The following is a 123,824-nucleotide window of genomic DNA, read 5'->3' on the forward strand; positions in this document are numbered from 1 at the left end:
GCAGTGAACTTGTTTTTGGGGGTTGTCTGTGTTAACATCTCAGGACTTTGACCCTCTCACAGTGTCTTCACTTCATCAAAGTCAGTTGTAATTGTTATATGTAAATGTCAATTGTGTCATCAGTCACTTAGATTTTCACTAAATTTGATAAGAAACGGCTCCAAATGTTGTTTTTTTCCTACGACCAATACAATTTTGTCTGCTAGTGATTTTTTGGTCGCCTATTTGGGGGCAGCCCTAGATTCCAGGCAGAAACAGGATCTGGAGGCACATACTGTAGACATACTGTAGGACACAAATACCTGCCTCTACTGACAATGTAGAAAATATGTGAACCCATGCAAACAATGACAAAGATGTTGCAGAGAAAAGGAGCCTATAGAATTCAGGACTACTGTCATTATAAAGACAAAGACGTAATAATCTGTAATTGAATTCTTGTCAAAGAAGATAGAATCATTGTGCCATTCATTGAGACAGACAGTGCTTGATTGCATTCATCATCGTCAATTGAGGACTGAAAACTGTGGAAGAAAACTGTCTCTATGAGTTAATGGATCATCAAAAAGCCGCTGCAATGAACCAGAGAGACCATATGAGAAGACTGGAGGTATTTTACTGGACTTTTACCAGCTGAAATGAAGCATCACATACATTACATCTACATTAATTGCGCAACAATTGGTGTTTGTTGTATGATAATTGTATGATTAAAAAATAATCTTACTACTATACTATGCTGTGTTTTTCTTGACCCACCATGATCTACTGTACAAGCACCAGGTTGTTGTTTCAATGTCATCGATAGAGCTACAAAGCATAGTTTGAAATTCTAGACGTCAACACTGTTACACAGAACTTCAAAAATGTCAGCTCCGTTGTATTCAAAGTTCATGGATTTCTGAGAAATGACATACATAGGTCAACATTGATTTACACAGTAGGCCATCTGTTCACCCACGACTAGCCAGCTAGTTTAGAGGATATTAAAGATCCAAGACATGACTGACAGAAGAGCGCTCTGAGAAAAAGTCTCAATTACAAATCAATCTGCTATTTCAGCACCATGGACAGCACCATGGATTTATCAATACCCAGTAGTTAGGCCAATGATATTTCAGAGCCATGGTCGGGGCCATAGATTGCGAACTTGCACAAAACCTCAGTCAGATAAAGGATCAATGAGTCAGGCGGACAAGACTAACATATTCAACTAAACAACCCCCCCCCCCCCTTCATTCTTTGCTACCAGTGGATGGAGAGGGTGGATGGCAGGTTAAAGGGCCACTTGTGTTCTCTAAACTCGCGGCTTGCTAACTGCTATCGACTGTTGGTAATAGACTGACTGGATAAGTACCTCATACAACCCCACTTCAAAATAGCTGAACTATCCATTTAACATGGGGCATGCAATTTGGTCATTTTGATAACAAGGGTGCTATCATCCCCACTTAAATCGCCTACCCATCAGGGCTAGTGCCGGCCGAGGCTACCTGGCCATGTGTATCCTGGTCGTAAGAGTCAACAGCCATGCTTGCGGCCCTGTGAGGCTAATGCACAGCTATGCTTTAGGCAGATGTAGTGTTTACTATGTTCACCATCTTGGATGTCCACTAAACACAAAGTACAACTGAAGCTGATGGGAACGTCGGTAGTTTTGGTGGAATTTAGTCAAACTGAATAAGGACAAAATGTAAATTCTGACCTGATGAGGACGACAGTTCAGGGGCAAGTTACTACAGGCTAATTCATCATGACTGTCTAATCCAAGTGTCATTGCAACCCATCCAAAAGTTGTGAGATGTTTTTCTTATAGCCAAAAATGTCAACCTGCTGTAGGCGCATCAGAGGATCAACAAACTCAGTAATATTTCAGTCCAAAGTGACAGTTCACAGACCAACATTGCCATCCCCAGAGCCACGCTGCTACTGGCAAAAAAATCTCAGAATTGTGTGGATTTTGCCATACGTCCACACTTCTTGCACTCAAATTAGGTTTACGACGTCATTCGTGTTTACACGTGCAGACGATCCCTCTCAGTTTTTAACCTATGAAATACAGCTGAGCTCCTTTTTGTGAAGGTGTCCGAGAGCAGATTCCAGCAACACAAACGCAGTTGACACCACATGCTGTACCCAAATCAGTCAAATTAATATTATCTCTAGCCTATCCAAATTGTTATCTATCTATATCATTATTTTATTTTCTCTTCCCTCCTATGCCTCCTTACTTCCTCTGCTGTTGGTACCGGCGGCGGTGGTGGTGTGGGCCATGTCTGACGCCTGAGCTTCCTCTCATGGAGAGCGGCGCACGTGCAGAGGACTCACGTGCGCTGTGGTGGCAGACAGACGCTCACACTCTCTGTAGGAGTGTGATCATGGGCTAAAAATAGCAGGGCAGTGGAGGAGGGAGATGAGCTGGAGAAGACAAGAGCAGAGAGAAATAGAAACTTTGGGGTTATTTTTACCCCATGCTTCCCTCTGCCTCATCTCAAGCGTGACTTCCTCCCTGTAAAAACTCGTTTGCCTTTTTATTTATTGGTCTATTTTTGTCTGTGCACCCTCGCTGGCTTCTAAACTCTCTGTTAAGTCGACCATGACTCAGGGTTATAAAGTAAAAGCTTCCCTCATTAATACACCCACACACTGACACTTTCAGACTGCACAACTTTTTTTGGACAAATCACTGCACTTAAATGTCTGCAAGAACAGACAGACAGCACTGTTACCATAGCAACTATGACTTACCCTTTAGCGTATAACTGTGCACGTACACTGGGTTAGCTCATTCTCTCCTCCATTCATTCATCCATTCATTAATACATTCATTCATTCAGTCACTCATTGATGCATTCTGTTTTCGGTCTTTGCCTCTATCCCACACCCATTTTTGCTTTCTGTATACTTGTGAGGACACGGCATTGGTAGTACACTGTAATGAAACAGTCCTGTAATATATCCTGGCTTTGTGAATGAAATTTTAATTGCTGTTCTGTAGCTGTTGATGCATTAGAGCCGTGTTAATCCTATTGTAGGATGTTGCAGCAACACTTTGAGTTCCCCTGTTAGGCATTCACACCATAAGCAGTACAGTATATAATCATTTTAGAAATGGTTGTAATTATATAAAATGTGTAGCAAGAGGGTTCCTGGTTCGAATCCCGGCTGGGGCCCTTCTGTGTGGAGTTTGCATGTTCTCTCCGTGTCTGTGTGGGTTTTCTCCGGGTTCTCCGGTTTCCTCCCACAGTCCAACGACGTGCACGTGTTAGGTTCATTGATGACTCTAAATTGCCGTAGGTGTGAATGGTTGTCTGTCTCTGTTCGTCTCTATGTGCCCTGTGATAGACTGGTGTCCTGTCCAGGGTGTACCCCGCCTCACGCCCAATGTGAGCTGGGATCGTCTCCTGTCCTGTGCACATGTGTGATAGGTTCCTAAGGACTATTATTAGTGATGCATTATGCAGCATGTTAATGGAGTTAATTTAATTGAAAAGATAGAGCAGAATTTGAACAACTCAGCAGATATTTTATAGTTTAATCTAAACAACTAATAACAGTTTATTATATTTAATAAACTGATCGTTGTAATTAATTGTAAACTTCTTGAGTATTTAATTCCACTGAATAAATGCAGGGCTGTACAGTGGGACAGTTTTGACTCAGAATCAAAACTACTTTAATAATCCCAGGGGGAAATTACTATTATTAATATTTTTATTGATCGCTTAAAAATTATTATGTGCGGACATATGTTGTTTGGCCATATCGCCTGTTCCAAAGGGTCACGATTGAACTTCCATCCTCAAAAGGAAAGTTACGAAGATTTTATTTTATCCAAGGTAGTTTTATTTCAGGGCTCTTGCAGTGAATTACATTACATTCTCTATTTTTCTTGTGACGCAGTGTAAATTAAGATTCTGAAAACTCCCTCCATTGAATACTGTATGGGAATGTTCAGCATATGTGGAAAACTAATGTGTTGTGTATAGCAATGTGTACATGAATTATAAATAAGGATCCATGTTCACAAAAGATCTAAAGGCTAAAAGTAGCTTCAAATTTGCGGATTTAGGACTAACTCTTTAAAAAAAAACGGCTGGGTCACTCCTAATTTTTGGACTCCTACATTTTTGGTCAAGAGTATGTCACAAAGCGTTTTAGTCCTATAACCAGCGCCTAAATCTGTTAAAAAAGAAAATTGGAAGTACTTAAGAAGTCACTAAAGTCACTTTAGCAAATCACTAACTGTGAGTGGGTCATCCTCCCTTCGAGAGATTGGCGGTCCGATCCCCACCTTCCCCGGTCCACATGTCGAAGTGTCCTTGGGCAAGACACTGAACACTGAATTGCTCCCCGTGCTGCGCATGGGTGTGTGAATGGGGTGTGAATGGTTAAATTAGATTAGATGGTCTGTAGATCCACTGCATTCAGTGTGAATGTCTGTGGTGAATGTGACAAACAGTTTGAAAGCGCCTTGAGTAGTCAGAAGACTAGAAAGGCGCTATGTAAGTACAAGTCCATTTACCATCCATCCTTTAACTGCTGCTGCGGACAATCCACTGTGTAATCATGTCAACATTTAAGAAACCTTTATTGACAGTGGGAATGCCGCGTTTATTTCCAGGCACTCTTATATGCCTTTTGCAGTTATCCCGAATATTACTTTAATAAATACCTTACTTCCTTTCATGCAGAGGTCAGGCAGAAGGTAAACGCTGTTTCTGCGTCCAGTTTGGTTTGTGTTTGCACCTCTCACTATGAACCATGGTTACTTCCATCCACAACAGTGACACCCTGTGAGTCTCTCTGTGTGTGTGTGTGTGTCATCAGGGCAAAATCAGGTCCTTAAAACACCTACTGTGGGACTAACACCAAGGTGGTTGTGAGTATATTCCCAGGTGTTTATATTTGATGTTGCAGCTGGTGTGATCCTATCACAAGATGGTAGTCTGATCATTACGTGGCTTGTTACATGGATAACTGCTAATTATTAGTGAGCAGTCAGACATGTAAGAGGCTGGCAATTAGCAGACTAGTCAGTAGCCTCTATTACTCTTTATTGCATGTTAAATCAGTGACACTTAGCCAACATGTTATTTTAAAGTCTTTACTCTGATATGGCAACGTACAGCTAACTTTTAATGCTATTCAGGAGTTCTCCTAGTGTTACGATAAAACCTTTTGTGAATACGGGCGCAGCATTTTTCTCTTCTATGATCTGCCAAATGTCTTCACAACAACAACGTGTTGCTAATCATCACAGTCTGGTTAAACACACACACACACGCACACACACACACGCACAAACTCATCAACCTGCTGTTATTTTCTACAGACGGAACAAAAGTCAGAACTCCCTTTCAGGGGTTTTGGTGACATTTTCTTCAGCAGTCCATCTGTGATTCCAGAGCACAGAGTTTTCTATTTTTATTTTTGAAATCACCTCCCCAGCTGTGCTTACTGACAGCCACATAGATGGAGGAGATTTAATGCTTGCTACACAGTTGAATGGGGAGTTACGCCTGGGAGATATGGGAACAAGCGGCAATCACTGCAATTATTATTATCAGAATCATCGCTTCTGATTGCAGCCCTTGGCAGTACACTCAGCCACAGCCTCCTGTGTGTGTATGTGTGTATGTGTGTGTGCGTGCGTGCGTGTGCGTGTGTGTGCGCGTGCGTAATGGAAGTATTCCACTCTTCTATTAAAGGCCTCCAGTTGGACATTAACCCCTCATCCGTCACAGTAATGCTTGATGCCAAGTCCATCCACTCTCTCCAAGCATAATGGATCCCTTCCTTTGCCTATCTCTGTATCTTTTTTACCTTTTTTCCACCTTATTTACACTTTGCCACTTAAGTCATTCGTTCTCTCCTCCTCTCTGACTCTTTTTGACTCTTTTCTATGCATTTACAATCCTCCCTATTTGGCTCCATGTTCTGTTCCCTTTCAATCATCCTCTCCGTCTCTCTCCTCCATAAGTCTCATAGCGCCTCACTTCATCCCACCAGATCAGGCGGCTTAACTGTTCCCTGCCACTCATGTCGCAGCTCCAGCCAGAGGACACATTATTAATAAAAGCCTTTACAGGAACATTCATCGAAACGTTACCTGAAGAGGTAACATTTTATATTGCACTATAATGTCAAAGAGAAAGAGAAAAGTGGTCCGCAGAGATCCAAGCTGACTCGCCAGTTTGATCTTCAGTGCCAACAATTGTAGGTAATTGGCAGCTACAGTATGGTTAAAATTAGGCGACTAAAAGTGCATGGTTAAGATTAGGGAAATATTGATGTCATGGTCTTCCACCACTCTCTTTGAATTTAAGAATAAATTTAAGTTTAAGCCAATGCAAATCAAACAAATTAACGCCATCCTGTCACTCTTCATGGCAGGAATTCAATGCATCAGAGTAAATAAATTAAAGATGGCTGTTTGTTTGTTTTTTACAGCTTGTTGCATTCTGTCCGGTTATGTCCTATCTTTCTTTCCTTGCTACCTAATCAATACAACAACAATACAACAACAATACAAACAACATAATCGCTGCACTTAAACTGAATGTTGGCACTCGATGCAAATTGTGTCGAGCAGGATCATCCAACATGAGTGAAATTCCTAGAGATTCTCGGCTGATGTGACCACGTTTTTTTAGCTGGTGCTCCTTTTTCCTGGTTTTATCAAGGGGTGACCTAAATCTGTGTTTTGGGACTTCCAGACAGTTTAATAATCCATCACAATACTGACACAGCCAGCTCTTCTTTCGTCCTCATCACTTGGTTTAGCATTTCCTTTCCCCCGAGAGAGATTTAGCTCTCCTCCTTAGTGCCTCCATCTTCCATTCATCTTTGCTGACCAGCTGAATTGCCCTCATCCTGATCCCCCATGGCACAGTCATAATTGGATGAGCAGCAGGACATCATGCAGATTGTGCAGCTTGCATGCCACATATACTGTGGACAATTGAATGTGGATTTAGTTCGCTTAAAAGATGTTTGTTTACTTGAGGACATCAGCGCAGTCTCCCGTGAACCAGGTTTAAAAGGCTCAGTGTGACATGTTTTCATTAGATCCACCTGATCTCCATACAGATGGGCCACTCTCTCACCTATCTTCCCTTTCTACCTTTCGGTCATGACCCAGCTTTCATGACCACAGGTGAGGGTAGGAACGAAGATTGACCGGTAGATCGAGAGCTTTGCCTTCCGGCTCAGCTCTCTTTTCGTCACAACTGTGCGGTAGAGCGACTGCAACACCGCCCCCGCTGCTCCGATTCTCCGGCCAAACTCACGCTCCATCGTCCCCTCACTCGTGAACATGATCCCGAGGTACTTGAACTCCTTCACTGGTTACTGTTCTCTAATAATAATAATTATAATTTAGCTTATTGTTTTTTCACAAAATAAAGGTTTTTGTTGAAGGATATTTAAAAAAAAGCATGCTCACACACCAGTGGTATAGCCACACTATCAAATTATGGACAACAGAAACTAACAATATCTCAGAATAAATCAAGAATTTAAGTGAATTCAAGAATTTGTTCTCTAATTTTGATATCCAGTGTGTGTTCAGAGTGAGAAGGATTTCAATGTCTGCATCTATATGCGCGTCACTCAGTGGCAGCACTGTACTGTAAACATTGCTGTGTGTGCTTGAGGGTTTGTGTGTTTTCTTTATGTACACTATGAGCAGGTGGTAAAATCCTAATTAAATCTCATCCGTTTCAGTTAAGAACATCAAAAGTCGCTCTGCGTCTAAAAAGGATGTTCGGATGCGTCTGTGCCGTCCACTCCCATCTGCTCCATCGTTATGCGTCCTACCCACAGAGCTACGGCTGTGTTTTCTACCCCAGAATGCTTCACTTCAAGGGTCAGTCTGGAGAAGAGAAGCTTATCTGGCAACGTCTATTTTGCCCAAATCTGTATACCCTTTAAAAATGTTATGTTTCCTTTCTGAGTCGCTGAAAGTCTATTCTCACTGCTCACACACACACACACACACTCTCACACACACACACACACACACACACACACACACACACACACACACACACACACACACACACACACACACACACACACACACACACACACACTCACTCTTCGACCTCCTCTCAAAAACCTGCTAATATTTTTCTCTCCCTCATTCAGTCCCTCTCACGTAATCTCGTCTTTTTATAAACGCAGAGGAAGAGTCCAACTGGCTGTTTGTCACTTCTGACATGCCCTCGCTTGACGCGTCTGCCCGCGATGAAATCTCTTCAGCCGCTGTGCCATTTTAATCTCTTGTATGCCATTTTGATCTAATCTGTTTTTGCCTTTTATGTGAGGAGTACACGGTGTAGCCGGATGCTTTTTGGTAGGAACACTATCAAACTAAGACACATCGGCCGTCATGTTGTGATTAAGTGATGCTCTCTGATGTATTCGCTGCCATCCTCCAAGTCACTACCTCGAACCACTAATCATGAAAGACAAACACAGACAAACAAACAACAAACAAAAAAGATAATGCTGTGCAATCTTCTACACTCTACAGTGGAAATAAAAACCATCCCCGATGCTGCAATTTTCCTACAATCAGTAACATGCACACCGTACACGCTTTAACCAACCGAACCGTCCATTTCCTTTCTTACTGCAGATATTCTCCACTCTGCCCATTGGGTTGTGTTTATTAAGTTTTTCCCCGGCAGAGTTCAAAGTCAAAGGGTCCATCTCTTCTTGTTATGATCTATTCTGGGATTGCAGCGTTACTGTACATCACTCCCCTAGGACGTGAATGAATGTTTCCAATGGAGCAAATCAATCATTTACCAAAGCATCAACTTTAATTCGCTCTGCTGCAATAATTTATGTGTTCCTATGTATATTTGACAGCCTTATTTTGGCTTCAGTCACATTTTTAATATTTATTGGTACATACTAGTCATCTACAAACCTCAAACTAACATACTGACCTTGCCACAGCATTTCACTGCTGTCAAATCTCTGAGTCTTAATTATCATTTCAAGCAATATTTCTTTCTTTAAAAAGAAAATCCTATTTTCTCAAAACCGCGCTCCAAAATTACTTATATTTATATTCATGTGACCGACCTCTCCATTGTAATTATGACTGGAGCAAAGGAGGAAGTCAGCGTGGATGTATGGCTCAACACAACGTCAAACTTTAACATATGATGAGGCACCAAACCCCCCACTGAGGGCGCTTTCATTAGGAACTGTTGCCTCCGTTCCATTCCCGAGAACAATTCACTCCACCGGCAGCCTGCTTCTATATTACCTGCTGTTCCATTCAATTCATTTCAATTCAATTCAATTTTATTTATAGTGCCAAATCATAACAAAAGTTATCTCAGGACACTTCACAGAGTAGGTAAAGACCACACTCTATGACTTATGTATGATTTACATAGACCCAACAATTCCCCCGTAGAGTACGGTGGCAACAAAAACCTTCACTTTAACAGACAGGAACGTCAGACAGACCCAGCTCTGTGGAGGACGGACATCTGTCTGCACCGGAGAGAGGAAGAGAAGGAGAGAGAAAGAGAAAGACGGACAGATGGACAGAGAGAGACAAAGACAGACACAAAGACAGAGACAGACACACTTCCAGTAACTATAATAATATCTATAGTAATGTGAATATGACTTATTTGTTATGGCAGTTAATACAGCGGAATAGTAGGAACAAGCACAGCTAAGGTTATTCCATTCCCACACAATATCACGGTGTCCACTGCATCATACTGAGGAAATTTGTCATTTTCATCAGTTGAGCTGCTGGATTTGTGCACATCTCACACCTTTTGGTATTGGAGCTTCAGTTTCTTAAGCTTGGCACGGCATTGTTCAGTTGTTCTGTTGAATCCACGCACATGCAGATATTCTCGAATTAGATTGTAAATCTCAGCATTTTAGTGGGTATTGTCCAGCTGGGATTGAACGCTATCTTGTGCCCAAATTTCAAGCAGGCATTTCACTTCTTCGGTAGACCAGAGTGAGCCTATCATGGTCATTTTTGCAGATGTTTTGAACAGGATGATCGGGGTTACGTCGCATCGTCACGTCGCATCGTCAAGTCGCATCGTCAAGTCGCATCGTCAATTCGCATCGTCACGTTGCATCGTCACGTTGCATCGTCACGTCACATAATCACGCCACATAATCACGCCGCATAATCACGCCGCATAATCACGCCGCATAATCACGCCGCATCGTCACGTCACATAATCACGCCGCATCGTCACGTCGTATCGTCACATTGTCACGTCACATCCTGTCACATCTGTGTTTTAGTAAGTTGTGTTCACACTTGCGTCGTTCCTCACCCGGGGACGCCCTCACTTTTCCACAGACCCGTGATCTGTTCCTGTGGATGGAGCGCACACACTGACGAAATGATCCAGATTTGGGGTCAATTGTGCCCTGGAACAGATCCCGAGTGTGATAGCCCCCTCGGGTGTGTATTTCGGGAGTGTGTGTGTGTGTGTGTGTGTGTGTGTGTGTGTGTGTGTGTGTGTGTGTGTGTGTGTGTGTGTGTGTGTGTGTGTGTGTGTGTGTGTGTGTGTGTGTGTGTGTGTGTGTGTGTGTGTGTGTGTGTGTGTGTGTGTGTGTGTGTGTGTGTGTGTGTGTGTGTGTGTGTGTGTGTGTGTGTGTGTGTGTGTGTGTGAGTGATGTGGAAAATTACCAAAAAAATAGTAAAAAAAAGAATTTGGCCTCAGGGGACTAATAAAGGTATGCTTACGTTCTTCTTTCTTTCTTTTAAACATAACTACGGCCATCGCAAATCCTCAGCCACATGCTCATCAACATTGTAACCATGACAGCGAAGCACCACTTATCTTGATGAAAAAGTCATTAGCTGTCTTCTACTCCACAGTGTACATGTACTGTCCTCCCTGCAGGGAATGTCTGTTAAGGGAACCTCTCTTCCGGCGAAATGATGAACTGAGTGTTGTTTGCTCCCTGCAGTTTGGGATCTTACATAACATGGCAGAATATCCTGTGCAGTCCACAGCTGGAACTCACCCATTGACTACATTCACATTCACAAGCACACTCACATTTCACTACTACTTTAATCCAGGTCATGTAAACAGCATTAGGCCTTATTCTTGATGTGAGATTTTTCAGATTAAGAAATGAGATATACTGATGTTATTCGGGTTCAGGAGCATCGGTTGTACATGCATACAGCATATTTGGATATGTGTCTCAGCTCAGGTTTTCATAGCAGGTCTGTGCATTTCTACGGTTCTTGGATACAATCCAACTAGCTAACAGTTTGCAAGACTGGGGTAGAGATGCTGGCCCAAAAAAAAAGTCCACATTTGTGGAAGGAGAACCGCACGTACTTTTAAACATTACGAAAAACTTTTGAAGTTGTGCAGACATCCCAATAACACATAGAAGTATCACATGGGATTTTATTATCACCTTATCACTTGAAGAAGCAAAATGGATGCATGTATAGTAATATATAAACTACTATGTATAGTAGTTTAGTATGCATGGCTGCATGCAAACATTTTCATCAGCCATGTAAACAACATAGTAGAAATATAATCTTTTTCAGAATATGGGCAAAAAAAATTTTTTTTTTAATATATGCTTTATATAAATATATATAAATATATTGTGTGTGCATGTTAACATATTCATTGTAACCCAAACTAAGATCCCTGAACTGCGGCATCGATCAGATGGATCAGATCAAAAAAGTCTCTATGACTCGCTGTAGAGAGCATGGACAAAACAACGTATTCTGGTTTTAATTTGACTTCAGACTTTTCTAGAAGAAGAATTAGAAGAATTACTTTATTTTTATCCCACACGGGGAAATTCAATTTTCACTCTTATAATACATGTTGCACACACACAGACCCGAAATACACACATGCACAACCAGGACCCATACATGCAATTGAGGAGAGATGTTAGAACGAGGGGGCTGCCAGTGACCAGCGCCCCGAGCAGTTGGAGGTTCGGTGCCTTGCTCAACAGCACCTCGGCAGTGCCCAGGAGATGAACTGGCACCTCTCCAGCCACCAGTCTACACTCCATACATGGTCCACACAGGGACTTGAACCAGCGACCCTACGGTTCCCAGCCAAGTCACCTATGGACTGAGCTACTGCCGCCCATTTCTTTGCCTCTCTCACTGCTGAGTCAGCATTCAGCGCCCAGATCAGGCCCTCCTTGATGTGGACACCAAGCCATCTACCCTCTCCACTGCGGACCCATTGATATTAAGGGAGCCGTAGTTCATTCCCTGCTTCTCCCCACAGTCCACTATCATCTCCTTAGTCTTGCTGACTGATGAGTTGGTTGTTGTCCTGACACCAGCGAATCAGGTCCTCTGCCTCTTCCAGGTAGGACTTTTCATTGTTACCTGAGATAGTTTTGCCGCAGCTGTGTCATTAGCAAACTTGATGATGGTGTTACAGAACGGCAGAACAGCTTGTATTTTATCTTCTCACAGATGGCTCCAGGAAAAGGCAGATTGAGGAAATTAAATGTAGGTATATTTAGCTTTTTATCATATGTGAGGGTAAGAAGGTGAGAGCTGAGGAACACATGGAACCCTTTGTTATCATATTGGACCTTTTATACTGTCTGATTTTAATCCCAATGTTATAGTTTGTATTTTGTCCTATATGGACGATGGGAGTGGCCGTAGTTGCATTTCATTATTTTGTTTAATTATCTCGACATAATCAATTCATCAGGGAAGAGGGTCATTATTTTGTTCTCTTCTCTTCTCTCTATCTAAAGTTAAATGAATAAGAAATGAACCTGTTATCACAACAAAACCACTTTGTTATCCTGAGATGTTGAGATAATTAACATGCAACATGATTAAAGACCATTGTTGATGCTAGTCCCCTGTTGGACTGGATCTCTCCTTGAATGGCCTCTCTAAAGTTTCTTAATTTTACCCTGATGTCTTTTTTTCTTGTGTTCTTAAAAAGCTTGTCTCTGGGTCCTTGCCGTTGTGTTCTTCCAAACCCTTTTGACATATTATTAAAGGTGTCTGGGCTTTTTTGATAAACTTAACTTGACCTGTGGTCACAAGCTTTTGGTAGTGAGCATAAGGAGGAAGACTGACTCACCAGGAAGAGGAAACTTTTTTTTTTTATTATCTGACTGGACACAAAAGGGACTTTCTTCTTTTCCCTTTTGTTTGTTTTATCTTCTCTTCACCTGGACACACGCTCTGTCTCGTGGGAAAACACTGACAAATCAGGTTGTTTCATGTTGCATTCAGAACAGACGCAGATGCATGCTCACCTTATAATGTCATATAAGCAATATACATCATTCATACAATGGCTTCACGTCTCTGTATCCTTTCCTTTTCTCTCCTCCATCCCAGAACTGTAAAGGTGCATTCATTTTTAAATTCTCACCTCACCAGCCTGAATTTGATATGTGAAGTGTTTTTGCAGTCCATGGTTTTTGTTAGATGTAGCTGTAAGCTTGCGGAGGACGCAGAGTGTGCCAGATTGCAAATCTGTCTCCTAGAATTCAATTTGTCGACTGCTAATTTGCACCAGCCTCCAACACATGATTCATTTTTTAAGGCTTTCTTTATGCACCTACAGCACTTGGTTATGGTCAGGAATAGATTGGTTTAATATCGACTTCAAGCGCAACACGGGGGTGTGTTTACTTTATTAACGTTAAACCGAAACCACAATCTTTTCCTAACCTTAATCTTAACCTTTATAGTAAATGGAGTCCCGCAAAATCAACCAGGACTGAGACATCAAAGGGATTGGATTTTTTGAAGAGTGGTTGTATGAGGTTAGTCAGTGTGTTACCTACAGTAGGTGGCAGTCTCCAGGTTTGAGAAGCAGGAAGCAGCAGGGAACATTTGTTTTGTATTAGCACTAACTTAAAGCATTTTCTCTTAATTCTGTAAATATATAATTATTGCAATAGTTTCATCAATCACCATTGTGTTACATCATTCGGCGATGACTTTATAGACATTTACTTAAATGAAAATCTCCGTGATTTTTGCCCTTTTTATGTAGCCATTAAAGACGATGACTAATGCATATGTTTTTCATAACAGCTAATAAAAACAGCAAATGGATCTATATGACGTGAACATTATGTTACTTGCTGTGTTTTCATCTCGACTTTATACCATCATAAAGTGTAAACTTGAAATATTTTCAGCTTGCATAGATGCATCAAAGGATTGAATAGGGTCTAGAGGAGAGTAATTTAGTCTAACTCAGGTGTCGAAGGCCACAACAAATAAAGAAAAGCCTTTTCAGCCTGTTCACAGAGGCATTAACTTCAACGCGTAGGTGCTGTGCAGTATTTAATGCCTTTTATTACACTGAGGATTTAAAATGTGCTCTGGAATGTACTTTTCTCACACAGACGTGGTGTTCTGCAGACATATGGCTCAAAGAGGGACAAAAGCACACCTGACCCCAAGACCCGCTGAAGCATTTTGTAAAGTCAATTTATTATTTTGTTATTTCTGATACCAGCTGATCCTTTTCTTCCACTTTGAGCACTGGAGGTCAGTTGTCTTCATGATGAATAAATAATAAAAAAAATACCATGGCAGATGCTTAGGGAGGAATGCTTCAGACATAGTTCTCGCTTTTTCTAAACACTCTTTCAAAGCTTTTGTGTGTGCATAAGAGACGGAGGAATGTTTGAGAATGCATTTATAAGGTAAATCCAAAGATCATACATCACAAGTGGTATCAAACAGATTTCACTGCATGTTATCTGACCCTACACATCACTGCTGCCAGTGTGTGTGTGTGTATGTATATATATATATATATATATATATATATATATATCAATATCTGTCTGTGTGTGTGTACAGAGATGTAGAGGGTTTAGCTCTGGATTAACGTTCATTGTGATAAAACAGAGAGATCCCATCTTGCCATCCTGCTGGTAATCCCTGGTCCTCCTGATCCCCTGTGATGGTCCTGGTGACGAGCTCAGGGGCCTCAGCAGGATTAAAGAACACGTTCCCAACTCTTTGTCACTCTTCATCTGATGCTCCTCTCTGCATTTCCACTGTATCCGATCCTTCTGTCCACTTCATCTCATTCTTTTTCTCCATCTCCCATGTTTTTTTTTATAACCTTTACATGTTGTTCTTTCATATACACCACCATTGAGACGGATAATACACAATGCCCACTTTCTAGAATCTTTTGATCTTCAATTTACGAAAATTGTAATTCACCAAAGTGGTTGTACGGGATTGGATGGTATGAGCATGGAGGTTATTAATGCATGTAGTAGTCAGGAAGAAAGAAATCTGACACATGCAAGCATTTTCCTGTGCTGGTTTGAGGCATATAAGTGATGTTCTTGCACGTTTCGGTTGCTATCAGGTTAGCTTCGGTTTAAAAAAACTCGTGCATTAACCTATTTTCTCCTTTTTTCCTGGCGTACTATCGCACCACCACAACTATCTCCTGGAGACCTGGACAATGGCCTGGTTGCACCCGGTATAATTCTGCTATAGGGGGGAAAAACCATTGACTTTTTTCTTTAAACAAATCACAATCACCTTGGGCAGCGCTGAGCTCAGGATGCAGCTTTTGTGTGTGCGTGCCCTCGCAAAATAGTGTCGGGAGGGAACTTGTTTTGGTGGAACTTTTGCACTTGGGGAGGTGATCTTTGCCGTTAAAAAGATAAATATGTGTTCTTTGTATTTTCTAACTATTCCCCGTAAGAGGCAAGCAGGCCTGCCTTATTGCACGATCCAAATCTTTGTAAACATAATAATTATATGATGATAACATGATAATTAATCAGGAGCATTGAAGTGCTGCACGACCTGCTTTCATTGTCCAGAATTTGATTTACCCCCTTGGCTCCATGCAGGATGACAGACAGTCATTAAAAATGTCCAATTAAAGAGTAATCAGTTAGTTGATGTTACTTCTTGCTTACAGCTCTTTAAAAAAAAAAAACACCAATGGACGAGAACAGAAAGTCAACAACGTATGATTGTTGCCTTGATCTGGACCAAGTTCACAGTCAGAAGATGGCTTTTATATTAATAGTAGACTAACTACCAATGCATGCGTTTACACTGCACCTGAAAATGTGACCCTGCTTCTTTACTGCACCACTAACATTTCAAGGTTGGACATTTGCCTGGTAGCTTTAATAAAGATTGGAGAGAGTATCTTTCAGTGACAACACAGACTTCCCGCAGGTGTCTTTCCTGGGAAATGGGAGCGGATCCCACTTCCAAGTATTCAACCCACCCATCACATTATACACTGCCTCCGCCACCTCAACATGCAGCGTTACAGTACAGATTAACAAGATGATAAATGGCTAGATAGAAATTGCCAAAAGCATAGTCATCGCTGCCACTGTGAGTGTTGGTTTCATTTTGATACGGGAATGATGGGAATGAACAAACTCCCTTAAAAGCAAATCATGTCATGTTCTGTTATCATGAGCCTGTTGGTACAACTGTTCACTACTGGGAGAATGTAGATTTTCCTGAAAATTTCCTGTGTGTGCTTAATCTGCTTATCATCTATCCAATATCCACAGTGTTAGTGTGCAGCTGCAGCAGGGCGATCTAGACAGGATTTAGTCACATTCATTAAAGTCAAGCATGAACCAAATACCTAACAGCGTCACTGTAGCGGTGTGTTCACCTGTAAAGTGTTGCAGAAATGATTTGGCTGCTTTGCTTGCATCCTTCACTACTGCTCTCCGTCATACATTGAACTAAAACTCACTGCTATTCTTGTATATTTTGTGGTCCCTTGCTTCCAACTCTGTCTCGAAAATTACAACAAAGCACTAAGGTATTTTTTTGACGGCTGTCATCCAAGGAGCAATCAGCTGGATTCATAGCTGTCATCTATGAATCAAACTACCTGGATTTGCCTGGCTCAGGACATCCTTACTTAACTTTAATTTCAGGCTCATTGTTAATCATTACAGGCTCTGCTTTCGTTGTTTGGTCCTCATTTTAATTTCTAACAAAATACATGTGACTAGACTGAGATGTGGTTGAAACCCTGAACTTGTGTGAGAAAACAAATGTCCTAATCAGTCGCTAGGGACATCTAAACAGACTTCACCCTGCCAGCTCCTTAATACAAAGTCCATGTAACCTCCAGTTGAGCCCATGTGCGAAACGAGCCACTCATTGTCCGGAGAATTCATTTAGCAAGAGAGTGGGCGTGTAGGTGATGTTTCTGTCATGCGACTGGCGTGAAAACCATAAGAACACAAACATCCGGAGCGGCCGGTGGCTGAGTGGTTAGAGCAGTCACCCCATGTAAAGAGGCTGAAGGTCCTCGACTCCGACCTGCTGCCCTTTGCTGCATATCTCCCTCTCTCTCTCTCACCCCATTTCCTGTCTGGGCTTTCAAGGCTTGAAAAAATGGTTAGGAACACAAGCGTCCGAAGGTAGTGAAGAAGGATGATCTACACGAAGATGGCAACTGAAATGTCTGAGTGGAGACACGACGAGGTTCATGAACTTCTGTAGCTTAGGCGCCAAGATAGTAAGACAAAATCAAAGAACGGCAAGAGACTCTTCCCTTTGCATCAGCGTGCTCTCAGTCTCATAGCATCTGTTTTTGCCACCATGGCGTCAATCTTCTCAAACAGCTCTTTGACCTTTTCGTCGCCATCTGTGCCATCATTACAAAGAACGTGACATCTGTTACCAAAGGCGACTGAAGTGGCACCCCTTCTCTCGTCAATGTTTTTGTCGCCTAGCTGGCCTCGGTGGCTGAAGACCACGATCATGTGATCCAACGCCTTGTCACCAAAAAAGTGCTCCTTTGTTGCCTTCTTGTACTCAGTTTAAAAGGAAGCTCAGCATTTATCACCAGGATAAAATCATGCACTCCAGGCGGACACAGAGTGACTGAGAATCGCTTCTGTCTTGAAAAGTTTGGATGTACTACAGAGGGGAAATCCTCGCAGGCACCGCGGGGGGTTGACCAACGTGACTGTTGGCTCGCAAACTTCTCCCTCTCTAATCTCACAACGGGATGTTACATCTCTTGGATCAAACGCCTCGTCTTCCTAGGATGATGTTTCCAACCAGATATTTCCGGAAGCCTTTTGATCCCACGAGCACCACATTCAGCTCTGACAGAAAGAAAGTGAGACAGAGATAGTAACATGACAAAAAAAAGAATCGCTGAAGACAGAAAGACTGTTGAATCATCATCTTCCATTCACTGTGTTAAACTTTATGGATTCACCTTTGGCATATCTCTTAATGTTTTGTGAACATGCATAAAAAGCTTCTTATGGTTTTAATTTTCTTTATGTCTTGTTGATGACGGGGTGAGCACTGACTGAAGCTCATGCTGCTGTCGTTTGAAGTTTGAAATTGTTTGTATGATTCTTCCAATTGTGCTTTTTTCCTGTCAATTTCTAACATTGTATATTGTGTATCAACATCAGCAATATGCTGCTCATGTCAGGGGTGTCTTGTATCTTGGTGAACTTCTCAGATCTCACACATTTATCATAAAACAACATTTAATAGACCAAATTTCTAAACACTTTATGGGCAGCCTTTTATTTGGTGTATTCCTTCTGCCTGAATGAAATTAAAAACAAACAATAACGTACAATGTAGAAATGCTGAATAGAGATAAACAGACGAACTAAAAGGAAGAAAAAATAAATAAATGAGCAGTGGAGCATAACGGATAACTCGTGAAAACACTTTGTTGTTTATTTTCTTTCATTTCTTACCCATCTCATCAGCATCCCATCACCCCATTCCTCATTCTCACTATCACAGGAAAAAAAGTGTACACACATTTTGTCGAATTTGGCTGTAAATGTATGCTTGTAGCATCCACACCCAGTTATGCAGGACAAGAATCTTTGTGGATTTCATGCATCTGTCCATTTCCTTCCACTTACCGCAGGGCAACAGGCTAAGCAAGACAATTCAGCCGTCCCTCTCACCGACAACATTTTCCGGCCTTTTCTGGGGGACCATGAGTTGTTTCCAGGACAGATGAGATGTAGTCTCTCCAGCGTGTTACGGGTCTACCTTGGGGCTACAGACCAGTTGAACGTTCTCTGAAAACCTCTGAAATCTGGAGGCTCCTAGGACGATGCTGATCAGATCCAGGTGTCGGAGCTCTTTACCCTATCTCTACGGCTGAGCTCAACCACCCTACGGAGGAAAACTCAAAACAGCCTCTTGTATCTCATTCTTTCAGTCACTACCCAAAGCTTGTGACTGTAGGTGAGGGTCAGAACGTAGATGGACTGGTAAATTGAAAGAATGTCCAGTTCAACACCTACATCCCTGCTGATGCTGCACTATCCATCTGATGATCTCACGCTCCGTTGGTGCAGCAGAGAAACCAGTCCACTGCCAGAGAACAACGGCCTCAGACCTGGAGGTGCTGACTCTCATTCGTATAATCATTTGTGCATGAACTGTAAGTTAGATTTTCCATTTGATTTATTACTGTTAATGATTATTTTTGTATCTTTAGGTTAATCGGTACTCGTGTTATGTTTCTGTTTCCATTGTCACTTTGTTGTTAAGTAAATGAAGCATATTTTGAGACACATGTAGACAGCCAGAAGAGCCGATAATTCCATGGTAAGTCGATGTTAGCTGTCGCGTCCTAGAAACTCTGACAGCGCTGGCACAGCATGTTATTGAACTAGTTGCTCTGGAGCGAGTCCAGGTCCCAGGGCAGCTTACCAGTGTCAGCTTCTATCGGCGGCCTCTGTCAGCTGAGCACCGTTACATAACCAAATGAATAGGAACACACACATACAGATGCTGTTTAATGTCTTGCAAAATAGGAGTTGCTGCATTATGTTTGCCTATATCTTAAGGTCAATGGACAATGGCACATCTTCTACTAGAATGCTAGAAAGCTTGCTAGCATGACCAGTAAGGCCTATTAATACCATTTCATCTGTCCCAATAATTACTCATGTTAATCCAGCTCCCTGGAGTCAAACGTTGCCATGATTACTTTGGATTTTAGCAAACAACAATGACAATCCTCTCTAATGCTGGGTTGGAACATTAGCATTATAGATTGGCTATTTTGAAGTGCCGTTGATTAAAGTACTTATCGATAGTCAGTGTGTGACAGTAGATGGCGGTTAGCGCACTTTGGAGAAGCAGAAAGGAGTCCCAACACAGAAGCTTGGCAAATGTATTGCTGTGATAAATACTAATTTTTTCATTTAGGAGTAATCTATATTTTTAATATTTTCGACACTTTAACTTGCTGTCAGACAGCGCCTTCCTCCTCTCTTCCTCCTCCCTTTCAGTATTCCTCTGCAGAGGGTTCTTCATCATCATCGTCATCAAATCCTTTTGATTTTCTTGTATTTGTTTACTCTTTAAAGGAAGTCTGACTCAAACAGCGGGTCTGCTGCGTAACACGCTGCACGGCACAGTTGCACTTAGGCGTAGGAATACACTGAGAAAATGTTGTGGGCTGTCTGATGGCAAGGTAAATTACTGAAAATATTATAGATATAGCAAACACTTAAATTGATATTAGCCCATTTCTTGGTGCAGCTGCAACCCCCTGTCCAGCAGCCTCTATGTCGGTCCACCTGTCTCCTTCTCCAAACTGGCAGCGTGCTAACTGTCATCTAGTGTAGGTAATACAATTAGAGCACGTTTTATTTAATCAGGAGGTATTATATTAAATTTCCAGTGGTTCTTTCAAGCCATTAAATATACCATACTTGGAAATCAATAAAATTAACCTACAAACAACTGCTTATTTTTCAATTTAGCTTCTTTATGCGAAAGCTGTTTTAATTTTAGAGGAGCAATTTATCAGATGCAATTGATGGGACAACCATGTGTCGCTGATTGAGTAGAACCACACGGTATGACTTCAAACTGGGTACTAATGGTGTATTACAGTAAGCCTATATTTGCTAACGACTCACTGATACATGGAAATATGCTTTGTTGCCCTACATGGGGTAAGATTGTTTCCCCTCTGAAACTGACTTACTGTGTTCTCAGCCTGTCTGGCTGTTGGTGAAATGTTATGAATGTAGATAACATGTGCATATGTGTGTTTTTGTCACCTTTTGTTTATCCCAGTTCTGTCCTCCCCCAGGCCTCTCACAGGTGTATGTATACGACTCCAGGAGAGGTGACAGAAAAGAGCCTGATCCAAACAGTCAATGACATGACACCTATAGCTCCTGCTACACCTGTAGGCCTGCTTAGGTAAGTGTGTACACCAAAATAGTCACTGCATATGTGAAAGCCTGCAACTACTTTGCTTGAGTTTGTCACAATACGCCAGTATATGTGACTGCTTCTGTTCAGGGGTTTTTGTGATATAACACAGCAACTGATGACCACATTGTATATTTTTAGCACTGAAAGCCATTGCGTGTGCGCCTTTAATGTGATTATAACATATATTTTAAGTTATTCAAGGGGTGTTAAGTGTTTGTTTGCAGAAGAATTTGACAACCTGCTGAAAAATGTGTGTGAGAGTGTTTTTTTTGACAACTAAAGGGTTCCAACGTCCACATTTTTCAATTGTAGCTTTACGCGGCCTGTAAAGCTGACTTCAATTCAATACTTGGTTTACAGCAAAGCAAAACTACAAACTGAGAGACAGCACTGGTATTGTGATGCTGGATCACTTGGACACTACAGAACATGCTGACATGTTAAATAGGATAAACACTATACCTTCTAGACATCACCATGTTACCATGTTTGTCCCTATGTTAGTCTGATGATTTATAGCATTTCGTTCAAAACACTGCTTTGCTGAAATAGTCTGATATCTGCTAATGATGCTGTAGACCAGGGGTGTCAAACTGATCCAGTAAAGGGCTGTGTGGCTGCAAGTGATCATTCCAACCAAGCAAGAACACACCTGACTCGACTTACTCAATCATCTGAACTGCCTTCACACAGATGATTTGTTGGACCAGGTGTGTTTTTGATTGGTTGGACTGAAAACCTGCAGCCACACGGCCCTTTACTGGATCAGTTTGACTGCCCTGCTGTAGACTCATTTTCAATAATGTCACCTTGTCAACTGCATAATTTCTGAATCTCTTTTTTGCAAGTTACAAAACCATCCTTTTGTTTAAGGTAGCTTATTAAACAGAGGCTAACTGTAAAAATAAATGTACTTTATCAAACCTTATTTTCTTTTGCTGAGCTGCCCTGTCCGGTTTTATCTCACAATATACCTCTTTCTAGCTTTCTAGCCTGGTTATTTTCCATTATATGCTGCAGGTTATGACTGTACCGACCCCAGGAAATGTGTGATATCAGTCCAACAGTCTGACCTGCTCTCCTGCACCAGACAGATTTTCTAAATGTCAGTTATCTTAGGGCTATCTTGTCTGAAATTACACTAACTTCTGGTGTCACATCAGAAACTTTCAAAAATAGTTTACAGTCCATGTGTGTTGGTTGCCTTCTGCTGATCTTTAAAAAACAGGACCAGACAAGCTGTGTTTTGTTCACGATCCCTGATAGTGCAAACAGAGCATTCTGTCCTTTTCAGTCAGTGGCGGCTGCTGGTCTTTCCAGGAGGGGAGGCTCATTTTCCCGGCTTACATCATAAGAGTGTTTGTTTATTTATATGTAAATTCTACCCTTCGTTCCTTTTCAAGAAAATGATCTGTGACCTTGTCGTACCAACTAGGCATCTTTTCCAGGGACTTGACCAGTGTCCTCACAATGCCCAGCAGAGCTAGGCTGCTTAAACGGCCTTGGCCCAGCTGGAGCTGCTGCACCAGGCTACTGTGAAGTGTGACCGCCTGTGAGTGTGAGTGATCGTGACAGGGGGAGAAGCTCCGCAGCTGCCGATGCTTGCTGGGGAAAGAAACTGCAGAATGACAGAACAGACTCGCCAAACACAACACTAATTGTTTTTAACAAAGACAAAGTCGCTGGGGATCGGTAAAGTCTCCGGATCAGTTCAGAACAATAGAATGAAAAACTTGGAAAATGCTCCGCTGGATGTTTATTCTTCAAGATCGCTGATTCGCTCATTTAGCTGTCAATCAAAAAAGGATTCCGCCTCAGACAGCTCATCCAATCATCATGCAGGAGCCAAGCGTCCGGGCCAGCCCACCCTCCGATAGACCCCCAGAGATGCTGAGCGTCCGATGGGCTGGACAAAGCCCAGCATTTTATCCAATGAGCGTCTAGTTTGGCTGCAGTGGAACAACCCGCTCTACGCTTCCCCAGTAGCTTCCCTTGCAGTCTTAAAGCAATCACCACTGTTTTCAGTGGAAGAAGGAAATGTTGCTCATGGGAAGGATTTAGTTGCTCCTGGAGGACAGGGGAAAGGGGCCCTATTCTGGTTATTTCCTAGAAAATAAAGAGATAAAGGAGTCATGTCTTGGACCTATCCACTCATGCATCACCTGTGTGCCCCTTTGGATGCACACACTGAAAAAGCTACTGGAGCAGCAAGGATGTGTTGGTGAGGACAGACAGTTGGGCGGTGGAATTTTAATTCAACAGGCAAAAGTGGGAGTCTGGTCTACGTTGCTTTCAGAAGATGTAGAAAGCTTTTGAAAATAGGCCTCAGAGACATTGCACATTTTCCAAAGCCTTCCACATACCCCATTGAAATATTCCAGCATGTCTAGAAGCAGAACACCACTAGACATCATCAGTTATGTTAGAAAGAAGTAGCTCTGTGCCCCCTGTGGTCCTCCCTCCTAGCACATGTCATTGCCATAAAAGCTTTTCTTTTCCCTATCTTATGGCTCTTCTTTTTATCTACCAATCATTCTGGCAGCTCCCTGTTGCACAAAATCCCTATCATATGCAGAGATACAGCGTCTGGTGAAGCAGTTTTGTCTCTTACAGCATCCTGTCAACTTACGTCTCTGGCCGTCTGCATCCGTGTAATTAGAAAATGTCAGATGTGCATGGACAGGCGAAAACTCCCCTCACGGGTTCCCCGCTAAGAGGCGTGTCTGATGGTGTCACCTTGGCTGTGCGGTCCCTCATAAATGCGTCAAGCATAAATCAAGCTTTAAAGAGTAACTGAAAGGCTGTGTTTCACTGTGTTCAATGGTTAAAAGGTTCAAACAGTGATGTCACGGTGTGCTGACACACCCTGGAGAACACTTCTGCTTCAGGGCAGCAAGGTGAGAAGATACACCACTGGAGGTCAGCAAAAACATGATTTAAGTTAAAGGGGACTCACTTTTTCACTGCTTGTGCACATACATTCGGGTATCTGGAGTGAGTACCAAGGGAGCTCCCCTTCCTATGTCACATGTAGGCTCATTAGAAATTACCAGGCCCCATCTCAGCATCTCTTTCCGCAGCTTGAGAACTGCCTTTGTAAACCTGCGTCATATTTTCCTCGCAAGCCAATCAAAGCAGACTGGACTTTTCAGAATGGGAGATTAAACACAGAGGATGAATACAAGGGAAAATAATCTCTTTTTTTTTTACATTAAAGCATGTAAACATGTGCTAATAGAAACCCAAACTAAAAGTATGAACCTGAAAATGAGGATGAAGATTTTTCATCATTGTTTTTTTGCCTGAAGATGAATGGAGCCATTATCAATGAAACCAGTCACTCGTGCTCTTCCTCTAATAAAAAAATGCCTTTTGTTTTTACTAGTTCTTCCAAATTCCAATGCGCTCCACAGGAGTGGTTGGACAACCAGGAATCTGCTATGCTGCTAGAATCAGGGTTACAATTAAGAACAATACAATTAAATGACTCTTCTTTGCAAGACTTTGATTTATTGTGACTCCTGCATTAGTTTAAATAATTGTGCTCTATATATTTATGTAAGAATTTCCTAACAATTACATGTTTGTTTCTCTGAATACTCCTTAAAAGGTCTGAAATTGTGTCATTGGATTTGGAGCTTATGATCATCAATTAACCTTATTCGACCTGAACAAGATGGAGGAGGTATGAGGCAGTTCACGCCACACAGAGCGGTATTGTCTTGGCATTTGCATTAGTCGCTTTGTTTGTATAATGCTACTGTTGTGTTATGTCCAGACCCAGATTCTGATCCTCTTAATATCAGCCAGAACTCCCAGTCATGGGACCAGTTATTATGTGGGTCTTGCAGCTGCCAGAGGGCCGCGTTGCTTGCGAACACACACACGGTTGCACGCTGTACACATCAAATCAAAATACACAACACCCATGCAGGAAGGATGTGTTTGTTTGTTAGAGAGTTCGGGGAGACGGGAAGAGGATAGAAGTTAAACGTTTAAACATGGTGCAACCCTAAGCTCACATGAACTGTGTGTGTGTGGCGGAGAAATTGTTAAAAGCGAATGATTTAGTGCGGTTTAGAGAGGCAAACATGCAGAGAGCATTATGACCCTGAGTGCACAGGGTCCATGCTTGGAAAAGGCTTTAGATACTCTTTCCTGTCGCTCACCTTTCCTGTAACCAATCACATCTACCTACAGGTCCAAAACGAAATTCTCTCCGAGTTACATTTGGTCCGTTGTCTCCCAGAATTTCCTCATATCAACCTTTAGCATTCCAGAGGTGGGTTAACGTAATCGAGTTCAAGACAGTTATGCTGTTTTAAGGAGCATTAAATAGCATTACAGAGAATTAGCAACTTATTATTGTTGAATACAAGACTACAGCGTTATGTAAACAGTAAATCTGGTTATGAGGGGCAGAGGTTAGTGTGCCTCAATGTGCAAAAACCAAATGCAAGCCCTAGGCAAACAGAGTGATGGAGTTAGAAGAATGAAAAGAGGTTAGGGAAACAAGGATTTTCTTATATTTTAAAAGTAGGGCATCACAAGACCTTGGACCTTGGAATTACCGAAACTGGAAGATGGTCACGCTTACATTTTCTCAACATATTTCCAATCTATCGTATCATTCAGCCTCTGTCATTCTCTCTGTCCACAGTGTGGAGCGTTCTTGGCTAAATGTCATCGTGCCGTGAAAGGCATGTTTTATTGATCACCCAGGAGCAGTTAGTCACAAGCAAACATGTTCCTGGTACAAGTCTCTCTCTCTCTCTGTCTCTCTTTGTCTCTCTCTCTCTCTCTCTCTCTCTCTCTCTCTCTCTCTCTCTCTCTCTCTCTCTCCCTCTCCCTCTCCCTCTCCCTCTCTCTCCCTTTGTAGAAGCTCAGCTATACGTGTGTATACCCTCCCCAAAGATCATAAGACGGAGGGATTTGTGTAGTGCATTCCTGATCTCTAAAGCTGTGTCTGTTTGTTTTGATTCAAGTATCGTAATATCTTTATAGTTCTAGATTTATAGCTATAATATTTTTTATATAAACAATGGATCACACCACTGCTTGTATGTCAAAAGGAAATTCCTGACTCTGTAGTTCCCCTCAGCTCGATGGAGCTTATAGTGACTCTCGGCTCATTATTTAGCTGCATGTCCAGCCTGAAACTTCACTGTTTTGGTTCACTCTCACCACTCCTACAGGGTCAGTTTTGCACCACAGGATGCAGGTGTTTTCAATGAAGACGCACCAAAAACCCACCTGCTCAGCACCACACAGAAAACTAAACTAAATTAGCGACGAGAATTTAGAAACATCTGACTGTCGGATAGGTCACTCAGGAATGGGTGCAGAATAAAAACAGAGCTAAAAGAGAGTGACTATTGGACTTGAATCACTCATCATTGATCAGATTTACCACCATAATTATTATCATTGTCATATTCTATCACCTTAGCTGTTCTTGTTTCAACTACTCTATGTTAACTGCCATAACATATAAGTCATACTCACATTACCATAGCTATTATTATAAATACTGTTACTTTTGTGGTTGCATGCATCTCTGGGGCTGTCTTTGTGTCTGTCTTTGTCTCTTTCTGTCCATCTGTCTGTCTTTTCTCTCCTTCTATCTCCTTCTCTTTCCCCCGAAAACCGGTGCAGACAGATGTCCGTCCTCCACAGAGCTGGGTCTGTCTGACGTTCCTGCCTGTTAAAGGGAAGGTTTTCGTTGCCACTGTGTACTCTACAGGGGAATTGTTGTGTCTATGTAAACCATATATAAGTCATAGAGTGTGGTCTTTACCTACTCCATATGTAAAGTGTTATGAATTGGCACTGTAAATAAAATTGAATTGAACTGAATAGAAACACAACTTCAATAAATGTTATGTTGCTCCGTTGTATGCGTTACTCAAAACAAGTTTGCTCACATGTTCGCCATCTCCGGTCCTCACCTCCTGATTGGCCTGCTCACTTTTGCTCTGAAGCCCGAGGGCACGGTCACATAAACTTCAAAGTTCATCAAAGTTGAACTCTGTCTCTTTGTCCCACCGTCGCACAGAATGGAAGTAAACCAGGGGGCGAATGTTTATCTTGCACATATGAACTCTTGATTCGCACATGAAATCAATCATCAGAAACATCAGTTCAGAGTAGGAGAAGGAGTGTGGGATCATGGGAGTTGTATTCTTCACCACCAATGCTGTCACTGCAGTCTGCGTCTCCAGGTTATTTCTTCAGTGTTCATGGAGATTTTCACTGGGTGCCGACTTGGGTTTCCTTTCCTCTCCAAAACAAACAGACCCTGTGATGAAGCCGGTAAAAAACATTGAATAAAGCAGTTTCATGTTCAATATCGGTGTTTCCCTGAAGCTGTTTGGCAAACAAAGGATGTCCCAGAGGGGCTGCGAGGCGAGCTGCCGCTAACGTTTGTTCATCTTGAGCTAGTTGAAAAACAGAGGACTTGCCCTTTAAGTATTCATGTTTCCTTTAATACCTCCCTCCATTTTTGTCTGTATTCTTACTTCCTCACTCCGTCCTTACGTTAGGATTAAAACATTACATTCACAACACAGAATATCCGTCCAAATCAACGCAAAAAGGACATTCGTTTTAATCCCTCCATCATTTCTCCTATCCCTCTTTGGTCCTTGCAGCAGCATGTTCTGTTGCAACCTTGACCTTTCCCCACAGATGCATTAAAAATCCAAGTTTTCTCCCTGCCCTAATGACACAGTCCAATTGTCTGACTCATCCCAGCAATACAATAAATATAGATTTTGTCTGTTATTACGTAGATGCAAAAGATGTGAACACGACTTCTGCAGGCTGTGCATGAAAATGTTCTCAGCTGGTGCAGGAGGACAAAAAAAGGATGTAAACGGATAAAAAAGCCAAATGGGTTCATTGTTTTGATCCTACTTTGCATGATAGTGTCATTTATTCTTACCCCTCACTTTTCTGTAAGCAGAGGAGAGGGCAACACTGAAAATGGATTTTTCATGAAAAAAGGAAGTATTGATGTGATGAAATGATGCCCCATTGGTTCCTGGGAGTTAAATAAACAAACAGAGAATCTGAAACATTCAGAGGCATCCCCTAGACGGGGATTGGACGCGAGACAGAGAGTACTCCTTTCCCACCCATCCACAGCTGCTGTGCTACCAGTAGCCCTGTCAGAGTGGGATATGAGAGCAGGGCTCTGCGATTATGACTGACCACTTGGGCTCCTAGACCACCTCATACACTGTAGACTCTGCACCTCTCCGGTCCACTTCTCTCAAACAACCGCTTTCCATTCACCACCGTGGACCCGGGAATGGATTCTAGGCTCCTTATTGGACCGGGGGTCCCCACATCGGACCCAACCGCTCGGGCACCCTGGAACATAAGCTCCATCAGCCCGCACCGGCTCATGGAGCTGTCTCCTGTCGCTACAGCTGTGAGTAAACGGCTCCAATTATAAGTTTTTTTTGTGTGCTTTTGGCAGCTTGAAGGAAAACTCCTCAGCGGGACTGGAGAGCTGCTGTGCGCCGCAGCGATGCGTAACCGCGGAAAGATCCGACCCTGAACAGTTAAACACCAACTCATCACATCAGGCAAAACGGGAAATAAAGGAATAGCCTGGTTTATGTTTTTGTAGTTTTCATACCTCAGCCAGATCACCTGAGCACTACCGTAGGGGGAAGGAATGAATGAGCGAGATTTTAACTCTGTGAATGAATGAATCACACCATCCTCTCCTGCGCATCTGCGCTCCCTTCATTCACCACCGGAGCTGAATGAAGTAAAGCGCAACTCCCGTCATCGCTGCTGTTTCTCCGGCTTGTACTATTGAAGGAAATGGTTGTAGGTGAAACAATACATATTTTAAAAAGGCAGCTGTGGGTGTACTGTAGATATTTGTCACCTATGTGGTGAAAGTGCGCATCACTTTTGCCGTGCCAACATCTGTGCGCACGTCAAAAACCCGCCATTCATGGATTCTTGTTACAGTATTGCTGATAATTGCAATAAAAGAATCAATTAGTGGTGAGTTTGGACTTCATCTCCTGTCTGTGATCCTGTAACATTTCAGAGGACTTGTGCACAGGAGGGACTTTTGGGACAATTTACATTTATTGACCTATTTCATTACAATTTGTGTCCAAATCTTAATATACAGCATGCAGATCTTTATGGTCCCAAGAGAGGAAATACTATTTGCAACAAGGCAGCATAAAAACCTAAAACAGCTGGTTAGGATGCTGATTTATGTTGTTGGTTGTGAACTACTTTCTGTAATTTACAGGTGTGTAATCCTGCCAGCTCTGACTTCACTCACATCACTTCTTCAGTCTTATGTACACATGTTTATGCCTCAAAAGTCTAACACATGTGTTGAGAATGTTTTTATTACCAAGTCTCATGGATGACTGAGACTCCATCCCTCTCTGTCTCCCTCTCTGTCGGAGAGTGGGATTAGTTTACGCATAGCCTTCAGGGAAATCCTTTTATACTGACGTGTAAACCAATACAGTGGTGTATCCACCTCAGCACGTAAAATAAAGAGCATGAAAATCAAATTCAGTGCATTAGCTTTGCCCCAGGAGTCCACAAAGACTCTGATTTGAGAGAGAAACAGCTGTTAAGACATACTGAGAAGCACATGGGGGCAACGCTACAGTAAATCCAACAAGTGTGAATGGTTCAGTTTGGACTTTGAAGTTCAGACCTGCAGGCTTCAGTCTCAGTAGCTTTTGTGGCCTGGCCTTCATGGTGGGAGTGCTGGGAAAGCCGATACTGAAGCAGTGCCCGGGGGCAGCTTCTACTAAGACAGATTGGATCTGCAATAAGTGTGGTTTTCATTTAAGAGCTCCGTAGAAACGTTCATTGTTTCTCTCTGGAGCCCTCTTGTCCTTCTACAACTGTTTGTTGTCTTTTCTCTCTTAATTATCTATCGAATCTACAATCTCTGGATCATTTTTAAAATATGTGTCCTATCTTTGAATGCTTATGCGTGCGCGTGTCTGATCGCGTGTGTGTGTGTGTGTGTGTGTGTGTGTGTGTGTGTGTGTGTGTGTGTGTGTGTGTGTGTGTGTGTGTGTGTGTGTGTGTGTGTGTGTGTGTGTGTGTGTGTGTGTGTGTGTGTGTGTGTGTGTGTGTGTGTGTGTGTGTGTGTGTGTGTGTGTGTGTGTGTGTGTGTGTGTGTGTGTGTGTGTGTGTGTGTGTGTGTGTGGCCCTTTGTGATCACGTCATCTGACGGCTCTGCGGTTGATTGTTAAACTGCAGATAACCACTTATCTGCTAACTTCTTGGCTGATTAGCGATTTGATTCAGAGGGGCAAACATTCAGTTGTGCAACATTCGTCAATACGGTAAAGTTTTGATTGAAAGAAAGGTATAGTTTGTTCTTGGCTGTTTTTTCATCAGTATGATCCAAGTTAAATCAATCAAGTACGGAAACATTCATCTGCAAGACAACAAGGTTTTAATTGCACGAACAGATGAAGTAAAGCCAACGAAATGAAGACGTATTTTTTTGCGTAGATTGGTCTTCATCCACGTTCTCTAAGTAGTGATGCTATTACTTTGTCAGCTGCGAAACAATGATTATTCCATATTATAATAAGTAATTCGTTTTTTAAGAGGACATGCCCATTTTTAAGGTTCATTCTAGTATTTTATGTTTCCACTAAAACATATTTACGTGCTTTAATGTTCAAAAGACACCTTGTTTCTCATCGTAGCTGTCTGTATATACCTGTATTCACTCTCTGCCTGAAACGCTCCATTTTAGCGCCTGTCTCTTTCGGCCCCCCTCCTGAAAAAGACCAGTCTGTTCTGATTGGTCTACCTTTTCTCGGCTCGTTTGAAGACACAGTATCTGACAATGGGCTTTGTGCATTTCTCTCTGGATTGAGTGTTTTGATACTGTCATAGTGAAGTGTTGCACTTAAACCTGCTTTATAATCTAAAAAGCCTTGGAAGTATCACTTTTTACAATAAGGGCCCTTTAAAATGTATCCTCTTCCATCATCTTGTACATTTTACAAGTGTATATTTTGGGCAATATGGTTTCAAGATCTCTCCAATATAGATTTCATGTAAGTTTCAGTGCAATTATTTCAGTGGTATATATCATCAGACAAGCTCCTTTTTTTCATTAAAAGATGAAAAAGAGATTTAAGATTGGGCTCAGACAGGAAACTATAAGTAAGGGATAATCCCTGATTTACGTTAGACGATTTAATAGATGTCCCAATGGCAGGGAACCACCTGAAAAGATGCAAAACAGGAAACAAATACCTTCGTAAGAGGTGTCTGGTTATACTTAGTTGTTACTAGAAATGAATGGATCCCTGCCAGCCAGTCAGAATCTAGATGACCTTTAATGCAGGTGAAGCTCTTCATTTACCTTTAAGGCTCAATCACTGACTCACATTGTCCCATAATACGACTACAGACCTGTTGCTAATGGAAATACATTTCTCTCCTGTTAATGAGCCATTACAATGATTATGAGACTTACTAGAAGTACTTTTCTATTTAGTGGGAAGCCCCTCAGCCATGTTTATTCAGTTAGTCTTAGCTGTTAAAGAGGGACGTGTGCACATATGTTACATGTCTGTGGGGCGATCAAACACATGCACAGGTGTTTATGTGCATGTATGTGTCTTTCCTAATTCAGATTTAATACAATGGATGTTTACTTCTCTTCTCTCCTTCACTGTATCTTCACTTGCTCTTCCTCTCACCCCGATGTTCACCACAAGATCATTCATCATTTGTATCGCTCTCTGAAAAGACAGAAATGCTGGCACCGTGGCTTCAGCACATGCTCACAGTCGGAGAGTATAGAGAGACATTACCATCCAATCTTTACCATCTTTACATCCCACACAAACATGTTGTAGAGGAGACCTCACTGTCCTCCTCACCGTGTGATTGTTATTAATATGGCCCCGAGCTGCTGGAGGAAATGAGATAAAGCAAGAGGAAGGAAAGGAGCGATCGGAAGAGATTTAGGAAACAGAGGAATAGACGTGAAGGAGGGAATTAACTGGGATCAGGAATCAGCGGTGATAGCGGAGATGAGAAAGAGATCCAGCAGGGAGAGTGGCAGGAATGGTAAAAGAAAGGAACAGGGAAATAAATGAAGCAGAGAGAGAGGAGACCTTGAGTGTGATCCACCCCATCACAGACGACGGAGTCAGACTGGATCTTAGTGTGTTTACATTCCACACACACACCACATCTGCATATCACCTTCATCCCCTGCTGTCCCCTCATTCCGTAACACACAACCTTTTCACTCTTTTGCTTTCATAACCACTCCATCACTTTCCACTATACAGTACTATTCGAATGTCCTCCTTTTTTAGTTACGGGAGCTCGTGTTGAAACAGATGCTGGACACTCTGGCACGTGCTTATAAGCAGACAAACACACACATGCACGCTCTTGTACGGCAGCCAGGAGTAATCAAAGGAAATGTGTGTGTTCCAGTTAAACTAGAGGGGATTTAGTGGAAGTCTGCATGGTGTGGGTGTGCATCTGCTAGAAAGAAACACAGCAAGAGACAAAAGGAAAGAGTTAATGCAGGGGAGTGTGTCACAATGTCTGAAAGGAATTCTCAAGTGGAGCTGTGTGCTCTGAGGTGCAACAGCTTCTCTGAAGCCAAATGCTTATGAATCAACCTTATGTTGATATCAAGTCAACTTTTACAGACCAATTGTTTTTTTGCTTTATTACTATTTTTAAATGCACTTAATGGCACCATGTTGCAAAAGTGAGATTTCCATGTTTTTTTTTTTATTATAAAGCAGACAGAGCGAGGTGCTGTATAAATAATGTGAAAGTATAAAAACGCTCCAAAGAAACACACACAGCCTGTATTCAGAAACTCTGCCTTTTAAATGATCCAACCGGCCTCTATCTCAAAGAAAACGATAGATTCTATCTCATCAGAGTTCAAAGATCGGCAGACAACTAAAGAGGAAATCGCAGATGCAATCAAAAACCTCAAGAATAAGAAAATGCTCGGGTACGGATGGATACATGTATGAATTTTATAAAATCCTCACTGATCTCATCGGTCCAGTTTGGGAGAGAGCGTACTCTCGTGCTCTGGAGATGGGGGAGCTCCCATCGGCCTGGAAAATACAGGTATGAGCCTGAATATGAGCATGATATGGGACCTTGAACTAGTTTTACTTCTACTCCACTATATTTCAGAGGGACGTAATGTACTTTTTATTCCACTACAGTTATTTGATGCTGATATTTTGGACATGCGCTACACACTTAACGAAAAGCTCAGAGTGTTTCTTCAGCCCCTGATGTGAGTCTGTCAAATAGTGGGATATACAAGGTCTCTAGGTGCAAAGAACTGTGTAGGAGTTAACAAGCAGAAACAGACTCCCACGGCATCTTCAGGCTTTAAAATGTTCCCCTGTTGAGTTCAGAAAGTGACCAAAACTTTCTCACCGAAACGCAGTGTGTGAATCCTTGCGGGTTGAAGGCATTTCCTTCCTCACAAACCACTTTAGGAGATTTTTTGAGACATTTAAAATCCTGCATTTGTGTTTACGAGCTTGCAGCGTTCCTTTAAATACAAAGTTAAGATATTGCTACTTGCAGGCATTTCCATTTTGTGCTACTTTGTACTTCCGTGCCACATACATTTAAATTTACAACATTACTTAATAGCCTAAAAGTAAAGCGAAAAAGAGCATAATAGGCTAACCAGACAGTATTGCGTGAAAATAGTGGATAAAATAGGATATATTAGTTTGCAGTTTTCACTATAGATGTGTTTATATTGGACAACACAAGAAAGGGAGTAGTCTGTGATCTAATGTAGTGCGAGTTTAATCAGTACTTTCTTAGTGAATGTGGCTCTTTCATTCATAAAGGTATAGAATATTTTTCCATTGTGGTATTGCTTCTTTTACTTTTTACTAAACATTAAAGTACAGACAACACATATGTACGCTGTTTACATTTTATCATATGTGTCACTTTAACTGGTCACTGACCTCGTAACTGAATTAATTCATTATTTGTTGCTTGTATTTAACTCTTAACTTGTTTTTTCTTTTTACTTCATTAATCTGTACTTGTTTCTGTCTTTGTGCTTCTGTAATACTGGAATTTTCCCTCTTGGGATCAATAAAGTCGTATCTTTATCTTTAGTCCACCAGTGCTTTATGGCTCCTTTGGCTCATGAATGGCACTTTTACTCATTCTGTAAATCTGACACAAGTTTCCTTCACAGTGATCAGCTGAGACCTGCTGTGAAATCACCGTTGTTTTTGTAACGACACTGCTATCCTGTCATCACTTCATATCATGTTTCTATCACCACAGATTAACCCTTTCCTCCATGCTCCCCTGTTGCTAGGGCTCCGTGGTTCCAAACCACCCATTTCCGACGGTAGATGTCCCGGACCACGCTCACTACACCATTGGTGTTGTCATCCTGGTCGTGGGCATCACAGGCGTTCTGGGGAACTTCCTGGTCATATATGCTTTCTGCAGGTACTTTTTGTTTGCACCGTAGCATTGAATAGATCAATAGATAGATATACTTTGTTGATTATTGTTCCCAATCTGGGAAATTGCAGAGCTTCTTTCAACACCACATCTTATGTAGTGTGTGATAATAACACATGATAATGTGATTGTTCATTATGCAATATTGTTTGTGTGTGTGTGTGTGTGTGTGTTTGCTTGCGTGCAGGAGCCGGAACTTACGGACGCCATCCAACATTTTCATCATTAACTTGGCGATCACAGACTTGCTCATGTGTCTCACTCAGACACCCATCTTCTTCATCACCAGCATGCACAAGCGATGGATCTTTGGAAAGAAAGGTGACAAACACACATTTACTTAGGTCACTTTAGGGGACATTAGATTAATTTCCTTGAGAACTGCCCTAACCTATAACCTAACCTACCCACTGACCCAAAATTCATCTTTTTCCTAAGTGGGGACATATCCTTTGTCCCCAATAAACTAGTCTTTACTCTGGATTGTGTCTCAAAAGGCTGGAACACACACACACACACACACACACACACACACACACACACACACACACACACGCAACCATCATTACTATTATGGACACACACTCTAAGTTCCACAGGGACCTGTATTGGATCTTTTGATTGTGACCTACAGTTCTATTGAGATTCTGCACACACACAGTATCCAGTATCCAAAGATGCATGTTGGTATGTGTGTTTTACATGAGTGCATTTGGAGGGGGTGTACCATAGTGTGCGCTAATACATCAGCATGCAACCTATCGGGAACAGAGATAAAGAGGTGGTAAAAGAGGCACCACACTCCACTGATCAAACGCTGATAGTCGGAGTGCTGTGTTTTCCTTCAGGAGTTGTCCTGACCTTGGTGTAGACAGCCCATCGCTGTCAGATCTCAACTCTCGACGGTGCTAACTGCAAGACAAGTTTTTTTTTCTCCTTACCGCCTCCAACCTCCAAACCACCTTGAAAACCTTTTCCTTCTGCCTTTCCTTTTCAGAAGACTGAGAGATGTAGATAATACAAGAGGTCAAAAGTGAATGGTATGAATGGAAATCCCCAAACAAAAGCCATCTGTGCCTTTTATTTGTGTTTATCCATCCTGTATTACTAGAATTCCTAGAAACTCCCCGTGCACTCTTTAATGACGGGGCTTTTCAATAGCAGCGTGGCTCCAGGGATGGAAATATTGGTCAGTTGGACCGACACAACCTAAACAATTATTGGATACCGATTTTTCCATTGTTCCCAAAGGATGTGAATTCTGATGACTGATGACTTTTCTGAAGTGCCACCAGCTGCATTTTGCTGTTTAATTGGCAATGTTTCTAACATTTATAATCATAATGCAATAGCACTCAGATCATCCACAGCTTCTGTAATGTCCCAGAGTGAAATAGGATGTGAGTGCAGGGTATCATTTTGTGAGGGATTTGATTAAATCTTACAGAGATTTTATTTCATGTGATGAGGCTTTACTAAAGACTTGTTGTTTCTATTTCTTTCTCTCTTTATTTTCGTGCCATTTGATTAAAACCATTAGTAAAGTTTAAAAAACAAAACAAAACAGAAAAATCGGCAGAAAACTTAAGGTAACCCTTAGTAACACATTGCACTCTTCCATTCATTACCGTCATGCAAAACTAGGAGTTGGGTGCATTGAGATAAACAGTTGGTGGCGCTAATCCTAAAAAAAAAATACATACATATTTATGTAAGTTTCCTCATCACTCCACACAGATCTGATAATTTCCTCTCTTTAGTGAAGTCGAATTCGACATGATTATGCACTCTAACTTAACTCTAACTTAATTGAAACATAAAATTAGGTAAATGAAAATGCACTCACTGCTTATCACTACCTAAAAAGATTTGCTCCCAACCTCCCATTGCAGCACTTTATTAAAACAACCTTACATTTCTGAGATGTTTTACATATACGTATAATATTGACTGTTCGACAAAACGCCCCAGGACTTTAACCTATTGTTCCTCTCTAGAGAACATCTGCTGTTCCTTGGGAGCCAATCTGGACTTTGTTAACTACAGTAACTTAACAAGGGCTGTCAAACACACACACACATGCACACACACACACACAGCCAGGACGACGGGCGTACAGGCGGCGTGATATTCAAGTGGTATTTGTTTGAGTTTCTTTACAGAGGCGACACGCTTCAGATTCTGTCTTATGTTTGGATGTGATGACTTGCCGTTGTGATTATATGATGTGTGACAGGTTGGTGGTAATCACACACTCTGGGCCTGAAGGGACAGCAGCTGATAAAGTGGTGATTGTGTGTTGGTTGTGTGCTGTCAGTGTGTAGTGTGCTGCTTTATGTGTGTGTGTTTGAGAGAGAGAGAGAGAGATGTTTTCATACATTATGGATATATGCAGGATAATGATAGACTCTATAGAGAACAGTATATCACATCATGGAACAAAACGATGGTTGCTAACGCCGACACTGTATTTTATGTCACTACTTTCCATTACAATCTACTTAAAATCAGCTACGGTATTTTTCAAGAGCTACAGCATCTACTGCCAGAAAATGTATTCTGACAGCTACCGACCATATTTGTCCTTCCTCTCTACTACTTCTTTCACCTTTCCTCCTCCAGGTTGTGAGTTGTATGCCTTCTGCGGAGCGCTGTTTGGTATCTGCAGTATGATGACACTGATGGTGATTGCGGTGGACAGGTACGTGGTGATCACCAGGCCTCTGGCCTCCTTGGGGGTGATGTCTCGCAGGAAAGCTCTGAGCATCCTGGCTGCTGCTTGGATCTACTCGGCAGGCTGGAGCCTGCCCCCCTTCTTTGGCTGGAGTGAGTACAACTGAACTCAGAGGCCCATGTTGCTCAGTGTGATGCCTCTTAGGGAATTACTTCTCTCTTAGCTCTGTCTTAGTACTTCTCTCCCACGATTTTTATTTGTGTAAAGTTCCTGGTGAAAGTTGTACTACTATCTGAAATGGATCTGACTTTGCCTTCTGTTAACATGCCAAATACATTTAATATAAAAGCTGTTATCAGAAGGCAGATCAGCTCATGCTTACCTGTGGCTGACATTACAACAGCCCAGGAATAATTCATGCTGAGGTTGTGAACTGTCCTACTGGCGTTTCCTTTGTTCCCGAAGAAGACGTGGTGTTAACAAGTCAAGAATCGGATGTCAGAGAGGTGATGATTACATTTCCTAGACTAAACAACCCCCCATTTTAGCAGCAAAACCTGTGACATGACAATGCATTCTGAACTGTTCAAACAAAATAACAGGAAACGGCTCTACCAGGGTTTCCTGTATATAAAGGGATGTTTCCAAGGCCTTTACACTCCAGGGGCATGTTTTTTCATGACCTTAATTTGCCCATCAATGTCGTTTTTCGAACTGTTGTTTTCTTTACGACCACATTGATGTAACGCAAATATTACACAATCAGGGTTGATTTTTCGGGGCCTTGGCACCGCAAAAAAAAAGACATCAACCAATCACGTTGTGTTGTTTACTTATTAGGATTATAAGACACCAACAGAGAGGTCTGCCACTTTAGTACTCATACATCCTAGGATCGGACGGAAAACTATTTCTCAACTTCAACCTCGACAAAGGAAGTTTGTTTGTTTTTGTTGCCTGCCCTCACTGCTCAAAACATTTCTGGAGGAAACACTGTCTTCCTTCTCAAAACACTACACTGCTACCACAAGGTGTCTGTCCAAAAAGGACATGAATTGAAGTCATGAAGACTCTCAAGTTGCTGGAGATTGTAACAGTCAAGGGAGTGTCAGCTGCCTAAAAATGCACCAGTGTCGTATAAAGTAACTGAATGAATGGATGTGGACAGAGAACAGTAATGGACAGAGCCCTGGGGAACTCCACAGGTCAGAGTTGAATCCCCAATGGTATCAGAAAAAAGTCCTATTTTAAAGAATTATGAATCAAATCAATATGCTGTTTCCCATAAATTGGCTTTACTATCTCAGTAGACTCAAGTGCTTATTATAATATTGTATAATAGGGAAGGATACCTGAATTACTTATATATAATGACAGCAAGTAATTGTATTTAAATGTATTCCTTGCATGTGTTTTGTTGCCTTGTGGTCCTACAGAGGGTTTGCTCGCCCTTCCACTGAATAAAATAAACCAGAAGTTTAGTAGATGTATATATAAAAACAAAAACGTTCTGCTAACATGCGTCCACTGTGTTATAGCTTTCCACTGGAAAAATCATCTTGGGATTTGGTGCCCCAACCGCCACAATAACTTAACACAACATGTAATAAAAGTGACTTATGGCTTCCTTCCGTGTCTGGTGAAAAGGATTGAAAGTCTGCTCTTATATGATATTTAGAGACTGCTATGTGTGTATGTGTAGTGTTGTGCTGTGAAGACACAGTAGTGCCTCTTAGTATGTAGTATGTGTGTGTGTATTGTCTTGATGGGCTTTGTGTGTAATAAAGGATGCAGTCTCACGTAGAAGAAGACTGTGGTGTGAATACCAAACACTAGAAGTGTTAGTTTCCATAGCACAAACAACTGGAGAGAGCTCCATCCGCTTTCTCTGATGGATTTTGCATGTGGGGCACATCGGTCCAATAGTCATATATTACAGCCTGAGCTTGATGGGTGGAGTAACATACAAGAGAATACTGCATACACTTGTGCCATGCAGTTAAGTTATAGGTGCTTTTCAGCAACGCTAACAGCATGGCTCTAAGATCGGTCTGACCGTCCAACATTTTGGTTCAGAGTGTATATCTCAACAATCATTGGATACATTTCCATAACATTTGGTTGAGACATTGATGATCACATTGATGGGGAAACATCTTAATGACTTTCATGATTCCCTTAGTTTTTCTCGATGGCCACCAGCTGGACAGCATTTCAACAGACTTAAGTCTCAGCTGTTCTTTGACTGATGCTAAAAGCTTAGCAGTTATCTCCCCACATTTCATCTGCTTTTGCGGGCTAAGCTAACCAGCTGTCAAACGATTACCAAAAATCTGCAGTGCCAATAAAGCTCACCAACCAACATGTCACATCTTGTTTCTTTTGATAGGTGCCTTTTAACAGGGGCTTACTGTTTTGATTTTGCATGAGCAATGACTCCTGACAAGTAACGAAGACTCCAGGAAGAACCCCAACTTGGAGCTTTAACTCATTTTTAATTGAAATTAAACATACAGTATATAACGTGTTAATGAGCTTTAGAGGTGCTGGTGTTGGTCAGGTTTGTTTTTCCATTTGAACATAGTCAGGCTAGCTGTTTCCCCCTGTTTCCAGTCTTTATACTAAGCTAAGATAACCGTCTCCTGACACTTAATTTGTTGGGTCTCCATAAATCACAAATAAGTCGACCTACTCTACATGGAAAGTTTCCCGAGATAATGTTTGTTATGGTTTGTCATGACAAATACAGTTCAGTTGAACTGAATTAAATAAATGTGAGAGTGATATCATTTTTCTAAGTCTTAGCTAAAAAGTAAATAAGGATTTTTTCCCCCAAAATGTTGAACTATTCCCTTAAATGGTTTGGCATTTTTGTCAAATTCTGTGTCAGTTGCTGGAACCTCAGTAGAGCAGTATTGAGATCAAAATCAGATAAGTAGAACGGAGATAAGAACAACACAACCTATTAGTATATCGTGTGTAGAATTTGCAATCTGCGATCATGATAAAGTTTGACAAGTGGACTGTCAAATAAGGTACAATGAGAAGTGGCTCAAGGTCTTTCAGATAGGGAAAAAGAAGGAAGTTATTAAATACAGAACCTGATAGAAACATAGGAATTGTCAGACTTGGTGTGGGAAGGAATTACTAAAGTCTGTGTGCTCTCCCACAGGTGCTTATGTCCCAGAGGGTCTGATGACGTCTTGTTCCTGGGACTACATGACGTTTACCCCGTCCGTCCGCTCCTACACCATGCTGCTCTTTACCTTTGTCTTCTTCATCCCTCTCTTCATCATCATCTACAGCTACTGCTGCATCTTCAGAGCCATCCGACACACAACGCGGTTGGTACATGCACACACAATGATTAGTCATGCTCTAATTGTGTTGCATGCATCGATGAAGACACGGGTACTGCCTATGTGTCGATACCGACGTGTCACGGTTTTTCTATTGGTTTAGACGCTGAATATTAAAGCAAGCTGCCAGTGCGGCCGCTGCAAATTGCGTGCACACAAGTACAGTACATGTCTGAGGCCGTTAACTTGGCCGTCAAAATAAATGAACTGAAAAGGAAAATATAAAAATATTTTCCTGGAGGAAAAAAAGTTCTTGAAATGACAAAATTGATCTAAAATTACAAATAATATTGAAAGTCAAAGCAGAAACATAAGGTTTCATAACTACAGTGTGTCTGTGTTTGACAGAGCGATAACAAAGATCAGCTGTGAGAGAACCAGAGACTCTGCCAAGAGGTTCCACAAGATGAAGAGTGAATGGAAGATGGCCAAGATTGCACTCATCGTCATCCTGCTGTTCGTCATCTCGTGGGCCCCTTACTCCTGTGCGGCCCTCACTGCATTCGCTGGGTAGGTGTGTATGTGTGTGCATGTGCTTTGTCGGTGAACACGAAGGAGACACTTTCTACAGTCTAGTCAAAACATCTCAATAAGAACTGAAAATAAGCGAAGCACTATGTGTTGGGGGGGGGGGGGGGGTATGATTCACAACAATGAAGCAGAACTGATTAGGGTTACAATACGTTATTACAGCTGCTCCAGTCAAAGGTCATCCATCGATCACTCCATTTGTGTTTAATCTGAACGAACCTTTAACAATTACCTGCAGTTCCACGCTCTTCAAGAGAACTTGAAGGGGACATGTTCTCATTTTCAGGTTCATATTTGTATCTTTAGGTTTCTTCTAGAACACGTTAATGTCCTTTAATGTTCAAAAACATTATTTTTCTCGTACTCTTGGTCTAAATATTCCTGTGTTCACTCTCTATCTGAAACTATCTGTGTTAGCACCAAAAAAGGCCCAATCTCCTCTGATTGGTGAGTGTGTCCGGGCCTTACACATCTGCGCTGTTGTCATCATTGCAGTCGGGGTTTGACTGTAACGACACATTAGCAGCCCTTCCTACCTAAATGAATATAGTATAGTTGTGACATCACAAAGGTACAGAAGTCCTGACGGCTCGTTGAAAGACAAAGTTTCTGAATACGAGCGGTGTGCATTTCTCTGTGGATTTAGAGTTTTGATACTTTCACAGTATTAACATTGCATTCAACCTGCTTTTTAATTAAAACAATAAATGGAAATCTTACTTTTTACAATGCGGGAGCTTTAAACTACATGATGCCTGGCACGAGGGACATTAATCCTGATTCAGAGACATTTTGCACAAATGGTTTTACAGTGAGATTAGGCAAAACAAAATCAGGGGAGGGGAGCTCTCAAAGCATAACAGCAATGAGGATAATGGGAGAGCTAAACCCACCACAACAAACATACATGAACATCTTAGAACTGATTTTAATTAAAGCGGCTATAATCAATATTTTCATGTATCAAATGTAAAAAACAATAATTTACAAGTTGAAAAAAGGCAGTTTCATTTGTAAGAATGAACAGAAATGTGTGACATTTTATTTATTGTATATCTTTTAACTGGCTGTGTTTCCCACTCCTGTGTCTTTACGATAATCCTGTAGTGAGGAACACTCCCTCCACTGCCCTTATCGCATGAATGTGTCTCATATGTACAGTCTTCCTCTTGCCAACATCTCTTCTGTCTCTCTCAGGTACGCTGACTTGTTGACTCCCTACATGCACTCTGTTCCTGCTGTGATCGCCAAAGCATCTGCGATCCACAACCCCATCATATATGCCATAACACATCCCAAATACAGGTGGGTTGCACGCTCAAGTGTTGAGTTTCATTGACAGCAGGCTCAAATGAATGCTATTGAAATAACATAATGATGAATTTTGCATTTGCCCCGCTGTGCTCGCCCTCACTTCTCCAATTCAAGTTTACTTTAACAACAATATTATGAAGAAACATATTAAAAAAAAGAATTCGCAAACATTGAAAAATTAAAAAAAGCAAACAAAAGAAAAGAATCAACTGTGATGAAGAAAACCGATTTTTATAAAGTGCAAAACAGGAGGCAGATTTAAAAGTAGCTCAGTAAAGTTTCATGTGTTTTTCCTTCAGGCTGCGACATGCTTTGACATATTTTGCTGCTTCCTTGACAATGTTAGTGCCCTCTCCAAGTAAATATTGAATTCTATCTTTGGTCTAACAGTGTTGAATTCTTCGTATTGCTCTTTCTCAGCAGAACTGAGAACTCCTCTGTGTGCTATGTGCACCAGTCTCAGTCCTTTTTCATCTCAGGGTATTTTAGTTTCTTCTCACTCACTGTCGGCTGAGCACTAAATTCATTGGAAGATCCTTTGTTGGTGGATAGTTTTGCTCATATATTGACCTCAACAGAGAGTGCATCGTTCCAACGCATAAGTATTGATGATGTATTGTTCAGTAAGACAGGTGACACCAGTCATCGGGTCTCTCAGGGAATCATAGAAAATGTCAGCCCATTCTCATTTCCAGGTCGTCAAATACCAGCGCATCTGTATGAAACACACTCGGATTTCAACTGTAAACCCATCCAAAGCAATATCACATGCCCAGGCCAAGTGCTCAAGAAGTAAGAGCAACAGAGTCCACGTAGGGGGGGGGGGGGGGGGGGGGGTCGGGGTGGTGAGGATGTCAAACAAACACAGGAGACGGCGGTTTGGGTCCCCTGTCTCCTGGGCGTTACTTTAGTCACATTATAAAAGTGACTTTTTTAAAACCTGACCATTATCTTTTCCTTACCCTAATCAACTTGCCGTTTTGGAATTCACACTGTTAACCACCTGTTTAAAATAGTGACTGTGGTGGAAAGTCATAGTTTGACGCATGTGACGCCAACAGGTCTAAACACAGCTGCCTTTTGTGAGAACTTGGGAACGGGTAGAAAGTGTGCACGGCACCTTCAGAGAGGCTTCTCTGCCAAACTGAATGTCTCGGACACTGCAGAGCCAGCCCCACCAGCAAGCCAACACAACAGCTGATTTACCGCCACCAGGCCAGCCGAACAGTGGTCTTCCAGGAACGACAAATTGATAAAATGCTTTTGCCTCTCCTCTACAATGTCAATACAATGTGTATCTTAAAATAATAATTAATGGCAATGTCAAGCAAAAGTGGAATTTGTGGATATGCATTTTGTTTATCTAAGAGGGCTTCAGCTGATTCTCTTCGTCTCTTCATTTATAAATCCAAACTTGGCTGCTGCTCACTTACTTATCCACTTAATGTCACATAAACATTGCTGCCATAGCCTACGCTCCCAGAGCTTCATCCTCCATCCCCTCAGTCTGTACAGGATTTGGTGGAACAAACTACAGTAGGAACTCCAGCTGTCGAGTATCATTCCCCTTCTGCTGCGTGCATCCTCGTGTTCTTGTTGACAGTTTTAAAATACTGCTTTGACACTTTTGCACTGATCACTTTATAGCTTGTGTCCTATTTTGTCTTTGTATGAATGTCCTCTGTCTTATTGCTGTTGTGTTTTTACCAGCTCTCTCTTGAGAATCACACCCAGTGTCTCAGTGAGATTACCTGTTTAAAAAAACAACAAAGCCCCATCTGCCCCTAATGAAAAGACACAGCTGGTTGCTTTAGTTTTCTCTTTTGGGGGCTGTTATTTGGTCTGTGTTGAGGCATGTGTGCTGTCAAAATGCATTCATTCTTGACACTAAGGGTTAATGGCGGTCTAGGTTTTGATTTATGGTTCAGTGTCCGATTCACACCAACACAACACTAGACGGGTGTCTTATACGTGATCAGGCTGCGTCGTGTCCGATCACGTACAACAACTTTAATTAAATTTCCTAATAGAAACTATATTGACATTCTTTCATTCACTCTGCGATGGAGAGATTTTCATTGCTATTTTTAAAATCCTAATTAAAATATGAAATTCAGCTCGGCCTCCATGGATGTCAGGGGGCGCCACACTCCCATTATCATATAATAAAATCGGTTTAATTATGGATCCGTCTCTCCCTCAGGTCAGCGATCAGCAGGTATATTCCCTATCTCGGGGCGTTGCTGTGCGTTCCTGGCAGAGACCGTTTCAGCAGCAGCAGTTTTCAGTCCACCCGCCGATCAACCCTCACCAGCCAATCAGAGTGCAAAGGCCACGGCAAGGCCACCCGCAACTCATCCCTGTCTGAAAGCGAATCAGTGAGTGTACCTCATATCTAATCTGGTATGTCTCTGTCTTACACTTCCCATGACAAATGCTTTAAGTTAGGAGTTGCTGATTTTTGTCCGTTATGTGTGTGTGTGTGTGTGTGTGTGTGTGTGTGTGTGTGTGTGATTTTGTCTGTTTGCACTAAAAGGCCCACTTCTCAGACACGGACGACTGCTCGTCTCGGACGCCTGTCATTCGTCAGTTTTCTTGTGATGTCAAACAAGTGCGCCACACCAGCCAGAGATCAAAGGTGAGAGGTCACAACACGGGGGAGTTTGAGGGGACAGCCACCCACCACCCCACTGACCCGGCAATATGTCACCTCTCGCATATCACAGTGAGTATTGGGGTCTGGTTTATTATCATTTTATCTGGTTGGTCAAAGTACTGTTATTTACATACTTAAATGTGCACTAGTATGTATTAAACTGACCATTTATGCAATGTGGAAGTCCTACATTCCTAACTTTATTACTTTATAAGTGTCAGATTGGGGCTTTTTGCCATTAAATCCAAGGCTGATCCTAATCATATCCTCCTGAAAGTGAGGTCATGTTGTTTTGGAGTCCTGTTAAAGTCAACAGACGTCATGTTTATGTTCTGTATTTCATGGCAAGCAGCTCTACAGCGTGAGGTCATGCTGGTTGGAGCTGTTTTATAATCCTCAGCGTGTAATCTGATCGTGTTGCTTTGCTCCCCTGTTAACTGTATGGTTTAATTTTGTCTTCCCAGTGTCTCAATATCACGTGGAGTGTATCTTTGATGAGTCTTTGTTTACATTTTGATAAAGTCACAGAATTGAAGCTTCCAGAAAGAAAACAGTAGCTCCTGGACTAGTGTGACTTTCGGATGATTTTCTAAAGGCCACTACCATCCCCTAGACTGGAATAACATTATCACCTGACATCAGGCTTTAACTAAAAGTACCCATGTGTAGAGTGATCACAGCATCTATGCAGCATCTGTTAAAGCTCAAATATACTATTATGAAGTCAGTACATCTCTCACTCTCACTCACTCAACCCAGGGACACTCTCAGTGTCCCTGGGTTTTATTCATTGGAGCGTCTTTATTGCTCTCAGCCACTGTGTATTTTTTTGATACCACCACCAGTAGTTGCAAAATCCTTCTCCACATCAGTGCTTCAAAATATGGCAGTTGTGTTTTACATTATATTGCATGCATACACAACTCCAGAGTACTACTAGCAAATAGCTCTGTATTTAGAAGACGTTGAAGAATTGTTGCCTCTTATCCAAAGGGCTTCTTTAGCTCTGACTAAGAGTTGACAAAACCAACAATACAACGTTCACGCCGCTTTCATGCCGTCATTGGCCAGCTGTGTGGAGGTGAGGAAGTATCTTGGGGTTATACTACTCTCAAGCTGTCTTTTTTCATTCTTTCCTGACTATTTCTCTCACTCTTCATGGGAACAACAAAGTACAAAATTATGTATGTCTACCTCTTTGCGAGCATAATCCAACCCTAACACTGCTGTGCTAACATCCAGGCAGATTTAAGACCTGTTCACACTCATGTGACTCTAATGACCCTCACGTGAAATCCAGGTGGACTAAAGACGACATTAGTTGAGGTAAAGAGGTTGTGTGCGTAGGTTCCTGCGGACATCCACGTACTTACAATCAGTTGTGACAAAACCGGACTTGTATGCACGGCCACTGAGCTACAAGTGGTAGCGATGTACTGTTTATGTGCGGACCGAGTCCTATAAGAAGACTCCAGAAAGAAGTATGAACAGAACTGCTACGCGTCTGTGGTGACCTCAGCTGTCCGCAGCCACTTATGGTATTTTCAGATTCTTAATATAGGAATGTAGAATGAGGCAACAGGACAAAAATTTGGTAGCGGAAGTATTTTGGTTTGTAATCTGAGTACCGTAGTTTTAAGCAATTATGTTATAACATGCTTTGGTTGCATGCAGGTAAACAGTCCGGATGGAGAGCAAAAACACATTTACTGTCATGTAATCTCTATATTGTCTGATGACAAGCTTTGGATGAGCTTTTTCTTATTATTCATCTGCACTTATATGGAGATATCTGTTTAAACAGACATCGTCTCTCAACTCCAACTCCATTCTTGTGTCTAAAGTTGCTAATTGGACTGCAAACAGTGACTGCCACTCAGCAGAGGAAGTCTCAGCCTAAATATTTGCTGACTATACCAGAAAGCCCGTAATTATTAGCCAATGCCCCCAGAAGCTTAATTATAATCAGACAGCTGATGGGTTACGAGATTGTGTGCTGTAGTTGTCCTTTTTGGGAGTGTAACCGAACGAGCCACATGTGACCTCAACGCCTCTCACGGTGTGAACGACCCTTTGAGTCCCCTGTCGGTTGGTCATAACTAAGGAAACCTTTCGGATGAGAGGCAACTTTTTAATTTACTTTCTAGTATAATGTTGGTATAGGTCGAGCACTAAAGTCCCCATTTCCTTCAGCTGATTGGCGCCAGCAGTTTGATTCATGCCTCACAGTCACTGGCTCAATCACAAAGTGGGTGACTAGAACGATCACCCTTGTTTTATTTTCCATATTAGTGGTTTATTATATCAGAGTGTGAATATATTTAAAACATGATCGATCACTTGTGTGTGTGTGGGGGGGGGGGGGGGGCAGTTTGCTCCTCGCTGTAAAATGATATCGAATGTCAAGTATTTAATGTGGATAGACACCAGGAAAGATCCTAGGTTTAAAACTACAGAGGAACATTTCCTTTTACAGTACAGTATACTGTATAGTGTGCTGTATCAAAGTGATTTACATGATGTGAGGTTTATGCGAAATAACACATCAGTATTGCTTTGAATTGAATTGTTGGGATTTTTACATCACCTTTTTTTAAGGCTTGGTAAAAAAAAACAACACTCTTTATATGAACGATGCTTCTTGACAAATGTTTGTTCTTAACATCATGTTGTCAGGCCGATGGCCGATTTTATGTGGGGCATTCAATATATGGAGCATTTCCGTCTCACTGTAATCATCTTAGTTCACAGAAAACACACACAAGCAACCCACATCTACGTACTGACACACACACATATTGTGCAGCCGTGCTGCCATGCAGGACTCCATTACAGAGGGTCCAAAGACTAATCCAATAATCTAGGAGTTTTGAAGACTTAATCCATAGCTTGCATGACACGACCCCGAGTTTCACCGTGCTGCGCTTGTTGCAGACGAAGAAGAAGTCTGGCTGATTGTTAAGGACTCTTTGACCTCCATCTGCTTCCATCTCTGCACAGAGCAGAGGATACACACTTTTGTCTATAATCACTGTTCCCCAACTTGAAGACCTGCAAAAAATGTCATCAATGTGAAAAATTACATATTTCCATTTGTGATAATTAATAACTAGACAGAAAGCAAGAGGAAACCTCTAGCCTTGCTTGTCCAAAGGCAGCAAAATCTGTCTCCAAGCACCTTTTAAAAAGCTCACCTATTAACACTTTGTTTGTTGCCAGGCAACCTCACAGTGGTAACAACAGTCCTGCTTTACAGTTGCTGTTAGGAGGAATTTGTCAAAATGTCAAACTATTCCTTTAAGAATGGATTTTGATTACTTTGCAAGACCGTGGGTATCAAGAAAACCATGAGAACTTGGTGCCCCTTTTTTTTTAGTGCTAATGCTAATCCTGTTGCTATCGGAACATATAATTGTTAATGGTATAAACTGGGAACTATGGGAGTAACATCATCAAAAGAGATGCTCTTATCTCTCAAAGGTCTGTGTTCAGATACTGATATGCAGTCGCTTTGTTTTAGTAAGAATGTGACCTGTGACCATGTGTTTATGTGCATACTGTTCAGACTCTGACAGAGCCTGAAGACATCTCCATGTCAGACATCAGCCTGCAGCCAACCAGTCATCTGCCTGCTACTGTAAGTAGACCACCTCTTCCTCTGTGCAGTAGATATGGCATTTTGTTTATGTCATTAAATTCAACAAATCCCAGGAAAAAAGTAAATCATCAACAAATGTTTCCTATAAACGACAATTGTCCGTGTAGAAAAAGCCTAATATAGCTTATACACCTGAACCATAGAAATCCATTCTGTCAGAAAGATACATTTCAAGGGATTTGTTCATATTAAAAGTCATACTTTTATGTCCATCTCTGTTTTAGACACTTGTGTTTTAGGGCTATATAAGACCATGTCATCCAGTCTACAATACTGCTCAGTGATTCTACCACATTTAAAGGCACAGAGATTCCCCCAAAGATTCACATGATAAAAACAGACATACATCTTCAGTGTATAAAGAAAACTCGATACATATTTTAAAAGTACATTTTTGCACATCACAACCCCCACAAAATTATTTTCTTAACTATCAGAATTTGATCCAGTAGGTCCGATGACCTGCTGCAGGGTTTAATCATTTTTTCCCCATTTAGTCTAGTGCGCCTGCTCTATGGGAGCTACAGTAGTAGTGGAAGTAGTGCTGAAGATCTTGGTACTTTATACACGGCAGATGCCACTTGAGCAACTTTCAAAGAAATGTATGTTCTATCTATATCCAGTTTTCTCTATACATCCATAGTCTGTATCTGCAGAGTGTTTGGGATGTTTCTGGGTGTCAGCCTTTGGGTACTGGCACACCCAAAAGGATGCCACAGAAATGGCAGATACAGTGCCAAAAAATGCAGTAAAACTTGGCTTTCACACAGCAGGCATCAGAGGGCATGTGCTTCTTGTGTCTTTGAGCCGGGGGAGGAGCGAGAGTCAAGTTGTATGCTGTATTTACAAACCCAACAGGGAAATCCTACTCATTCTGCCTTTAAAGTGGCTAATTGAACATAACTGTGCAGCTGAGCAAGCTGTCTTCAAAGTACTGTACATGTAAAGTAATGTGAACTGGTTGGCATTTCTCTTTAATCCTTTCTTTATTTTCCTGCTCATCTTTTCTAATCAACCGTGCTTCCCATCCTATCAAGTTTTATACATTTCCTGCTGACATCAATATCAATCAAGCCTAGTGGAAAATAGAAGAAAAAAGAACTTAGGCACTTGAACCTTTTGTCATTTGCTGTTTCTGCAATCAAATGATTCTTTTAGCTGTTTTGGATCCCCTCCACTGATTTGACTCGAGAGTGTCTTCATTACAAAAGCTGTGAAGACAGATTGACTGACCCCACAATCAATACTGACTGACCGCCCTACAGAAATGGAAATGATATTGTACCATAACATTCTTTCAAGCTCGAATAAGCTGCTCTCATAAAAAAAGAGATCGACCTTTGCAGAGAAATCATTAAGATGTGTAGTACAAATGAAGTGGACGCTGCTTATTTTGAACACACAACACCAAAAACAATTTCTACAAGGTCATTTTCGCTTTATGTGAATGTGTAAGTCAGTATTAAGAAAATAGCAGGTTATACAACTTCTGTTTTATCTCTCATGTTCTAACAACATTGTGCTCTCCAAAGATTGCTGATTGAGACTAAGGAACATAAAGACATGGCTACAACAAAGTCCAACAGTTTCCTGGATTAATCCACTTTATCTGACAGTAAAACTTAAAAGGAGAACACCCAGAATGACGGGAGTTTTCTCCCAAATAAGTTACCAAAAATCATCATAATTACAAAATTAAGACCCAACTTACAATTAAACAGAATAATCCTTTTATGGAAAATCTAATCACACATGCTCAGTGAAAGTGCTTCGCTCCTCTAGTGCACAGCTATTGATTTCAGGTGTCAACCTGGTGATACAGTCCCACTCCATCAAGGTCACTGCAGGACCAAGCCATTCATCAATCCAGCCAATCAATTCCTTTGCCTTGCTGTGACTGTTTCATGTCTTGCGTTAGGCGAGCTGTATTGATCCGAGTCGGAGCAACAGTTGATAAAACTTCATTCTCTCCCTTTATCTCCACCTCGCTGCATTCTTCTTCTTTTTTCACACCACCTACACATTCGACGTATTGAGTCTCAGTCACAATACCTGAACATCTCTCTCTCTCTCTTTCTCTCTCTCTCTCTCTCTCTCTCTCTCTCTCTCTCTCTCTCTCTCTCTCTCTCTCTCTCTCTCTCTCTCTCCGCCCACACAGCTGGATAACGTGATGGAGGAGTCAGGGCCAAGGACTGTGTGTAAGACAATGCCAACTGTCATTGTAACCTCTATATCCAGCCCGTCCATACTGCATAGTCCCCCAGGTTTCCATGGCAACCTCAAATTGACCAAAACATACAGCCATGTTGCCAAAGAGCCTCTTGACATAATCAGGCTGGAGACGACAGCAATCCATTAAAACAGCAGGACAAAAGTGCGACAACAGTGTGTAACCGTGTGTGTTTCAATATTTCCCTCCATGGAACTTTTCTGTACCGGCATGCTGTTTGCTACTTATGCTAATTCAAATCCAGAGCATGCTCTTTATTCATTAGTGTTTTTGCATACAGAGTGCGAGTATGTGAGTGTTAGTGTCCAGTAATTTTAAATACATGCGTGTGTATTCGCAGGAATATATGTGCATTTGAGTATTTTTGACATATCATGGTGAGATGGTGGTGGAGATGTTTTACCTCAGAGCCGGAGGCAACAAATTAGCCTTAAAAACTCAATGTGAAAAGTTCAGTCTCAAGGGTTGGGTATTTCTATTGATTGTTGGTTCAGATTCTTATCCTAGTATTTGTGTAGAATATTGATTATTTTTGGTTTACATGTAAAATACTGTATATGTCTCCTATCTCTCGCCCTGAATACATTTAATGTGTTAAAACGTAACTATTAACAAACCGTTAGCTGATTCTGGGACAACTTGGTGGATGTTAGTCAAGTATGTTGTACGCAACTTAAAGATCCACTCTAGACGTGTCAGATATACACTTGGAACAGTGTAATATTACTCACGCATTAAAAACCAGAATCTGTGAATATGCAAATGTTCTCCTGCTAAACACAAGATGTCTCCTACCTCGCTGCAAGCTCTTTCTCAGTGCACGTGAGCTGGGAGCTTCAAGTTTCAAGTTACATCGCACTTGCATAATTTGGATTTTAGGCCAGGGTTTGATTTCCAAACTAGTTGTGATTTCACAAATCATGCTCGTAGGCCCGCCCCTTTAAATCAAATTTTCAGTGAGCTCGGAGACACTTTTCACTTTTAGCAGACGAGTTTAAAAGAGCCTTCTCGTGTCAAACTCTGCACACGCATCATTCTGCACAGTGAAGTTCAAACACCCAACAGAAGGTGCAAGAGCAGCGGTCTCCTGGGTGAAAGTCCTGTATTTTTTTGACCCAACCATCCACTCAGACTTTTTCGCTCCTTAACCTATACTATGTGTCTCACAGTGCCGCAAGTCGAGCAGTCGAGAACCCGGTGTGTCTCATACAGACGCTAAAGGGTGCCTTGATTTTTAACTCATTTATTGCTCTTAATATGAAATCAGTCCAAACTCAGATCAAGTTCTCGATGCCCAACCCTACGTCTTTCTGTTGTTTGTGTTTTTCTTTTTATTTGAGCATGTGAGTGTATGTTATAAATACTGGTATTAAAGATGCATTAAGCAGTATTCTCTATATTAACAGTAGATCAAATGACTCCTGGAACTGGAAGCACTAATTATCCCACTGATGCCGCGGTTGTTTTGGTTCTCAAACAAAACTATAACCGTGATATTTGTTATAAAACTGTGAGCTGTGTTAGCATAAGCTAACTGCAACGACAGGTAACTGGTATATAGTCACACATTTTGCCACATAATGATTTCTCAGGAGCTGGTGTGAAGCCAGAGCTAAAATGACAGTGGATACTGGATGTACATTTAACAACCTGTATATCAAATGTATTCAGGCAGCCCACACACCACGTGAAAATGTACATTTCTTTTGTGTATCTTTGTATTTATTATTTGGAAAATAGTCTGCGTGGAAATCCGATGAAAGTTCGAATCGACTGAAATGTTTGCGGTGTTAGTGCATTTATTTAAAAATGCAACAAACTTTCAAACTCACCTTGTTATGTTGCTGCTTCACGGCTGAATCTAAACGGATAGAGCGTCACACCAGCCCATGAAACCACAGCCACTTAATTTGGATTCAAATCAACCTGCGGAAAGTCTTTCTGCCCTCTTAATACTGCTTTAATACGGTGTGTTTTACTTCTAAACTGTGTAGTCAGACACACATGGGAGCACGGCAGCAGGACATGAGAAGTCCGATACAGTCCGATAGTTTCCCCTCTGGCTCTTTCTCATTGATTTTTCACGTCACAAATGTGCCACAGCACCAAAGTACATTACCCAATACTGTGTAAGCGTGTGAGTGTGTGCACTGAAGAACTGGACTCAGTACTGTACTTTCCTTTGATGCCATACTGTAATGCTGTAAAATCTACTTTTAGACCTACAGCACAGATGACCGTTTACTAAGGTACTTTACTGTTTAAGGGTGTTTATTATTGATCTCATTATAAACAGATATACAGGACACCAACTATGTTCTAAAATCCTTTTCGTTTCCAAAGCTCTTTCTTCTGTATATTGAAGTCCCTTTGACATTCCTGCGATTGCTGCATCGTTGACTATGATTGTAATAATCCTTCTTTTAAATGACAGACAGTAAAATTAAAGGTTATCATCTTTGAGGCAACAAAGACTTGTACATTCCCACCGTTGCTCATTTGTTTCGAAGCACTCATCAATGAATGTACAAAATGACATGTTTTATGACCAAACAAATATATAATATTATAAATATATTCAGAAATTCAAATTCTGCGTTAATGAAGTGATGTTTGATGTTGATTTTGCTTTCTTTGTACAAAATGTTTTGTGTTGTTATTATTTATTTTTCTAAATAAAGACCTCGCTAAATTCTGCACAGCTGCTCTCAATGTCTTCATACGCTACACTAACTTATGATTTTCACTATAAATTAATGTTGTTCAATTAAACATTGGCCATCCACTTTCACAGTACAGCGCTCTTCAGTAGTCTTTGCTTCTCGAAGGAGACGGAGGAGGAGCTGTCCTCTCTCACACGTACATTCACATACACACATTGATGTGCAGCACCATAATGATCGTAACTGCTCTGCTCCTAATGCATCATCATCTGTCCATCAGTGCAGACTGAATGAAAAATGCAAATCATTAGGTTAGTTTCCGCAATGGAAGAGATCCATCCAGCACAGCAGATAACAGCTGGAGCATCCTGATGTCAGATAACAGAGCGGCTTCAGCGTAGGTCAATATGTCAGAGAGCAGATGTGATGGACAGTTATCCTGCTGCGTTCCCTGAATAGCATCCCTGCAGAACGGTGGCGCCCTTCAGAGGTGAGAGTTGGTACTCGACTTGGGGAGTGTGTTGGGGAGAAAGATGGAGAGATTATTCTGTCATTTCCATAATGTCTGCATTTTCTCTTAACAACAAAAAACATTATATTAGCAAAGTATCAAAAGTAACTGAGTACTTTGCAGCCAAATGTCCACTTTAATGTATGATTGATATAAAAGTAATGCATTAATGTGTATGCAGAATTTTACTGTTGTAGTAAGGAGCAGATAACTTTTAACTACTTGCACACTTTTGGTGACTTTAAGTCTATAACAGCGTATCATATTCTATAAATCTGTAGTAACTACAGCTGTCGAATGTAGTGAAGTGGGAAAAAATCACACTTTCATAAAACCAACATGACCCAGGGCCCCAGACCGGCAAAACTATTTTTAATCTTTTAAATTTACTTCAGAGAAGGAGAAAATAAACCTTGACCCCTATCGTTCCGTAAGAAACATTAAAAAAAAAATGAAGCAGCTGATTCAGTAGCTGTAGCTGTCTCAAATGTCACACCATGTGGTCAGGATCATAAGGTAATTTTGTTATTCAAACAATAAAAAAAATGAGACTTTGTACCTGTTGTGAATGAAAAGTTGTTACCAGCTGGCAGATGCACAGTGAATGCCTTTTTCTTTTTTATAGTAAAGGTTGTTTCAATGTGTGCGTATGCCAGTGCACCTGAGTGTGTGCATGTGGGCCATGTAGCATTATATTCCTGGCACGCAAACATGGCTCACAATTACTTTTTTTCAAAACATGACGGGTGAGAGGGGGCCCCACACAAAGAGTAGCCTAGGGCCTCATGACCACCTTATTCTGCCCCTGCAAACTAGTGAAAGCAATCAAAAAATAAGTGTTAAGGTGAAATATGCTGTAATTGTGTTTCTTTTTTCTCCCTGCCTTTCTCTGAACCATCATTCTCACAGTGTGTCCAATCTCTTAGAAACCTGTGAGTGCGTGCGTGTCTGTGTCTGTGTGCGTGTCTACACATGCTGTTACACGATGTACGCAAGTGTGAAAGGAAAGAGCGATAAAAGAGCATCAGTGTGTGAGTATGCCTGCTTCAGCGGAATTGTCTTTCTGTGGTGATAGAAGCGGCTGTGTTTCCAATAAACATGTGTTTTTCCTGAGTACAAATACTGTGTGGCAGTCAAAAAGGCTCAGGGGCATTTCTTCTTTAAAGTTGGTTTTATTTAATCTATTTATTGTGTTTTGGTTTGGTTGCTTTGCTTACCCCCCCGACTTCCTCCAGTAGAGTCAGACTGTTGAGTCAGAAGATCCCCTCAAGAGCTCAAACCTGAGGCAGGGAAGACAGCACAACTACTCCTGCCTAGAAAGGAAACACCTCCTTCAGGTGAAATCACTTCACCTGAACAAACAGCTACAGTATGCTGCCTTCCTCCCTTTGTTCTCCTTTTGGCCCCAGTCATTTAAAACCAACGCTTTATTTAATGGAAAAGTGCACATCAGAGTAATGAGATGTTTTTCACTTCACATCTTAACTTACATTCATGTGATGTGCACGTTATAAGTAAACATGCTTAATAATTAGTGAATAAAAACACGGTCAAGGTTCAGGACTTTCAATGAAAGGGGTAACAATAATGGCTCAATTGATTCATGCATAACTACCTTTTTCCTACAGACTGTTGCTCCACGGTGTTCACAACAAAAAAGAACCAAGAGCTGTTTTTACTCCTTTAGCCATTGAAATGATGGGACCGCTCTCATGTCTGTACATTCGGTTTGGAGCTATAGAGCCTTTTTGCTTACTGTAGCACAAAGACTTGAAGTTGGGTATAACAGCAATTCTGGCTCTGTCCAAACTTCAAAACTCTATTGACTGGCAGCCAGAAGCTAACATTTTTTCTTATTTTAACAGTGTGAGCTGTTTTATTATAAACCAAAATGAGCTACCACCCTCCAGCACTTTGTAACATATAAAAGTCAGATTACTAGAGCTAACAGGTCATACTTCACTCTGGGCTAACACTTTTCTGGTTCATGCACAAAAACTACTTTTAATGTTGTTTTATCCATAAGATCTCAGTCATTTTGGTTCCTAACTCCCTTTAGTGCACATGTCTTCTAAGGAATTGTAATCGCGGCGCATCGGCTCCGCCATTTTTGGAGGGTAGCGGCCTTTGGAGGCTCAACTCCAATTTGTAAAACAGGTGGGTACAGGACCTTCAGATCTACCAGCCAAATGCCATCCAAACAGTCATTTTGAGATAAATAAGCTAGCTAATGTTATGCTAACTGATTGCTAAGAAATGACGGGTAATCGTGAATAATTCCTATACTTGTGTCAGCTATATTTTGTGTTTTGAATCTTATTCACTGTGTAGGTTCTTGTGTTAGTTAAGTCCTTTTTGACATTACAGTAAACAGCCAGCAGAAGGCACTCTTAACCTTTTCCCCGTAAAATGGCCGACTTGCTGTTGATGACACATTCCTATTCCCCATGGAAGCTTTGGAAAATGCTATTATTCGGTAATTGATTTGCTAACCGCCTGCTGACTAGAAGGCAATATTAAAGAGTACACAGACAGAAATTTAAAATGTTCAAAACGTAGAAGTGTTGGTAGGCAGATTTGTTTAAGCTTTGGCTGAGCCGAGCTAGCTGTTTCCACTTGATTCCATTGATTATGCTAAGCTAAGCTAACGGCCTTCTTCTGCCTGTAGCTTTGCATTTTATTATTATTTTAGAACTTTTTATTTTTTCATTTCTTTAAACAAAACAATACATTCCTTGACATTGGACTGAAAATTACGTTTGAAAAAATGATATGAAAAAATACAATAAAAGTTAGAGAGTTAAATACACTGTATGTACATACTTGGCTATACCCAACTACATTAAATGAATACAAATATAGTGTAGCCTCACATTTAACACATAGACATGAAAGTGGTAATAATCTACTGTAACCTTTTGATTGAGGTAACTCGATTTAAGATATGTTTTATACCATCTAACATTTAATGGATAGGCATATTATGAGAAAAGGCATGCTCTCCAACCGAGTTTGCCATCAATATGAATCTGATCCGAAACTGAAGTCCTAGATATTCACTGCTGAGGGATCAAACACCATCTCTTGTCTTTTAAAATAAGGTGTTTAGTAGGCATAAACTTTATGTGTGTGTGTGTGTGTGCGTGTGCGCGTGTGCGAGTGCGTGCATGAGTGTGTGTGTGTGTGCGTCTCTAAAGCGTGATGTGATTAAAATGTCACCACCTATTAAACAATGTCAGACTCTGTTTGTGTTCACTTAACCTTAACAGCTGCGGTTTTGCTGCTAATTGAATTGGTCCGTATCACACGCACCAACACAGGACTCGATCAGCTTGGTGGACGGTGTTTCTAGGGAAACAACGCCATGTAATTAGTTGTTTCCTCCTCTCGAGCAGAATGGAAGACTGCAAAAGCGAAAAGCGCACAGAGACTGATGACGGATAATAGGGTGCGAGCATGAACTGATAGCGTTAAGAGAGGGAGAAAGAGAGAGGGAGAATTTGTTGCAGTAAGAGGGGTCTATATTGGCGATGTGAATCGGCAGTGAAGCATTCTGGGGCCTCGTGTTACAAGCCTTATAAGGGCCAGGGCCTCTGTGTCTATGCTCACCTCGGCTATTCTTAGGCTGTCTCTTCCTCGCCCTCAGCAACTCTGCAGGCAAGAACTCTTCTCTCTTAATATTAAGCTTAAAGTTGACTTTTTAGAGTTTGCATTCTCTAAAACTCTGGGTTTGTTTAGAGAGTTTTGCGTTTACAGGGTAAGAGATTAAGGAGGTTTTTGTGGCAAAAACAGTTTAGTGTTCTGCAGCTTGCCTCTGCACTTTCTGTGTGTCTATCTATCTACACAAATGTGTATCTGTGTGCACGAACGCGTGTCTGTTTGTGTGTCACAGAGGCTCCACAGCATCTGACCCACCCACCCACCACCTTCACCACCACCCCAGGGTGTTTGTCCAGAGAGCTGGGAGCAGACAGGGACGAGACGGTCGTGAAGCCAGGGCTGACGGAGGAGAAGTGACCACCGAGGCCGACCGGGACACAAGGATAGCAGGGGAGGAACAGAGAAGGCCTACCGAGCAAAGAGGAGAAACCCCACAGCCAGCAGGAGTTGTTAGCGGGAGGAGTGTTGACGTTGAACCCAAGATGACTACGTACACAGTGACTCTGAATGGCCCCGCTCCATGGGGCTTCAGACTACAGGGAGGAAAGGACTTCAATATGCCACTCACCATCTCCAGGGTAAGGACAGCGTCCCACACAGGCTGCTGTGACAAAAGTACAAGTATCAAGAAATATGACATTGAAAAAGTATCTCACAAACAATAGAAAACTGATTATCCACTCTGACCAAACAATGAAATTGCTAGAATTTCAATTTCTTCAACATGGTACACTGCCACACATAATGAAAACCAATACACACAATAATTTGAACCGAAACCCTCAACGTAAACTCACTTTATTCACTTTTATTCCATTTTCCTGCTTGGATATCCAAATAAGCACCATTTGGATGATTTGCAGGTAGAAATATGTGTAGGTGTATTTTAGTAAAAAAAAAAACTAATGAGGTTGAAGGTTTTCTAGGTTACATTAAGCATCTATGACATGAATGTAACCTTTGTTTTAGTTTTTATGTCACAGTATTCACCTGGTACAGTATGTTGCATGTTCGAACTTCATCAAGCTTGTATCAGGTGCATACTGTATAAGCAGGTGTGTGTGTGTGTGTGTGTGTGTGTGTGTGTGTGTGTGTGTGTGTGTGTGTGTGTGTGTGTGTGTGTGTGTGTGTGTGTGTGTGTGTGTGTGTGTGTGTGTGTGTGTGTGTGTGTGTGTGTGTGTGTGTGTGTGTGTGTGTGTGTGTGTGTGTGTGTGTGTGTGTGTGTGTGTGTGTGCGTGTGCGTGTGCGTGTGTGTGTGTGTTTGGCGTGTGTGCGTGTGTGCGTGCGTGCGTGCGTGCGTGCGTGCGTGTGTGAGAGCAGTGGTTATGTAATGTTGCTGTATGTGATGATGACAGGGAGGCTCAGATGTAATGTCCTGAGAGATTTCAAGAATAGCGCAGCAGTGGAAAAGACTGGAATAGTTTAAGTGGAATCAAAGCAGCTAGGGTTAGGTAACTTTTACTGCTGTGAGAGTTTTTCTTGGAACATAGCTCTTGCAAAAAATGTGTATGATACAGTATTTACTTTGATTGCATTACATAATTTCCCCCCTGGGATTATTAAAGTGTTTCTGATTCTGATGCAAGCTCAAATGTCCGGTCCACCCTCAGATTTCAGGTCATAGGCTTGATTAAACATGACTTTTAGCTAAGCACAGTCAAGTCAGAGTATTTGATGATTTTGAGATGAATTGACTTGTTTTAATGGTCAAATCTTACAAACAGACATGTCGTCCCAAAACACCGCATTCAATTAATCACAACGTACTTTATGTATATTTTACGACATGAAAAGTGCTTCACAATCAATAACACAGGTATAAAACACAGAAAACACCAAAATAGGATAATAAAAACAAGATAATGATAATTTTAAAAGTATGAGAAATATACAGGTTTTATTTCTTGCAATATTTTTTTGGCAAAGTTAAAGAATTCTTGTTGTTGTTGCAAATGACAGAAGACAAAGGAGATGATTTATTAAAATAACTGAGTTGAACAAGAACGTACATACTTTTATCTGTACATTAAAATACTCTAAACCATCAATAAAGGTGAAGCTTATTTGCTTAAAACTATTAGAATTTAAGAAAAAGTGATGGAAATGAAGCGTCACTCTACAAATGAAAGATTTTTAACCTCAGCAGCAGAGAGAGAGAGCGACTGGGTGTCTCTCTCTCTCTCTCTGGCAGGACTGCTGGTGTATTTACAGTGTTTCCTTTAAATAGCCCTGGAGGAGAGGTGGATGGATGGAGACGGGTGGGAATGTGGCAGGAAAGAAGTGTGCAAGCTTACGGCAACCTGTTTTATCTTTAGTAAGCTTTATTCCGTGCTTATAGTTCAGCTTCACCTTTCTGGAGCTGCTCCTGTGAAGGAATAGACGGATGGCTGGATTTGAGAGAATCGGGAGGTGAGACGAAGGTAGAGGAGGTGACGATAACCGGGACAGTGTGGACGTTAACGCTCATACTTCAGTCCTGATTGATGCTCAGCTGGTGATCAGCCTGCGTTATATCGATTCACAGCTCCAGACGTGTTAGTTCGTTGTCTTCTGATCCCTCAGTCTCAGGCACCCAGGAGAAGCTTTGAGCTGTGTCCACCATGACATTGTATCATTGGATTTGGGTTCATACTGTGGTCGCGTCGGGCTCTGACAGGTTCACATAAAACACTGCAGCTTGACATGACAACTCAGGGTGGCGTTACAGTTTGACGTAACACCGCTGCCGTTTGGATTTCAGCCGACTTTTGCCGAGAACTAAGAAAGGAAAGACGAAGGTGGATTCCTGACATATTTTTAGCCAAGTTTAAGCACAGTCCATTAAATATGTGGCATACTTAACTGTTTTCCTGCTGTACAGTTAAATTATATGACTATAAGTCGGGTCGTCATAGTTCAAATGATGAGAAAAGGCTGAAATATGTGTCACCTTTAATAGGCATTTGACACTTAAGTCTATGTCTGTGTTGAGGCTAAATGAATGGACACTACCACACACACCACACATTTTCTAGATTTTTATAGTTTCATAAAGCTCCAGAGATCTTCATCTAGTTTTCACATATTCAGTCCTCATATCCCTTTCATGTTTTGCTATATTTGAACTGTCTGACGCACAGACAGAGTGGCCGGGCAGTGTGTCTACATGTGTGTCTGATTACACTGAGGCGGCCCGTTCAGAGAGAAAAAAATCTGCCTTGCTTTTCCTCCCACTACCACCTATTGTAACCGCATTACACACACACACACACACACACACACACACACACACACACACACACACACACACACACACACACACACACACACACACACAGGCATAATGGCTGTAATTCAAAGGAAGAAAAATATGTACACAAAGCAGACAAAAAAAAAGCAGACAAAAAAAAAGCAGACAGGTTGACAAGAAGCGAGAGTGACAGTCTCACAGAAAGCAGAACACAGAGGACATTATGTGATGTGTGAAGTGGTGAAATAATGTAGCAAAGTGTGAATTGTACAGAGGAGGACTCAATTGAAATGGAAAAAAATAGAATATAGGAAGTCTTGCATGAATGTCAGTAGCAGGTGTGTGGGAGGGGTGCAGTGTGTGTTTGTGTGTGTGTGTATGTGTGTGTGTGTGTTTGTGTGTGTTGGGGGGATGAAGGGGGGCTCAGTAGGGTCAATCCCAGTGAAGCCAGACAGCATTGCTTATTTTTAACTCTTTAACGAGTTGACTGTAAGCTTAAACCCAGTACTGTATGCCCGGCCGGGCCTCTGGGCTCACTTAAACCTCCTCTCTGTGTAGTTTAAGCTCTAAAGTCTGGCTTTGCATCAGAGCCAGGAGCATCAGGATTCAGCTGAAGGTCGTGCACTTTCCAACATGAAAATAAATATTTGCAAAACGAAAGCATTTGTTCAAAAGGTTTCTTAGATTGAACCATTGCACAGACTGCATAAATAGTTTAAGCTGCAGTTCCCACGCTGTGTGTGTCCCTGTCCTGCACACTTCATTGCTTTGTAACTAGAAAAACCTTCTGCTTTTCTACTTGTTTATTTCACTGTGAGACAGCCTTATTTGCAGCTGTGGAGACTGATGAGACTCTAAGATAAAAATGTGATTCCACTCTGTTGATAAACCCAATGCAGATATTTTAATCAGCCCTTTATCTGCAGAGCTAACGGATTTGTTTCTTTTCGCTTCATCAGCTTTTCTCCTCTCATTTTAAGGCTTATTTATTGAGCAGCTACACACGCAGCATAATGTGGAGTGCAGTGCCACACCACAGAGGAAAAAGTGAACAAATTATTTTGACGTAAAGTTTTAGTTTAGTATCTTATTTTACATTCACCCTGGCGTATTAGTCCAGCATTCATTAATATCCCTAAAATATGTAATATTGGTATGTGTTTGTGTTTTCGGAGGATTCTGTGTCAGTGGTCTCAGCGTGACCTGCTCTCTTGACCCCTCCATAGATAACTCCAGGCAGCAAGGCAGTGGGTGGCAGCCTGGCCCAGGGCGACATCATCTCAGCCATAGATGGGGTCAGCACCGACGGGATGACGCACCTGGAGGCCCAAAACAAGATCAAGGCTGCCTCCAGCAAACTGTCACTCACCATGCAGAAGTAAACAACCAGCACACTTACACCTAAACACCCATACAACTCAAAGTAGATGACGAAGAAGCAGGTTCTTACCTGCAGATAAGCCAGGAAAATGACAAATAGGGCTGCATATTAAAACGATTTAAATGTACCCAAAGCTGTACCACACTTGGTTCTCATTCTTTATTAACAATATCTGTTAATGCTCAAAAACAAAGTGGTAAAATATGACGTAACAGTATATTTTAAAGGTATATTTTGTTATTTAATCTTTAGATCAAAACGTGCTGCAGCATTTTCCACAATTCAAAGAATGGACTCACCCATGCCAGTCATCCCGCACCAGAAGGTACAAACACAGCCACAACAATAACGGACAAATCCACACACACACACACACACACACACACACACACACACACACACACACACACACACACACACACACACACACACAATACCGATTTTATATCTGCATACTTGTTGATACATGTTTGTATGTACGTCTGTCAAATATGTTTTGCATTCTTGTCCTGTTTGTGAGAAACGGTGCCATGAGGCAGTGTCCTGCTGCCCTCTAGTGTCAGATATTCACAGTGCAACTGCAGGGAGGCCTGTGCAGAGGTCAGCAACCCAAAGGAAAGGAGAAAGAAGACACAACAAGCTGATACCTTTACTCTTGTTTCACTTGAACTTTTTAAGGAGTTAAGGAGAAAGTGAAAGGGGAGGTCGGGCCAAAATATTTTGTAGAGGAAGTTCAAATGGAGTAGCCCTTGTCCTATGAATTTTTCCAGGATAGAAAGTCCTCCGAGGGGGATCTCTTCCAAGTTCCTAAAAAAGATCCAGAGCTCCTCTCGACCCCAGTCAAAGCTCCTGCCTCCTCCACGCCGACTGCCGTATCACCACCAGGCCAGTGGGGGCAGTACAATTCCCCAGTTGGCCTTTACTCTCCCGAAACTCTCAGAGAAATGATGCTGATGCAGAGCAAGTTAGGACAGGGGTCGGCAGCTTCATCACTGGGGTAGGTCACCACAGAGATCTTTAACACTAAGAGAAACGATTTAACTCCTTCAGTGATAACCCGAAAACCAGCCACCAGCTGACGTAACAAAACTTAACAAACGTGCTGCATTTCACTCTGGAGGAATGAAGCAAATGCACACCACACCCGTCCTCGTTTAACCTCACTTTAAAATGACCGTGCTGAGAAAATATACTCAGAACTTTCCATCTCTATCCCAGCAGCCATTCCTCGCACATGTGGCACTATTTCAGGAGCGTATACACAAACATACCTGGCCCAACTCCAGGTACCAGAGTCGCAGGAGATCAGACTACAGGAATGAAAGCGGGGAGATGATGTTGCAAAAAAATATTTTAAAGAACTCCTCGGCTGTTTCAGCTCCACGATTTGCATTTTTTGAGGCTTTTTATTTTCATGCGAATGCATCTTTTCTCTCTCTTTCACTGTGACTTTTCCTGTTTTGCCATTCTATGCTATTCTGTCTACTGACTTATATTGTGATGTGGTATAAAAAGTAAAAGTCAGCGTAGGGAGGAAGATTAGGTGGAAGGATGTGTCAAACAAACAGGACTTCCGCCCAGGAGACGGCTTTTTGGTTTCACACTGGACACAAGCAAAGTTGACTTAAGTAACCTAACAAAAATACATATTTTAACCGTAACCATGATCTTTTTATAAATCTAACTAAGTAGTTTTGTTCGATTTCACGATGTTTAGCGCGTAAACACCACAAAATAAAGGAGGAAAAAGGCAAAAAAAAAAACCTGACGAGTTAGGAATGAGAACAGGACGTTGAAAAAAGCCAATGCATTGATGTGGCACACAAAATACCCTTTAAGGCGGTGTGCCATTTATAAATGTTCCCATTAGATCACATTAGTAAAGTGGTAATGATCTTTCTTTTTGTGACCAAGGAAAAGACATACATCGTCGATGAGTATTTCTCAAACACTTTGACTTCCCTAAGTTGTCTGTACCCCATACCCATTTGATTCCACCTAAAATTTGAATCTTCCATTTTTTTTATAAAGCTTCAGTAATTTCCTCAAAAAGCTGGAATAATAGTTTTAGTGATTGTTAATCAAACGGGTCAATTTGTTAGGGACAGTTTTCAGTCACGGATTAATACGCATTTAGCGCTCTAGTGAGTATTTACAGCAGCAGCGGAGTGTATGAGGTCACCTCAAAATAAACTACAGAGCCTCTGTTCAACGTAATGAAGGAACATGTCATTCAATGGAGGAATACGATATGTTAGTTGGTTTATTGATAATAAGAAAATATATAAAGCAATGTCACAAGATTAAATATTTTTAATATCCAATGTTTTGCACTATGTGCCTATTTTATATTTGCACTTACCCTCAAAATGACCGTGTCAGAAACAGGTATTATTTAGGTTGTTTTTGGAGTACATGTTTGCACGGTTGGGTGACCCAAAAAGGCCTGAATCTGCTTTTGTTTATGCCATTTTGCATTATCAGCATCGCTTTTATCTTGACTGTACTTTGTGTTGAGTAGAGTTCAGTGGGAGTATAGTTGAGGTCAACGTTGAGGAAACTCTCCTCAGTGGGATGGTATGAGTTTGGGTCAAGCCTCAGTCATGAAATACTTGTAGATGTTAATTAAGGATGCGAGCAGCTTTGCCTCTGACATATCACACCCAGATATCAGTCTTCACTAATGCGTTTCCCCTCTGGAGCTGTGCTGCCTTCCAGTAAAGGCCAACGATAAGTCAGGTGTCAGGGAACGTGCCCCGGGCAGACTGCAGGGACGATGACGGCAGTATCATGCCAGCGACCCCACCTCACCGAGCAGAAAGAGTCTCCTGATTCCACGTGCACACACACGTGCGCGCGCAAACTCACACACACACACACACACACACACACACACACACACACACACACACACACAGGAGAGAGCAGCTGTTGGTCAGGGAATGTTCTTCTCCGGTTACACACCTTCATCCTGATTCCCCTGGATGCCCCCTGCCAATACTGAGATAGCTCCCCCTCTCTGAAGGGAGATGTCCCACGTGTGAGGTGTTGCTGAGCACGTTCCACTTCACCTACTGTACCCTGAACACATCCATGCACTGTACGGACCAATCTGTCAGCATTCGTCCCCTCTGACAGATGAAAGTAGTTTGTGTAAATATGGAAGATGTTTAGTCTTAAAGCTATTTGAAACGGGTTACGACGCAGTCTATGAGAACTTAATATCTTAGGATTTAAATCATCAAACTCTATTATTTCTTGCTTTGGGATCAGAGGAAATGCATCATTTGATAAAAATCTGAACCACATGATACTGTACCAAGCGTACCAAGCTAGCCAGAGGTCAGCGTGGTGGCAGCACATCACTTGTTCTTTAGCTGCTCCTGGTTGCTCCTCTGTTGGCTACTGAAACATGCTGATTACTAGATGGGACAGCAACGCTGGTACTGTTTTTACCTTGTCTGTGTGTGTCATCATGGCAAAACGGGATCTTGGAGACACCCACAGTAATGAGAACTGCCATAGAGGCCTTTGGAGTGTTTTGATGTTATATGTCTGTCTGTCTGTCCGTCTGTCTGTCCGTCTGTCTGTCCGTCTGTCTGCGGCCTGATTTTGATGGCGTCATAACCGGGGAAGATGCACCCATGGAGATTTACATGGATGTAGTTCAAACTCAACTTTCATTAGAATGAAGGTTGAGAGTGAAAATGGGCGTGATCCAAGCAAGAGGACCGGGAGGGGTCACCCCCCCCTACACACACTTAACGCTCCTGGCCCGATGTTTTGTTGCAAACATGACCATCAAATGGCAATAAAATAAGTAATAATCTATACAACTTTAAAAACATGTAACTGCTTCTACATGCTGTCCAAATAGAATAAAAAGTGAACTACATACAGCATAGTGTTGTACCCAGACTCACAACTGAGCTGCAAAGGCAGTAATGACGGCTTGTCTACTCGTCTATATGTAAGTCGATCAGGTGGTGTGTTTTTGTAGTTGTGTATATTCGTGGCTGTTCTGTGCTAAATGTGTCTCTGTGTCATGTGATTGAGAGGCTTCTGCTCTTGTCAGTCACTCCTGATGATGCAGGGGAAGCTGGGAAATATCCCATTGATGACAAACGGCTGCTATTCTGACCTGTACATGGGATTACAGCATAGTGTTGTAGTTGGATAGTTTCCTACAAACACACACGGTGCCATTGTTATCACCAAAATACCCTCTGGTGATTCATTACTTTCTCTCCTTCTCTGTCTCTTTGTGTGTCCGTGCCTCTCTGGTGTGTTTCAGGTTATCGCAAACACAGCTGCAAAGTCAGTACCGTCACCTTTCTCAGTATTCAATGCGCATGAAGTCAGTTTAGAGAGTATTCGTTTAGATATTTTTGGTGTGAAGTTGTGTCCAACATGCAGTCATGTGCGTGAAGTTGAACTTGAGCTTAAGGCTTTAATGTAACAGCATATTGAGTGTGCTGATCGTTTGTCTCCTCGGTCAAATGTTATTAACAGCATCCCGTCCGAAGAAGTGGAAGGTAAAAAAAGTACATCTACTCGTGTACTGAACTTCAATGCAGCTTTAAAGTACTGCTGCTTTACTTGAGTACATCTGGAGACTTTATACTTTTCCTTCTACTTCATATTTCACTAACAGCTGCATAAGTAGGTAGTTACTATATAAAGAATTAAGCAAAAACATCAACGAAGAGTTCATAAAAAAGCTTTTTATATTGTAGGAATATTTTGACTTGACCAAATAGAGAGTTACTGACACATGAACACAGAGTTTTTTTCTTAAGAAAACATGTAATACTGTACTCATACTTTACCATGATATCGACCAATGTTTCCACCTCTTAAGCTTTAACTTTAATTTTGTGAATATGAATGGATAAGCAGAAAATTGCTGTGCATTAATGCATGTGCGTTGGCATCCTGTGTCCATGTTTGGCAGCGGTGCGTATCGGTATAACATCATCAGAAATGTGTGCTTTTCATATTTCAGTGTGCCAGTTGAAATATGCAGCTGATAATCAGTTTGGTTTTTGTGATACATAAGCATGTTTGGTTTTCCTTGGACTGGTTGGTCATCTTTATTGCTGTTTCATTTGAAAGCTTATATATACGTGTTATTTTTTGACCCTCAAAAAAGGCTTAAAATGTGCATGTACTATGGATCTGGGACACGGCTACATTGAAGTGTGATGTGTTTTTGGTCCGTGGAGCTGAGTATAGTACATCTCCAAAAGTTAATATTTAGTGGTGCAACAGCCCCACCTGTCTGTCAGCTGCATTTCTACATGTTGACCCAGTTTGCTCCCTTCACTGTGGTGCTCTCTCTGTCTTTTCTTTGCTCTTGAATTCCCTCTCTCCTCCACCTGTCTGTTAAACTCATCTTCACCTCTGCAACTGGCATCTCACCACCTCCTCTTTACTGATCTCTGACCCCATCCACCCCGACCCCCCCTGACACTCACAGTGTGGAGTACACTCCCAGCTTCAACCCCATTGCTCTGAAAGACTCAGCCCTGTCCACCCACAAGCCCATTGAGGTGAGGGGTCCGGGCGGAAAGGCCACCATAGTTCACGCCCAGTACAACACACCAATCAGCATGTACTCACAGGACGCCATCATGGACGCCATCGCGGGGCAGTCGCAAGCCAAGGGACATGACAGGTGAGGTCACACAACCAAACTAATCCCCTCTCCAGTCTTTTATGCGCTCTCGCCACTCACGCACATCAAGCCGCACTGATCAAACCGGCCTGTGCACTGAGAAATGAGTTCATCCAAATAACCCAAAAAATATACATTCTCACTTACTGCTAGTGGTATCTCTTTTCTTCACTAAGGTTTTGATGCATCCACCTCCAAGATTTCTGCCTCCACAGACAAAACAATGGAGGTGGAAGGAATTTTGTTTTGTCGTGTTGAGTTTTTGTTAATACTCAAGGAATTGAGTGTTTTTCAGGAACAGTGTCCTGGATGTTCCTCAGAATCCATAAAACAGGCAGTTTTCTTTGAGACTACTTTCTACAAAGGATATAGTCCCAATACTTTTTTTCCAAGTGAGTTCAGGATTCAGCGACTGTGGTGTCTGGTTCCCAACAAAAAACAAGCATTGTGCTAAAGCTCTAATTCAGACTCCATTTGCTACTTTTCCATATTAACATCTGCTGAGGCTCATGGGAACTTTTAGCACCATTTAGCACGCAAAACTGACTCACTGAGATTATAGTACTTCTTTAGAATTTAAGTGATGTAAACCTGTAGTATTGATAAATTATCTGGGGGGAGGGGGGGGGGGGGTTGAGGAAATCATTAACAGTCCCATATTGTAAAAAGTGAGATGTATTTTTTTGGTATTATTATAAAACAGGTCAAAATATTGTGAAAGTATCAAAACGCTCAATCCACAGAGAACAAGCGGTCAGGACTTCTGTACAGTTGTGATGTCTCAACTATACTATATAACGATAGAAGGTGTCGCTACAGTGCTCGACTGCAATGATGATGCACAGATGCAGAAGGCTCGGAAGTGCTGACCAATCAGGGCAGGAGGGGGGTCTTAAAGAAACTGGTGCTGAAACCGAGCCTTTAAGACAAAGGGGGGAATTCAGATGTATTCAGACGGACAATATGAGAAGAAAATGTGTCTTTTGAACATTAAAGCATGTGAACATGTTCTAGTGGGAACCCAAAATACAAGCATAACCTGAAAATGAACATTATATGACCCCTTTAAGAGAAAAGCTGGATATTTGTAGCAGAAGGTGAGATTTTCTTTTCCCCATTTGAGTGATGATCAGCCCTTTAAAAGACTCTTTTAAGCCCACGCTGCTACTCGGATGTATGCTCGGGCTTTTCCATGTTGTCTGTGTCCGTGCCACATACTCCTCCGTGCTTTTCACCCACTTTCCTCTGCTCATTCCACAACCCCAAAAAACACCCCCAAAAACAACCCCACCTGTGCTGTCCTCCACCCATCCCTCCTCATCCTCCCTTCCCGGTTGTGACCTCAGTGAGGAGGCTGGCTCTCCCTTGGCGTAAGTACAGCAGTGCTCCTTTTGTGTCCCGCCTCTCCTCAGATGCGTCGCCTTTGTCTCATGATTTTATAACAGCTTGTGCGTTGCTCCCTGTGTCTCATCAACTAATATCCATGAACAATTAGAATATTAATATGATTAGAATTAATATTAGGATAAATAATAATACTGAAAATGTTTGTAAATCATCTATTTGTCCATTTTAATGTGTTTTTCATGTCCCTTTAAATGTGTCAGACCGTACGGTATCATGGTCAATCTCACTAACCCAAAGGTAAAAGTGTATCTGGAAGTACTTACACGTACTTAGATACTTTTCACTGTGTGACAGTGTGGGTTGTGTTCAATTTTTCTTTCTTTTTGTGAGTCCTCTTCTTAAAAAAACAGCCAATATCACCACATCTTCAGGAACCTGATGGGATTTCATGGCATGGGAATGTTCTGAGTATCCAATCATTGTGTTTTTTCCTACTATCTACTGCTGGATCAATATTGACTCACTTTTCTAACACTCATTAAAAACACTATCCAGTCATGTTGCTGTGTAAACTCACTCCGGTATCTACAGTATACATCATGAGTATTTCTACATTGTGATCTTCTATTGAGGGCTTTAAACACATACACACGCACACACACACACACACACACACACACACACACACACACACACACACACACACACACACACACACACACACACACACACACACACACACACACACACACACACTCAGAGCTCTAACAGTACTCTCTGCCCTGCAGTGGAGCTCTGCCTATCAAGGACCCTGTGGTAGACTGTGCGTCTCCCGTTTACCAGGCGGTGATCAGGCCAGGAGAAACAAACCAGAATATGTCTGAGTGGGCTCGTCGTGCTGCCAACCTGCAGTCCAAGAGCTTCAGGATGCTGGCTCACATCACTGGCACTGAATACAGTCAGTACACAGACTACACAGACACTTCTTTTGTCATAACTTCCAGTTCAGACTCAGACATGAGTCCTTACCTAATTTGTCTTGTGTCTTTCTCCCCGTGCAGTGCAAGACCCAGATGAAGAAGCCCTGCAGAAGTCGAGGTGAGGACTATACAGAAAAAGAAGAACCAACTATATTGCTAATGGATTGATGGTTGAAGTATTTTTTTAAATGGCAAAAAATGCAGATCAGCCTCTCAAATGTGGGGATTTCTCGCTTTTCACTGTTTTAACAAGCTTAATTGAATAACTTCGAGTTTGCGGCTGACAAAACAAGACGTTTTAAGAAATCACATTGCACTTTGATACACTGGGATCACTATTTTCTGGCATTTTATAGTCCAACCGATATAATCTAGAAAATAATCGGCAAATGAATCCATAATGAAAATAATTGTTAGCTGCAGCCCTAGAAAGAACAACACACCAGACCCCAGGAAGGTACTAGAGTCTGGTACATGGCCCCCCTTTTACACTTAACATGTTATTTAATTAGCTGTATGTGCTAGTGGGCATAGTTTAATACCTTTTGGACAGAGCTAGGCTAGCTGTTGACCAGTCAGGCAGTAGCTCCCTATTTGCAGTGAAGTGGCATCAGTCTTCAGGTCTAACTATTGTTGAACTGTGCTCAAAAGTGTAAATATTTCCTGCCTTCCACACCACCAGAGAGAGATTTGAGTCGGAGGTGAAAGGGCCCCGCTTTGCCAAGCTGAAGAACTGGCACCAAGGACTGTCTTCACAGATCCTCAACGTCCAGGAATGAAGAGGACAAAGAGGACACGCAAAGGAAGACATGGACAAAAGCACAGGAAGTTATCAGGAAGAGGGGATAAATGATGGAGGGATAAAAAAAGGAACAGGAGGAGGAATGTGAGATAGTGTTGTAGCCTCAATTAGTATGTGAGATATTAACTGTTAGTGTGAGAATGCTATGTGTTCATAAGCTCAATATTACCTGTCAAATGTATCTGTCCGCTGCTAAGACCTGATCTCACATTTGGGTTTTTCTTTCTTGCTTTCTTTGTTTCCAGTTTGTTTGGGTTCTGTCTCTCTTCAGTTAAAGGGAACTTGTACAAAAAATAAGTATTCAAATGAAAATGTAGAACTGATGATGTTTGTTTAGTACATGAACTGCATCCACAAACGTATGACTTTTAACACTACACATGCTTATGAGAAGGCACGCAAGGACAAAGACACACATAGAGATTACTACATGCACAAAATACAGTATGTAAAAAAAATGCACTCAAAAATGTACTTATATCAATGTGAATAAATGTTTTCTTAAAACCATACGGCTACGTGAACTGCTGTAAACTCAAAAATTGAATAAACGTTTCACTCAGCTATTTTGGGGCTCGAAAAACCTGCAGGCATGGAGTCATGTCACGCCTGATAAGGACACTCCTCAATCAGTGAGTCACATTTCCTGTCAGTTCTAGTGCTGTCGGTATGGCAGACGGGGTGTTTTGACTTTGCAGGGATTAACATCTTTTAGAAAGAGCATCTAATAGCTTTTGACAGAATATTATGAGTGTTTATAAGCTGGTGGAACAGTTACACAAATGTGGAAGCTGGATGGAAGAAGAATTCCTTTATTCGTCCCGCGAATGGAGAAATTAAATTTTCACTCTATTATTTTTTTCATGTTACACACACAGGCCCGAAATACACACACATGCTCAGACAGGACCTATATACATGCAACTAATGGAGAGATGTTAGAGCGAGGGGGCTGCCAGTGACCAGCGCCCCGAGCAGTTGGGGGTTCAGTGCCTTGCTCAACAGCACCTCGGCAGTGCCCAGGTGAGAAACTGGCACCTCTCCAGCCGCCAGTCCACGCTCCATTCATGGTTCACACAGGGACTCAAACCAGCAACCCTCCGGTTCCCAGTCCAGTCACCTATGAACTGAGCTACTGCCGCCCCGCAAGAAGCCTTGAATATTACTGACATCAAAACTAAGACCTTTGATGATTACCTATAAGGGAGAGTGTTGCTATTCATACATAAATAATGTTCTTAAGGTCTTGTATCATGATTACATTTTAATGAGTAAGATCAAAAACAAAAAAGAGATCAAATGAGAGCTGTAGACTTGATACTTGGACCTTTTTGTGGCACGAGAACATTATTTAAACACTGGCATACTATTTAGCCAGGGCTAGAAATTTGCTTATTACTTTAAAAATGTGTTTTTGTGTATTTGTATTTTTAAATATCATCAACTTACTTGTACTTGAGGATTTTTCATCTCAAGCAGAATCACATTTTTTGCCACATTGGTTTTCACATAAAACACATTTGCCTCGGTGCATAGCCATAGATATACTGTATATGTGTGTATGTATATATACATATATACAGTATATAACAATAAACATTGAGAGAGAAAAAAGAAAAATATGTACAATATATCTTTTTTGCAAGAAAGTGCAAAGTGCAATGATGATAATCCTAAAGATGTACATAGATGGAATGCATTGTGACAGACAGACAGTAATGTCTCTACAATCAAGTCACATGTGTTACAGACTAAATACAATGGTCACATGAAAAAGTCCTGTTAAACTGTGTGAAAATGGAAGAAAAGAAAGTAGATGAATCAGAAGCTGCAGAACTCAGAGAGCTGAGCCTGCACAAACATCACTCCCTCTGAATGCTGGTTAAATGTTCACTGGTCCTGGATCAAATAGCTACAACAGTGCAATACAATTCAGAATTATGTTGTTATAGTTGATGTCAGAATTATTGTAAAGGCAGATTGATTGAATGCACCAGCACCCCCCACTGAGCATGTACAGTGACCCAAATCAAACACACCCACATGTCACAGGTGCATGCTGGTTGTGGCTAACTGCTAAATGCTAAAGATGCTCATAGTGGATCTTCCAGTGGGGACTTCTGCATTCACTGAGGAACTTTTACCCAAAGGTTTGTGAAGACTTATATATTGAGCTGAACGTGTGACAATAATCATCACAGATTATTGTCACACATTCAGCTCAATATGTTTGAAAACTTTAAGGAGGTCAGTGACAGAGAGGCTCAGTGGACTGGATATACTGAATGAACAAGCAGATGGAGGACTTTGAGATGCACAAAACTCACAGAATGACTTCTGGACAGGTGAGTCAGGTGTAGCGTGTGCACTGCACCTGCAAAAAACTGTATTTGCTTAAACGTTATTCTGCTGGTGATTCTATAGGAAGTGTCAAGTTAATTTAATGAATGTGTCTTAATAGCTTGTTGCACTGGCAGTGCTCCTTTCCTCTGTGATTCTGGTGGACAGGTGTAAAATTGATCATCAATCATATGCATGGACGTATTATGAGACAATAGGCCCCTGGGCACAGACACGTAAGATGTTCCCCCTCTGGGACACCAGAGACACCCAAACTCAAAGTCTAATTTTAGTTATGTTGTACCTCTTTTGCTTTGCATCCATTTTTAGTTGTTTCATCCTCTTTCTGTGGTATTTGGATCTATTTTTAGTCGTTTTGCACTTCCTTTTGGTCATTTTATGATTGTTTCTATAGTTGCTTGGCATCTATTGTAGTCATTTTGTTTTGTCGTAATCGTTTTTTATTTTATTGTTGTTTGTGTGATCATGGTCATTTAGCATCTATTTGTAAATGTTTTGGGTTTTTTTTTCAGTAACATTTTGTGACTAAGGACCAGTGCCTGGTAGATGTTAAGCAATTCATACATGGATGTATGCACAACAAGCTGTCAAGTATCTGTCCAGTAATGGACCTACATTTGCCTAAATTTCCCCCAAGTCAATGAAAAACTGATTGTTTAATGTATTTTCAATAAGGTTTTGCAAAGTAACACAACTCCATCTGTCATATATAGTTTATATAATGAAACTAATGTTGCCACAGCAACTGTTACATTGTAACGCAGAGCAGTTAATGTGCTGTTGCCTTGGTTACGGGAGTCACTTTTCTCATGCGGTTTGTTTAGATGTTCATGTTCAAGCCGCCCCTCGATCATTTTACACCAACTCTGGAAAACCAGTACAATGTGCTGGAAAACCCCCGAAAACTCAGGTCACAGTCAGTTTATATTTCACTGTCGGTTCATCGCTACAAACGACATCTTTCACATTACACAAAATCTTGAATAGTGTAGCTTTAAGTTAAAATGATTTGATGAGGTTTGACTGCTGTGGTATTTCACTTCCTTGATACTTGACTTCCCACAAACCTGGCTTAAGACTTAAAAGCTTTTCCAATAAACACTTGAATAATCCTCTATACTGTATTTCTAAAGACAACCTGTCAACCATAATGCTGCGTCATAGTGTCATAAGTGTTAAGGCCACAAGAGGGCAGTGGGATTCTGTACATTTAGACTGGAAATATGAGACATTGTGTTCTCTACAAACGGCACTGTTCCAGGTATATCACTTTAATCCTCCCACCTTGGTTTTATCAGGTATCAGAAATAGAAATATAGAGTTTGTATTTCTTTTTATCATTTTGTTCTGTTTGCCTCCTTTTTTACATGGAAAATGTTTTACAAAAATGGAGCTGTTTTCATATCAAAGCTACCCACAGCATTGCTGCGCTGCTGAGTTAGCATATCTGGGAGAAATGGAATGAGAAGAAGAAGGAGGAGGAGGGATGTCGTGACTCATTCAGGTGGAGATGACAAAGCGTTTCCTCTCCTAACAAGAAAACAAAAGGCTGCAGACGCTCTCTTCAATTCACGTAAATACGTCCAAAATAGGGATATACACTACGTACACATCTGGTTACTTAAAAGTGAGGATTCAGTATCAGAATATGAATAATCTGGAACTTGCTGTGTGATGACAGATTACATGATGAAATCTCACAAGGCATATGATGTGAAAAAAAAACAACAACTCTATTTTTTGCTTCCAGCGCTGAAGCTCTCTAGTGGTTATGTAACAGTGCTCACAAGCTCAGCATCCAGAAAGGTGTGTCCAGAACAGTCTGCCAATCAAAATACACAAACGGCAAGCTGGAGGCTGCACTGACCATGAGTAAGAATTACCAGCAGAAAGATGGATGATGGGTGGAGGTGTGGCTGAGGCGCGGGGGTTGCAGCATGACTTGAAAATGCTGCAGCATCCGGCCATCTCTCCTCCTCCTCCTCCTCCTCCTCCTCCTCCTCTTCTCTCCATCTTGTGCATACCGGCTGTTTCCTCCCCCCTCTTTTTCTCAGTCTGCATGCTGTAGCCCTGCTGTGCGGTCCTCTCAGCTCTCTGTTATAGCACCAAAGGGAGGAGGAGCCAACGGCACAAACACACTCACACACACACACATACACCCACACAGACTCACACACTCTCACATCTCACATCATCTCTTCTGCACGCTCAGTGTAAGCACCAGCTAGCCAGCCAGCCAGCCAGCCAGCCAGGCCCGTTTGGAGCAGGGGAGCACAGCTGTCTCTTCGCCCAAGATGGATGTACTGATGAAAGGGTTCTCCATGGCCAAGGAGGGGGTGGTGGCCGCCGCAGAGAAGACCAAAGCTGGCATGGAGGAGGCAGCAGCCAAGACCAAGGAAGGGGTGATGTATGTAGGTATGTAACACCTTGTCTGTGGAGCTACATCAAGTTGAATTAAAAAAGGACAGTGGGTAAGTGCTTGGGGAGATGTATTCATTTTTTGGTGTGTGTGTGCGTGTGTGTGTGGGTGTGTAAGGTTGCGTCATGTGTTTTTGCGCCATTTGAGGTGGGGTCCCCTGGATGTCCATGTCTGGGACACTTGTGAGAAGCGACAGGAACATAGTGAGGAGGAGGATGGGATGGAGAGAGCACTGGCAGCATACTGCTGCAGGACTGGTGCAGGGCAGAGGGTGGGGGTCTGAAAGAGTAAAAGATGGATAGAGTGAGGAGGGGGAGTTAGATGGAGAAGGAGGTGGAAAAGTTGTAATTAGGTAGCAGGCCATTAGCTGGTAGGCTGTCTGATTTGGGGAATAAAAAAGGAGCCGAGAGGAAAGAGGGATTCTGCAGGACCTTGTGGCTGCGCTGCCTCAAGCTTTTATCACCTGTCTTTTTTTATCAACCCTGAATTGGTTGTGGAGCATCCTGCAGAGGGATGTCCGGTGATGGAATCAGTGCAGTGATGAAGTCCCCTGAGACTCCACTGCCTTTTTTTCAATTTACAGAATAGAGTTGACCTACATTTGACGAGCATTATTCGAGGTCTACTGACAGATATTTTAAGATAAATGTATAAATTCAAAATAAAGATGCACATTTATGAAGACTGACTGACAGATTTGACATTTTAAAAATGCTTCAGATGTTTTCTGGTCATGCTTGGGTTTCCTGCACTTTTATATTAGCTCAAGCAGTGAATGCGTCACATCTCAAGGTTACCTCGAGTACCGGGCTTTTAGGCCGCCTGAGAGGGGAGGGGCGTTGTAAAAGTAGGAGGGTGGGTGAGGAGTTAGCGGAGTGGAAGTCTTTGTCGTCGTCTGCAGTCCGTCCCCTCAGCACTGACTGACTGTCACACAGCAGCTTTAAAAATCGAATGATCTCGATGATGAAAATGGGAGAGATAAAAAAAATGTACTGGTCTGCGTGCCCGGGTCGATGTCCTGAGCTGAAAGAGTGAGGAGGGAGGTGAGGAAGACAGGGCAAGGATCACTTGAGCACTGCAGCAATTTGCTCTCCCACCACCCCCCTCCACCCCTCACCCCATTCTCGTGTTGATGCAAGAACGTGTGTGTGTGTGTGTGTGTGTGTGTGTGTGTGTGTGAGTGTGTGGCGTTGCAGCAGCAGGATTTGCCTGCCAGCGTGTGCCGCTTTGATGACTAACCACCTTCCTCCCCCCGCAGCTCTTCAAACAACCCGTCCCAGGGAAAAAGATGGAGGAATGCAAGGGGGCAGACAGAGAGAGACAAGAGGGAGAGAGAGAGAAGGGAGGGGTGTTATGTCAGAAAAAGCTTTGAGCTTCTAGTCTCGTGGCTCCTGTCTGAACAGATGGAGGGGCAAAAAGAGAGTTGACACACAGTGATGGAGTTGGAGGGATGACACTCATGGGAAAATGAAACCTGGATGTTCCAGAGAGTCGTGAGGTTCGTGACAAGCTCAGGTAAAAGGGAGGGTGGGGAGACTGGGAGATGAAGAGAGGAGTAAGAAGGGAAAAAGGGAGAGGGGATGTGATCACTGAAGTGAGGAGTGTCGATGGCGCTGATAAGCCACTGTAGCTGCCTGCAGCAGTTAGTGCATAAGTCAGCGGGTGAATGTGGGCACACAGTTTCAACGTCTGCACGCCCGATTTCACAAAAAGGCCAGACCTGGACAGACAGCTGGACGTGCTCTGTGATTAAATTAGAAATCCCACAAGTCAGTGAACACAAGCTGCCACGAAAAAGGCTCCCAAAAACGAGATTTTATTATGTCATTTGGTTTTATTTTATTTATAAGCAGTGTTGGTTCATTAGAATGAGCAGAACACTCTAATTTCCATGGTTTTATTGATGAATAACACTTTGACATATCCCCAAAATAAGATTTTTCTTTTCCAAACTCAGCAATGATATAAGAAAACGAATTCTAGATATTAAAGTTTGGCTTTGGTCAGTTTGCTACAGAGGGATTTGTGCTTTTACCGTCCTGCTATTTAATTAAAAGAAGCTCTATCAGCAGTGATGTAATTGCATTCACATCCCTCATTAATTCAAATCGATGTGTTCTTTTTAATCTCTATCCTCAGCTTGTTATCTCTCCTGCACACTTTCTTTTTTACTTATGTCCCCCGTGTCTGTACATATTTGATACACATATTATATCTTTTACATTTTGAACATATAAAAAAAATATACATATATATTGATAGGATTTTTCATCAAATCTAGGGCAAGTCTGAGCTTCCATCTCATCAGGACTGTTAAAGCACAAATCCTCTGGACGCCAGTATATTTTCACATTATTTCATAATAGGAAAAGACATTCACACACTCTTAATCCGTCCCATCTTCATTTATCGGGGCAAGCTTTCCATCAGGATTGTCACTTCCTATCAGGATTATTATTTTTTTTAAAATGTCTGTTTTGCTCCGGCTACATGCTCGTGTCCTGTGGATCACACACATCATCTTTGATAATTTAATTTACACGTTCGCAGTCTGTTCCGTATGATGGTGACCGACGGATCACCACAAGCTCACATACAGAATACAGATATTCACAGTGACACTCAGGTGGCCCCCTCTGTTGACTTGGAGAAAGAAGCTGTGTCATTGCAATGTGTGTGTGTGTGTGTGTGTTGGGCTGTACTGCAGTACTGCTCAGTACTCAGGCACGTGGCTCATGTAGCACAGAAAGCGTGCGGAGAAATGGAGGGAAGCAGGAGACGGAGGGGTTGGGTGGATGGGTGGATGCAGGGTGCTGTTAATGGCAGCATCTGTGTAAAAGAGGGAGCAGTCAGTGTGCATGAAATTGTGTTATTCTGCAGATTTATTCTTCATTTCCTTCCTTAGTTTCTACCTTTCTACCCCTTTCATCTCTTAGAGCGGATATGTCCCGTACTCTGCCAGATTATATAACCACTATTTAATCTGCTTGGGATCATACTATAATGAGCACAGTGCTGCTGAGCAGAGGGAGAAATGCAGAGTGCTGCTGTTCACAGGAAAATATTTCCATGAAGCACAAAGAGATGAAGTCAACAAAGCTTTAGATAGCTCTCTAACGCCAAACACTGACTTCTCAAGGTTGAAAGGGAAAATGAAACAATCCAAACTGTCAATAGTGTGAACCATGTTTACTTTGAAAAACCAGGGACACACAGCCGTCACGCTGATAGGACGACAAGGCTTTAAATGTATTTTTAGAACGAGCAATGGATTCTGCCGACCCGACACCCTCAGGAAGGATATGTCAGAGTGGTCGGCGTCGAAAGCAGCTAAGAAAAGTTATTTAAAGGAAGGATATGTGTGTTAGCAGATCTTTGATGTTTCAGCAACTCCGGGGCAATTGGAATGAACCAAAAATACACATTTAGAAATGTGTTTTTTCAAAGTAAATGGGTAAAACCAACCTTAAACATGTTCATGTTATGAGCAAAATCACATTATCATGAAACGTTCTTCTCATCACTACAAAGTGAATGAATCTATTTCTGAATCGGGTGTAAGCGTCGTGGTTTGATTTATTGGTGAATAAGAAGATTATCATGAAAATCATCATGTTCATAACCTAATCATTCATTCTGTTTTCACGGAAGAAATAAATACACACAAAATAAATCATTTAAAAAAAAGTTTATCAGCCAAAATAATATAAATATGCAACATGACTATTCAACAAGTCACAATGGGAATAAGCCTTCGGGCGTCATTGTGTTTTATCCTCAGTGATGCTGTGCAGTGTCGTGTTTCTTTAAAAGCATCAAATAAAATCAATAAACAAAGTTGTCTGTTCAAAGTAGGATTCAGAGTTATGTACATGAATTTGATTGTTATCTCTTTGGTCCTCAGGCAGTAAGACGAAGGAGGGAGTTGTGTCATCAGTAAACACAGGTGAGTAAAGCTGTGCACCTGTTTAGTGCCACTCCAGTCAGGTAAACAGCTTTAGATTCAACTTTTGAGGGAAAATACAAATGTGGTATTTTACCTGTAATCCAGCAGCAGTTTGCATCTTCAGATGTACAGTATTTCCCCGATCTGGCCCGGGGAGTGTGGATTTTCAAATCAATTCAATTCAATTTTATTTATAGTGCCAAATCATAACCAAAGTTATCTCAGGACACTTTACAGAGTAGGTAAAGACCACACTCTGTGACTTAGTTAAGATTTACATGGACACAACAATTCCCCCGTAGAGTACGGTGGCAACGAAAACCTTCACTATAACAGACAGGAACATCAGACAGACCCAGCTCTGTGGAGGACGCACATCTGTCTGCACCAGAGAGAGGAAGAGAAGGAGAGAGAAAGATAGAGAGACAAAGAAAGACAAAAGACAGAGAGACAGACACAATTCCAGAGATGCAAGCAACCAAACCAAGTAACAGTAACTATAACAATAACTATAGTAATGTGAATATGATTCATATGTTATGGCAGTTAATACAGCAGAATAGTAGGAACAAGCACAGCTAAGGTGATAGATTATGAAAATGATAATAATTATGACAAACATGATCAATGATGAGAAGCGGCAATAGCAGCTACGATACACTTAGACATACCACTGATGGTGGTTTTATGGCTACATCAGTATAATGCGTCTGCTTTCATTCATTGAAATGTACCTTAAACGTACATGGTCACAAAATGTAATTTTAGTGGTGTTTTCTGTCTAAATCAAGTATTCCTGTTGCCTCTGTGTGTCTTTTGTCATTGTACGGAATTTGTGTGCGTTTCATTTTCACAAACCATCCACTCCTCTGTGTCTCAGTGGCCAACAGAACCGTGGACCAGGCCAACATCGTTGGAGACACGGCGGTCGCTGGGGCGAACGAAGTGTCACAGGCAACCGTGGAGGGGGTCGAGAACGTCGCTGCGTCGACCGGGATGGTCAACCAGGTCAGTAAACGCCACCATGTCCACCACAAAAACATGTCCACATGTCAGCGCACAGCCAGGAAAACATCTGAGCTATGATTGTTTGTTTTTTTTATCGTTACTCTCATGATTCGTGCCATTTTTGGGTGGTACTTCACAGATGAATGCACCCATTGTCACTTTGGATAAGGGTCAGTAGTGTGATGCAGGCTTAATGATCGATTTCTTGCTTCCACAAGCGAGAGTCATTAGTGATTAAAGTCATTTCTCATGCAAAAATGACAGAAAATGCTGTTTCCAGCCTCTCAAATAAATACATTTCCGTCTTTTCTTTGTTTTTATATCATTTTAAACGGGCTATTTGGACTTTGGTCTGACAAATCAAGACACCTACAGACATCACCGTGGACTTTGAGACACTGGGATGGCTATTTTTCACAGTTTTCTGACATTCTGTAAAATGATAAATGGATTAGCTGAGAACATAATCTGCAGATAATGAAAAGAACGGTTAGTTGTTGAATGCTCTTTAATAGCCAGTTGGTTTGAGGTCAGCCACTAGATAGAGCTGTTTCACACACATTAGACACGTAAGGCTGCAGTTTGTCAAAGAAAAAACATGTCTCCAGTGTCTTCCTTTAACAAAATGATACATAAAATCAGTGCTGAAATTTAAATGAACACACACTCCCCCCACACTCACACTCATAATCATTAGGATGCACTTCATTTATTCCATTTATTTGCTTGTGATAGAGATAAATGGGGGGGGAAGAGCTACAACCAATATATTCTCCTATTTATTTTTTATGAATTGATTCTTTAATCCAGAAAATAGTGACAATTATTGATCTAATTTCCCAGGGTGGCATCTTCCAGTTGCTTGACCAACAGTCCAAAACCCAAAAATATTCAGTTTACAATGATATTGGTAGTATTTGACATTTTTAAGTGATAGATAATGTTGGAGTTTCTCAGATATATAACAACATAAAATGAATCTTGATACAGATCTCTTAGATTTCCCTTAGTTCAGCATTTTACTGTAATATCTCTTGTTGTCCATATCAGACTTGGCTGATTTTTCAGCTCTACTTAAATGTTTAATTGATTATCACTGTTTATATTGATTTTCCAGTTCATCGTTTCATTGATGTAAACCATTATGCATTTATATTATTCTATTGTGTACCGTTTTTTAACCATGTCTCAAAATGTACCCCATACATTAAAACTGCAATCCACAGCAATTGACCCATTTTTCCTGAAATAATTGTTCACTTGTTGACACCTGACACTGATGAGCCTCCCTTTGCTCTTGTTTTTTTTTTTTTTTCTGTCAAACCTATTTGTCCAATGTTAGATGACCTTACATCTAACTCAAGTGTCTTTCATGCATGTGTCCTTCTGACAGTTTTTCTGTGCCTTTTGTCTCGCTTCCTTTGTTATAATTCTGTGGCGATGCTCCTGTGTTGTTGTGTGTTCTCACCTTTTGTTGTCGTTTGTGTGTCTCATCTGTGTTTTCCTGATAGGAGGAGCCTGTATACGAGGTGCCCATTGGACAGAGTAGTGTGGGGTCATAGGTCATGCTGGGGTGAAGGAGAGACAGAGTTGGGGAACTCTGCATGCTAAATGCACCAAGTTATCAGTTTATTATGGACAATCCAATCCACTTGACCTGCAATAAATCTGACTTTTACTGAAGAATGTTTTACGGTGCACTGTAAAAATCTTTAAAAAACGGTTATTTTCTGGCAGCTAGGGCGCCAAACAATGCAGCATGGTTATTTCCCATAACCAAAATACACTTTGTTGTTGTGATTTTAACAATATTTGCCTTAGTCTATAATCACAAAAGTCTCTTTTTGTAAATTAAATGGGATTTTAAACATACATTAAAAATCTGTCAAAAAAACAGTAAAATTCTGTTACATTACATTGTATTTTATTTTTTACAGTGTAGGATTCACTGCAGGACTGTTATATTGGATTACAATAGATGGCACAATTATACCTTATAATACACTGGTAACTGTGTATATTAGCTAATAGCCCACAACAGACAAGTGAGTGTCAAGAGAGCTGCTGTGATGCTTTCCAAATTAAAATAGCCTCCATTAAAATCTTAAAAACGCATTATGTTTTTGTAATTCACAATTTCCTACTCCATTATTTTTCTCTCACCTCTCAGACACTCGCTTCTTTGAGTGGTTTAGGCAACAATGAGACTAAAACTCTCCATTTCTAACCATGTAGCCGCTGTGTAGGAATATACACGTTCTGAGCGACATCTCCAGCACGTCAGAAATATCCCAGCGAATATATTCATTGCATGTTGTGCGAAACTATAGCTTCATGCACCGCAATCTTACATGATCTAAAGCTCTAACCGACTAACCAAACCCTCCTGGGAAGTCTTGGGCATGGTGATAAGAGTTGAGTCAACCCTACAGCATGGTCTTTGTAGTCTTAACTGCTTTGTTGAATCAGAGCTGGAGGAAAACGAAAGCTACTGTAGATGGCCGTCGGTGCTTGAGGCCCTCCACCCTGCCATCACCTCATTCTTTCTCTACTTTTTTTTGGGTCTCGTTTGTTCTCACGCTTCTTGTTTCCTCTTACAGGGAGAATACGGGGGAATGGAGCAGGGTGGGGAAGGAGGAGAGGTAAGACAAATTTGACCGGTTCTGCAGCAGCAGCAGCTCAGTCCAATCAAATTATGTTTGACGCTTTTGGCCTAGTACCGGCAAACGTGTTCTCAGAGGTGGAAAGTTATTTAATACATTTGCTCACTTTGTACTTTGTGTGGAAATCAAAATTAGAGAACAAATCATTGATACTTGATTTTCTCTGAAATACTGTTATTTCGTATTGTTCACAATTTGATAGAATATCCGCTGTGGCTATACCACTGCTGTACTAGCGTGTTTTTTTTAAATAGCCAAGGCACTTAAAAGAAAACAGCGAGACAAATTAGCGAACAGTAACCATTGTGTCAGGAGAGAAGATTTAAACAAGAAGGAGGAACGGACCGAGATGAAACCAGAGCAGTGTGAGAAACTGATGTGCTGAGGTCATTCGAAGCAAGGGCCTCTACATTTCCTATTCGTTTTTAAGCCCGTAGCCCTAAAACAACATTGTTTAAATCTTCTCTTCTGACAAAGTGAAAGTTTGTCCGATCCGTTTTTTTTGCTCCACTTGGTCAGTATCAAGTCAGTTTGATCTATGACTGAATAGTTAGGATAGATAGTTTGTTCTAGATTGATACATGAAAAAATACAGAGACAAAAATAGAGATAAATAAAATCTTAATCTGAAAAGTAACAGCAGCTGTCTGTAGTGCATTACTCAAGTAAATGTACTTATTTACTTTGACTACTGCCCATGACTAGTGAACCGGTCTTGATGTATAATATCTGCGGAGTGCCCCTTAACCTGTAATGGCCTATGCTTTATTAAACTGTGGCACTGCTTCTTTGACTCTGCATATGACTTCCACCACTGACATCACCTTCCATTCTTCCTTTCTTCCAGGGCTATTAGTCGTCTTCAGGACCTCCCCTCCGTGCTCCCCGACGGCCCCTCGCTCCCCTCGCCTCGCTGTACCAGACTCCAGATGTTCAACATATTTTTTTGTGACTTTACAGAACCAAAATCAACGAAAACAGACTCTTCCGGATGCCGCACCTCAGCCCCTATCTCCCCCTCTGCCTCGTCACTCCGTTATGCCTCCCCCCAGGGGCCCCTCTGCCACCTGTCCTCACCCCGTCTCCGCCCCTCTGATTTTCTGCAGCCTGTAGCTTTTCCTTCACTGCCCGTCTTACCCTCGCCTCACCTGTGTGTTACTGTTGTCCTGATATGAACCCTGGTGTTGTTACAGCCTCCCACGCCTACCAACCGATAGTGAAACCTCACACGCAAAAACACACACACGTACACACAAAAGAGACACACCTTTATTCAGCACCTGCATGAAACACACACATACAGTACATACCGCAAATGCCAGCACAGACTCACACACTGGGCAAACGTTTAAGCTGTAGGACATTTTTGGGTGTGTAAATACCTCTCATCCATAACAATAACTTTCTGAGTGACTGAGGCAGGGCGTGAGAGGGTGTGTGATCTGCTGTTTGTGTGCCTGTGTGTCTATGTTAGCTTATATCTGTGTGTGTGCATGATGTGTAGCTGCTGGCGTGTCAAATAAATCTCCAGAGGCTTGTGCAGGGACGCGTGCATTGAGGACAGATATTATTCTGTTTTGTGTGCAGTAGTTAGTTAGGTAGCTACAGTAGACTGCATGAACAGACGTGTAGAATGATTTGTCCCGTGTTGTAACTATAGAATAGCAGCTGTTCTGTGTAGCTTTGTATGGCTTCGTGTGTGTTTGGCCTCGACATTTAGAATCAGGAAGAAAATACATAATGTTTGTTTTTCTCAGCTGTTACAGTGGAAACTTGAATTGTGTTATTGCGATGCACGGGAAGATCGGAGCGAGTCAAAGATGGAACATTAACGTTAAAAATGTGTAGCTAAATAAGCCAAACTGAAGTGGAAAGAGAACCAAATTTTGAAGATTAAATTCTTATTCGTTGACGGAAATCCCCGACAGCACCTTTGTCACCAGTGATGCTCTAACTTTGGCGGAAAAGACCGTGTTCCTGTAAGCAGGACGCCATTATTTGTAATTTGGTTGAATTTCTGGGGAAATGTGCTTAAAATACTGCACAAAACAATGAGAATATTTCCATTTGATGGCCATAAATAGGAAGGCTTCTATATACACTATACTATATGTTTTTTTATTTTATTTATAGCTACTGAAGTGGAAATATGAGCAGCTGATTCTGATCCCCTTTTGTTATCGTGTAGTTGCTCTTTAGTCTTTAGTCTGTAAAACTGGTTTGCATGCCATCAGGAGAAACAAGCAGTGTGAACATTAGTCTGTTCGTTATTCCGATATCTGTAATGAAAAATGTCGATTCAATGGTGAAACGAGTCTGCTGAGAGCGCAGAAGGAAGGTTTGGGTTTTAATCTCGGATCAGCTTTGTGTGTAGTTCTGTGTATAGCTTGAATTCTGGGATGTGCAGTTGTTTTTCGGGTCGTTTTGATTTCACACTAACTAGTCTGAACCCTGGCTGTTCTCAAGCTCCCGCCCATCAACTGTCTCAGCCAATCAGAGGATTCCTTTCGCTTCTCAGTCAGTGTGATGCCGCCTTTCACAGCTCGTCTGCCCGGCATCAGTGTGTGTGTCTGTATGCACTGTATGTGTGTGTGTATGTGTGTGTGTTAACATAGAACCGGTTCAGCCAGCAAAGTGTGTATAAATATATATGTGTGTGTGTGTGTGTGTGTGTGTGTGTGTGTGTGTGTGTGTGTGTGTGTGTGTGTGTGTGTGTGTGTGTGTGTGTGTGTGTGAGTGTGTGTGTGTGTGTGTGTGTTTGTGTGTGTGTGTGTTTGCGTGCGTGTGTTTGTGTCTGGAACAGGTTTGTGTTTTTACTTTGAGGCCAATGGAAACTGATGACTGCATGTTGCCTTATCAAGCAATCTGACATTCACACACACATAGACTACACACTACACAACACTTGCACCAATACACAAACAACAAACACACACAAACACACACACACACACACAAACAGCACACTTTGCACAACACAATCACAAATTCCACCTCAAACACACAAACACAAAATCACACACCATGTTTAAGTTGGCATCAAAGCAGACTCGCTGATTTTATAAACAGTACCAGTGAAATTAAAAAGGTTTTGTTGAAATCCAACAACTGTGTCAAGAATTTATTTAAAGATGCGGAAGACTGGGTGTTAAGTTTGTATTTTGATCTCAGTGGGGGCCAGATGGGCCACAGGGAATGCTTGCTTACTTTCTTTACAAGAGTAAAGCACTGTGCATCAAGAATGCAGATTATCTTAGTTGAGCATAAAAACTGGAAGCGGAAGATTGTACGAGCTGCTTGGCTCTGCACAAAACTCACACATACGCCTACCAGCACCTCTAAAACTCGCAGACTCACATGTTTTATCTAGTTAAATCTGTAATCTGTAGCTATTCAAAAGGATTCTCAAAGATAACTCTTGTGGGGCGGCAGTAGCTCAGTCCATAGGTGACTTGGCTGGGAACCGGAGGGTCGCTGGTTCAAGTTCCTGTGTGGACCATGAATGGAGCGTGGACTGGTGGCTGGAGAGTTGCCAGTTCATCTCCTGGGCACTGTTGAGCAAGGCGCTGAACCCCCAACTGCTCGGGTCGCCGGTCACTGGCAGCCCCCTCGCTCTGACATCTCTCCATTAATTGCATGTATATGGGTCGTGCATGTGTGTGTATTTCGGGCCTGTGTGTGTGTGTGTGTGTAACATGAAAAAAAATAGAGTGATAATTCAATTTTCCCATTGCGGGACGAATAAAGGAATTCTTCTTCTTCTTCTTAATACTAGGGTTCCTTCCTTAAAAAGGGATACGATAACTCTTTTATTTGATCAAGTCTCATGAAATATATTAAATTTAGGATTATGATTAATAATTAACTCACTACCAAATCACTGTCAATAGCGAGTCAGTTGAAGGATCTTAAAATTCTTAGAAGACGTTAGCATCATTCACTTTTGTGTAACATTAAAGAAACAGACATATTTGTACACACAAGCATTTCTTTATAAGACTTTTTTGTGACTTTTCGACGTACTGTAGTATGACTTTTTATGACCTTTTATAGGACTTTTCGACGTACTGTAGTATGACTTTTTATGACCTTTTTTGTGACTTTTCGACGTACTGTAGTATGACTTTTTATGACCTTTTATAGGACTTTTCGACGTACTGTAGTATGACTTTTTATGACCTTTTTTAGGACTTTGACGTACTGTAGTATGACTTTTTATGACCTTTTTTAGGACTTTTCGACGTACTGTAGTATGACTTTTTATGACCTTTTTTAGGACTTTTCGACGTACTGTAGTATGACTTTTTATGACCTTTTTTAAGACTTTTCGACGTACTGTAGTATGACTTTTTATGACCTTTTTTAGAACTTTTCGACGTACTGTAGTAAGACTTTTTATGACCTTTTTATGACTTTTTGACGTACTGTAGTATGACTTTTTATGACCTTTTTTATGACTTTTCGACGTACTGTAGAATGACTTTTTATGACCTTTTTTAGGACTTTTCGACGTACTGTAGTAAGACTTTTTATGACCTTTTTTAGGACTTTTCGACGTACTGTAGTATGACTTTTTATGACCTTTTTTAAGACTTTTCGACGTACTGTAGTATGACTTTTATGACCTTTTTTAGGACTTTTCGACGTACTGTAGTAAGACTTTTTATGACCTTTTATAGGACTTTTCGACGTACTGTAGTATGACTTTTTATGACCTTTTTTATGACTTTTTGACGTACTGTAGTATGACTTTTTATGACCTTTTTTAGGACTTTTCGACGTACTGTAGTATGACTTTTTAGGACCTTTTTTAGAACTTTTCGACGTACTGTAGTATGACTTTTTATGACCTTTTTTATGACTTTTCGACGTACTGTAGTATGACTTTTTATGACCTTTTTTATGACTTTGACGTACTGTAGTATGACTTTTTATGACCTTTTTTAGGACTTTGACGTACTGTAGTATGACTTTTTAGGACCTTTTTTAGGACTTTGACGTACTGTAGTATGACTTTTTATGAGATACATTTTCAACATACTATACTATGACTTGTTATAACTTTTTTAATGACTTTTCAACAGACTATATTGTGAAATTTTAGGATTTTTTCAATGTACTATTCTATGAATTTTTGTGTCCTTTTCGACATACTATACGATGACTTTATAACTTTTTTGGACATAATCTAATATGTTGTCTTCTATTTATAACTTTTTTGTATACTATGACTTTTTATGGCTCATTTTTTGGACACACTTTTTCTGACTTTTTTCAAGAAATTATACCATGACTGCTTCAGACAGACTGAACTAAGCATTTTTTGGACATGCTATACTCTGACTTTTTGTGGCTCACTTTTTGGACACACTTCCTGACTTTTCTTGACTTCAAGAAATTATAGCATGGCTGCCCTAGACGAGCTGTCCTATGGGGCGGCAGTAGCTCAGTCCACAGGTGACTTGGCTGGGAACCGTAGGGTCACTGGTTCAAGTCCCTGTGTGGACCATGTATGTAGGGTTGACTGGTGGCTAGAGAGGTGCCAGTTCATCTCCTGGGCGCTGCCTAGGAGCCATTGAGCAAGGCACCGAACCCCCAACTGCTTGGGGCACTGATCACTGGCAGCCCCCTCGCTCTAACATCTCTCCTTAATTGCATGTATAGGTCCTGTTTGTGCCTGTGTGTGTAACATGATTAATAAGAGTGAAAAAATTACATTTCCCTGTTGCAGGATAAATAAAGTAATACTTCTTCTATGACAGATTTTTTGGACATATTATATTTTGACTTTAATGTCAATGTCAATGTGTAAACATCAATGTCACCAATAAAGAAATTGGTAATGTAGAAGATGCCTCTGTCACAGTCACCTTTAATCTTTTTCACTATCCGCCCCGTTTGTGGCAAAATGGTATACAAATAAACTGATGACACACTTTTTCTCTGAACAGTTTATTGGTTTCCAAAATGAATAACATAAAAATAAAAAGAAGTTTCCTCTAAAATAATTTCAATGTCGAGGAACTGGACGATTAAAACTGAGGAAAATTCAACCAGGGGACGGGTGGTCAGAGTGACACCTCGCGCACTCCCTGCTCCCCTTTCTTGGCCAGTGGAGGAGTCGGTGAGAAGAAGCGACGGGAAAGCAGCTTAAAACGAGGGGAAGAGCATCTATAGAAACAGTAAAAACACTTAACTATGAAAAAAGAAACCTTGTTGGTAAGCTTTAACCTTGGCAACTTCCGAACTAACCTTTACACCTAAAGTGTGAGATGAAAAACCCAAGAGTAATACAATTACTATTCTCTTTTATTTACATAAGGTTAAATCTAAATCCCTTTTAGTTAAAGTTAAATTGAAGTGTCCCTCTCTCTTTTAGAGCAGACCTCTTTCTGAAATAAGGCATCTGTAGTGTAGTCAACTGTAATAATCGCAGCAGGAAGGTCACGCGTGCATTCAGCAACTACAACATGGGTGCTCTGAACACGGCTTCCATACAACATTATCATGGCTGTTTAAATGAGGGCTGTGGGAGTGACAGGATGCTACTGTCGCTCTGCTTTTTTTTCAATATAATCTCAGGCAAAAACAAGGAGAGGGCAACATTTCAACAGAGATGCAGATATAGTATAATGGCAGCACAAAGATCACAGGATAAATACCAGGCTAGCCAATGCCTCGCTCTGTGTGTGTGTGCCTATGCGTGTGTGTGCGTGTGTGTGTGTCTGTGTGCGTGGAAGAAGAGAACGGCGATAAACTGTGATATGTTCTGAAGGCTGTTTAGAGGGTGGAAGAAGGCAGGAGGAGAGGGTGATCAATAGCAGGACGGTGGGGGCAGGGAGACGAAGTGTCGGTCATGATTGGCCATTTATGTGAAGGTAAGCCCCGCCTCATTGTAGACTTTGAAGACCTTCTCGATGGCGTTGACGTAGGCGGCCGTCCGAAGGTCCAGACCCAAGTTGTACTTGCTCGCTGTGCGCATGATTTGCTAGAAGTGCAGAAGACATCATGTTATACAAAGTTCTAAAAACGTATACCCACAAATTTATTATTTTAATAAATAATGGTTCATAGACATTATTGAGATCATTTTATTTGCTTACTTTGTTGAATTTATGTTTTAAAATTTTCATTTTTCTCTGTTTTGTTTATTTTTAATGTGTCTCATTTTTGTCTTTTCTAGCTAGCAGTAAGAGTGTAAACATCCGTTCTAATGAAAGTACTCAACGGCCTCCTGCAGCAACACACTGTTTAATTAGTTTGTAGATATAATCTGTATGTATATATATATATATATATAAAAAATATATGATGGGCTGATTTCCCCTTACTATAACTACCTTGACGTCTACAACAGTTTATAATGCTAAGGTCGTTTGTTAGACTGCAGAAGATGCAGCAGTAAGGGTGTAGAGGAAATTGTCTTGTTTGAGAGTCTAATTTGAAGGTTTGAGTTTAAGTTTGTTTTCTATGAGTTTATTTGTTTTGATGCTGTTGCATGTCTGCACCCTCTGACATGTTGAAAAGAGTTGTACGCCTACACTGAACTGCCAATGACGTCCGAGAAGGGGTTACGCCTGAGGGTGTGTTCCTTTAATTTCAGAAATACATCCTCATACTTTCGGTCTCAGGAAAGGATTTAAAAGCCTCCTGCAGCAACCACCTGTCTAACCATTCTCACTTTTAGTTTAAAGATATAATCACTCTTCCGACAGCAGACAACCACGTACAAGAAGTCATAACTGAAGTTTCTGCTTGCAGCAGGTAAGAAACAATATTCAAAACTTAACGTTACTACGTAATTTATTACGTAAATTAAATTGAAGACTTTTTTTGTTCATTTTTTTTTTTTTTAGAACTAAGGCCTTTTCTTTAAGGTACTGAATTAAATGCTATTTAAAACTTTTCAGATAACGTATTGGACGTGTACACTGATCATTGTAGTTCTAGTTGATGTTTTGTTTATTGATATATATATATATATATATACACATACACATTCAAAAACCAGTGTTAAAGTGGGACTTAAAATCTAAGATTTCCGTTGCCAACAACTGCTTCTCTGTAATTGTTGTGCAGACGACAACTTGAAACTTAAACTATTGCGTCGATTTGGTGATAGGGCGATGTCCCCTTGCACCCTTGGTGTCTACAATAACTTTAATCTTTCATTTGCATAAGGAAAAAACCCATCACTTACCCGGGCAGATCTCTCCATGGTGTAGGCCAACCCAGAGTGAACAATATCCTTCTCAGAGGCACCCTGCAAAGGTAGATGAATGTTAACAACACAGTCGATCTCAAGAATGTTACCTTATATAAACAGTTTGTATGTAAAGTAGTCCTGACGTTATTAATCATTCATTCAAGTCAAAGGAAAATGTTTCATCATTAATAATAACAAACATGGGCTCGGTTGCAGTCAGCAGCCCATTACTCACAGCAACTCTGGCCTGGAAGTCAGCTGTGGGCACGACGGGGATGGGTCCTCCCTGCTTGCCAAACTTCCTCTCTAAACTTTCCTGCACAGACACTAGAACAGATGAAAGAGGAAAATTAGACATAAAAGACACAAAGACATATTTTGTTTCTGCATAAATAACAGACACCTGTGATGACACAACCAAGTTCATCCGGTATTAAAATTCTAAAAAGGGTCTAACCATGGCCTCTTTCAGGCTCTGGCACTCCATTTATAAAATAAAATAAATAGATGCTGCCTGAACCGCAACAAACTCAGTAAGAAAGCATCTACACACATCATTATATACATTACACATCATCAATATCTTCTTGGTGATTTAATTGATAGGTGTGAAAGAGGGGAGGTGGACTTGAAAATGATGGATAGGATAGATTAAATATGATACGGCCGTATCAGATGAAAACACTGATCTGAGGTCTGGCTTGTGGTTTCAGGAAGGAGCTGTAGAACCGGAGTATTCGCCACCCCCGCTGAGTAATACCGAGCATCACGACACCAAGAGAAATAAAAGGTACAACACCACAGCAAGTCTCAATGTGTTGGGCTTGTTACTATAAAATTGAATTACTTACTATTTTCAAATGCTCTTACTTTGCTTATTACTTCATGTCAACAGGAATCCATTACACTTCTCGTTTTATAACTTTTCCCTCTCACAAAATTGATAATTGCGTCATTTCTCCTTAAAACTCAAACGTTGCATGTGCGCCTCTGAATTTCAGGCTTGATACTAAACTTTTTCTGCAGCCTGTGAATCCACAAAAGTACAGACTCCTGGCTTACACTGAACAGAACACGCTATTATTTGAATGTTTATGTAAACAAAAAGTGCTGCCAATTGTATATGCGATGTCAATATAAAACTTTGCTAATCGGTACTTATTGAAGAATTATAGCACATCTTAGAAATGCTGAGAACCATGATAATTGTGTCCACTATAATCGTGATAGGAATTTTTTATACCATTTCATCTCTACTCTACTGCTTTTGGATGTGCAACGTGTGTAACGATTGTGAAAATGACTCTGGGGATGTGATTGGATGACAGTAAGATTGTAAGGAGTCATTTTCTGCCGTGGGGAGGGGCTGGTAATTGTCATACTATTATTAGTAATTTTTACATTACTCGTGACTAGGAAAGTAATATCTATGTAATGTCTAACTAGTAAATAGTTGCCTTTTATTTTACCAAAAATAATGGTTCTTTTCTGTTTGTATTCATCAATAGATGGCTGAAGGTGGTATTGCTCATCCTTTCGTATACCCTGAAGGAGCTAGCACAATCAAGAAAGAAAGGATCAGAGATAAAACACTACATAGAAATTTAGACACTCTGTTTTATGATACAAATGATACAGGTGAAAGATGTAAGCTCCTGTTGTATAGCAGACGTCAAGATTGGGTGGATCAAATAAGGAACCAATATCCTAATCTTGAGGAAACTCAAGAGGGCGATGTAATCGTCCTCACGTCCAATGAAGGTACCATACGGATGCGTGCTAATGTAAAGGTTATAGTTTACGGCACACAACTAATGGAGATGTTTGAGGCAGATTTTCCACAGTTGAAACATGAGACACAGCCAGGCACAGAATTGGACACAAACTACACTGGTGCTCAACCGTTTGTATACCCTGATGGATCTACAAAAAGTCAAAAGAAAAAAATCAGAGAAGACGAACTGGAGGAAAATAAAGACACTCTCTATTATGACGTTAAAGCTAATGGTGAAAGATGCAACCTCGTTTTCAAGAGCACACGTTTAAGTGAATGGCTGGATGCAATGACGGAAAAGTATCCTGAACTTCATGAAACTCAACAGGACAATCTAATCAAACTCCAAAAAGTTCCTGGTGAGAAAGGGGAAGGTACCATATATGTATATCCAAGTGTATACATTGACATAGAAGGAGAAAAACTAATGGAGAGGTTTGAGAGAGATTTCCCTCAAATGGTAGCATTAATCCTAATGCCAGAATTACTGGCCAATCTGAACCTGTAAAGAGGGGACGGACGTCCTGATGGGCCAGAGGGTTCGGGGCACCTTGCCACCCCAGCTCACCCAACTGATGAGAAATAGATTATCTGATGAATACAGAATTCTGATTATTCTGATTATTAAAGCTTTATCCTACAGTTTGTTGTGGAACTAATAATTTACATATTTTTTGATTTGTCATTTGTTTTCGCATTTACATTTGTACAAATTCTGGTTCTGGTGTTTCTATATTGTTTTAAAATTGTGTCACACAAGTTAAAAATGTAAGATCAAATGTAAAAAAGAAAAATTAGATAAGCAATGATATGATGATGTCTATATGATATGATGAAGTCTTATGACCCCTGGCAGACTTGTCTGTCTGCAGGTTATGGAGGATGCAGAGAGTGATATTGTACTTACTGAGCAGGTGGTAGTTTGAGTCTCTCTCATATTTGAAGGTCAGTCTTCCGTAGCTGACATGGTTGAGATTCTTCAGCCACTCGAAATAAGACACTGTCACACCGCCAGCGTTCAGGTACATGTCCTGCAGGAAAAGAACATCAAAAAATCATGAGACATCTGCCTGTTTGTCCTTCACTATTCTGTGTGTAAAACTATTTACAGAACATTTCCTGTGTGCCGTTTTTGAAGGTTTGATTTAGGATGATTTTTCTTTAAAACAAATATAGCATATAGTACATATAAAACATATAATAATAAATTTAATAACCTTTAAGGCTTTTGTGAAATAATCATTTTGACATGCTTGAGTAAACGTGTTTGATAAACATGTCAAATTCTGTCGTTTACACAATAAAGGCTGGATTATAGTTTACACGACTCTTGTTTCTTGTTTTCAGAATATGTTACTCTGCTTACTGTTTGAGTTTCCTATTCATGGTTTAAAAAAGGAGTTTCTAATGTCTCCAAATAACACAAATGTTTGTTTACATTTCTGCGAGTGCATTTGTGCTTACAGGAATAACCATGACATTGTTCTCCAGGAAGATCTTGTCAGCATCTGGAGTAGTGGGACCGTTGGCACCTTCAGCAATGATCTGAAATAGACAAAAATACAAACTTGACTTGACTGCAACCAAGTTAGCCTGTTCTTACTGATGTGAAGTCAAATGACAACATAAAACACAGCCCCTTGGGTAAATCAAAGTGGGTGCTTACCTTTGCTTTGATCCTGGGGGCGTTGACACGTGTGAGCTGCTTTTCTCCGGCAGCGGGGATCAGGATGTGGCAGTCCGCTTCCAAAATGTTCCCCTCATAGGGTTTGGCTCCGGGGAAGCCCACAATGGTGCCGTGTTGCTGCAGAAAGTGACAAATTAGTAAGATAAGTAAGAATGAATCAGTCAGTAAAAAAGAAGAACTTGTGTATTTTGGGATGAGAAAACAAAAGGGAAACATTTGGAGTAAAAAAGGATCAAATAAATGATAAAAGAAAGGAGACAGAAGTGAAGAGGAGGCAGTTGTGCTGGTACCAGTTTGTAGTCCTCCAGCTGTTTGGGGTCGATGCCCTCTGGGTTGTAGATGGCTCCATCAATCTCACCGATGCCCACACACTTGGCCCCAAACCTGTGCAGGTACCTCATGGAGTGAAGACCCACATTACCAAAGCCCTGTGCAAAAGTCAGAGCAGGTTAAAATGACCACGGTCCAGCATCACAAAAATAATCACATTTTAATCATTCAATTCTATCAGGAGTAAACTTTTTTTTTTTATTCAACCACAAACTATGATTCAGCTCCATGCACCAACGTACTCTGGTGCCACCATGTGGCCGGTTAAGGTTATAACATAATCACCCTCTGCTGTATCATGAACGGAAATAAGACCTCGGACAGGTGGCATAGGTTTGATTCAAATATTTTGTGTGAGAGGACAATTAAAAAACAAGCACGGATGGACAGAAGGAATAATGTCTGGGACAACTCATTCTGTTGCCTGGATACAATCTACAATGTACGTTATTGTATACAAAGGAAAATGCTTATATGGATCCAACGGCTTGGAACGGAATAATTCTTATACAAGAAATGCACTGAAACCACTGTCTAGCTATTGTGGTTTATGGCCTATTTACACTGTTGATGTTGCTGTTTTTGTAAACAGCACACTATTGTTTAGCTCAGATCATTTATTAGATCAGAATTTGAATGACTGTAAGCCATTTTATGTATCGAACAACTGTATGGTATAATACTGTATTTCAACCATACACAGTAGAGTATGATTTATTTATTTTTAATAGGACTTTAATTTGAACAGTATTGTATTTTGAAATACTCAAAAATCGAATTTCATTATCTTGTATTCATGGCACACATATGCCAATTAGATTGAAATCTGCACTAGAATTAATAAAAAAAAAAATGTTTATAATAATCATCCACTAATGGGGATCCATTTTATTCGGTCAGACATGATCAAGATAAGAACTGTCCAATGTGCTTCGTTGCTGAAGCCGAGCTCCTGTACACACAATATTTCCATAAAGCAGTAAGATTTGCAACCTTATTCACGACGATCGAAGAGAGAGTAAAGGATAGCAACTGTGTGGTTTCCTCAATTTCTTATGTTTTAAGGCATATACACGACGGTATCCACATATCACACAGCCCTAAATCGGATGCAACAGAACAGCAGGAATAGGAAGGGTTGACTTTTTAATTTTGTGTGATAGGAGTAAAAACGTGCCCCCGTTTTGATCTTGACACTGCTCTCTCCTCTCTGTGTCACATATAAATCTCTAAGAAAATCTAATCTACGTACAACATAATCCTCAGACACACACACACACAAACACACACAGAGGGATTAGCTTTTTGATCATCGTCATGATTCAGCTGCTGTCACGCCTTCTTCACCTCCTCAATGACGCCCCTTCTCGTCCCTTACACAAATAACCCCTTTCAACATCTGTAACTATTTTCTTTATTGTTGTTGAGAAAAAAATATTGGTCTTTTCAAATCTCTGGAAAAGCAACAAAAGGATATTAAATGTTTGATATGAATCCTGTAAGGAAACAAGTGAGAACAGGTCCTCTTTGATGTCTCTGAAGAGTGTGGTCTCCTAAAAATGACGTTCCCATAACTGACTGCATTCTCAATAACGTTTGTAAGAGAAACGTTTGTTTTTGACACATCACAGCAAGTGAGGAGGTGGATGGATTGGTAACAAAATCACTTTCAACCAGGACACCGTGGCTCGTTTCCAATTCCATTCGTGAATCCAAAAGTCAATGATGTGATTTAACAAGTGTAATAATTACAATTTTTGTTATGTAACAAACATTCTTATTTTAACCAAAAGCAAAGTTTCCCTTAAAATGTCATTGAGAATGCAGTTTAGTTGTATGGGAATGTTATTTGTAGGAGACAGGGCTGCTCTGAATGTTATTCTTTGTTTTATTGGATCATTTTATTTTAATATTTAGGTACATGACTCAGAGAATAACGCAAGAAAAAATCCAATGTAACTGTTCTACCTTGTACTGTGCAAATAGCAATAAAAGCTTCCTTCTTTCATCCATTCATCCATTCATTCAGGGTTAGGTAAAGATAATTATAGAAAGCTTACTAGGAAAGCAGTGCAGGCCCCCGCGTAGGGGTTCCCACCCCATGTGCATGTTTGTGTGACACGTGACAAATGGACGTGAAACTGCTCGGTTTCATAACCACAGACGCACTTCTGTTCTTGTAGAGTTTCAGTTTGAATCAGAGGTATATCTAAAAAAAAAATGGCCTTTTCCTGATTTTAATGTTTAATGTTGCCTGGCTGTGGCACATAAGGTAGAGCAACCATCCCCTCATCAGAAGGTCGGTGGTCCGTCTACATGTTGGAAAATGTGTTAAATTCCTGTGTGTATGAATGTGTTGGTCAACTGGTGAATGCTGGCTTGTGTTGTGAATTGATTTGAGTTGCTGCCAAGACTAGAAAAACACTATATAAATGCAGTCCATTGTATGTTACTCACTCCTATGCCCTTTTAGGACTTATGTGAAGTTAATTTCCACGATCTTTCCCAATAAAGATATTCCACTGATTACGTTTATTCCTTTACGCTCAAAACAAACATTGAGCTTAGTAACCTGACTGCCTCACAAAGCTCTACATGCAGGAATTAGAGGAGTGGGGCAGTTTCTACCAAAAGACTATTAATTGGAAGAAGATAAAAGAAGCAGGCCACCAACAGTTCACTGCTTGGTGAGGAGATCAGGGTCGGGCTCAAACAGATGGCATGGCTCTGATTGAGGCTCTAAAAGCTCTCACGATGGTTTCAAATGAAAACTTAAATCCTGTGAGTAAATATCTGCAGCACATAAGGGTCTCATCTCAAGTGTTTCTAATATGATCAAACCATGTGTGCATGGGCGTGTGTGCATGTGTGTGTACCTGGATGACGAAGGTCTTGTCCTGGAAGCCTGGTGTCAGACCCAGCATGCTCATGTAGGACGCCTCGTTGATGAAGTTCTCGATTCCGTGGAAAACTCCACGACCGGTGGCGGAGATACGTCCGTGGATGCCTCCCTGGCTGATGGGCTTTCCTGTCACACACGCGTGGGCGTTGATGTCCTGAACACACATACGGAAAAGATCAGACCACATGTGGAAGATTATGTTTATGTATACAGCATTGGTGGCGATGCCCACGGGAGATTTTTTCAATGCCTCAATTTGGGTTTACCACTCTAGCCAAGCAATGAGAGAGCATAAAGCAACCATCATGGCTGAGTGTGATTGGCTGAGACACAACACAAAATACACTATTCAAGCTAAATCCACACTACAATGTTTTCATTTCACAACAGCAATTTAGAACAAAATAAAAAAACAACAAAAACCCCTGTACCAGAACTCATCTCTGTCCATATTAACATGCCTGAAAATATTCATCATGTGGCCATTCACGTACACTGGTCACGTGCATGCTGTTGTAAACAGGAAGCAGATTGTCCAACCTTACTCTGCCGTTTAAAAATTCTAAGAAGGAAGAACAGCAACGGTGAAAAGAAAGAGATTTCTCTACTTGGACCGACAATGAGTGGTAAGAAAGACTGGGAGTCGTAGCAAAGCAAATACTGCGACAAATCAGAGCTGTACAGGGGGCACTATCCACGGGGAGGAATGGGGAAAGAAGCACCCACGAGAAGGATGAAATCACAAAAAGGTATGTCATGGAACTTGGATAGCTAATGGCTATATAAGACTGACAGATGTGACTGATAAGAAGACCCAGTCATGAAGTGAACGCGAGTGTCTGCATCATTTCCAAAAGTCTAGTAGCGTGGACTCCTGAAAATAAATATCCACTGAAGACACAAAACCAGCACGGAGACTTAAACTTAGGTATTTAGCGTTCGGTCGTGGTGTTGACTGCTTGACACACACAAACACGGTTAGAGGTTGTGTAGTGCCAAAGCACCAGGCAGTGCAGCAGCTGACTGAACGGCAGTACTCACTACCCATAATCCTCTGCCCTCAGATACACAGAGCAAGAATGTGTCACCCACTGCAAAGTCCTGCCAGGGGTATCTGGAACAGAGGGCACATGACTAGGTGACGTGAGAGGAGCGTGGAAAGGGAAAATGAGTATCATGGAGAAGGGTTTGTGTAATAATAACACATGAAATTCAAATGTATTACTTCTTTTTTGTGGTAGAAAAATTAAAATTTATCCACCACAGCTGATAGTCATTAACACTGGTGTACTTGGTGTACATTGATTCGATTCTACATGAATCACAGTACTCTATGTGACTCCATAACGAGTCGCTGAGAGACTAAAAAACAAGACATCTACAGACATTTTGCTTGTTGAGTTTTTGTCGGACCACAGTCCAAACCCAAAGATTTCCAGTTTACGAGGAGCAGCAAGTTCTCATAAATCACTCAGCTCTGGTCTAAACACTGCGGTTAGCTTTTCCCTAAATCCCTCTGAATTCACGTTTTACTTTTCCTTGACTTTAAGACGGCTAAAATCAAGGTCAAGTAAGAGTATTTGACTATAACTATTTACTATATAGATCAAACCTAAACAGCTGTGTTACACACAAGAGCACACATGTGTAAATATTTTCCATCTTTAATCATTCTCGTATCAAAACCTGTCAAACAGAGCTTATTTGACTAACTGTGCACACACACACACACAGTTTGTAAAGCTGCTTTCAAGAGAGGAGGAATCTCTCAGTGGTCGGCTGGGAAGGGAGAGGCAGGAAACCACTGCTCATGCTTTACATGTGACTCATTCTTTCCTTTCGGTTTGTGCCCATTTTAAAATTTGTGCTAAAGAAGACATCCAAGTCGTACAGTTCAGTCGGGTGTACTGAGAACTCACAGTGTGTGCAATGGTGTTGGCGTATGTGTCGGCGATCCAGGACATTTCCCTCTCTCCTGTGCTCATGTCTGGGGCAGGGACATCGATGCCAGGTCCTGGTGGAGAAAGACGAGTGGGAGAGGGAGAGTTAATCAAGCATGCTGGTCACAGTGCCCGAACGCACACGAGTAGGGAACATGTCACACACATTTGTGCACAGACAGTTAGCACGACGAATCTTTCTCTCAGACCACGTTTCAGTCTTGATAACTAGGTGCCTTTGCCGATGCGTCAAATTTGAATATGCATTGAGGGGAAAATGTGAGTACCAGGCTTTGTGTCAGATACAAGTACCTACCCTGGGACAAGGTCCGAAAACATTAGCATACAGGGAGTTGATGTGTACTGCTTTGCCTCCAGTGTATAAAAATTCACCAGGAAAAGGCGCTGGTATAAAACCTCACTAAATGGTTACTATTGCGATCTACAAGCACATAACAGACGGTGTCATATTTCTCCTTGCTGTGTATGAATTGAACACATTATAAACATTAAGGCAAACCAGCTGTATAGGGGCTGTTAACCTGCTGAACCAGTGTATATGTTGACGTGTGACCTTGCTCAACAGTTAACACTAATACAACAACTTCATTCAGTAACATATTTATGCTTTTTGTAGTATTATCATGCCCGCCAGACAGAGTTAAGGTCTCATATGAAACTAGACAAGCTAAGGCATCCATCCAAGGCCACCATAGACTGTATAAAAAATGGGCATAGCATTGGCGTCGAGGTCCGTTCTCTCAACCTGATCCAATCGTACTCGCCTACGGGAGTCGCCATTTTGTCAGACTTTGACTCCGCCTCATTTCCTCTTACTAAAAAGGCATTGATGTGATGTTGGGGGGGGGGGAAAAAAGTCCATCTGGCTGCCGTATACCTCCGAGAAGCAGTGAGGGCCAGCGACTAGCTGTCAATAAAGGGGCCACGCCCCAAATGATTCATAAACTTTAACCTCCAATAAAATAAACACCAGCCTGGTACAAAAAGAATTCACCCCCCTGAGTGTTGTCATGGCGATACGACCTAAACATACAGACTAGAATTTTTTTATACCAGGCCTTAAACAGGTTTAATTATGCTGTGAGAACAGCCTGTTAACATGGGGGTCAATGAGAAATTGCTCTATTATGCAAACTGCCCCTAGTGGCCACTCAGACAACTGCAGTGTTTGCTTCTGTATTGGATCAACCAGGAAGTCGCTGTGGAGGGGGCTTGGTACCAACCAATCTCTTTCATGCATTACATTACTTTGGTAGTAGTAATTACATTAATTCTATGGGAAGTTTTGTTCTGACGAGTTTGCATCCCTGCCAAGGTATGTATGCAAGTTAACTCTTTTTTGACTTTTAAGTCTGGGCAAGTTAATTTATATAGCCGCATAGCTGACAGTTATTATACGCGTACATGCACTAGGAGATTGCTTATTATTTCTGCTTTTTCCACCTGTAAATATAAGGTTCAAATTGAACTTTTATCTTAATTCTCTGCTTCATTATTAATAGTTGACACAGGCACACCCTGAGCTACCCCAACCTGAATAAACAGAGCTAGATGACAGGAAATGTTTACTTCTCTGGGTGGAAACAGTCACCTCTCACCACCACAGCCATTTCTTAACAAAATCAAACAATGACAAGAACACTGTCACGCACTAAATGCGAAGCAGTGTGACAAATGAAACCTCATAGTAATACTTATAAAATGACCTGTTAAATGGTAATAGAGGAATAAACTTTTTCTCCACACACAAAAACTCACCAATAAAACCCTTCTTGGCCAGCTCAATGGTGAATCTCCTGGTAATCTTCTCCAGCTCATTATCCTGCGACAAACAATACAGGAGGGAAAATGTGTTGGCTACAGTGTAACAATGTCACATTCAAGGAAAAAGAGAAGGACACCGTGCATTACTAACAGACTAAACTGACTGAAAAAAGTGTGAGTATTTTGTTTAGGAGTTTCCTTCCAGTGACCTTCAAGTCTGTTTACTTCACAGTATCCATCCACAGATGTACTATAGCCCCCATCCATAACCAGTTGAAGAAATCAGAACTTTAACCACAAAATACTCAATACAGTCCCTGTAGCCTTTAAACTAAATTAAAAGGTACAGGTTTGATTATCTGCTTCCACAGTGGAATGTAAACAAGCGTGTCCTGCTCTCTTTGCCATTCCTATCGCTCTCTCTATGTTGTCTTCTCATTGACCAAAAAGTACGAAATGAGAGAATAAGATACAGCAGCTTTGTCTTTTGTATTCCAGTGTCTTTGTCACACAGTTAAACAAAGTCCGTTTATCTCTACATGTGCATGTGAGTGTGTGAGGAGGACGATTGACATGAATAGAAGGCTTACAGAGTAATTCCTGGGGTTGATTTTGACTCCAGCTTTGGCTCCCCCAAATGGCACATCTGGAGGAGAATAAAAACAGCTTAAAACCCATGTGAACATTTACATGCATGTGCCAAACACACATAAAATGAAGATACACATGTAGACTCACATTAACTAATTTGCAAGTAGCATACAAAATAATTTTCTGGAACTGTTGCATGAAATCCAACGCCCTGATATATTTTCAATATTGAATATAATGGTCAACAAATAAAAAGGAAACAGTATTAATGTGTATGTTGATATTAGGGGATGGTCACCAGTAGGCTTTCCAGAAGGCTAAGACTAATACTTACCAACAACAGCACACTTGTAAGTCATCAGAGAGGCCAGGGCTTTGACTTCATCCACAGACACATCTGTACTGTAACGAATACCTGAAAGGAAAACAGACACACACACACACACACACACACACACACACACACAGACAGACACAGACAAGTTTATAACTCGGCCAACATATAAATCAAAACTGGAAACAAGCCAAATGTACAATAGCTATGTGTTTTTTATATAATAAAACACGCATTTATACAGTGTTTATCAACATGTGCACTGTATTTTTATCATATGCTAGTTTATGATTTGCACAAGTAAACTGATTAAGTGTTCAGACTGCAACATGGGGAAATCATTAGCTTACACTGAAACGGTCTCCACTACACTTGCAGCAGAACAGGGAAATGAATAGCACACTGTCAAAGACCGGACTGGACCAGTAAACACAGTATGTTTTCCACAACCACACAAGACCACACGAGCAGGTCAGAGATCAATGATCACGGTAACAGCAATGGGCGGGTGGAGATAGCTAGAGCGAATCATAGCCCACCATTCTGACCCCCACCTTCGAATCATTCTACAGTCATTCCTTCCTGTTGTCTGGGTGTTTGCTACTGTTGCCACAGTAACATATGTGGGCTAGCCCGTGTAGTGTTACATGAGACCATACAGCCAGGCTGCCCAAGTACTAGTAGGTCATCTTATTGGTAAAGTGTGTGTGTGTGTGTCTGTGTGTGAGATTGTCCGGCAGTACCAAATATAGCTCATCCAGAGTTAGCTTCCACAGAAAACACCCAAGGGCAAACAGCACAAGAAGGGGACAGAAGAATTCTTTAAGGGGACAAAAGCACCGTGTGCGTCATTTTTGATTTGCTTGTCTCGATGCAAAAACACAGGAAGCACAAGTAAAAGGTGATGTCATCTTTAAGTGTTCATTACTACTTCCATTTGTGTTACTGCAGCAGAGGAAAAGATCAAACCTCGAACAACACAGCTCCATCTTAAAGGGTGCTGCTGTGGTACTCCCATTTATCTTTATATCCATTCATCCAAAGATCAGCTGAGTTAACTCGAGGCACACACAGTCTGACTCACTGATCAAATCAAAAGGGAAAAAAAGGAGAAAGCCTCACTGCCTACCCATCCCCCATCCATTTATCCACCCAACCAATAGCTCACCACAGCAACCAGAACCAAAACATATCTGTAAACACATTCCTCTGAAATGGAGGGCAGATTTTTTGGAAATAAACCGAACCCAAGCTGAAAGTAACAGTTCCAGCAGCAGTCAGGACTGTTTCATTTCAGTAGTGTGGCTTGAAGGCCAGGCACAACCGAGCTTTCTGCTTCAGAGCCTCCCAGATCTAAAGTAAAGCTGCAACTAAAGATTATTTTCTTTTCCAAACTAATTCAATTTCTAGTTCTCTTTTAGTTTGATCTATTAAATGTCTAATGCCGAAGAAGACATCCTCAACTAATAGATATTTAGACAACACAACAGTGACATGACCTTCCCTACATATATATTCCACTTCTGCACAGAAAGGAGAAGGATGTTGACAATATAGCAGACTAAACAATATTCAAGTGACATTTTGTACCATTTAAAAACACAGCAACTATCCACAAACTATCTTCTAGGGGTGTGAAAACAACCATGCAAACACACATAAACACACAGCATGATATTCCAAGTCAAGACGCTCATTCAGAAGTCAGTAGAGAGCAGTGTGGTCAAAACCCAGCAGCTGGTGCTCTAAAAAAAAAAGATAGGGGGGGGGGGGAGGCTAGAGCAACACATGCTTGCAAAACACCTTCGCACTTTGCAGTTTGATCTGAACACTGTCAAGGGTCTTTGCACGATATCAATGATTAAACACACTGAAAAGTAACTGCTCTTATTTCCTATTCCACCCCAACTATAAAACTAAAGGACACTCAGACTTGTTTAATCAGCCATTACAATAAATAAAGTTGTAAATTGTCCCTTTTGTTTTGAGAGCAGGGGAAAGATAAAATACTAACTCTATAGATGATTGGTAACGCCAAGCTGGATTTCAATTAAGCCTCGGGTTGAGATATGTATGGCTTCTCTGAATGACAGCATGGAGATTCATAAATAGGTGAACCGCCCAATTGCTGTTAAGTGGTTTGGGGGAGAAATCTGCAATAGATATTGTATCTTGGTGCACTCTGACCTTGTCAGATAGTTTCAATTCATATGCCTGTGCATACAGCAAAGTGTCCACACACCATGTGAATGTCTTCAGCCGAAATATGACTCCCCAGAATGGGTCTACATGCGCCACTTCAGGCATGGCGGTAATAGAAGGCCGGTGTCTGCACCAAATCATTCAAACATGCCCTCTGACTGAATGGCATGCCATGCTTCTTTCTATTGAGAAAGCCTCCTCTCCACAGCACCCTCCCCCACCTGTCACCCTGCTGACAAATAGGAGTGCCTGGAAATACAACCACCCCCTCCCAAGCACTCACCCCTCCTGCCTTCCTATACATCTATTCAAAAGTTACCCAGAGTGCACTGCAGCAGCAGCCCATAATGCCTCTGCTTTGAACCTTGAACTCTGAACCAAAGATATGTCTCTCTGTCATAAATAACCTATATCCTACTCTGCCCAACGCTGACACATTGCACATAAAGCTTGTTTAAACAGTGAATTTCAGTATTTGTCCATAGAATGAGTGAGGACCACACTGTGTGTATTTGCCCCTCCTTTCACATGTGCCTGACTTTGCCCTGGTGTATGAATCACCTGGCAGAACCGTGCAAGCACGAGCGAAGTCTTCAATGATCGACCATGTGTTTTATGCAGCACATGTGGAGATAACCCAGGCATGATGATATAACACCCGATACCTGCAGGGTTGCCCTCTCCATCACATTATACATCTGACGCACATTGGACTAGTACCAGATCAGTGATACCAAGATATAAACTGGTGCATCCATCCAGTGAACCCGGTCAAACCACTGGATAGTGAGAAAACTGCAAAATAATTGTACAAGAATGTCAAGATTTGATTATGATGGCTACAGCTTAACATTGCCCATTGAGTGTAGAGGCTGCTGCAGTTTGACGGCTAGCTTGTTGCTAGCCTGCAAGCTAACAACCTACAGTAACATTATACCTTTAGGTGAGCAGGAAGGTCAATGTAAACTGCCCCAAAAAGTATCGTGCAAACACTCGTGAAATACAGGAAACAAAACTGAACACGCTGTAAAAACAAGGATGCGTTTAAATACAGCATTAGTAACGGATTAAAGAGTGATGCTGTGTATAACGGCAAACAGTCACGTTAGCAGATGTTGACAGTTATTTAGCTGCCTTGTGTTTTGTGTTTTTAACTAGCCTGCTAACTGATGCTAGCTGACAAAGGTGCTAGTGGGAGCGGGTTTGGCTCAATTCTTACCCCCTTTGCAGGGCGTCCTGTGCTGGCTGTGCTGGGCGCGGTACCCCTCCACCACCTCCCACTCTCCGTTATCCCTCTTGATGGGGAAAGACACGCTCAGGACGTGATTACAGGGCTTGATGATGCGGAGGATGCCACGCACACGGTTCCTCTTCTGCTCGGGGGTCTCCCTGGTCCTCAGATCCTCCACCAGCTTGTCCTCCACGATGCTGGCGCCGCGGTCGAAGAAGCCCTCGACCATCCGGAAGAAGTTAGGGTCGTCGGGCTTGTCCGCTGCGTCGGCATAGCTACGGACCCGCATCAGGGACGCGGACACCGGGAGAGCGGAGTCAACGCACCCCGAGGCCAGGGCACTACCCGCAGAGCGGCTCAGGAGCTCCCCGAAATACCGATACATGACTGAAACTAGCTGACCGTGAAAACGAACCAATAAATAAGGCGACTAAACAACAAGAACAATGGGGGTGACGACAGGAGAGGGGGAAGAATGAGCGACACAGCAGCTCCTCACCGTGTCCCGTCCTCTGGCCGAGTGGGAACGGCAAACCGTGTCCGTTTGCTTTAAAAGGGCAGCACGAGCCAGCCGAGGACGGTTAGGGGGGGCTTCCTCGGGACGCACGCGGAAGAGGAGGACCAAAGGCAGGCAGGAGCGCGCTCCCGTGCAAAGCAATTGACAGCGCGCGTTCCCGAGTATCGCACAATAGTGACGTAATATCTCCAAAACAATGGTTTAGTGTCTCAAAAACAATGAGTTAGAATGTGAAAAATAATGAGTTAGAATGTGAAAAATAATGAGTTAGAATGTGAAAAATAATGAGTTAGAATGTGAAAAATAATGAGTTAGAATGTGAAAAACAATGAGTTAGAATGTGAAAAACAATGAGTTAGAATGTGAAAAATAATGAGTTAGAATGTGAAAAATAATGAGTTAGAATGTGAAAAACAATGAGTTAGAATGTGAAAAATAATGAGTTAGAATGTGAAAAACAATGAGTTAGAATGTTAAAAATAATGAGTTAGAATGTTAAAAAGAATGAGTTATAATGTTAAAAATAATGAGTTAGAATGTGAAAAACAATGAGTTAGAATGTGAAAAACAATGAGTTAAAATGTGAAAAATAATGAGTTAGAATGTGAAAAATAAAGAGTTAGAATGTGAAAAATAATGAGTTAGAATGTGAAAAATAATGAGTTATAATGTTAAAAATAATGAGTTAGAATGTGAAAAACAATGAGTTAGAATGTGAAAAATAATGAGTTAGAATGTGAAAAATATTTGAGTTAGAATGTGAAAAACAATGAGTTAGAATGTTAAAAATAATGAGTTAGAATGTTAAAAATAAAGAGTTAGAATGTGAAAAATAATGAGTTAGAATGTTAAAAATAAAGAGTTAGAATGTGAAAAATAATGAGTTATAATGTTAAAAATAATGAGTTAGAATGTGAAAAATAATGAGTTAGAATGTGAAAAATAATGAGTTAGAATGTGAAAAATAATGAGTTAGAATGTGAAAAATAATGAGTTAGAATGTGAAAAATAATGAGTTAGAATGTGAAAAATAATGAGTTAGAATGTGAAAAATAATGAGTTAGAATGTGAAAAATAATGAGTTAGAATGTGAAAAACAATGAGTTAGAATGTGAAAAATAATGAGTTAGAATGTGGAAAATAATGAGTTAGAACAGGGATGTCAAAGTCAAATACATCAGAGGGCCAAAAAAACAAATTTGCTATAAGCCGAGGGTTCAATGTTTATTAAAACATATTCAAATGATTGCATATAACCTATTGAAGCAAGACCTAACACAGTGTACCGTATTTTATTACATAATTAAATGAATAATCCAATATTTTCTTATGGCTCTGTCGGTAATTTCAATTGAAAACATTTCTCAACAGGCAAACAGCAAAAAAGAAAATGTCCTTCAAAAATAAAACATGTTCCTTAATATCAATATAAAGACACACAGCTTTGTGAACATGTGCTCTGCCTCCCACCGAGCTTCAAACACCCTGTTCTCATCGTCCACCTTCAGTTAAGCCATTATTGGGGGCCAGCAGGCGGCTGTGGCGTGCGGGCCGGTTCTAATACTAATCAAATAACATCCTGGGGGCCGAGATGATTCATTCGAGGTCCAGATCCGGCCCCCGGGCCTTGACTTTGACACCCATGAGTTAGAATGTGAAAAAAAATGAGTTAGAAGGTGAAAAATAATGAGTTAGAAGGTGAAAAATAATGAGAAAGAATGTGAAAAATAATGAGTTAGAATGTGAAAAATAATGAGTTAGAATGTGAAAAATAATGAGTTAGAATGTGAAAAATAATGAGTTAGAATGTGAAAAATAATGAGTTAGAATGTGAAAAATAAAGAGTTAGAATGTGAAAAATAATGAGTTAGAATGTGAAAAATAATGAGTTAGAATGTGAAAAACAATGAGTTAGCATGTGAAAAATAATGAGTTAGAATGTGAAAAATAATGAGTTAGAATGTGAAAAATAATGAGTTAGAATGTGAAAAACAATGAGTTAGAATGTGAAAAATAATGAGATAGAATGTGAAAAATAATGAGTTAGAATGTGAAAAATAATGAGTTAGAATGTGAAAAATAATGAGTTAGAATGTTAAAAACAATGAGTTAGAATGTGAAAAACAATGAGTTAGAATGTGAAAAATAATGAGATAGAATGTGAAAAATAATGAGTTAGAATGTGAAAAATAAAGAGTTAGAATGTGAAAAACAATGAGTTAGAATGTGAAAAACAATGAGTTAGAATGTGAAAAATAATGAGTTAGAATGTGAAAAATAAAGAGTTAGAATGTGAAAAACAATGAGTTAGAATGTGAAAAATAATGAGTTAGAATGTGAAAAACAATGAGTTAGAATGTGAAAAATAATGAGTTAGAATGTGAAAAATAATGAGTTAGAATGTGAAAAACAATGAGTTAGAATGTGAAAAATAATGAGTTAGAATGTGAAAAATAATGAGTTAGAATGTGGAAAATATTGAGTTAGAATGTGAAAAATAATGAGTTGGTGTCTCAAAATAATAAATTAGTATCTCAAAAATAATGAGTTAGAATCTCAAAACTGGAAATGCTTTAATGTTAAAGCTACAGTGAAAAACAGCTTAATGTTTGCAAAAATATAAAAAAGCTGAATATTTGAAAATTATATTTTAAAAAGGCTGATTGTGCAAAAGGCCAATCAGTGGCCAGCTCTGTGAGAGCCAATCAGAGGCCAGCTCTGTGAGAGCCAATCAGAGGCCAGCTCACAAACTTAGCCTAGCATACAGACAGAAAACAGGGGGGAGCAGCTAGCCTGCTTACTGCACCCAGCAAAGGAACAGTGCAGCAAATACCATATTCCTTTCATATAGCCATGGCATACCTAATTGTCCTCATTTTTGATTTAATTATGATAGAGCATTAAAACCTAAAAATTAGTAACATCATTTCCCTTCTGCGCTTATTTTCTCTCTGACCAATGTCCTCTGAATAAACATTAATTTAGTCACAACTGGTGACATGAAGGTATCAGACCAAACAACCACCAGAAGATAATGATAATATTTCAACATATGGCATTAAAAAGGTTTAGGTGAATGAGCAGCACTTCAAAACAAATTCTATTTTAATAAACATATCAATACTCCTTTAAGTTTGTAGGGACGTATAAGCTGGCAGAAGTGCATCGGCTTGGTCATTCATTAGCTTTTGTACAGCGACCACCGTGTTACAGTTTTGTACTTTGTGGTTTGTTCAAAGGATCTCTGCTGTCATCAGCAGTTCCCTGATCTGTTGAGTGAGTGACAGTGAGATGTGGAAACGGCCCATTGTGTTTGAATCTGTCATTATGGGCTGCAACAATTAACGAGGGCTTGAATCTGCACTTTGTGACTATCAGCACAAATGAAGGAGTTTCCAATGAAAATTATCCATATTTTCCTTACTTAGAGATATACTTTATAGCCATGCTAGCAGCTCTGTGACGCCGCATAAGCTGAATGCTAACAAGGACACAATAATGCTAACATGCTGATGTATGTTAAGCATATGCACCATATTAGTTTAGCGTGTTAGCATGCTAATAAAGACAATACTATCCGGCTGTTAAGATGTGACGTAACACCCTTTCAAAACATGATTTCCGGGTCCAAGCTGTACAGAGCCTCGTATTTCTGCAACACTGCAGTGCTGTGTTCCCCGTTGTCTGAAAAGATCAGAGTTTTTAAAAAGACAACATAATTGTCATTTTACCTCTTTCTTATTGATGAAAAAGATGTCTAACTGAGGAAAGAGGTGATCGAGGTGATGTTCACATGTTCGACCGTTGTCTATTTTGTTTCAATCGAGCATTTGGATCCGGAAATCGTATTTTGAAAGGGTGTTACGTCAGCCTAACAACCGGATACCTCTTTCGATAACGCCGCAAAAAATGTCACTGGCACTTCAAACCACAAATGTCACGTTCCTGGTGGGACTAAAGGGAAAGTCATGGGATCACCAAAGTGAGTAGGATTTATGCTCTGAGGAGTATGAATGTCTACAAAATGTAAAAAATCAGTAAAAATCTTCTTGTTGAGTTTGATCATAACACTAACCATGGCTTTGTAGTATGCACCACATTTTCTTGAAACACTAAATAATTTAATACAGACACTACAAATATCATTGTACCTTATTCTGTCATGTTTGTGTGTGTGTGTGCGTGTGTGTGTGTGTGTGTGTGTGTGTGCGTGTGTGTGTGTGTGTGTGTGTGTGTGTGTGTGTTAGGAGGGAGTGTCTTCCACTGAGCTGTGACGGCACCGCCGGGTTGCTCAAGCGGATTTTCATCAGAGGTATCTTGACTCAGCATAGGGGCAAGGTATCATGTGTACCACCTTCGAGTCAGCCAATCAGCAGAGCTTTTCAGCCCTGATAGCAGCAAGTTGGTCGGCTCACCACTTTCGACCGGACCTTAATATCTCAACAACTACTGGATGGATTTGAAATGAAACAGTGTACGGACATTTACGGTCCCCAGAGGATGAATCTTAATAGCATTTATTAGTTGTCACAAAATCAAAGTCAAAGTCAGCCTATTGTCGATTCTGCAATATGTGCCAGACATACAGAGGAATTGACAATTCAAAATATGATAATACTGTGCAGACATTCATCGTTCACAAACAATAGCCCCTTTTTTTTACGCTGGGCTGTTGCGGAATCTCTGTGTGAAAAGGCCTTACGACTTTGCAATCCCCTGGCCTGACTTAAAGAACTAAGATGGTGAACATAGTAAATATTGGGCTGATACCTGCACACCAGAATGTTAGCACTCATCTCAAGGCTCGCAGCCTCGCAGAGCTGTTGGCACGGCTGTAGACTCCATATTAAACTATCTGCGTCTGCGAGTACGTGAGGGTTCGCTAGGGTCCATGTGACATAAATGTCATCAGAGGATGTATTCTTCGCTTTGTGTGGACGAGCCTTTAGTCGCATCTCATGCTTCTTGCAGTCAGTGTGGTGCAGTCGTGGTATTGAGGCCTGGGCAACCGAGCGCCGAAGGTCTGAGCGCCAAGCCGTGCACTTGTTACAGGATTTTGTAAGAACATGGACGGCTATCTACAGGACCTCAAAGTGCATATATGGCAACTGAAATTTCAAGCCTTTAAAAATGGATTGCCTCGATGAAATGCTGGCTGAGAGGTCCATTTTGAAGCTGCTTTGACTACATAAAGTATAAACAACCAGGAGTCGGTGGGGACCTTGAGCGCCACCTGCACTGTGCTGAAGCATTAAAACAGGCATTGCTCTTGATATATGTTGTGGTAAATATCTGCTTTCAGTGTGCAGAAGCTGACAATGCAGCGTGAGAATATAATAATATTTTGATGCATTCCTGGAACGGGGCTTTAATGCTAATGTTATATGTTTATGGCATCTGCTCCCACTGTCTAAGAACAGACAACAGGCCCTTATACAACACTGCATCCATTACGTGTTCCCATTATTTCAAACATGTATATGTGTGTGTGAACATTGTCTACGTCTGACCACGGCACAGACGATCGAGCACAGAATCTTAGTGCTGAGATCGTCTGAATAAAGGCCCTGACCTGGGCTTACACCTGTGGACTCTGCACGGGAGATAAGATTAGATCATGTCCCCGGGTGCAGGTACAAATACACACTCACACAGGCTTAAACAGTGGTGCACGTGATTGAATAATATGAAAAGAAATTGAATTACAGCTCAATTAGGGGATATTTTACATAGAGTATTGAAATAATACACAGAGGTTTGGCTGGGCTGTAAATGTAAATGCTCTGAACAGTGTAATCACTGATGTCAGCTGGACAAATGAATCAATAGCCACCTTGTTGACCGTTGCAAGTGGCACAAAGTCAAGGCAATGTTTCACTATTAGTAATCCAGTAATAGTAGTGCTTATCTCATTGTTCTCTCTTTGTACTAAAGGGCCATATACCTTTATTGTCTCTTAAAAGTTCACATCCTGAGATGAAAGTGTAAGCCAGACAGAAAGAGAAATGATATAATATCAGAATATTCATGTTTCTGTTGGCATTGCAAACGTGATAAAAAAAGAAATGTAATTCTCCTTCTGGCGATTGGCTTCATTAGTGATGTGATAAAGGGCTTGCATTCATATAGTGCCTTTCAAGTCGTCTGACAACTCAAAGCGCTTTACCCTACACGCCACATTCACCCTTTCACACAATTCATACATGACAGAGGCACCTTAGACATGCGGTCTGGAGGAGCCGGGGATCGAACTGCTGTACCTCCTGAGCCACCGCTGCCCTGATATCAATCGTTATCAGGCTAATGTTAGCTAGATATGGAGTTGTGAGACAACAGCTTGTATGTGGCCAGAGGCAATTCTAGAGTCTGTTGGGGCCCTCGGCAAAAAATTCCCAGGGGGCCCCTCGAACCAGCGTTCATCACCATTCTAGGTTTGTTTAAACTGAATCGTACACGTCACTTGCAACGGGAGTAAAAAACAAAAAACAAACTTGCAACTTCAGTGGTCGGAGTCAGGTGGGGCCCCCTTAGTGAGGTCAGCCCCCTGCTGGTAATCAGCACCTTTGTATCTGGCTAACGTTAGCTAACATCCGCCCTCACAGACACCAGTTAACGTGACACAGACACTTGTGATGTCAACACTAAACATTTATATATTTAGAATGAAAACAAAGCCAAGTCCTTAACTTCCATGTCCAAGTCCAGATCATTTATTTCTGTCAAGTCAACTTGCAAGTCAGCAAAACAGTGAACTGAGTCGACGCAAGTAAGTCCAAGTCACAAAGTCTCAAGTCCCCGTCTCTGCTGTCTCTGTTTGTTCATTTCCCATAATCATATAAAAAATCTGGCTGAGGTTTTAAACCTGGATCTCAAGCAGACACATGTGAGATCCAGTTAAAGAACTTTGAACATCCTTCAACTCTTTCTTTATTTATGTCACATTCAAAAAATAGTGAAGGTTTTCGTTGCCACCGTACTCTACGGGGGAATTGTTGTGTCTATGTAAATCATAAATAAGTCATAGAGTGTGGTCTATACCTACTCTGTGAAGAGTCCTGAGAGAACTTTTGTTATGATTTGGCACTATAAATAAAATAAACGACAAATAACAAGCAAAAAAAACCTTGAAACTAGAACTTCCCTGCCCTTTGATCATGAGTGCACGGTCTCGCCTCCATTACACCACCAGAGTCTCTCTGCCTGTGTACCTTCTGTTTATCTTTAATCATATTCGCCCGTTGTCTCAGTGCACTGACACTGATTTATCATGCTTGTGTTTCAAAGGGTGAGCACTGTCACGTCATTGGCTGACAGCCTGACAACACCCCCCCGACCATAAGGGTGTGACTGGGGGAGGAGAGGAGGGTACAAGAAGAGGGAACAGGGGGGGGGGGGGGGTCAGCGTGAAAACAAGGGCCTGTTCAGTCAGGTCACGTGGTGCTTTCAATGGAGATGTTTGGAGTTTAGAGGAACAGGGAGCGACTTCCTGCCTGTGTTTGTGTCTGCGTGTGCTCATTTAAAATGCAGCTCATGCTAGTATGAGATGAAACCCTCCACCTACCACCATGACCTCCACGCCTCTTATCTCCGCCCCCTTTGGGCCTCAGACTGGAGCGATCAGGCCTCAGAAACAACATGCAACAACCGACAGGGTCACCTTGGAAACCTTCATGGACACAACCAACCAGAACACGTCTGTTCAGCAAACTAATACAACTTTGTGATGAAAGAGTTTATTACTGACAAGTTCATGTGAAACACTTTGAACACAAAGGATAAAATACTGTTTGTGTTTTTTTATTTTTTTTATTTTCCTTGGTCAGATAAAGGCACAAAATCTTCATGAATTGATAGTGTTATGTTTGTTCTCTTTTTCTTTGGTAAGGTGTTATTATATATAAAGAGGATAAATATAGGGTTTAGCTGTCTAGTAGTTATGTAAATGATGTATTGATGATAAGATTAGTATAGGAGTAGGACTAGACAAGCATAGAGCTTTTTCCTACTCCTTTTTCGAACATGTCAATTTATGTTTATTTGTTAACCTTTATTATTGGTTAATTTTTTTTTAAGTTTTATTTATTTTTAAATCGAAATCAAGTTTATGCAATTCCGTTCAGTTCAATGAACGGAAATGTAGATGGTCACGGGGTTGTATAAAAGTATTATTGATGACAAACAGACAGTATCTTATTCTGTTAAGCCTACAACCTCAGAAAATGCCTGAACATAGTTTTATAATTTTTCAGTATCAACTATATCCGTGTTATGCATCACATGATTCTAGGGAACCTACCTTTTATGTTCGCTGCAGTGAAAAGCCACCAACTTGTTAAATATACAGTTGGATTTAGTTGTTTTTGAGCTCCATGTGACGTTTGGTGCATTTGTTACTTGAATACTATTCTTCAGCAGACATTTTGATGCTATCTTTATATTATATATTATATATTTATATATATTTATATTTATATTTATATCAATATCACCCCTCGGAGTAAATATCATAGTGATATATATCATCGGAAAATAGGCAACCCAAATGGTCGATATATAGGAAGAGTGCAGTGTTTTACTCTTTCAAAAGTAGCATTTTTATTCCTTACAATAAACACTTCAACACTTCCATGTTAAGGGTTAGGCAAAGAGAGAGAGAGCAGGGAGTTAACCATTAAACATGGACTGTTTTTGTTGTAAATGATCAGAAGAGGTGAAAGAGAGGATGAAAAAAAGGGTTATTCAAGGATAAAGAAAACAAACAGATCACACATCCTGCATGTGTATTTGGGCAATTTGTATCTAAAAAAGGAACTTTATTACCAGTCTTCATACAAAAATGTAATCATCAACATCTTTATCATCGTGTTCTTTATACTTAAATTTCGATACAATATTTAAAAAAACTGATTTCTTCCTGATTGTTTCACTTGTGCAGCCTTGAATTTATATGACTTATGTATATATATGCACATACCTGTATATATGGTATATATATATAAACATATATATGTATAAACATATACATATATACATATATATAAACATATATATGTTTCGGTTCTGTAGGATACTTGCAGTCGTGTGTCGTGCAGTGCTTGCCTTGAGTTTAAGGCCTGACTTATATATATATATATATATATATATATAAGTCAGGCTTTAAATAACATATATATATATGTATATATATATATATATATATATATATATATATATATATATATATGTGTGTGTGTGTGTGTGTGTGTGTGTGTGTGTGTGTGTATTTCGGTTCTTTAGGATACTATCAAATGTGGATATATCTTTTTAAACATGTGGCATTGAAAGAGTGTGAAAGTTTGGATACTTTTGAAAACCTTAATATTCACGATAACAACTCAAATCAGGCTGACTGAAAGATTTGTTGAACTGTCAGCAGACATTTTTTTCCGTGTTGTAAAGTTTTCATCAGTTCCCGATTATATCACAAATAAGCGGTACCTTATTTTATTATATTCATAGTTCATTATATAGTTTTACTTTTAAGCACATGTATTATTCATGTGCATATGTATATTACCTTTGCTTTCACTTTTATTTGCATAGTCATGTAAAATTGTATTTTGTCACAAAGAAAAGCTGTTAGGCTTGAAATAGCTGATGGGTCCAAATATAAAATACAGATAAAAATAAAGAAAGAAACGAAGGATAAACACGTCGCATTAAATCCACATTAGTATGTCAATCTATCTGTAGAATGGGCTAGTTGCTTCTGCAGAGCACATTTTGCAGCAGTATTTGTTTTGAAGTGAAATTCACTCTCTGAAATACCTGTTAAGAAAAACCAGTGTTTGGATATTTTCCTTTAGAATAAACAGTAATGTCTTTGGACGACTGTTTCAGCCTTTGGGGACATACAGCTCATGACAATAAGTGAGGAATATGGCCGCCCTGCAGAGGCTTCAGTCTCTGATTTGTGTCACTAACAACACTAGATGGAGCAGGAGTCTTTCCTACATGGCTGCATCGGTGTGACGGTGAGAACACAAATCCACCGGCGTCCACAGCTTTTACACCAAACTGAGCAGGAAACAAACAAACTTGAACACAAAAAAGTATTATTAGTATGTTGTAAGTAAGTTAAATGCAAAGCAGATAGATTTATGGATTTATTTGCCCAGCTTCACCAGAAATACTTTAAGCCACAGAACTAGTTTGTGATAAAAACTCTGTGGATTATTCATATGATGTTCTGTGAGTAACAACAGTAAAATTATATTCACCTCTAATGAACTGGAGTGCTGGGAACTAATCAGACCTTTCTAACGCTATGTGGCTTAGATGCCATAGAGGAGAACGCTAAAAGTTCATTGTAATTTGGGAAAACCCACCCTTTAATGAAAATGACTCTAACTTGTATAGAAATTTGAATGTGTCCCTTAAATAAACATACGCTTGTTTATGCAGAGGCGAATGACTTTCCAAAATAAGCATATTGTTAACCCTGTGTATAATGTGTGACTAACACTCACTTGTCCTGGACATAGACACCACAATTATGTACATAAAAGTAAGACTGAAACTGTTATAGCTTTATTTTGATTTGATTTATGTTTTTATGCTTATTGTCACTCTGATCCTTTCCCATCTTTGTATGGAAACTGTTGCACAATAATAATTTTCCTCGGGATAAATAAAGCTTCTTGAATCTTGAATCTTGAAAAGAATACAAACGTAAAATAATAAGAGACGAAAGTTCATATGAATAAAGACTTTTTTGAATACATGAAATACACATACAAATAGACACAGCACTGTAAATCAATGTACCTAAATGTTGCACGTCGGAGGAGCAAAGTAGTTCCTCAGTGAGCTTTAATTTGGTGATTTGTAGGTTAAAAGACCTCAAAGTTAAAACTCCAGATATAATTTTTTTTAGATACGTGATATACGTAGGTCACTTTACATTAGGGGTAGAGGAACTATTCAGATCCTTTGTATAAAAATACTATATTACAAGTGAAAGTTGCTCTACTGGAAAAAGTAGAGATGTTTTTTATCAAAATGTACTAATATATCAAAAGTAAAATAGTCAGGATTCTGAAAAAGTGTGCCTGTGAGTTACGTTTCAGACGCGGCACTAATTTAAACATATTTGAAAACGTATTGTTATTTACTGGACCCTTAACAAGACATCATAACTTACGAGGATGCCGTAAAAAACATAATATTCCTCTGAGATGTGAGTAGAAGTATAAAGCAGCATGAAACAGAGACACTCGAGTACAAGAACCTCTAATTTGTTGTAAGTAAAGCAGGTCCTAACTCCTAACTGCTGATGGATTCAAACACTTTATCACGACTAAAATGCTTTCATTTTTCGACCAAATTCAGCCCAGTAGAGTTCTAAGTTAGACGTCGAGACATTGTCACCACATCACATGCCTATAGGGCCGCTGTTTTAGTACAGGAGGAAGTGAAGAGTGTGTTCTCAACAGGTGGTGAGCGGTCTGAATGTTGCAACGTACGGCCCCCCTTTTTCCTGTGTGTGTGTGTGTCGGTGTGTGTGTGTGTGTGTGTGTGTGTGTGTGTGTGTGTGTGTGTGTGTGTGTGTGTGTGTGTGTGTGTGTGTGTGTGTGTGTGTGTGTGTGTGTGTGTGTGTGTGTAAATTCAGAAGCCGAGAGGTAAAGAGTTGAAGAAGTTCCCACGAGAACTTTCCTATCAAGTCTCGATTCAGGAAGCTGCGGCTTTGACATGCGTCTGCTCACATCTCCTCATCAGCACAATATGTATCTCTGTATATACTGTGTGTTTGTGTGTGTGCATGCGTGTGTGCTTGTGTGTGTACTGTACATTATGTTTGAGCGTCAGATGTCACCCCATGTGTCAGGTGGCCCAGAAGGAAACCCCACAGGAAGTAAGGTCAGGCCCCGAGAGGTCAGGAGAAAGTCAAACCGCCTGCTTTCGTCGACACATTTCAAGTCTCGCTCGGCTCAACTGTCTGTCAGCCACAGTCTACACCTAAAGCTTTCAGTTTCCTTTTAAGAAAGAAAGAAGTTGTGCTTCTGCAACTGTTATGCAAAACGGCAAAATAAAAAGTTTAGTTATCTGCCTGGACTATCAAAACATATCTGATGCTACAGCCCGCTTCAAATGCACAACATTGAACTGAACTGTGTCTGGTGGTAGTCAACGGTTCTGACAGTTCAAATATGTGAAGCCGCAAGTTATACGAAGACATCAGTGGTTGGCAAAAACACGCAGCAAGTCGTTTTGAACCAGAAAGTTTTATATTTAACCAAAGTTAGAGAAGTCACAGAGGTAGAGAAGAGTGCTGGTGTTTCTTTAAGGGACAGGGCTCCTCAGAATCAAGCTTCAGCTCACATATCTGTGGACAGTCTGGTCCCAAGAGAGCTGCAGAGACGGCTCCTCCACTCCACTGTGAGACACACATGAATATTTAGAAATTTAAAAAAAAGATCAGAAGAAGAAGAAGAATCTGACTTATACTGAAACACCAAAACAGAAAACTAATCGCAAAACCATTACATTTTTAAGTCAACTTATCTCAGGTACAGCTTCTCAAATGTGAGAAGTTGCTGCAATTATCTGTTTCAAATCATTGTAAATTGAATATTTTGGGGATTTGGAACTGTAGGTCAGGTATTCTTGATGAAGATTTTCCCAATTTTATGGCATTTAAATAAAAAAATGTTTAAGTTACAGCCTTAAATCAAACCATACGTTATTAAGCTTTATGCTGCTGTACAATGAAGCAATGAACGCCTTTAATCTCAGTATGGCATTAAAAAACAACTTGCAGAAACCCGACACCTTGACCCTGTTGCATGGTAATGTGTTAGTACCAGGAGCTGCTTTTGAAACCCTCCTCATTAGTGCAGTCAAGAAGTCCGCTGCCGACTACACTGTCAGGAAATCAAACCCAGAGGAGCAACAAAATATCACCAACATGACCATCCTTCCACTAGTTATTGAGAAATTTCCCTAAAAACCAAAAGGTCAACCTCAATGTGGCAATAGAGGAAAAAGTCACCCAGTCGCACCACAAACAAGGCTGAAACTAAAGGTGACAAAACATTCACTGAGATGGATTAAGCTCCATGGAGGTAGTTTAAACTTTCTGCAAGTGGATTTTACTCAAATGACACATGCACACACCTGAGGACATAGGTAACACAGAGGATGCAGAGTGGCTGGTGGGCGCCAGACCTTGACCTGGAGGGTCGGACGCTGGGTATGACGGCACTGTGGCTCTCTACCCAGACGTAACCTCCACCTTTCACCAGCATCCTGTACTGACCGCTGACTGACTGACTCTTACAGCACACTGCAGAGAGAGAGGGGTTAGATTAGATACGTACAGGTGTGTAATGTGTATATATTTATATATATATAAATGTATGTGTGTGTGTGTGTGTGTGTGTGTGTGTGTGTGTGTGTGTGTGTGTGTGTGTCACTACTTACAGTTCAGATGATTTTTGGTCAAGCAGTTTGTGTCCAGTGTGTGGCAGAGATCATAGATGGAACGGCCCAGCAGCTCCTCCGTACTGTAACCTAACAGCTGTGTCATTCTGCAAAAACATAAATAGCAACAATATGAATTTACTCTGAAAAAATACCGCATAAGAATCAACTAATGTTTATGAATGAGTTGCTGTTCCTCCCACCGATTTATTCTGTTGTACATTATCAGCAGCAGCCACAAAGAAATTTCTAAGTTTCACTGATATTGTGCCGTTGTAGGTCTAAAATAAAAAAAGGGTAGGTAAAAAGGGAACAGTTATAGTTCTGGTCTAAATTAACCCCTTAGAATACAGTCTTTTTGTATTTATATCTCATTTTGTAGCTTAAGTCCTTTGTTAGATTCAGCAATGCAGATTTTTGTTAATTTACACAGATCCAAGCAAGGCTGAGTAACGCAGGTGTGATTTCACACTGAACGCCAGCTTCCCAGAAGTACAAGAGGCATCTGTGTCTAGTGTGTGTGAGCGGATGTGCACCGTGCACTCGAACTCCACCCGGCACACAAACTGCAAACTTCTTACATCATAGTGTGTATAAACTGTCAGTAGAGCCAAACAGAGACGCACTGCACCACAACACTCGCATGTGTGTTTGAAAGAGGAAGGGAGTAAAAAGAGAGCGAGGAAGAGACGGCGGATTATTGCAGCAACGTTTCTGTAAGTGATTAATAACCAACTTCACTCTGAGAGATGCTTTGTCACTTTTTTTCACCTGCCTTTGGGTCAGCTCGTGCATCACTACGGTGTGCCATAGGTATCGTTCATATGATCATTACACTGAGAGAAATATCCTGGCTGTCTTCTGCGTCATTTAATACACATTTTCCCCACATGCAGCCTGACATGTTTGGTGTCTTTGGGAACTTTGAGCTCTCCGATATAGTTTAAAATAAAGTTTTAGAGAGTTTTAATAATATTTGGCTGTGCAGCGTGAATTTGTATGCGTTAGTGATGATCCTATTTGAGACAGAAGAGGCTTCTTTGTATGGTAAATATATAGTATTGTATATAAAACCATTAGTCAGGATATTTCTTGCAACTTCATCACGATATAACATATTATTGAGAGTTATTTGTCAGAAACATGACTATGCCTTTCACACCAGAAAGAGATTCATTTGAAAAACAACTGTATAAACCGTCTTTTAATCACACGGAAGTGTAGTTAACACTGACACTGGCGATCATCGCAAAATGCAAGTATGAACGTGAAAAAGAGCACGATATCATTCAATCATCTTCACCCGCTTATCCCGGGGTCGGGGTCGCAGGGGGTGCTGGAGCCAATCCCAGCTGACCTCGGGCGTGAGGCGGGGTACACCCTGGACAGGACGCCAGTCTATCACAGGGCACATAGAGACGAACATAGACAGACAACCATTCACACCTACGGGCAATTTTAGAGTCATCAATTAACCTAACACGTGCACGTCTTTGGACTGTGGGAGGAAACCGGAGAACCCGGAGAAAACCCACGCAGACACGAGGAGAACATGCAAACTCCACACAGAAGGGCCCAGGCCGGATGCGAACCTGGAACCTTCTTGCTGTGAGGCGACAGTGCTGACCAGCACGATATGAGCTATACCTTTAATTACCAAAGACTGCTATTCATCCGTCCATCGATACTTCCCTCTACATTCCTCTTTGTTTATTATTCATAACCAACTCTCGTCTCTTTTTATCAGAATCAGAATCAGAATCAGAATACTTTATTGATCCCCGGGGGGAAATTCTTTATAGCATATCTTTTATCTTCTTCTTTTAGCATATTATGGGACCTTTAAATAAATGCTAAGCTGTATGTGTGCGTTGGTAAATAATTGTTTAAATCACCTCTGGTCACAGTATGTGAACCTCATGTCCATGCTGTGCTGGCTGGTAAAGGTGTGTGTGCTGAGGAGTGTGTGTGAGAGGGGCAGAGGCTGGCAGGTCAGCAGCAGGCAGGAAACTGAAGACGGGGCGACACACACCTTCACTCGGCCCTGACAGTGGAGAACCTGAAACCACAGAGAGAGAGAGATTCAAACTTAGCAAATAAATATTATCCAAAACTGTTTGTTGCGTCGATGTTGCGTGGTGATGATTCGCACAACCTTCCACGTAGCTGACTTGAAGTTGGCGCTTCTCCCTCTGTGTGTCAGTGCGCTTTTTATCCTTATGACAAAGTCCCTCTTTGCACTGCACCAAATCTCCTCTAAAAAAGAAAATAGTAAATTTAGTAAAGTACAGGGATAAACCTGCTATAATCTGTACGATCTCTCAAAAAACAACACAGCAGAAGATACTACCAAAATGGAGCAGTGCGCACACACACACACACACACACACACACACACACACACACACACACACACACACACACACACACACACACACACACACACACACACACACACACACACACACACACACACACACACACACACACACACACACACACACACACACACACACACACACACACACACACACACACCTGCTGTGGGGCGTAGATGATTCCTGATTTCGTCGTGGTCACAAGGGTGGGTGAACTCGAAAATGTTGTGTCCCATCAGCTCAGTCTGTCAGAGAAGAATATTAAGTACATATTCACCTTCAAATCCTAAATGTATAGAATTACATCATCACATATAAATGTGTGTCCGTGTGTGTACCTGGGTCAAGCCCATGTACTTGCTGATGTTGTCAGACAGGTAGATCATGTCTCCGTCGGTGGACAGCACCATCACAAATCCCTCCAGGACCCTCAGGTACAGGTTTGTCTCCTCCGAGGCCTCGACATCCTGCCTTTCTTTCTCAACCTCGTCACGTCCCCCGTCACACTCTTTCCCTTCCATCACTTGTCCACATTTTAACGTGTAACCGGCCTCTGCTTTTGTCCCAGTCTTCCCTGAAAAAGCACAAGAAAGGAAGTATTTTGACTGATTGTGCTCTCTCTCTTTTTGGA

General features: G+C 41.1%; 4 protein-coding genes, 1 long non-coding RNA gene and 1 pseudogene across 9 annotated transcripts; 4 read left to right on the forward strand and 2 right to left on the reverse strand.

The window, feature by feature from the left end:
- Nucleotides 1-17,554: 17,554 nt before the first annotated feature.
- LOC310960484 (GTPase IMAP family member 4-like) lies at nt 17,555-19,435 on the reverse strand (annotated as a pseudogene). The gene is made up of 2 exons: nt 19,360-19,435; nt 17,555-18,138 (listed from the first exon to the last, which is right to left on the reverse strand). The product of its transcript is annotated as a GTPase IMAP family member 4-like (transcript).
- A 9,133-nt stretch (nt 19,436-28,568) lies between these two features.
- On the forward strand, nt 28,569-51,337 carry LOC310960485 (melanopsin-A-like; the record flags this gene model as incomplete). Its single annotated transcript, XM_083932194.1, has 11 exons — nt 28,569-28,691; nt 34,635-34,771; nt 34,974-35,107; nt 37,409-37,612; nt 40,633-40,804; nt 41,168-41,329; nt 42,548-42,655; nt 44,868-45,042; nt 45,201-45,389; nt 48,886-48,957; nt 51,137-51,337. The coding sequence occupies 11 exons, from the start codon at nt 28,569-28,571 to the stop codon at nt 51,335-51,337; spliced, it is 1,677 nt and encodes a 558-aa protein (XP_083788320.1).
- Nucleotides 51,338-57,994: 6,657 nt separating this feature from the next.
- ldb3b (LIM domain binding 3b) lies at nt 57,995-71,968 on the forward strand. Of its 3 annotated transcripts, none has more exons than XM_083933264.1 (10): nt 57,995-58,039; nt 58,275-58,620; nt 62,498-62,649; nt 62,905-62,977; nt 66,947-66,969; nt 68,132-68,329; nt 69,676-69,699; nt 70,465-70,634; nt 70,738-70,774; nt 71,339-71,968. In XM_083933264.1, the coding sequence occupies exons 2-10, from the start codon at nt 58,525-58,527 to the stop codon at nt 71,433-71,435; spliced, it is 870 nt and encodes a 289-aa protein (XP_083789390.1). In that variant the 5' UTR covers nt 57,995-58,039; nt 58,275-58,524; the 3' UTR covers nt 71,436-71,968. The 3 variants fall into 3 exon arrangements, with proteins under 3 accessions (XP_083789390.1, XP_083789392.1, XP_083789391.1); XM_083933265.1 differs by having other exon boundaries at nt 58,036-58,139; XM_083933266.1 differs by lacking the exon at nt 69,676-69,699.
- Nucleotides 71,969-75,892: 3,924 nt separating this feature from the next.
- Nucleotides 75,893-86,924, forward strand: sncgb (synuclein, gamma b (breast cancer-specific protein 1)). Of its 2 annotated transcripts, XM_083933200.1 has the most exons (6): nt 75,893-76,234; nt 80,143-80,184; nt 81,065-81,192; nt 82,704-82,721; nt 83,793-83,834; nt 84,703-86,924. In XM_083933200.1, exons 1-6 carry the CDS (start codon nt 76,114-76,116, stop codon nt 84,709-84,711), a joined length of 360 nt encoding a protein of 119 aa, XP_083789326.1. In that variant the 5' UTR covers nt 75,893-76,113; the 3' UTR covers nt 84,712-86,924. The 2 variants fall into 2 exon arrangements, with proteins under 2 accessions (XP_083789326.1, XP_083789327.1); XM_083933201.1 differs by lacking the exon at nt 82,704-82,721.
- Nucleotides 86,925-89,790: 2,866 nt separating this feature from the next.
- On the reverse strand, nt 89,791-107,376 carry glud1b (glutamate dehydrogenase 1b). The gene is made up of 13 exons (XM_083933039.1): nt 106,826-107,376; nt 103,405-103,485; nt 103,070-103,125; nt 102,474-102,537; nt 100,674-100,768; nt 98,729-98,908; nt 95,813-95,950; nt 95,502-95,639; nt 95,300-95,380; nt 94,743-94,866; nt 92,297-92,388; nt 92,056-92,118; nt 89,791-90,843 (listed from the first exon to the last, which is right to left on the reverse strand). Exons 1-13 carry the CDS (start codon nt 107,220-107,222, stop codon nt 90,724-90,726), a joined length of 1,629 nt encoding a protein of 542 aa, XP_083789165.1. The 5' UTR covers nt 107,223-107,376; the 3' UTR covers nt 89,791-90,723.
- LOC310961082 lies at nt 91,405-94,734 on the forward strand. Its single transcript, XR_014593620.1, has 4 exons — nt 91,405-91,619; nt 92,037-92,126; nt 92,775-92,851; nt 93,570-94,734. It is a non-coding gene; the product is annotated as an uncharacterized lncRNA (long non-coding RNA).
- Nucleotides 107,377-123,824: the final 16,448 nt, after the last annotated feature.

The sequence above is a fragment of the Echiichthys vipera genome (assembly GCF_963691815.1).
Source record: "Echiichthys vipera genome assembly, chromosome: 18".
Classification (NCBI taxonomy): domain Eukaryota; kingdom Metazoa; phylum Chordata; class Actinopteri; order Perciformes; family Trachinidae; genus Echiichthys; species Echiichthys vipera.

Excerpts from the sequence above, each read along its gene's own strand:
- glud1b (XM_083933039.1), bottom strand. The coding sequence starts at position 107,222 with ATGTATCGGTATTTCGGGGAGCTCCTGAGCCGCTCTGCGGGTAGTGCC. Across the intron at positions 95,951-98,728 it reads ACAAGACCTTCGTCATCCAG|GGCTTTGGTAATGTGGGTCT; the intron begins GTACACACACAT and ends ACTTTTGCACAG. Across the intron at positions 95,640-95,812 it reads AGCTGGAGGACTACAAACTG|CAACACGGCACCATTGTGGG; the intron begins GTACCAGCACAA and ends CACTTTCTGCAG.
- sncgb (XM_083933200.1), top strand. The coding sequence starts at position 76,114 with ATGGATGTACTGATGAAAGGGTTCTCCATGGCCAAGGAGGGGGTGGTG. Across the intron at positions 76,235-80,142 it reads GGAAGGGGTGATGTATGTAG|GCAGTAAGACGAAGGAGGGA; the intron begins GTATGTAACACC and ends TTTGGTCCTCAG. Across the intron at positions 80,185-81,064 it reads TGTGTCATCAGTAAACACAG|TGGCCAACAGAACCGTGGAC; the intron begins GTGAGTAAAGCT and ends TCTGTGTCTCAG.
- ldb3b (XM_083933264.1), top strand. The coding sequence starts at position 58,525 with ATGACTACGTACACAGTGACTCTGAATGGCCCCGCTCCATGGGGCTTC. Across the intron at positions 62,650-62,904 it reads CTGTCACTCACCATGCAGAA|ATCAAAACGTGCTGCAGCAT; the intron begins GTAAACAACCAG and ends TTTAATCTTTAG. Across the intron at positions 70,775-71,338 it reads GAAGCCCTGCAGAAGTCGAG|AGAGAGATTTGAGTCGGAGG; the intron begins GTGAGGACTATA and ends CCACACCACCAG.